The sequence below is a fragment of the Oryctolagus cuniculus genome, chromosome 10, assembly GCF_051225735.1.
Source record: "Oryctolagus cuniculus isolate XC-2025 breed Fujian yellow rabbit chromosome 10, ASM5122573v1, whole genome shotgun sequence".
Classification (NCBI taxonomy): domain Eukaryota; kingdom Metazoa; phylum Chordata; class Mammalia; order Lagomorpha; family Leporidae; genus Oryctolagus; species Oryctolagus cuniculus.
The window spans coordinates 4,649,342-4,792,655 of NC_142876.1; the positions used below are offsets into that span (position 1 = coordinate 4,649,342).

Sequence of the window (143,314 nt, forward strand, 5' to 3'; positions counted from 1 at the left end):
CTTAACCAATCAAGACTATTTATGATGGACCCACAGCCAGCATCTTATTGAATGGGGAAAAGTTGGAAACATTCTCACTAAGATCTGGAATCAGACAAAGATACCCACTTTCACCACTACTATTCAATATACTCCTGGAAGTATATTTTAGCCAGGGCCATTAGGCAAGAAAAAGAAATCAAGGGGATACAAATTGGGAAGGAGGAAGTCAAACTATCCCTATTTGCAAATGACATGATTCTATATATAGGGGATCCAAGACTCCACCAAGAGACTATTGGAACTCATAAAAGTGTTTCGTAAAGTGGCAGGATATAAAATTAACACACAAAAATCAACAGCCTTTGTATACACAGACGATGCCACTGCTGAGAAAGAACCAGGATCAATCCCATTCCCAAGAGCTACAAAAAAATAAATACCTTGGAATAAATTTAGCAAAGGATGTCAGATTTCCATGATGAAAACTACAAGACATTAAAGAAAGAAATAGAAGATGCAAAACAATGGAAATGACCATGTTCATGGATTGGAAGAATGTATATCATCAAAATGTCAACACTATCAAAAGCAGTTTAAAGATTCAATGTTATCCCAATCAAAATACCAAGGCCATTCTTCTCAGATCTAGAAAAATCGATGCTAAAATTCATATGAAAACACAAAGACCCCAAATAGCTAAAGAAATCTTATACAAAACAAAACAAAACAAAACAAAACAACCCAGAGGCATCACACCACCAGATTTCAAGGCAGGGCAGTTATCATCTAAACAGCCTGGTTCTATAAAAAACAAACAGAACAGACATGTAGAGCAATGCAACAGAATAGAAACTCCAAAAAGCAATCCATGCATCAACAACCAACTTCTCTTTGACAAAGGTGATCAAATCAACCCCTGGAGCAAGGATGATCTGTTCAACAATGGTGCTGGGAAAACTGGATCTCTGCGTGCAGAAGCACGAAACAAGACCCCTACCTTCCACCTTTCAAAAACATCCATTCAAAATGAATCGAAGGCCTAGAATTGTGACCCAATACCATCAAATTACTAGAAAACATTGGGGAAACCCTATAAGACATTGGCATAGGCAAAGAGTTCTTGGGGAAAACCCAGAAGCACAGGCAATCAAAACCACAAAATTCACAAATGGGTTTACATCAAGCTCAGAAGCTTCTGCACTGCAAAAGAAACACTCAGCAAAGTGATGAGGCAACTGACAGAATGGGAGAAAATATTTGTAAACTATACAACTGATAAGAATTAATATCCAGAATCTATAAGCTCAAGAATCTCAACAACAAAACAACCCAGTTAAGAAATGGCACTTTAATTTTTTTTTTTTTTTAAAACAAAGATTTAGTTATTTACTTGAAAGTCAGAATTACAAGGAGAGAAAAGGAGAGGCAAAGAGAGAGAGAGGTCTTCCATGCGCTGGTTCACTCCCCAGATGGCCACAATGGCCAGAGCTGTGCTGATCTGAAGCCAGGAGCCAGGAGCTTCTTCCAGGTCTCCCTTGTGGGTGTAGGTGCCCAAGAACTTGGGCCATATTCTACTGCTTTCCGAGGCCACAGCAGAGAACTGGATTGGAAGTGGAGTAGCCAGGACTTGAACCAGCACCCATATGGGATGCCAGCACTGCAGGTGATGGCTTTACCCATTACACCACAGCGTTGGCTCCAGAAATGGCACTTTTCAAGAGAGGAAATTCAAATGACCAGCACATATGAAAAAATACTCAGGAGCACTAGCCATCAGAGAAATGCAAATCAAAACCACAATGAGGTTCCACCTCACCCGTTAGAATGGCTCTCATATAAAAAATGGCCAGCGCGGCGGCTCAATAGGCTAATCCTCCACCTAGCGGCGCCAGCACACTGGGTTCTAGTCCCTGTTGCCCCTCTTCCAGGCCAGCTCTCTGCTGTGGCCCAGGAAGGCAGTGGAGGACGGCCCAAGTGCTTGGGCCCTGCACCCCATGGGAGACCAGGAGAAGCACCTGGCTCCTGCCTTCGGATCAGCGCGGTGTGCTGGCTGCAGAGCGCCAGCCGTGGCGGCCATTGGAGGGTGAACCAACAGCAAAAGGAAGACCTTTCTCTCTGTCTCTCTCTCACTATCCACTCTGCCTGTCAAAAAAAAAAAAAAAAAAAAAGAATGGCTCTCATATAAAAATCAACAAATAACAAATGCTGGCGAGGATGTTGGGGAAAAGGTACTGTAACCCACTGTTGGTAGGAATGTAAATTGGTGCAGCCACTGTGAAAGACTGTATGGAGATACCTTAGAAATATCAATATAGACCTACCATATGACCCAGCCATCCCACTCCTGGGAATTTACCCAAATGAAATCAGCATATGAAAATGATCTGTAACCCCATGCTTACTGTAGCTCATTTCAAAATAGCTAAGATATGGAATCAACCCAGATGTCCATGAACTGAAGACCAGATAAAGAAGTTATGGTATACATACACTATAGAATACAACACAGTAGTAAAAGAAAAAATGAAATCCCATCATTTGCAACAAAATGGATGCAACTGGAAACCATTATATTTAGTGATACAAGCGACTTCCAAAAAGACAAATACCATACATTCTCCATAATATGCAGTAATAGAATACCTAAAAGGTAATCTATAGGAATGAAATTGGCAGAGATGTGATGATTTTTAATAGCTCTTGTCTCAACTATGGAGGAAGTGTTTTTTTTTTTTCTTCATACTATTTATTGAACTCTTTACTTGGTGTAGGGTTAATGTCATTAGTATAAAGTTAACTGAGGGGCTGGCGCTGTGGCATAGCTGGTAAAGCCGCCATCTGCAGTGCCGGCATCCCATATGGGCACCAGTTGTAGTCCTGGATGTTCCACTTCCAATCCAGCTCTCTGCTATGGCCTGGGAAAGCAGCAGAGGATGGTTCAAGTCCTTGGGCCCCTGCACCCACGTGGGAGACCTGAAGGAAGCTCCTGGTTCCTGGCTTTGGATCGGAACAGATCTAGCCATTGCAGTCAATTGGGAAGTGAACCAGCGGATGGAAGACCTCTCTCTCTCTGCTTCTCCTTCTCTCTCTGTGTAACTCTTTCAAATAAATAATAAATCTTTAAAAAATAGTTAACTGAAAATAGATCTTTGTAAAAAATAAGAATGGGAATAGGAGAGGGAGGAGGAACAAAGGTGGGAGAGCGGGTGGGAGGGAGGCTATCATGGAAGAATCACTATGTTCCTAAATTTGTATGAAATGCATGGTTTGTGTACCTTAAACAAATTTTTAAAAAAACGACAATATCATTTTCATAAAAATGACAATATCAATTTCATAAAAATGAAAAAAGAGGATACTGAGCAGTGAGGTATGTACTCCTGATTTTAGAACTGATTTCAGAGAAAAGATGGGACTAAGCCCATGGACAGAGAAGCCAGAGTTGATGATGATGAAGGAAGCTTTTTAGGAAAATGAAATTTTGACATAATCAAGTTAAATCATAAGAAAACAGAGGCATCTAAATAATTATGCTCTGCATTTTCCTATGGTTACTCAGAAGAATCCTGAAGGGATATTTTCCCTTTTGAAAATTCAGTTTTATTCTAATGTAAAAGGAGCTTGATAAGCTCAGATCTTCAAGGGATATGGCTTATCATAAAATGGGAGGTCACAGCAGTCTTACACTATGGAACAGTCTCGGGGAGGGAGGCCACATGTAAGCCAGTCCTATGGAGAGCAGGGCTGCTTTTCTGAGTGCAGGATAAGCAAGCAGAACCTCTCAGGTTGTCAAGTGCTGAAGTTTCAGTGAAGGAAAAAGACTACTGACATTGGACATCTACTGCGAAGGCCAGGAAGAAATGGTCAGGAGACAGAGCCACACACAGTAAGAGCTCACCCACCTAGTGTGTTACATCAGGGAGCCAAGGATTCTGCTGTTAGCTCCTGTACTTCCTAGATGTGTGACATTTTTATAATTAAAATAGGAAAAATTTAAAAGTAGTTAAACCAAGAAAAAAAGACCCACCAACTTACATGCATGGAGACTAACTTAAAAGGGGAGATGACCGTCTGGGGGCCCTGAACACCCTACACTTTCAAGAACACACTCAGTTCTGAGTTCTGAGTGAGAAGGAAGGGATACGCGGCAGGGGACATTTCACCCCAAGGCCACCACAGAGAGGCACTCCTACACCCCCCCTAGTACACTAACACCTTACAGTCATGAGGTCAGGTTCTCATAGGTGAAAGACCCCTAACTACTTCAAATAAAACAGTGCTCACATTAAGGAAAAAAAGGCTCTGTGCACATTCTAATGGCTCTTGTTGGTCTCCAGGCCTCTTCCAGCAGTATGAGGGGAAGGGAACCCTATGTGGGTGCCTTCTATGGTCCAGGTACTTACACCTTTCACCTCAAGTCACCTGAGCAAATCCCAGAACAGTAGGGTTGACAGGGTTAAGGCATCTGCACAGGAACACACACACATGCTAGAAAGGTGAGGGGAGAACCCAGGTCCACCGACTTTGGAGCACGCAGCTTTTCCACTACTCAGCATGCTCTCAATCCACTGTGTGTGTGGGGGGGGGGGGGGCGGGAGGAGGACAGGAGATAGACTCCCCCAGTCATACAGTGTATACAACCTTCAGTGATAACTGAACAATGTTTTATCATCCAGTTCACACAGTTTATTTCTCCTCAAGTCAGTTTTCCCAGTATGTGGAGGGAAGCTGCTTCAGACATATTTTCGTTAGTTTTAATTTTTATTGTGCAGGCTTTATATAGTTATCCAGTATTTTAAAAAGCACAAAATATTGAAATCTGTTTTTATTAACATAGTGTGAAATTTTCAGTAAGAAATTCTCATCACAAAGGTGTTGAAGTACAGCAGAACTACTGTCCCTGACCGACAATCAGTGGGACAACTAGAACATGCCCTGTGGCATGCTGTTCTACCTGTCTGAACTCGCTTCTGTGAGCCAGCACCCTTCCCTGTCTGTTCTGAACGGACCCTGGAAGTCCTGTGAGACCACTTGCACCATTCACCATCCCTCCAGAAACTGCAGGCTTGCAGGGTTTCTTTTAATTCTCTTGAAATCGATTATCCTCAATGACAATAGTTCTTCCAGGATAAGATCCAACTTCTACAAATATATATCGAAAATCACACTCGCCAGTCTTTGGGTTCTGAAAAAAACAAAAACAAAAACAAAAAACACCAAGTATTTCCAGGTGCTGCTTTCTTTTCTGGGCTCAGAACCATCTCCCCCGTCCTCCAACCCCTGGTTTGCACCTCTTTCACTTCCACGTGCACTGTTCCTTGCTTCCCTGGCTCGGAGCCCTCGATGTAGAATTTCACACGCATGTATTTCAGCCCATCTTTTACATATTCAATAAAACTGTCAAGAAAAGTAAGTACAGAAGTCTAATTTCCTTTCATTTAAAAATTATTCCTAAGCTTCCTGAATTCAGCAGACTGGGGTACCTGACATGCTGCCTTCGGCCACGTCTCGTCATCTCACCATAGCCTTTGACAGGCTCACCAAAGACACCGATCACCTGCCAAACAAAGACGATACTTCATTTAGTGTCCTAGGAAAGTATGTTCTGACAAACTTAGTGATTTATTTGGGTAAAAAAAAAAAATCAGTGAAGTAGGATCCTTTAAAAAGTGACCACTCCAATGATGAGAATACTGAAAAAGTAAGTTACTGTGTAACAACCATCTAGTGACAACTGCTTCATGCAGAGTGCCACAGGCAGTGATACAGTGTTACTTTAGTTCTTTTTATTATTATTATTTTTTGACAGGCAGAGTGGACAGTGAGAGAGAGAAAGAGAGAGAGAAAGGTCTTCCTTTGCTGTTGGTTCACCCTCCAATGGCTGCCGCGGCTGGCGCGCTGCGGCCGGCGCACCGCACTGATCCGATGGCAGGAGCCAGGAGCCAGGTGCTTTTCCTGGTCTCCCATGGGGTGCAGGGCCCAAGCACCTGGGCCATCCTCCACTGCACTCCCTGGCCACAGCAGAGAGCTGGCCTGGAAGAGGGGCAACCGGGACAGAATCCAGTGCCCCAACCGGGACTAGAACCTGGTGTGCCGGCGCCGCTAGGCGGAGGATTAGCCTAGAACAATGTAGGTTGGAGTGAAGTTGTTCTTATTTCCTGGGACAAAAAATGAACACATGTATTTCTCTACCAAAATCTTATGGTTTAAATATAAAGTACAGGCCGGCCCCATGGCTCAAAAGGCTAATCCTCCGCCTGCAGCACCGGCATACCAGGTTCTAGTCCTGGTCGGGGTTCCGGATTCTGTCCCGGTTGCTCCTCTTCCAGTCCAGCTCTCTGCTGTGGCCAGGGAGTGCAGTGGAGGATGGCCCAAGTGCTTGGGCCCTGCACCCCATGGGAGACCAGGAGAAGCACCTGGCTCCTGGTTTCAGATCAACATTATGCGCTGGCCGCAGGGCGCTGGCCGCAGTGGCCATTGAGGGGTGAACCAACGGAAAAAGGAAGACCTTTCTCTCTGTCTCTCTCTCTCACTGTCCACTCTGCCTGTCAAAAAAAAAAAAAAATATACATATATATATATAAAAAGTACACTAACATTTTAAAGCAGAATTTATTAATGGGGTCTAATACTAAAAACTATGAGATCAAAAGGACTTTTTTCCCTATTGTATTTGTTTGAAAGAACTACACAGAGGGAGGGAGAGACGAGAGATAAATCTTCCATCTGCTAGCTCACTCTCCAGATAGTTCCAATGGCCAGGGCTGGTCCAGGCCGAAGCCAGGAGCCAGGAGCTTCCTCCGGGTCTCCCACATGGTTAGCAGGGGACCAAGCACCTGGCCCAACGTTTGCTGCTTTTCTTAGGCCATCAGCAGGGAGCTGGACTGGAAGTGCAGCAGCTAAGACTCAAGCTGGTGCAGAGCCTATGTGGATGCTGGTACTGCAGGTGGAGACTTTACCTGCTAGGCCAAGCACCACCCCTAAATGACTTGTGAAGTCACTACACACAGGGAGGAAAAGAAAAACCCTCAGTAGAAACAACATATTTAAAATAATTCAGATTTACAGGTGTGAGCCAATTTTTCACACTGGGAAAATTCACACACAGTGGAAACATAAATTTTTGTTAAGTTAAAATGCAAATACTTTGGTACTCTCTCTTTAAAAAAAAAAAAAACAAATTTGATGTCACACAAAAAGCTTGGCTGTTGACTTTGTAACATTTTTCTTATTTCATCTGTGTCTTCAGTGTCAGATTTTCCAGGTATACAAAGAAACAATATGGAAGATGACAGATAAATTTAATTCTATACAGCTGAGACAACTGTAACAACTGTCATAATAACTTACCTGGGCAGATTAAACACATCAGCATCTCAATGTTAGAACTTTCTGTTGTTTTAGGCAGGCAAGGTGCCCTTCAAAAATTTGACAAAATTGAATTTTTTTTTACTTTTTTTAAAAAATTTATTTGACAGGTAAAGTCATAGACAGTGAGAGAGAGAGACAGAGAGAAAGGTCTTCCTTCCGTTGGTTCACTCTCCAAATGGCCACCACGGCCAGCGCTGCGCCAATCCCAAGCCAGGAGCCAGGTGCCAGGTGCCTCCTCCTGGTCTCACACGTGGGTGCAGGGGCCCAAGTACTTTGGCCATCCTCCACTGCCTTCCCGGGCCACAGCAGAGAGCTGGACTGGAAGAGGAGCCACCGGGACTAAAACCAGCGCCCATATGGGATGCCGACGCCGCAGGTGGAGGATTTAACCTAGTGAGCCACGGCGCCAGCCCGGCAAAATTGAATTGTAAAGTTTATTATCCACAGAGTTCTTTGTGGAAGCACAATTAGTTATGATTTTATTTTTATTTTTTTTTTTAAATATTTATTTGAAAGTCAGAGTTACACAGAGAGAGGAGAGGCAGAGAAAGAGAGTGAGAGGTCTTTCACCCGATGGTTCACTCCCCAACTGGCCGCAACAACTGGAGCTGCGCTGATCCGAAGCCAGGAGCCAGGAGCTTCTTCCTGGTCTCCCACACAGGCGCAGGGGCCCAAGGAGTTGGGCCATCCTCCACTGCTTTCCCAGGCCATAGCAGAGAGCTGGATCTCAAACCAGCGCCCATATGGGATGCCAGCGCTTCAGACCAGGGCATTAACCCGCTGTGCCACAGCGCTGACCCTGCCCACAAGTTATGATTTCAATAATATCTCACTCTCTGTGTTTATTCTGTGGAGTTCTGTTTAAAATGCTGAAAAACCTATGAAAGGCTATTGGTGCATGACACAGCCACTCTCCATCTTTAATTGGGTCGCCGCCCACATCTGCTTTGTAGTCTGGAAAGAGTGTTTCTTGTTAGACAGAATTTGGATTCTAACTACGCGGACCTCTTCCTTACTTCCTGCAGATTTTCAACTCTCCTGGGGACACTTTTCCTACCCTGCCTCTGTCTCCACGGTTCCCAGGCTATGCAGAGTCTAGTTAAAGAAAAGAGAGATGCCAAGACCACCAGAGAAACCGACAGAGGGGGCATCCAGAGCCAGTGCCTGGGAAAACCAGGGCAGGCGTCTGTGCGGACAGCGGTCTGTGCACCTGCCTCTCGCCCTGGGCTGGGGACGGCAGTCTACTTCTCAGACAGCACTCCTTGGTCTGTGTGAGGAACAGCCCCGGCATTTATGATGCAAGACTTCCGATGCTGCAGCTCCCCACCTAGGGAGACTCCACCTGGCAGCACTCAGGCCACACTGGCTGGCCGCCGGTCACTGGAAAGCCATCCTATGAAGCCTTCCTTCTGGACAGGGTCCTTTAAATAACCAGCAGCTTTTCCACATACCCATTCCTCCCAGGAATGGCTGAGGCAGGCTGTGCTTAAGAATGGGACTTGTGGGGCCGGCGCTGTGGAGTAGCGGGTAAAGCCGTCGCCTGCAGTGCTGGCATCCCATATGGGTGCTGGTTCAAGTCCCGGCTGCCCCACTTCCGATCCAGCTCTCTGCTTGGCCTGGGAAAGCAGAAGATGATCCAAGTCCTTGGGCCCCTGCACCCGCGTGGGAGACATGGAAGAAGCTCCTGGCTTCGGATCAGTGCAGCTCTGGCCGTTGCGGCTGATTGGGGAGTGAACCAGTGGATGGAAGACCCCCCGCCTGCCTGTCCTTCTCTCTCTGTGTAACTCTGACTTTCAAATAAATACATAAATCTTTTTTTTAAAAAAAGAACCGGACTTGTATCCAGGTTCTGGCTCTCCCACGCACCAGATGGGTGATGGTGGTTAAGTCACTCAATTTCCCTTCTGCAAAGTGGAGACAACGTTGGTACCTACTGCAAGTGGATTTCACGAGACAGTCAAGATGCCGCACTGGGACACGAAGCATAATGCTGGCACTTACTGCACTTGTGCTGTCAATTACTAGTATGATCATGAAGCCACGAGTCCAGTTTTCTTTCTTTCTTTTTTTTAAATAAAAAAGACTAAAAACTCATCATGTGAGATACTGTGGTGTATCCTAAGCATTGAATATTGATGACCACCCACTGAAACTTTCCACACATTTAGAATGAAAACATCCATATCCTGAATGTTCAAAATCACACTGTTTTAAGTACAGAACAAAAGCACAATCCAACTACCACGTACTATACAGAAACCTCACAAGTTTCAGAACTGGTGCCGGAGTTCAGCCTGCTTCCACTCTGTCACACCTTTCCCCCCATCACTGGAATCTGTGTGATCCAGTTTTGAGAACTAACCTCAGGGTGTGATCTGCATTTTTCTAAGGCTTTCCCATATATCTTATGAGGACTGGATGCAGAAAAAAGTTCTTTGAAAATCGTGTAAAACAAGCCACCTGTAAATCACAGAAAAAGGTGAAGCAAAGCAGGACCAGATGAAACGGTGAGTCACACAGATACTCAAGGGAGTTATACTTGCTGTTTTTTCAACCTGTGATGCCGATTCCAATAAGCACCACTAGCAAGTAGGAAAAGTCTCTTCCAGCTTCTTTCACTGTAAAGAGAAAAGGTCGATGAGTTACACATGTGCCAGCCGTCACCCACCTGCTTGCCACCTGGGTGTGTCCAGAAGCCAAGACACAGGCTCAGGACCGAAGTGAGTGCGTTGGGTGTGCTCTGCAGCAGCTGCCCTTGAATCTTTCAGTGTACGTGAAACTTGGAGGGTGCTCGGAGCAGGCCCAGCATCTGATTTATTTTGTTTAACACAGTGTTACAATTCTAATAGCCTCTTACTTTCTAAAATCCCCCTCCGGTCCCTTGGAGTGAAAACAACCCTGGACACAGGTCTGCCACCCAGATACAGTGATAGCTTTGCCAACCACAGGGTCAAGGAGACCAAAATCAGTGTCACCTCTCAACAGACAGTAGCTTTCCCAAATGCCACCTCTTCCCCAACCCGAACTCCACCAGACTGGTGCATAAAATGAAAACACAGAATGTGAATTTGGTTGGCCAGAAATATGTGATTCAAGTAACTCAGAACATGAAGAACCTGCACAGATCGCACAGGTGCTCCTCAACTTACAATGGGGTTACGTCCTGATTAAAACACCATGAACTGCAGAGTGTACTGTACACTGGAGGGGTACAAAACACAGCTTAGCAACACAGCACACTGCAGGGCGTTGGCTGTTTCCCTCCGTCGTGAACCCAGAGCTGCCTGGCAGCTGTGCTCACTGCCTCGCCCAGGGCTGAGAGATCCTCTCACGGTCTGGGAGAAGATCCAAGTCCACAATTTAAAGTATGGTTTCTCCTGAATGTGTATGGCTTTTGCACCATCCTAACGTCGAAAAATGGTGAACTGAACCACTCTAAATCAGGGAATGTCTGTATTTTTTTTCCACACACTAATGTGTGCATATGGGTTAAGCAGAGAAGAACTGGTAACTAAAGAAATTCCATCAGTGCATTGTTAAGGGACACAGTGTTATATTGACAGCTGTCAGTATATATCTTCATATATTCACAAAGAGCTTCAACATTATTATTACAACTACAGCTTTTTATTGATGCTGAAGAAGTGAAGCACTTCCTAATATTGTACTTATAATTTATTCACCACGCTAGGAATCTAGACTTCTTAAATACAAATCTCTTACAATTTTTTTTCCAGAAAACCAGCAAAATTTTAACACTGTTATTTTTGCCCCCATTTTTCACTTTTGTACAACAAGCTCCTAATGCTTTCATAACATAAACAAGTAGTCCAGGTTTTCAGTACAGGTACTTAATTTAAGAGATGCAATTCAAAATAAAGATAGTATCTGTTAAAAAAAAAAAAAAAAACCTGTGTAATTGAGGGGACTGATCTAGAGAGTACCTACCACCACAGACCCAATCTCCTTAGCAAGGTTCAGGAGTTGGGAAGGGCTACATGTGACAGCGTCTCACTCCATTCTCTATTAATGTCACAAAATACTCTTCAACATATACTAACAAGCCCCAGTTGAGAGCACAATCATGTGACTAAGTAGCGTATTTGTGCCTATTACCCAACAGGCCACTGGCCCCAACACCCTGGACTGCTGATCCTCTCCCAACATTCAGCTTGCCTTGCTATTTAATCATTTCTCTCCAGGCAGCTCCTGCACACCTACTCTGTTAAAGCCCTGTGCTGAGTGTTACTCATGTTCTACACATAAAAATTCACATCTGAGGCCAACATTGTGGTGCAGTGGGATAAGCCACTGCCTGTGACACTGGCATCCCATACGGGCACCAGTTGAGTCCTGGCTGCTCCATTTCCTATCCAGCTCCTTGCTAATGTGCCTGCTAAAGCTGTGAAACATGGTCCAAGTACGTGGGTCCCTGGTGCCTACACAGTAGGACTGGATGGAGTCCCAGGCTCCTGGAAATAACAGAATGGCCCTGGACAGAACAACACTGGAGGGACTGGAGGGAAGGCTCAGCACGCTCAGAGGACGGGCATGCTGGAGTGGACGTGAGTACCAGAGGCCAGAGAACACTGTTTACCAAAGCCGTAAAGAGCCACACAGTCACATCACTCAAGAGTAGGGTCCCCCGACAGTGCTAGGGACAAAGGGAGCGTGTAACAGATCAGTGCACCTACCACACTGAACGGCCAGGCTACAGCGGCAGTGCCAGACCTACAGAGAGCGGCTGAGATGAACAGTCCATGGGAACGTGGTGCTGCCACGTGAAGGCTGACGGCAGCTGACAAGGACGATGCTCAGTTGTGTAATCATTAGAAATTATCTATGGGTGATTCGGTGGCTGCCCCAGTTTCTGGACCAGAGTCACTGAGACCTGGAGCCCACTCGCCACGGCCACCTCCCTCTGAGGCACTTGGACAAGTGCATACGATGACTCACCGGTCCTCCACTAAAGGACCTGCAGTCACAACGGCACCCAAGGACCCAGGCCGCAGGGCTCCCCTGTGAGGAGTGTAGGGGGCCACGGCACAGCATCTGGCTTGTAAAGTGTTCACAGCTGAGCTCGGGGACTTGCCCAGTAGTCAATTCCCTGATTTCCGAATGTGTGACTGGAATGGAGTATTCAGTAACTCGAGTTTCTCTGGAGGCGGGTGAAGAGCTATCACAGTGGGAAAGTCTAACAGAAGCTTCTGAAACTACCACCTCCAACCCAACCTAGACAGCAAATCAAAATGCATCGCTTCTACGGGGCATGCCAGAGACAGTGCGACTCCTGGAGGGCTGTAGTCCCCACCGTATTCTCACGTCAATCACCAGTCTTCCACTGACAGAAACCCCAGGAAGAGGCCAGAGTGACAGTACTTCAGCGCGCACTCAACCAGCAGTAGCTGCAACCCAGGTGCAAAACCAGATCCTGCGACTTCCCGGGAGCACAGTAACACGGCCTCACGCGCTGGGATCGAGCCGGAGGGCACTGAGAAGGAGCAGACACCAGCGTGTATCTGTGGTCTTGCTTAGGACTGCGAGTTCTCTCATCTCATCATATACAGTCCTAAGGGACTGGAGCCTTCTGAACCTGGGCCGCCACAATCGGCACTGGCCACCCATGGCTGTGAGTAGCTTTAGATGAATTTAAATAAATAAGATAAACTCAGCTTGCTGGAAAATTCAAGTGCCCAGCAGCTGCGTGTGCCTACCAGACTGGACAACGCAGACAGAGAACATTCCCGTCACTGTAGAGAGCATCTGGACAAGGCTGCTCTGGACAGCTGGCAGAGTATGGACGCCATCGTCTTAGAGTCCAGAAGCAGTAAGGGGCAGTGCACTGGAAGGCTGGGTAAGACGAGTGCCCCAAGAGGGAAAGGCGTGCCTGTGGAGACGCAGAGGCCCCCTCGCCCACCACATCAGCCGGCCTTGTAGAGGGCCCTGGTCTGAGACGTGCTAGGGTGTTCCACCCCAAGTAAAGGGGAAATCGCATCCTACCCTTCCCACCACAACACGTGTAGGGCCTCCTTGGATTCTGGAGCCAGCATCTTCCACATCCGGGAATACTGCTCCCACCGACTGAGTGACGGGAAGTCTGTCACCTCTGAACGGGGTCCATGTCAGGAAAGGACTCCGAAGAGCCCAGCCTGTCATAAAACAGGTGACCGACGCACGGGCCGTCTGCCACTTCCACTCCTGTCCGCGTGCAGCTGCGCCTTTCATGCCGGATCGCCATCACGAATGAAAATCAGATTGGTTCTGACCCATTAGTAGAGTACAAGACATCTGGCAGGACCTGAGACTTGGAAACAATTTACTAGGAAATGTATCTGTATCGAAAGGACATACACCTTATCTCTGCATGGTATAGGCAGGGGTCTACACTGCTTTCTTTGCTTCTCTCCCCTCAATTACTTTTGAAACGAAGAAACGAAAACTTAAAATACCTGTGAAACTATTCTGGTTTTCCCTTACAAAGTCACATTTCCTCCTGTTTTGTACGTCTCATGACTGCATGTAACAGCGCAGGCCAGGGGTGTTGCGGACACCTTTAATTCTGTGGTCTACGGGGGCTAACTCAGGGCCTCGGCACAGCAGCAGTTACTCAACACAAGTGCACGTGGGTCGACCTGCATAGAGTTCTCCCTACTATGAACGGATCAGCTTTCTCTTCTGCTTAGCCAACTACTCTGTTACATGGACCAGGGCTCACTCAAGCCGAGAGAAGCTTCCTAGACACCGTGCGGACGTGACATGTCACATGACGTGACATGCAACGTGACATTCATGACCAGCACCGCGTCCGTGCAGGCCGCCGTGGGCGTCCACCCCAGCTGTCACTGCTGGTTCAACCCGCCAGCCACGTCTGCATCGTCGGCAGCGGCCGCGCTCCCATCACCGCGGGTTCTGTTACCTTTCTGTGAGGCTGAGACGGCCGGGTCCCTTCCCTGAGCTCCGTGCACGGACACCTGCTTGCTGCTGTCCTCCTCGGCCTTCCGGGGGCTCGGGCACCCGGTCCAAAGGGCCTTCTGGCCGGCGCCGAGGCCAGGTTCGGGCCGCGGGGTTCTCCGCGGCTCTTGCCGCCCCCATGTCAAACGGGGCCCGGGCTTCAGGCACGATCTGTGAAGCACCACGTGTGGCGAAAACCAGCGCTTGCCCGAACACCTGTGCAGCTTCTCCGCACACCGCGCAGCCCGGAGCAAGTTACCGATCATGCTCGCCGCAAGCTGTCCCGTCGGGGGCCGATGCCAAGTGCAACCAGCAGAGCCTCACAGTGCGCCACGCAGCCAGCCGGACACGTGCCTAGGCCCGCGTCACGCACAGTGCTGGGAGGCGTCTCCTACGACGGAACATCGCCCCAGAAAAGTTTATGCTCGCTTTCCCTTCTCCTAAAACCTGACCCCCTTCTACGCTGCCATTCACACCGCACCGCGGCGCCTTCGCAAGGTAACCCGGGAAGCTCGAGAGCATCCTGGGAACTGCAGTGCCGAGCCCTGCTCCTAACGCAGCCGCAGGGCGCGGAAGGCGAGAAAAGGACTACAACTCCCACAATGCAAGGCGCTCGGGCGCGTCGGCCTTCTCAAGGCTCCCAGACGCTCTGCGCGGGACGCATGCGCCGCTCGTCCTTCAAGTACAGGAGGGCGGGGCCGCGCTAGTGAGGAATTCCTGCTTCGGTCTCTGCACGGTCCAACCCGAAGTTTAAAAAGAGGAACCTACAACTCGCGTTTTCCTGACTCTTCTAGACAGGACTGAACACTGGGACATCCGTCCGACTGTGGCGTTGCGGGCCCGTACAGGCCGAGGCTGTAGTTCCCGCATCTCCAGAATTCAGTTTTTTCTTAAGAGTTTGCCACACAGTACACAGCAAGTGGAGCTCACGGAGCATGCTCCTGAGGGGCGTCCTCGGCGTCGGAACGTCGGGGGCGTGGGAAAGAGCGGGACGCGGAAGCGCCCAGAACGCCGCACCGGAAGCGGTGGCGCCCCAAGGGGGCGTGTCCGGGGACTGCGCACGCGCCGCCTCTCTACGCTCTGCGCACGCGCCCGGGGCGGGACTCCGGGTCTCCATGGCGACCGGACGCGGTCGGCTCCTGCAGCAGCACTGGCTTGGCCTCCAGGCTCTGTACTGGCCCCTGCGCGGCCGGGGGTCGGCTTGCGAGAACCCTGGGGAGGCCGCGCGGTGCCCAGGGCCTTCGGGGCTTAGGTGACGGTCGGGGGGAACCGCGGGTGGGGGCTCCGCGGCTCGGGAAGCCTTCGAGTGTCCCTGGCCCCGCCCCTCGGCTCTCCCACGCGTGTTTTTATTCCACGGGCTGTTTCACGCGGGACAGCCGCTTTGTCCTGGACTTGCGGGCGCTCCAGGTTGTGGTACAAGCAGTGCAGTGTCCGGGGTCAGGTCCTGGTGTCGTGCGTCCCGGGACGCGGTTGGCCCCCGCCCACATCTTGGGACCCCCGCCCCGAAGTCTCGTCTTTTCAGGGCCCTAGGGTTCCGAGGGCGCATCCCGCCTCGTGCACGGGGCGACGGCAGGCTCGTCCTCTGGTCTGTGTTCCTGGGGTCTCTTGGGCCTGGACTCCCCGGGGTGGGGTAGGGGCCGGGGGCTGGATGCCGCGTCTGCCTCCGGCCTCTTCCCCGAGCTGTTCCCGTCCCCCGCCCCTGCCCAGGGCCGGCGGTGATGGTCTCCCCAGGCTCCCCTACTTGATAGATAACAGGAGCCCTGCGCATTCTGCCTTCTGATAGCCAAACGTGAAGTGTAGACAAGGATTGGTCCTGGCCGAGCTATTCAAGCCCCCACCCCAGTCTCCAGGGCTGGGTTCCGTGGCCTCCAGGCTCAGTGTCCCCAGGAACCGTGTTTGCAGGTCACAACCCTGTTCCTCATCGTTCTTGATGGAAGAGCTGTAACGCCAGGCGTGCCACCAGCCTGTGACAAGGCGGTAACAGTACTAGCAAAAGTTCTGTTATGTAGAATTAGGTAGGAGAGAAAGATTGGAATTTAAATAGGGCACTTGAACTTTAAATCAGTTTGCCAGTGTTACTAAAACTGGTCTTTACATGGGGCTCTGGAGTGATGAGTCTCTTTTTCCTCAGTAAGCCGGTGCACTTCCTGGTGGGATAGTGGATTTCGGGAGCCCTGACAGAGGCCTGTCATGGAAGCCTGCATTTCGACCTGTGACTCAGGGCTGTGTACATTTCCTTCTGGCAAAGAAAAATCAGCTGCCCCAATTAGGATGCTCGACTGTGGTTTAAAAGGCGGTTATTTTTAATATCTCTGCAACATTACATGTTAATAAGGAGTCAGTGGTTCCTTTTTTACATAACGTGATATAAATATCACAAGCTAAGTATAGCAAAAAGCATATCAGCTTAAATTGAACTTGGTCTAATTTATTTTCGTTGTGAGATTAAAATAAGGCACAGAAGTTAACATTTTTAAACTACTGGACTTATTTAAAACTATTAGGTGAAGATTTGACCCTTAAAAAGGGGTTTTCAAGCTCAGTGTTATTTTAGTCTATCAGTGTGTGTTCTGTAGACACAAGTGTGCCAGAGGCTGGGCATGGGACTTCCTGATGTGCTGAGTGTGTGGCCCTCGGAAGTGTGTAGCTGGTTTACTTTATAGAGGCATTAAAGATAGGATTTCAGTAATGCTGAAAGTTATGTTGATAAGATTCATGATCTTATCATGGTGGCATGAGTAGGAGTGGAGGTCTTGGGGGCTGGCTGCCTCTGTCTTGGGTCTCTTAAGCAGGTCCTTTTAATTTGTCGAATTGGAGCCTTAGTCTTCGAACCTGTGAAATGAGGGACTCTGTGACCTACTGTAACTAATTTTCATTTAAAAATTCATTTGAGAGGCAGAGAGAGGGAGAGAGAATGAGCATGAGTGCTCTCTACCATCTGCTGGTTCACTCCCCAAATGGTCACAAAGGCCAGAAGTGAAGCCCAGAGCTGGGAATTTAACCTAGCCCTTCCATGTGGGTGTCAGGGACCTACCCGCCCTGCCTCTCTGGGCTGTGTCCCTGGGAAGCTGGAGCTGGGGTTTTAACCTAGGCCTTCTACGTGGGTGACACCCCCCAAACCTCGCCCCACCCCCCGCCTCTCAGGGCTGTGTCCGTGGGAAGCTGGCGTCTGAAGCCTGGAGCTGGGGTTTTAACCTAGGCCTTCCACGTGGGTGACACCCCCTCAACCTCCCCCCACCCCCTGCCTCTCAGGGCTGTGTCCGTGGGAAGCTGGCGTCTGAAGCCTGGAGCTGGGGTTTTAACCTAGGCCTTCCACGTGGGTGACACCCCCTCAACCTCCCCCGGCCCCCCCGCCTCTCAGGGCTGTGTCCGTGGGAAGCTGGCGTCTGAAGCCTGGAGCTGGGGATTTAACCTAGGCCTTCCACGTGGGTGTCAGGGACCCCCCCTCCCCTGCCTCTCTGGGCTGTGTTGTTGGGTAGCTAACATCTGAAACTGGAGCCGGGGATTGAAGCCAGACATTGTGATGTGGCACATGAGTGCCCCGTGTGAGGCTGAGTGCCAGTTACTTAGGAGATCTGTGTTGATTGCGGGAAAATAAGGCAATGCGGTAAGTGCTTTAACACCGGCCTCATCCTCCTTCATGTGTTGGGACTGCAGGAGGCGATTAGTTTCTGTTCTAAGCCACTGGTTCATGGTACTTGCTAAGGCAGCCTCGGAAGCAATCCAGTTTGGGAATTCTGTTTTCCTTCTGATTGCTTTTTGTGAGGGCCAACGGAGGAGCTTTTCTGCTGTGGAAATCTTTGTTTAGAAAGCCGTGCGTGAATACGTGACAGGTAGACTGCTGTAGGGGCAGCACTGCACAGCTCCACGTTTGCGTCTCTTCCTGTCTTCTCTGTTCCGTCCTGTTCTGCAGAGCACATTGGTCTTGCCTAACTTGAAAACGTTGGCTAGAGAGTCAGATGAGACCAAAAAAAAATAAAAAAAAATCCAGTACTTTATGCAAGGCACGCATGTGTGGCCAGCATTTTTCCTCCCCTCAGGATCTGGAAAAGTTTACCTTACTGAGTCTTACTCAGATGATCACTAATGTTTATGGAGGGGTTATTGTGCGTCAGCCATTCTTGTTCCAAAGAGAGGAAAAATCTACCAAGGAAAGAGAAATCCATTTTCTACTTGCTTACAAGCACACGGGGGATTGTTGCTGAGAATGACAGATGGGCACTGCTGGGTGACTTGGTGCTTATTGGTGTATATGTATCTCAGTGCACCATGTGGGCAGTAGGTGTTAGGCCAGGCTGTTGTGTGGTCAGCTGAGGCCTTGCGCAAGGGCTCCCCTTTCAGTGTCTGTGCCTTGTACCAGCAGGTTGTGTTTTTCTTGGCACTAACAGCCAGCTTCCGTTAAGATCTATTCTGTGTGAATTTCGTGCATCAACTCCCAGAGAGTTACTTACCTCACCGTCAGAGTTCTGTGGCCCCTGGTTGTTGTCTACATCCTTTTTGAGTGTTAGATTAAATGCATCTGGGGATCAGCCTGGCAGGAAAGCCAAAGGTGGAGAGACTTTTGGTGAGCAAATTACATAATCCTAGCAGTGGTGCTGGGGAACCCAGTGTGTGGGTGATGGAAACTGTGGTTTGGAGTTTCTCAGACACCATGCAGCGTGGCAGGTGGATCAATAACTGATACCTGTGTTTTGGACAGTGCTTAAAGAAGCAACTAGCAAACTTTCCACAGGGCACAGCCGCGGGGTGCTGTCCCCGGGGGTTACTGCGCAGGAGTGAGAGGCTGTGGCCACGTGACTTTCTGTGTCTCCAGATCCCCTCCAGACCACCGTTGAGCATCCCTGCACTTGAGGGTCGGCCTCAACAGAAGTTTATTTTCTGAAACTGAAAAGGACTAACTGCAAACAGTATCATACCCTATTGCACTGAATCTGAAAGGCTGTTAGTCTGTAAGGCGCACTATTGCTTTACACATGGCCAAATAAGATGATGGTCAGTGTACGTAGACTCCATTGAGAGTGAGGTATTAGACGGTGAGAAAACTGTGGGTGAATATTTGGTGCTCCTGTGGCTCTGGCTGCCAAAGCCTGAGTAGGAGCTGGTCCTTGCCCCTCTAAGGCAGCAGAGCTGTGGCTGTCAGTTGTTGACAGTTCTAGTTCGCAAATCTGCAGGTTAGAGGAATTCCATCAGTGCAGTCTTCCAGGCCTCTGTTGTATTATCAAGCTGGCCAATCACTATGGTTTACCAGTTGTCCTTTTTGTTCCCGTAAATGTATTTTACAGCACCTGGTTGACCTACTGCCAGCCCACAGTGAGAGTAGGTATTTACCTTAGGTTGAGAACACATCGGAGTAAGCCCAGTCTTCAGGTTTGCTTCCTCCAAACACTAGTTTACAACCCACTCCTTCCTTCTTCTCCATGCCTGCTTGCTTTGCATAGGTGAAGTTCTGCGAAATCTTTGGCGTTTATGAATCCCTTAGGATTTTGTAGAGGGGAACAGATAATTCACCTCATTGACTGATTGTGTGATTTCAGTTTCTCACATTTACTTTCAGAAAGGGACCAGGGGTCAGATTCGCTGTGGGCCGCGCTGCTGGAAGACCCTGTGCCAGGCACACACAGCACTGTGAGAGGTCCTCTGGCTGCCCTGTGTCCCTGGCGAGGTAAGTAGCAGAGGCAGCCTCACTCTGGGTGGAGCCGGGCTGGGTGGAGGTGTGTGCGCTCCAGGCATGGGGTTATCAGAGAAAGTTAATAATGCTTTGTACATAATGCTGTTCTGAGCTCTCCAAGAATAGGCGTGCGTGGGCTGAATGCATAACACGGAAAGTTTGAAGTGAGTCATGAGCCTGTCACTGTTCTTATTAGAGTAGTTTTATGAAGCTAAACTTCTGTGACAAGTAAATTGAATTGTCCTTTTATTAAAATGTTCTTCAGAATTACTCACTTTTCAATTGCTGAAGACACTTGAGAAAGAAGAAAGAAGATTAAAATGTGTTTTCTTAAAAGCTCAAGAGCCCTCTTGGTTTCTAACTTTCTGTATTTTGAGGACCCGTTTTTCCATGGCAAGATTTCATACTGCGGCCCCCAGCACCTAGACCTGTGGAGCTGTTTCTTTTTCTTTCAAAAATTATTGTTTGAAATTGATGCTGAGACGCCCGGAGATGTGTGCTGTGGTAGCAGGGCACACCGACTGTATTCTAAGCGTCAAGTGGAGCTCTGGAAAGTCGCTGTTACTCTAGGGAGGCCCCCCCCATAGCTGATAGAAGAGAAATACAAACATAAGTTGCCTTCTTCCAAGCGTGGGGCATTGAGCAAGAGATCATCACTAGCTGCACTAACAGTGTATGCACGACTATGTACATATTTTAGCGTGCTTTAGAAAGAAGCTGAAAAATAAGAATATTCATTTAAGCTTAAAAAACTACACTTTGCAAATAGAAGGTTGTGCAATGTGCCATATGAGAAGTAGAGCAGATATGTGTCCATTTCATTCATCCCTCCTGTGCTTGGTGTTATGACCACCACTCACATGTGGTTTCATAAAGCTAGTGGTCTCGTGGAGGGGCAGATTAAAAAAATAGCTGATTCTTAATTGGAATACATAGTGTCAGGAAAACAGTGGATTCCATATTCCATGGTAGTGTGGTAGGCTGGTGAGGAAGGACTTCTCTCTGAGGAGGAGACATGTAAGATGAGCAGACAACTGAGATTGAGGAGCTTGGTGGGGAGGAGCGTACCAGAGAGGGGACAGCAGAGGGCGAGTCGGGAGCTCCAAGGCCGTAGGGCAGGGCCACTGGGCAGACAGGGCATGGTGGGAGAGGGACTGCCGGACCACGGGGTGGAGTTTGGGCTTTATTATATCACGGTGTGATGTAATTTGATTTCTAAAGTTAGCTTGTTTACCTGGCACTCATCTGTAGAAGGAAGGGAGAAGGAGAGACATGGGCAGATTTGAGATGTATGTGGGGAGTGTGGCTGACACCACTCATTCATGAGTAAGATGGAGGTGGGAGGAGAAAACAGACATGGGTAGAAATCCCCAACTGTTGGCGTGAGCAGATGTGCACGTTGGGGTGCAGCTGGGGATGGAGAGCAGTTGGGGTAGGGGCAGAGGAGAGGGTCACAATAATGGCTTTGGACTTGTGACTGCTGAGATGGCTGGGACGTGTGCAAAGAAGGATGCATCTAGTCTAGTCTGGGGCGGGTTCTGACGGGAGTGAGCACTCAGGGAGGTGGCTGGGGTGGACAGCAGGTAGCAACGAGACCAGCGGAGGCTCAGGAGCAAGCTGGGGGAATGAGGTCATTGAGAAGCGACCGAGGAGCCAGGGAACACCCATGAGCTGGAAGAAATCAAGAAGAGGGGCCGTTGTGTGAGCCATGAGAGACAGCTGCTGCATGGACCGGGGTGGTCAGTCCCCTGCTGCCTAGAGAGGGCGAGTGGCAGGAGGCAGTGGAGGGCTTGGTGGCCGGGAAGATGGGGCAACCTCAGAGCTGTTCAGACCATAGACTGGAATGGACTGGGTGCTTATGTTTGTAGCTCTGTGTGTGTGATATTTCACACTGAAATGTGAAAAGCAGACAGTAGGAGGCATGGATGTGGAGGCAGTGGGTGGAGTTAAGTTTTTTTTTTCTTTTCCCAGAGGTATGGCAGCGAAGGGAGCGTAGAAGCTGTGTGGTAGCTGGAGCGATTGGGGTGGCAAGACCAAGGGGAGAGGACAGTGTTAGCATGCGGTGTTCTGGGGCTGATGTGAATGATGCCGAGGGTGATGTGCGAATGGAGGCTGAAGAGCTTGGGGACACTGGGGACCAAGGCACAGCTGGTGTGACGGGAGGAAGTGGTTGTTCTGTCCTGGAAGTGGGGCGGGGTAGGACGGTAAGTGCACGCAGGTTGGCACGGACCCACGACATGAAACAGGGACAAGGTCGTGTTCATCTGTGATTTCACATACTACTGAGAACGAATGTGTACCAACCACTTTAACTTTAACAACAGGGAAGCCTGCTGGCCTGAAACAGTTTTCCTTGCTCTGACATTCTAAGTCTATGACTGTTCAGCCTCTCACTTTCCCTTGTTCCTTTCCTCACCGTCATTTCCTGTCCTTACCCCAATAATTATGTGAAATTGGGAATAATACAGTGCAACAGAAAGTAACCCAGCATGGCATAAGTGTTGATTATACCAACTTCAAGGAACCCTTAAGAACAGTAACTTTTTTATAAAAAGATTTATTTATTTTTTTATTTATTTTGTTTGAAAGGCAGAGTTACAGACAGGCAGAGGCAGAGAGAGAGAGAGAGGTCTTCCATCCGCTGTTTCCTTCCCCAGATGGCCACAATGGCTGAAGCCAGGAGCCAGGAGCTTCTTCTGGGCCTCCCATGTGAGTGCAGGGGCTCAAGAACTTGGGACATCTTCTACTGTTTTCCCCGGCCACAGAAGAGAGCTGGATAGGAAGTAGAGCAGCTGAGTCTCAAACCAGCGCCCATAAGGGATGCTGGCTCTGCAGGCAGAGGCTTTACCTGCTATGCCACAGTGCCAGCTCCAGGAATAATAACTTAAAACAATCTTGGAGGGGTAGGCATTTGGCCTAGGGGTTAAGATGTTGGCATTCTTAAGCCGGGTTTTAGCTCCTGGCCCTGACCCCTGACTCCAGCTTCCTGCCAGTGCAGACCATTGGAGGCAACAGTGGTGGCCCAGATGGGTGGGCTCCTGCCACTTTTGTGCGAGACCTGGATTGCGTTCCAGACTCACAGCTTTGGCCCTTCCATACTCAGCTGTTGTGAGCATTTAAAGAGAGAACTAACAGATGGGAGCTCTCTCTCTTTTGCTCTCTTTGCCTTTCAAACGAAAGGAGAGAATGTCTTTGAAAACATAGAAAACGGTTGTTTTGACTTTAGAAATTTTCTCTATAGCTAAAGTCGCAGAAAGTGAAGCCTTTTTGTTGTCTTAGTCTGGTGGCTAGGGAGGTAAAAAATCCTGTCTAATGCCTGTCTTCAGTAGGATTTTTCCAGTTACATATTTCTTCTAGTTGCTGCATACCTTTCTGAAATGTTGCCTTTAAGTCTTAACTCTTAAGTTTTCTTTAATTACACTGATTAAAAAAAAATTATGGGGGCTGGCGCCGTGGCTCACTTGTTAATCCTCCACCTGTGGCACCAGCATCCCATATGGGCGCCGGGTTCTAGTCCTGGTTGGTCCTCTTTCAGTTCAGCTCTCTGCTGTGGCCCAGGAAGGCAGTAGAGGATGGCCCAAGTGCTTGGGCCCCTGCACCCACGTGGCAGACCTTTCTTTCTGTCTCTCTCTCTCACTGTCTAACTCTATCTGTCAAGTATATATATATGTACACACATATATATATAATTTTAAAAAAACAATGCTTGTGAAATAGTTAAAAGAGAAAAACGGTATGCAGTGCATAGTACAAATAATCCCCAAAAACCTGTTTTTTTTTTTTTTTTTTAACTTTGCTGTCTTTAGTATCGGGGACTGTTTCTTATTCAAAGCATCTAATTGATTGACTCTGACCGTAAGAGAGTTCATCTGGGGAGAGACATTTAACTAATACCCAAGCAGAGCTGCTTGTTTAGACTGTCTGCAGGTCTTGGCCAAATATCTCAGTTTTGGTCAGTTGTGGCACTTGGTAGTGGCATATCACAAATAGGTGTGACGTTGATCATCCTTTTTGTGATGACTCAGGTTATTATTAATATTCTCAAAATTTGTAACTGGTTATTTCTGTATGACATGTTGATAATCTGATTCGCATCATAAACAAAAAAATCATTAAAATCACAAGTAGAGAATGGGCAAGCCATTTTAAATTGATAAAAGGATTTTCCCCTCAGGCCTTTCTCCCTGGACCCCTTCCCCTCAACTCTTGCTCCAGTCTTGGGGGGCTTCCTCTTCCTTCTCCCTTTTGCTGGAGCTCATCAAGGTGCATAAATGCCCCTTCTGACTAATAACATTAGTAGTGCTTTACGGGCACTTTCAGATTTTTAGTATATTTTACAGAATTTTTTTCTTTTTTCTTTATTTATTTGAAAGGCAGAGTTACAGGGAGGCAGAGGTAGAGAGCAAGGAAGGACTTTGATCCACTGGTTCACTCCCCAGTTGGACTCAGTGGCCAGAGCTGGGCCAATCTGAAGCCAGGAGCCAGGAGCCTCCTCCAGGTCTCCCACGCGGGTACATGGCTCCAAGCTCTTGGGCGATCCTACACTGCTTTCCCAGGCCATAGCAGAGAGCTGGACTGGAAGTGGAGCAGCCGGGACTTGAATTGGTGCCCATCTGGGATCCTGGTACTGCAGGGGCAGCTTTACCCACTGTGCCACAGCACCGGCCCCTATTTTACAGAATTTTAAGATCATTGCAATAGATGAAATATTGAGGACACATCTCAGCATCATATTTACTTAATCACATGAATGCAAAAGACACTTCAGGAAACTTTGTGGGTTTAGTGTCTCCATGAGCCCCTAGAAGAAGCAAATGACCAAAAGTGTGAGGGCATCCAAGAGGGGGCGTGGTGGGGCGATAATCCCACTTCCCACCCCACTTACTCTTTCGTTTGCTGCTGGTGGTGAGGGGTGGTCCTGTGTTTCTGTCACAGCTAAGAGTGGTTGTGTCTGTCTTTATCTCACCAGAGGAGAGCCCACACTTCTATGAGACGGCAGTGAGGTCCTGCTGCTGATCAGGCTGTGTGCGCGTGACTTAGACGCGAGGGGAGTTAGCTCTTTTACTCTCGGGTGTCTTTATTGGTTTCAGTCACAAGAATTGTGATACCAGAAGCTATCAATGAAGAAAATAATTGAAGACGAGGGCACAGCTTGCCTTCTGTGCAGGAGGGCCTGCAGCCAGTGGTTTTCTGGGTCATTTGTAGAGTATGCACTTGTTAATGTTGCTGCTTCTCTCCCCTCTCTCAGAATGCCTTCAGAAATCTTGTTGAAGATACTTTCCTACCTGGATGCTGTAAGTTTGCTGTGCATTGGATGTGTAAGCAGGCGCTTTTATCATCTGGCCAATGACAAGTAAGCCTCTCTGTTGTGTGGTCCTGCCCTCCCTCCCTTCCTCCCTCTCCCTCTTCTTCTCTCTCTCTTTCTTTCTCTTTCTTTTTTAAAGATTCATTTATTTATTTGAAAGGCAGAGTTGAGAGAGATCGATCGATCTTCCATCCACTTGTTCACTCCCATGTGGTTGCAGGGGCCCAAAGACTTGGGCCATCTTCCTATGCTTTCCCAGGCACATTGTAGGGAGGTGGATCAGAAGTGGAATTTGAACCAGTGCCCACAGGGGCTGCTGGCATTGCAGGCAGAGGCTTAATCTGCCGTGCCTCCTTGCTGGACCCTCTCTTTTGTGTTTTGACGACAGACTGATAGAAGTCGTGAAACCTGGAGAATTTCTTAGCCATTTTTAAAAATTTAAGATAATTAATTTTGAGAATATTTTGGACATAAAGAGATGTATCTAATGCTTCATGTAATCACATGATACTTCAAATATCTGCATTTATTTGCTTAAAGGAAGGAATGTTTTTTGCATATAATGAGAAGATCAAGCCTGTAAATTGGCATAGCCGTTGGAGGGGGCAACTTTGGTGTGTTAGCCAGGAAGCTTGGCTGCGTCGTGCAGAATTGGGCAGACTCACCCGCCTGGTCTCAGCAGCACTGCAGGGCCCCTCTTCTAGAACTCCAGCGCCTGGTTGCAGAGCGGTGCATGCCCTCTGCAGGCAGGCACACAGATCCTAGACAAGGAGCAGAATGGGGCTCGGGAACTTGTGTTTAGCATCTCCTTTCAGACTTCTGAAGAGAGGGGGTGTGGGGGAGAGAGTGACCCAGGAGGCAGAGGGGCGGAGGGTCACTCCCCGTCACCCAGGCTCACAGGGGTGGAGGGTCACTCCTGTCACCCAGGCTCACAGGGGCGGAGGGTCACTCCTGTCACCTAGGCTCACAGGGGTGGAGGGTCACTCCTGTCACCTAGGCTCACGGGGCGGAGGGTCACTCCTGTCACCCAGGCTCACAGGGGTGGAGGGTCACTCCCGTCACCTAGGCTCACGGGGCGGAGGGTCACTCCTGTCACCCAGGCTCACAGGGGTGGAGGGTCACTCCTGTCACCCAGGCTCACAGGGCGGAGGGTCACTCCCGTCACCTAGGCTCACAGGGGTGGAGGGTCACTCCTGTCACCTAGGCTCACAGGGGTGGAGGGTCACTCCCATCACCTAGGCTCACGGGGTGGAGGGTCACTCCTGTCACCCAGGCTCACGGGGCGGAGGGTCACTCCTGTCACCTAGGCTCACAGGGGTGGAGGGTCACTCCCGTCACCTAGGCTCACGGGGCGGAGGGTCACTCCTGTCACCCAGGCTCACAGGGGTGGAGGGTCACTCCCGTCACCTAGGCTCACAGGGGCGGAGGGTCACTCCCATCACCTAGGCTCACAGGGGCGGAGGGTCACTCCTGTCACCCAGGCTCACAGGGGCGGAGGGTCACTCCCGTCACCCAGGCTCACGGGGCGGAGGGTCACTCCTGTCACCCAGGCTCACGGGGCGGAGGGTCACTCCCGTCACCCAGGCTCACAGGGCAGAGGGTCACTCCCGTCACCCAGGCTCACAGGGGCGGAGGGTCACTCCTGTCACCTAGGCTCACAGGGGGGCGGAGGGTCACTCCCGTCACCTAGGCTCACGGGGGCGGAGGGTCACTCCCGTCACCTAGGCTCACATGAGGAAATGAGCCATGAGGAAAGCAGAGAAGACTCTGCTTCTGTTTGGTCACTGTGATCTTTGCCTACAACTCACAAGTTTATGTTGGGTTGAGAGAGGTTGTAATCTTCCTCACTCCCAGTGAACACTTTGTGGCCTGCAACTGAAAGTGCTGGCTTTTTTGGCCCCCTCCCATTCAACATCAGAAGATCAGATTAACCTTGATCGTGCGTAGAACTAACATATCAACCAGGGAATATCAAGGTAAGAGGAAAGACAGGGTGGTTTTGTCAAATAAACAAGGAGATGCAGCATGGCGGAAAGAGGGCTGGGCTATTATTTAATCGTGGGACTCGATGGGCAGGACATGTTATCTGGTGTGTGCCAGTTCATAGAAGATGGCATCAGATCCAGCTGGGAAGGTGTAAGAAATCTGGATTCCCTAGTCTGCATTTTTGAAGATTGTAATCCCTTGCTCTGGAATCTGAACTGACCATCTAGTGTAGCTTTGATGTTGGGTGTTTACCGCTTAAGTGAGAAGCCCAGAATATGCCTTCAGATCACACTGAAGATGTCCTCAGCTGCTGTCGTACTCAGAAGGGGACATGTGCCATTACCTGGTTGGGGAGGCCCTTTATTATTTGTCTATTTATTTATTTATTTTTTGTTAATTGAAGAGAGGGAATCTTTCATGTACTGGTTTGTACCCCAAATGCCCACAGCAGCTGGGGCTTGGCTAGGCCAAAGCCAGGAGCTCAGAACTCAGGTCTCCCACATGGGTGGCAGGGAGCCAAGCACTTGAGCTGTGCATCCCTGTGTCCCAGGCTGCACATTTGTAGGAAACTGGATCAGAAGTGGAGCTGGGGCTCTAACCCTGGGAAGTCCAAGATGGTGTCTTCACTGCTGGATCAGAAGTGGAGCTGTGGCTCTAACCCTGGGAAGTCCAAGATGGTGTCTTCACTGCTGGATCAGAAGTGGAGCTGGGGCTCTAACCCTGGGAAGTCCAAGATGGTGTCTTCACTGCTGGATCAGAAGTGGAGCTGGGGCTCTAACCCTGGGAAGTCCAAGATGGTGTCTTCACTGCTGGATCAGAAGTGGAGCTGGGGCTCTAACCCTGGGAAGTCCAAGATGGTGTCTTCACTGCTGGATCAGAAGTGGAGCTGTGGCTCTAACCCTGGGAAGTCCAAGATGGTGTCTTCACTGCTGTGCCAAATGCCTGCCCCTTGTGCTTTAATTTAAAAGAAGTTTCTCATATGGGAAAAAATCTGCTAGTGGGTCCATCTTCATTAATGTATCTGTGTCAGTGTGTGCCTGCACGGATCGATGAAATGCTGGGTCATGTTCTTGAACGTAGCTTTTGAGTGATTGTAGAGCGGTTTTTGTGTGTCTCTTTCCTAATTGCCCAATTAAGAAGGTGTTTTCAAAAGCAAAATGCAGCAAGGTAATTTTTGAGAAGGGAATCAACCATGTGTTGAAAACTGCAGCAGTCTGGAAGGTTTTCACTTCCAGGATCGAGTCGGAATCAGGAAGCTGATACAGGTAAACGTTTCTTCGTTTCTCCAGTATCACCTCTCTCCACTTCACCGTGAGGGGTGAAGGTGGTGCAGGAAGCAGGCCTCCAGGCAGATTTGGGGCCAGGACTCCAGTGCTGTTCTTTACATGCCTTTGCTGTTGTGTGCCCACCCCACTTTCTTGGAAGTTTTCCTTTAAGAATCCAAGGTTTGGATGAAAATTAACACCTATTTCTTTTCAAAGGATACATCTCGATCGTGTCAGTTTAATTGTGCTGTTTGTCACAGTCTGAGTTTATACTGAGACTTCATATGAAGATGTATAACCATTGAATGGATAACCAATAAACATCTGTGAAAAGTTAAAAATACCTTCCAAGCATTGCTTCTCAAGAGAGAACAGGAACATACCTTGCACTGTTGACTTAAAGAGAAACACCTTGAACAGTGGTGATCCCTGTGCCCCGCGGGGCCCCCCCCCCCCATTCTGGTCCATCAGTGGGGAGGCCTCCTGAGTCTCTGCGTGGGGACAGGGAGGTGAGCAGTAGGTGGCCTCTGGGTCACCACGTGCCGGTTTTATTTGCAATGTGCTCTGGGAAGCTGCATTTTACAAGCAACTTGTTTGACATTTTTCTGAGCCTGGTTGACTGTCATTTGATAAATATACTTTTGTCCTCAAATATGTCTTAGCTTTGTAACAGGATGGAGAATTTGGGGATCAAGAAGTAGAGTGTTGGGGCCAGCACTGTTGTGTAGTGGGTTAAGCTGATGCCTGCAGTGCCCACATCCCATATGGGCACCTGTTTGAGTCCTGGCTGCTCAACTTCTGGTCCTGCTCCTTGTTAATGTGCCTGGGAAAACACTGGAAGATGGCATACCTGGGCCGCTGTAGGAGGAGATCGGAATGTAGGAGATCGGAATGAAGTTCCTGGCTCCTGACTTTGGCCTGGTCCAACTCCAGCCATTGCGGCCATTTGGGGAATGAACCTGTGGATGGAGGATCTCTCTCTCTCTCTCCCTCTCCCCCCACCCCCTCTCCCTCTCCCTCCCTCTCTCTCTCTGTTTCTCTCTCTTTCTCTCTCTCTGTAACTATGCCTTTCAAATAATTAAAAAAAGAAAAGAAAGTGTTTGGATTTTGGAAACTGTTTAAAGCACCTTAACATATTTTACAATTAGTCAAGGGGAATTTACTACGATGTTTTAATTCTGTAATGCACAACTGAGATAAGGTAATGTGTGAATGTAGTTGGTCCTCCGAGTACGAGGTGTAGTTCTTGTCTCTGGGTGGCTGTGGTGTTTATGCTCTGATTCCTGTCTCCACAGTGGTGCATGTTTTGTGGTTTGTGAGTGCCAGAGCGAGTAAAAAGTGGTAGCAACAGTAGATTACATAGTACTGATGTGAGAAATTTGGCATCCATAAAGATCTTGATAAAGCAGAGGAAAGCCTATGTAGAGCGAGATGATATGTCAAATAAATTTGAATATAACAAGAGCAAGCTTTTATGCATAGTGAGTGTTTAAAAGTGTCAAATCCAGATATTTTGGTAGAATGCTTTGAGATTTACCTAGATGTACTCAACTAAATCATTTTGTGTCTATTAGCTTACATATGAAAATCCAGAAATTTCTGTTCTGACATAAAATAGTTTAATATAAGGGCTTGGCTTTAAATGGTTTTGTGGGGTAAGGAATGACCTGAGAATCTGTGTGGAAAGAGATGTCAGCAGGGATCTGTTAGGTGTGAGTGAGTGACTGAGTGTCGGGCTGTCTGCAGAGTGTCGGAAGCGAGATGTGCTGTGGCGTAAGATCCCGACTCTGCTGCGGGCAGTGCGGTAGCCACTCCTCTCTGCAGAGGGTCCCTGGGTGTCTCCAGTGGACCTCCTGCCACTCAGGGCCAGCCCCTTCTGTGGGGGGATTGCTTTCTCCCAGCGATTCCCTCTTGCCCACTGACCGTTTTGTCCTATACTGCTCTAGATGGGAAAGTGGAGGCATCAGTTAGCAAATACTTACATCATATTCATGTGAAATTTGCCTTTCAGATTAGGAAGCGGGTTTTCCCCTCTCGGTTTTCCCGAAGTGCTGCCTCTCTCCCTGGTGGAGTGCTGTGGCCCAGGGAGCACAGCTCTCGGGTCAGCTCTAGGCGCACTGGAGCTGCCCTGCGCAGTGACTTCTCAGGGCTCTGAGATGTTGTCTCACAGCTGAATTTGAATTCCAGCCTCGTGGTTCCTTCGCTTCTTTGGGCAGCTTATTCATTTTCTTTATGCTGTTGAAGAAGCAGTGACGCGCAGGGGGTAAGAGTGCGAGCTCTGGTTGAGGCTGCGTGGGTTCAGATCCTGTGCCACCACCTGGTTCTGTCTATGCACCTGGATCAAATCACTTTGCATCTGGGCCTCAGTTACATCCGCTACTCCATGAGGACAGTAGTTGGAGCCACCTCATTGGTTTATTGTGAGGATTGAGTGTGTTAACCTGTATGAAGTTCTTAAATGTGCTCACAAAAATTTATATTAACTTCCACTATTAGTTATTTTTAAATGATCTCTACTTTTTTGTGCTTGTGAAAGCAATGCAGGTTCATTCTTGAAATAATTAAAAAGTAGAAAGCAAAAATAATACACAATTCAGTTATTCACTATTGATTTGTTTGCATATATATGTGTATGTATCCTTTCTGGTCTTTTAAAAAACATATATATTTTTAAAAACAAAGTAAGAATCACACTGTATATACTTGCTTCTGTCTCCTAGGAATACACAGTTTTGGATGATTCCAAATAACATGAGATTGCTCACTTTAAACTTGACCCTGGGAAATAGGCTTTGACTCCTTTATGCATTTTTTAGGGCTGGTGAACCCTTATCTCAGAATACAATTCACTTCGACGTATCAACAACCATAAATGTTCAGCTTGACTTATTCACGGATTGGACTACTTAAAATTATTATGTGTCTCTAACTTAGTGTATTGCTACTGCAGGTACATGACAGTGTCTGTCAGCTAACACATTTCCTCATTTTTCCCTCTAGTTTTATTTGGATCAGAGTTTACTCGGCTGCCTTTCCACCTAGAAGATCCAATTGGAAAGTCGATGCAGTGGAAGGGGCAGCTGAGGAGACCAGCGTACTATCCTCTGGGGAAAAAGAAGCCGGATACTGGAAGAAGGAATATATTACAAAGCAGATGGCATCCGTGCAGGGGGCACTCGCTCAGGTCCTGAGACCTGTCAACCCCTACACAGGCCTGCCAGTGAAAACCAAAGAGGCCCTCAGGTACACAGCGTGTTCTGGCCTCACAGTGGCCACCGGGGTACTGGACAGCACGGTTAAGTGTTCCCATTCATAACCACTTTAGAAAGGAGTGACCGTAGTGGCTGCAAGCATTTGTATATGTAAGAAGTTGGTACAGTTTAGATTGTAGGCAACCATCTCTGATGTGTTTTTGTGTTTTGTACATCTATAAAGAACACAGCATTTCTTGTTCCATTCCTATGGCCCAAAGTTTTTGTGAAGAACAGAAATAGCCTAGCGATCTCTCTGGTAAAGCAGGAGTACTGGAGGAGTCCTTCCTGGTGGGCAGAGCCTTCATCATGCGTGTCATGTCCTGCCAGTCTCTGGGACATCACAGGTGTCCAGAGAGTGCATGTTAGGAGAGGAGAGAGATCTGAAAACTGCTGCTGAGGTGAACATTATATTGAGCATGTTGACTTCGGCTTCTAAGAAACAAGGTGTTTTAAATATGATATCATGTAAAACTGCCTTTAGCATTTTTTTTTTTTGCAATGAAGTATACATTTGTAGCTTTTTTTCTTTTTCCAGAATATCTGGTTTAAGCTGGGCAATTATATTGAAAGAGAAAAGTGGAAAAGAATATATCATGGACCATGTTGATCTTTCCTTAAATGATACATCAGTTACTGTGGTGTGGTATGACAAAAACTGGCCATGTTTAGCCTCGTTGTCAACCTTAGATTTGTGTGGTGTGACACCAGTTTTTATGGACCGGTATAAACTCTCCACCAAAAATGGGTAAGTACTAACTCAGCAGAATTGTTGGGTGAGAACATCTTGTATGTAAATATTAGGTGGCCTTACTTTTGTAATTCAAAAATACCACCAATAATTTATAATTTAATTACATCTTAAAAACTTTTCTGTCATTTTGTGTCACTATAGACTAAGCAAAGTGATGCATTCCTCTCATTTATTGTTATATCTAAATTTATGTTACAATAGTAGAGAATGATAACCTAGTTAACAAAATTTCCTGAGTGGATTGATGGTTAGCCTCTTGAAGTTTTTAGCTTTAACTATCTTAACAGAAATATATATAAAACTATTTTCCCTCTTTTTAAGATTTATTTATTTATTTGAAAGGCAGAGTTCACGGAGAGAGAGAGAGAGAGAGAGAAAGAATCTTTCATCTGCTGGTTCACTCCCCAGATGACTACAACAGCTGGAGCTGGTCCCATTCAAAGCCAGGATCCAGGAGCTTCATTCGAGTCTCCCACCTGGGTGCAGGGCCCAGGGACTCCGACCATCTTCCACTACTTTCCCAGGCACATTATCAGGGAGCTGGATCAGAGTGAAGCAGCCAGATCTCGAACCTGCACCCACGTGGAGGCTGGTGTTTCAGGCAGCGACATCACCTGCTGCGCCACAATGCCAGCCCCCGTTATTTCCCCTTCAATCAACAGCACATTAATCATAGTCTGAGTATGCGGTTGTAAAGTCATACTTGTTAGTTATTTGTGTGCCTGTCTCCTGACTTACTGGATACGTAACAATGGAAGTCGCTTCCTCGTTCTGCACCTGAGTGATGATGCGCCGATGTAGCAGTTAGCGTGTGTGGCTGCTGTGAAAAGGATCACAAATCCTATAAATACTCGTATCACGTTGCTGATGCGTTTTGAGCACTTCTCATTATTCTGTTAAGGGGCTTTGCACTGAGTCCATCCTCATTATGAGGCTTATATCTGCCTTTCCCAGCAAATCCATCACATTCAATTTCTTGGCATCGGTCGTTTTCTGAGTGAGACAGACTGTGGCCTGTGTAGCATCCTCCTCTCCTGAGCAAGCTGACATCCTTAATGTAAAACTGACGGCAAATGCAGAGGTAGTGCCTGCCTTCTCCAGTGCTGGCGTCTTGCCTCTCTCCACCTCCCTCGCAGTCTCAGCGCCCTTTGGTTTTCCCATGGCACTGACCACACCATTTTGCTTACCTTCTTTGCTTGCCGAATTTCTTCTTTCAGTTCCTCTTCTTATCTGCCGTAGCTGTGACCGGTGTCACAGTAGCTGGTATTGGTGCCTGCCGTCTCTCTGGAGGGACAGCGTTCTTTCAGTTTCTCCGGACGTGGAATTGCTTTCTGTGCCTCTGTAACGGAGAAGCTTGGTTTTGGCTGCTCTCCATGGTGCTGGCTCTTTGTGACTGTCTCAGCGATCACTGAGCTTCCTCTGGGCCCTGAGTGTCCCATTCTTTGGACCTGTTGGTGCTGGTAAATCTAAAAATTCCCTTAGTGCAGTGATGAAAAAATAAATGTAAATTATTATCCCTCATGGTGTTACTGAAAATATTTTGGAAACACAGTTTACTTTTTTAAATAGTATTTTTATTTGGGAAAATCTCTGTAATTTCTTATAGTATCATGATTTACACCAGATTTTTCTAGTGTAAAACTTTGATTTGGGGCTGGTGCTGTGGCGTAGCGGGTAAAGCCAAAACCTGCAGTGCTGGCATCCCATATGGGCGCTGGTTTGAGACCCAGCTGTTCCACTTCCAGTCAAGCTCTCTGCTATGGCCTGGGAAAGCAGTAGAAGATGGCCCAAGTCCTTGGGCCCCTGCACCCATGTGGGAGACCCTGAAGAAGCTCCTGGCTCCTGGCTTCGGATCGGTGCAGCTCAGGCCACTGCAGCCAACTGGGGAGTGAACCAGCAGATGGAAGACCTTTCGCTCTCTGCCTTTCCTTCTCTCTTTTTGTAACTCTGACTTTCAAATAAATAAATAAATCTTAAAAAAAACTTTGATTTTATGTACTGTGAAATTATGTTTGGATAATGAGTCTACACACCTCCACTGGTTTGACTGAACAGGTGTATTAGTGGGAATGTTGTGAAATGTTATTGGAAAGTATTAGGAAAAAATTGTTAACATTATTTAGAAGGATCTTAAAAAAGAACCCTAAATTGATTATATCGAATTGTAAAGCTTACTGAAATATGTGTTCCTGAAAATTGCCATTAGGGTCAGAAATACTAGAAATGACATAGTGACAAATGCTAAAATTCATTGGGAAAGTTCATTTAGTGCAATTTATCTTTAGTAAAACTCAGTGGACTTCATCCAGTCTTTGGTAAACTGAGGTAAACCAAACAAAAAGTGTTTTTCAAGAATCTGTTTCAAACAGCGCTCTCTCTCTCTCTCTCTCTCTCTCTCTCTCTTTTTGCCATTTTATAAGCCACTGCTTTCATCATGCAGGACGCTAGATCGTTGTGCACGCCTACAGCCAACAAGGGATTTGTGTTTGGGTTTTTCTTGCTTCCTCTATGAGAACTTCTTCAAGCAGAGCGAAAGCCACATTGATACAGTTTGCAATTTGAGTTTCCCTGTGATTTTTATGCCTTTCTAGTCGACTCTAAATTCACTTTCTTGCCAGCATTTCCCATCTTGCAGTTTGTGCCGCTCCTCCCCAGGCTGATGAGAACTGTTGGGTGAATGTTGGCCTTGGCTTCTGTGTTTGTAAGGCCAAGGCAGGTGAGGGCTGAGTGTGTGTTCACAGTCTGCTTAAAGGCTTCAAGAGGCTGACTTACGAGTGTTGTCCAGCGTTGGGCACCCTGAAGAGTGGGCAGAGAGGATTTGTCCCATCCCCACCCAGCCTCCTTCATCCACATTGTGTGGGATAACAGCAGTGACTACCACTGAGTGAGCACCTGTTGTGTGTCTGTGCTCTCTTTCTACTGTCTCATTCAATCTGCATCCTGCCCTCTGAGGCGGCTGGCGACGTCCTGCAACACAGGAACCCGTCTGTGCGGAGCTGCAGCTGGGGTTTACCTCTGGTGTCGCTAGTCCACACTCAGGTTCCTGCCCTGAGCTCAGGCTCTTCCAGGTGCCTTCTGCCGATGCTGAGCAGCTCTGTGGCTCATACAGAGCACACATGCTCAGTGCCCCCCTCTCCTTACCCGGTTGTCGGCACAGACGATTATCTGCAGAAGTTACATGCAGGACTGGAGTAGTAGGTAGCTGCATTGGTTTTGATGCCACACAGCCCCCACCCCTGCTTTGAATCAGTGCACTGTTGACCTCCTCTTTAATTACTGCACTTGATGAACTTCTGAATACCTGTTGCCTCTGGCTTGTGTGTTGGGTGCTGGACGTGAACTCTGGAAAACCGTGTGGCCCCCCACTCCTTCAGGACTTTGGTGCAATACTCTGCTGTTGATTGACTGTGAGGTCCCATCTGCTGTGTAATCTCCTGGTCCGCCCCCAGGTCCCCGGGAGGGACAGAGCTCTGTGTCTCCAGGGAGAGTAGAGATGCAGATGCTTCCCTCTGGATTGTCTCAAGTCTTAGGAAGAATAGCTGAGTCATTCCTTTTTTACACATCTCAATGTTTACTCTTAGATACTAAGACTAAGAGTTTATAGCATTTTCTTCATGAAAATTGTCATGATTTTTAGCTTAGAGTTATTTTTCAGTATTTCAGTTTTCACCATCTCTGAGTTATCTTGGGTAATGACTGTAAAAGGCACATCTACTTTCAGACCCCTGAGACCTCCTGCCTTTGTGTCGTGTAAAGCATTGCATCTCTGCTTGCGTGTTGTTTCACTCACTTGGTTAGGGGTACACACTGAGAGTCTGCTTTTGAGTGAAGCATTGTGCTGGGTTTGGGCATCGGAGTGTGGGGAGAAACAGAAGATGGTTTTCCCACTTTTTCAGCTTTCTTCTGGCTAAGCCATTGAGTTGACAGTAAGAGTGAGAGGGAGCAAAGGAAAACACAGTTGGATATAAGACATTGGAATGTCCATTTTGCCTTTTATTTATATAAGTGTTTTGTGTCCGTACCATACAGACATGCCATTTAGTCTGAACACAGTTGTTCATCTAGAAATGCTCTCCAAAAGCACTTTGAGATGCACTGGTGAGCTAGCTGACAATGCTGCAGATAGAAAAGCTCATTTCTGTCTCCCCTCTCTTTGGCATGGCTGCTCAAAGACCTCGTTGGTATTCTTTAATTGCAAAGTATGACCTCAGTCATTTAACTGAGTGCACGCTGATTGGCTGTGACAGACTCATTCGGATCTTCTGCCTAAACCCTGGCCTCCTGGTGGGGCTGTGGAAGGTAAGACCAAGCCCTGTGTGTGTCTGTCCTGTGTCGTTTCTCCCTCACACCCCCACGTCTGTCTCCATGCGGTGTGACACCGCACGTGCAATCCCCGGAGACCGCTGAGTCCCTTTCCATCTCCTGTGCTGCCACCTTTGTGTTTCCGTGTGACCCCCTGTTCCACTGAGCTTGCTCTGCTAGTCCGCTGTCAGAGGGGACGAGCACCTCTTCCTGCCTTTCTGTGTGGTCCATGTTATTCCCTGAGTGTTGCGAGACCTTCCTCCTTTCCCCTTCCAATCATTTCATGCTCCTGCTTCTGTCCCTTTCATGTCCTTTCTCTGCCAAAGCCTGTCTTCCTGTGCACTCAACACAGTATCTCCCAGGCACATTGCTAATGCTGAAGGTGCGGCATTGTGTGTAATCCGCCTTCCAGGAGAAAGGATCTAAGAAGTTGCCCTTTCCCTCCATGCAGAGTTTCTCGATTTACCAGGGCAGGCTTCTCTGGGGTTCATTTTCTGGCCAATCACTGCACAGAAGAGCAGAGCAGTTTGATGTCCCTCTGTATACCCAGATTATTTTACATCTGTGGCCTTGGCCTCTGGTTGTTTTAAGAGAATAGTTCACAGACTCGAGGCTGAGAACAGCGGTCTGCATCTCTGTGAGATGACTCTGCAGAATCGAAATCCACCGCTTCATATAGCCTGGTCCTCTTGTACCTTCTTCGTTTCTCAACTTAACCCTGGGAGTCCATTTCTCCCTCCCTCCTTCCATTCTGTGTGAGGGTGACTTGTGAGTAAGGCATCAGTTTGCTTGCCGTGTACTGCATGACTTAAATTCATCAGTCTACACTGGCCTGCAGTTACCAGGATGCTCTGGTCGATCTTGCCATCTGCCTGGCCACTGGAGAACGTGGGGCTGCCTGCGCCAGGAACTGTCAGTGGTGAATCTAGGGAGACATGGATATCAGCTCCGGAACAGTCCCATTTTCTGCTGTCCAGCCTGATGGATACGTGAAGAAGCTGAATCTGGCTAACTTCTGAATCAAGCAGGCAGTTGAGATAGGAACATGATGCCAGTAATGTTCAGTATTTGGGGAATTAATCTGGTGTCTGTCTTACCAGTGTTGTCTTTATCTTTGAAAAGAGTTCAAAACAGTCGGGAACTAACAATTTGTATTTTTTGTAATCATCTTATATACTATAATATGATATTTCACAAGTACTAGGATGCTAATTATGTGGCAGTACATGCTCTGCATTTTTGGGTGAATTGTGGTTATGTTGTCAGTATGATATCTAAGTCATTACATAGTGGTAATATACTAGCAGTAATAATGCATTAGCACTGTGGTGGTTCTCATAGTTGTAAGAAACTGCATCTATCTACAAGATGAATGTGCTGTGACCTTCACGATGACCTTGTGAAAAATTGAAATGCTTCAGCTGAAAAATGTATTCTTTCTAATTAACTTTTCAGAAGGAGGAAGAGCTGGCTTTTGTGATGGCAAATCTTCATTTCCATCACCTTGTGGAGAGGAGCACTTTAGGCTCGGCCACCGTGTATGTATCTGTACAAGGGTGAATTCAGTTTTTGTACAGTCAATGTAGAGGATTAGAAGTTGATGCCATCTTAATATCCTGAGAACAACTACAAGGAAACCCTGTTTTGAATCATTAGACAGAAATTAAAATAATTAGATTGTCCCTGAGTACACATTGGCTTTATTCTGAGTAGAATATTATTTATAGGAGCAGGATGGCTTCATTGCTGCAAGGTGCTGCTGCTGTCTCTCAAGTTCCTGCACTTACGTGGACTTGTGAATCTTGCAAGGTGCACAGACTCATGGCTCTACAGCTCCTGCCCATCCTTCCCCTGTGTGCTTAGACTCCTTCTTACTCAGTTTTTGTTTACCTAAAAAGCTCCTTTGTGTAGTAAGGTTTTACTTATTGATAAAAGCAGTGTCCATCTCGGCTTGGGTCTTCTGCCCAGTTTACTAACCACTGGACCTGTTTTGTACATTTGCCTACTGAAGTACTTCTGCCCTCTGGAGACAGAGGAGACACAGAGCAATGTGGAGCTGCAGCCCTAGGGAGGATATCAGAAAGCTGTGGTGGTCTTGTGGATGCCCAAGAGTTCATATCTTTCCCTGTTTTTATAGAAGTTGATAAAAGGGACATGGAGCTGTTGTTTTGAGCTCTTGGTATTGAAAATTATTGAGAAGTATGTAAATGAATGTTAATTTTTGAAAAATTGTTTTCAATCCAGGTATTTTTTCCTCTGGTGTTGATGAATTTTTGTTTTTGTTTTGTTTTGCTTTTCAGTCCTTATGAGTTGCCTCCTCATAGTCCCGTTTTGGATGACAACCCAGAGTATGGACTACATGGCTACCAGCTCCACGTGGACCTGCACAGTGGTGGAGTTTCCTACCTGTGTGGTACATTTCGTAATCTCTTCACCAAGCGAGGTGAAGTCAACTGAATTTTTATTTCATCATCAAATTAAAAGGTTGTAGAGAACAGGGAAACAGTTTTTATATTTGAGTTAAGAATTGTTGTCTTCATTGACTACTTGATAATCTGTCAGCACATCTATCTTCTCAACCCCCATATCATTCTAGGACTTGTGAAATATCTTGATTACACCGAATCTCTAGCTGCTGGCCCTGTCTGCTCTGTCTGCTCTATGTTACCATCTCGATATGGTCTCTACCCATCTTTTCTGCTGATAATTCCTTAGTGTTTTTCTATGTACCTCCCTCCCAACATTCTTCCTCAAAGGAATTTGGCCAGGTTGCCAGGCGGGCCAGTATAGCAGCTGTCCAAGATGAGAATAAAGAGAACCTGGCCTTTCTACTGTCTGCACTGTCTCAGTGTTCATTGAACTGACTGCAGCTGGGACAGAGGCTGGGATGAAAGGACAGGAGGTGTGTAAACCAAGCCAAGAAGAAGGAATGGAGGTGCCCATTCCAGTTTGTCTGACTGTTTCTTCTTGGTTGGTTATTCTGTATCTTGTTATATTGGAGTTTAGGGTAGATTCACTTTAGCCTTTTTAGTAAGGGTATTTTTGTGGGAGAAATTACATACTTCATTTTGTATCATATGAAGAGGTACATACATAATATTAGATTGCCCCATTGTTAGCAATGCCAAGCTTCATTATTTGATTCAGATGGTGACCATGGGATCTCGTAATTTTAAAGATACTCTTTTCTAGATAGACTACTCCTCAAGTCATTTACCTAATGGGCTGGATACCCACTAAAATGAACACATAATTATACAGGTTGAGAGTCTAACTCCTGTAAAGGCAGTGTGAATACTTAACTCTTCGCCTTTTAACCACCAAGTTTCAGATTATGAAATTGATACATTAGTTATCTTTGTGGTAGAAATGATTTTGAACTCTCTTTTTTTCCCACCCTTTCTCTCTTTTTAAAGATTTAGTTTTTACTTATTTAAAAATCAGAGTTACAGAGAGAGGTAGAGGCAGAGAGGGAGAGGGAGAGAGGGAGAGAGGAAGAGAAGGAGAGAGAGAGATAGAAAGAGAGAGAGAGAGAGGTCTTCCATCCACTGGTTCATTCCACAAATGGCCATAATGGCTAGAGCTGAGCTGATCCAAAGTCAGGAGCCAGGAGCCTCTTCTGGGTCTCCCATGCAGGTGCAGGGGCCCAAGGACTTGGGCCATCTTCTACTGCTTTCCCAGGCCATAGCAGAGAGCTGGATCAGAAGAAGGGCAGCCAGAACTAGAACCAGCGCCCATTTGGTATGCCGGTGCTTCAGGCTGGGGCTTTAACCAACTGTGCCACAGTGCTGGTGCTCCTTTCTTTCTTGCTTTTTAAATGTCACTTTAGACTCTTTTATCTTTTTATTTATTTAGTAATTTATAATCAGTTACAGAAATTATTTTTTAAAGATTTATTTATTTATTTGAAAGGCATATTTACACAGAGAGAGAAGGAGAGGCAGAGAGAGAGAGAGGTCTTCTAACTGCTAGTTCATTTCCCAAATGGCTGCAATGGCTGGAGTTGAGCCAATCTAAAGCCAGGAGCCTGGAGCTTCTTCCGGGTCTCCCATGTGGGTGCAGGGGCCCAAGGACTTGGGCCATCCTCTACTGCTTTCCCAGGCCACAGCAGAGAGCTGGCTCAGAAGTGGAGCAGCCAGGACTAGAACTGACGCCCATATGGGATGCCGGCACTGCAGGTGGAGGCTTTACACAATATGCCACAGTACTGGCCCCAGAAATTATTCTTTTTGAAGCTAAATGCTTTCCTAGTTTAGCCAGTGTGGTTTGTTTCAAGCTAGCCTCTCTGCCCTTTTGATATCCCTCTCTTAGTGCCTGAACATTCTTTACTCTTTGGCTCAGAAAGATTTGTTGTTTTCTGCACCAAATGTTTTTATAAATGTTTGTTGTTGACATGTGCCATCCAAGAATGTGTAATGCTTTTACTTTGTTCAAAAATACTTTTTTGAGTCGTCTTGCTAGTTTTGTGCATTTCTTGTTAAACTATTTAGCATTTAATGCTTGTCACATCTCTTACACTATATCTTCTAGCCATTCTGTAACATCACTGTGTGATTTCGTTCTCACAACACTGCTGATCTCAGAATGAATGGAGAAGTGTTCCTTCCTGGTGAATTTTTTGTGGGATTTTTGCGTAGAATTGGCAGTATTTCTTCCTTAATTATTTGGCAGAATTTTCTCTCTTTGTGAGATGATTTTTAGCAACAATTGCAATTTCTTTGATGGATATAGGAGTATTTAAGTAGGAAATAAAAGACTCTTTTTAGTGGAAATGGTACTCAGAGACCGTATTCTGGATCCCAGGGATGCACGTTGCTCCTGGGTTTTCATTGCTTGAGTGTTTCAAGTAGGCAGAGTTAAGTTGTGGAATTTATAAGGTAAGTAAATAAATCGTGTATTCATTTAAGTTAAAGATCTTATTTTAAAAATTATTTTATTGGCCGGCACCGTGGCTCACTAGGCTAATCCTCCGTCTGTGGTGCTGGCACTCCGGGTTATAGTCCGGGTTGGGGCGCTGGTTCTGTCCCGGCTGCTCCTCTTCCAGTCCAGCTCTCTGCTGTGGCCTGGGAAGGCAGTGGAGGATGGCCCAAGTGCTTGGGCCCTGCACCTGCATGGAGACCAGGAGGAAGCACCTGGCTCCTGGTTTCGGATCGGTGTTGCGCGCTGGCCATGGCAGCCATTTGGGGGGTGAACCAATGGAAGGAAGACCTTTCTCTCTGTCTCTCTCTTTCACTGTCTAACTCTGCCTGTCAAAAAAATTATTTTATTTGCAAGGCAGAGAGAGAGTGAGAGAGTGAGCAAGCTACAGAGGCAGACAGATAGATAGCCAGAGATCCCATCTGCTGTTTCTCTCCCCAGATGTCCATAGTGGCTGGGGCTGGGTCAGGCCAAAGCTAGGCATTGGGAGCTTGGAGCTCAATCCAGGTCTCCCTCCTGGGTGGTAGGAAGTCACCTACTTGAGCTGTCACCTGCTGCTTCCCATGCTGGGCATTAGCAGGAAACTGGAGTTGGGAGCCAGGACAGGAATTGAACCCAGACACTCAGAGGTGGGTATGGGCATTCTTTCCATCATCTTTGCTGCTTTGCCAAACAGGTGGCCTTTCATTGAGCCCAGCTGATTTCTCCACCCAATCTGTACACCTTTGTCCTGTCACCAGGGGCCCTGCAGATGGAAATCCACCTCTTGTGCTCATACTCTGACATGCAAGTGCTTGTGCCTCTGTGCTGTGTTAGCTGAAAACGTAGTCTTTTCCTCTGTGGCTGCAACCCTCATCCTCTGGTGTCCCCTCTCCACTGAGCCTTGAGTTGGGCACCCGCCTGTCCGGGTCTCACCAGGGTGAGAAGCTGGCCTCGGTAATGGGTGAAGGAGACGTGATTCTCTGTGACCAGGTGAGCTGGGTGGAGCAGCTCCTCTGACTGCCCTTCCCCATGAACACTGTGAGCCGTGCATGGGGCTGTGGAGCCCCCCCACCCCGCCCGCCGCCCCTCCGTGGCCTCACCCCTTCCATCTTCTGCCCTGTTCTGGCTCTGAGTCAGCTCTCTGGCCTCTTCCCTGTTGCTTGGTTGTGCCAGGCCTGTTGTGCCCTGGGACCCTTGGCCTGCTCCCCCCGCCTTGCCATGCTGCCTCCCAGATCTCAGCAGGGCCACCTCTCTGCTCCCAGCTCACTGACAGCCTCGGGGGAATCTTTCCCTGCCACGCCACACCTGGAGGCTCCTGCTTGCCCCCCACCCCCCACCCCTGCCTCCTGCCTGGCTTGAGTTTTGCACTACACAATTGTGCTTGTTTAATTCATTTACATTTAAGAAATTAAGCTCTACAAGGCAGCATGTTTGTCTGTGTTGTTCGAGACTGTCCCTCAGAATGTCAGCCCACATCTGGCACACAGCGGGCGTGCACATGGCTGTCACACTGCGAGTGGTGGAGGGCTGCGTGCCCTCAAAGGTTACATGGTTACACGGTCAGAAGCCCCTGCGATAGCTTGTCCTGGGCCTCTTATCCTATTGCTCTTCCCCGTTCTTCAGCTGAGGCTTTGTCGGCAGCAGTGGCCAGGACCGTGTTGGTAAAGCTGTGGTGGTCCTCTGTTGCCTGGGGAGGAGGCCGCCCAGCCTCAAATGCTGCAGAACAGGGCCACAGGCTGAGAGGCCTTCATGCTGGGCCAGCGCAAGGGCAGGGCCAGCAGCCAAGCCTCTCCATGGTGGAGAGTGAAATCCTGCCCCCACCTGGCCGCTCAGGGCTGCTTGGGGCCTGGTGCGCAGGCAGTTCATTGCTGCTGCTGGCACCCCCTGCTAGCTCGTTTCCTTCTTAGAACGCAGGATCATCTCAGAGATCCCCTTCCCCAGTACTTCCTCGTGTCTGTCTGGAGAGAGGCCTGGCCGATGCCGCTTGTAGTCCTTTGTGTCTGTGTCCCTGTGGCTGGTTACTTGTACACCCATCGGAGTTCTTCAGAATCTGAACACAGCCACTAAGTGTCCAGCTCATCCACTCACACAGCAAGCATCAGCAACTTTTGCTGTTTCTTGTCCAACATTATCTGTAAGATACGGATTTAGGAATTTGTGAAATTCGTTTCAAAGATACTCGCCAGATTGAATTGCTACTTTGAAATAGTTTCATGGTGTACCAAATGCAAAGGACTCTTGCATAGCCATTACACAGAATTCACCAATTTGTAACTCTTTTTGGCTGTATTTGTTGTGTTCGCCTTCTGCGTGTACGTGTTTGTGTCCATATACGTGCGTATGTGGACTCAGCCTTCTGCCTTTCTTTCTCGGGAGGTTAAGTCTGTTAGTGCGGGATCCGTGCTGTGCACAGCCCCTCGGGGTGCAGAGGAGGCAGCTCTGACTCCCTGGTTCGGAATGAATGCAGTGCACTCTGATTGCGTTTCGTAGTGCACCCCTACCCCTAGGGTGGCCCTTCCTGACGGCGAAGAGGATGGTGATGGGGACACCTGGGAGCACTCACGCTAGCTTCCTGCTGTTTCCCATTGGCGGTTAGTACTTCATGTGGTTCTCACTGCACACGGGCGAGGCCCCTCCTATCCCTGCATTGCTGACGAGGAGCCCGCAGCCGAGCGCCGGTGAGCTTGCACGCGGCCATTCTGACTGCTCTCAGGCCCACGTGACTGCAGAGCAGAGGGTCTGGAGCACTTCCTGGGCAGGTTTGCTTTTTCATGGTGTGCTTTCAGAGAATCTCTGTGTGTGGGTGACTGCACCTCTGTTTCCACAGCGTTGGCATCATGCGTGTGGTCAGGATAGGGTGCTTCTCTGCTGCCTCGCTGTGTAGCCTTTGAGTCAACTCCGTTCATGCTGTTCTCAGCATGTTCTCTGAAGGCTGTGACTGTCCCAGTATGTAAGAGGCTAAGATAAATGAAGGATATTGGGACACTGAGGGGAGAATCATGTGATTTTTATCTGTTTTTTTTTTTTTTTCATTATAAGATTTTCCATAACAGGAAGGCCTCCAATGTAAGTGCAGTCAAATGATTCCTCTGCAGTGGTTCTGCTACTGAGATCCAGCAGAGGGTGCTGTTGCCCTCAAGAGTCTCTCTTAATTTTTAAAAAGTACAAAGAGAATGTCCTTCACCGTTTTTGAGAAAGTCTCTCGTGGTACCATGTGGTCTATTCCGCAAACTCCAGTGCTGCCACTGCAGTGGAAAAGACAGCAGTTGGCCCCTAGTTTTTGAACACTTTGTCCCTGTCAAGGGTAGGTGTTTTATCATCATGTCCCTGAAATATAGGTGGCTCTGTACTCTCTGTTCATCTCAGTGAGATCCAAGAAACCTGGGCTGGTGCTAATAAGGCCATCTCTAGGGAGCTGCAGGAAGCAAAGGGACTGGCTGCTCTGTGTGTTTGGTTTAATCATTAGCAGTTATTGAATTCAGGGATTGTGCCAGGCACGGGGGCAGACCCAGTTCATGCCACCAAGAGTTTAGGTGCAGAGAAGCTTGGCGGGTAGGGCGCAGACCTGTGCTGAGAGGGGTAGCAAGTAGTTGCCGCATGCAGGCAGCTTGGTGGGGAGAGGCGGGAGAATCACACAGCAGCAGAAAGGAGAAAACTCTTTTACGTAATTTCTCTACAGAGCTGATTTTGGTTATTTGGCAGGGCCACGTCCAGCATTCCATCTTTGAGTCAGGATCATGTGGGTGTACCGATGTAGTCTACAGATCCATGGCAATTCTATTGAAAAATTCCCAGTGGGAATTTATTATGAAACTTGCATAGTTGAGTTTGCTATCCTTTTGGCAATATACAATAAAATAAAAGAATAAATAAACAGTTTAGCTGCCACACAGTGTAAGAAACAGTCACCGTGAACTTGAAGCCAGCTGAGTGTTCCTTTCTGCTAGAGGAGCCATTGTTGTGTATGCTTTCTTAATTGTCCCCCCTTCCTCCCTTCCCTTTGCTTAACTCTGTCTCACGCATTTTAATGTTCTTAAAGCTCTTTGAAACCAACCTCCCCCCCCCCCCACCCAGTACATGTTACTGAGAACAAACCAGAAGACCCTTGTGGACTCTTGGTGCCTGGGGTTAGTTTCCTGGGTCAAGAGGAGGAGAATCGGGTCCGAGGTGACTCAGGAAACGTGCAGGGATAAAGCAGTCCCTTGTCTGAGACCAGCAGATCCCTGAGCTCCGAGAGCTGTCCTCGCCTGGTAAGGGCTGTAGTGGGCGCCAGCATGTCTCCAGCAGGCTCAGCTCCCAGCCCGAGGGCACCAAGTCCTGCTTTACCTCTCTCCCGTCGCCCTTTGGGGTCAGAGCATCTTCTAGCTGGAGCCCCCCAGTGAGGTGTTCCTGCGGCTTCCAGACCTTCTCTCTCTCTGAGAAGCAGTGTCTAGGGGTGGGCGGGCTACCTACCTCGCTGCTCTTCTCAGCGCGACCAGCAAGGGCTGCGTCTGTCCTTCCCTTGTAGGTTTGTTTAACTGCTTCTCCTTGGAACTTTGTCACACTCCTCCTAGAACTGGGGACTTTTCTTTCTTGGTATGTTTATGTTTTCTGCCACTTTGACAAATCATGGCTATTCTGAGAGGTTTTTTTTTTTTTTTTTTTTTTTTTAAGGATATATTTAATCTCTTCAAAGAAAAATTATGATGCCCCAACCATCTATGCATATTTGCTACTTCTTGTTGCCACTAAAATTGAGCTAAAAGGAAGTTTAGGTGAAAAAATATTTTGTCACTCTGTGTTTGTGAAGGGTAGGAGGGAGAGAGGGATCAACAGTGAATGAAATGCATAACGGGTAAGAGTAATCTGTAGATGAACGCTTGAGGTGAACTTAGGAAAGAACCTTATGGGTTTTACTATTTATGTTTTCTTTTTCTGTTTTTTGAAATGTAAATGATTTGTTGGGCTTGGGTCCCCAGCACTAACCCCAAGTTTAGTCTTAGATTTTTTACAGTGCAAGGATTCGGAGCAAAATCAGCGAAGAGAAAAGGTGCCGGGGTGAAGTGCGGAGACCAGCATGTGAGCAAGCTTGTCTGTGAAGCCCCACAAGATGTTCCTCCAGGAGTAACCGTGCCCACACGTGTGAAACTCTGCCTAGACTCTGGAGACTCAGCACCTGAGGTTCTTCCTGGGGGCTGACCTCGTAGGACCTCTTGACCTACTACCACCAACATTTCAGATTCCCTGAAAGAACAGGAGCAGTCCCCATAGCCTGCATGGTTTATACGGATTAGGTACAGTGAGCCACCCTGTTGGTTAGAGTGGTGGGCAGGCACACTCCTGAAATCCAAGTTTGTAGACCATGTCCAGTGGTCAGCCTTTTAAGCAGATTCTTCTAAGAAGCCACAGTCTCAGGCCGGCCGTATTGACTGTTTTCTGCAGAACTGTCCATGAACCCTGGGATGAGATTACAGTGCAGCCTAGCGAAAGGGAAGGCAGGAAAGAGCCCAGTTGTGTCTTTGAAGTGTAAATAGAGCTTGCCCGAAGGGCCTGATCAGCAATGCAGAGTTTGAAGGAATGTATGTTTATTTGATCTTTGTATCAAGCTAATTATTACCAATTTTCAGAGGCTGAAGGGAAAAGGTTTTACACAGTACAACACTGTAGTCTTTTTTCTCAGGGTCAGAGGGGGAATAATAGTAAAGAAACAAAGGGAAATCGTCTTTCAATAACAAGTATGTTACCTTTGTCATTTGACTTAAAAAATACTTTCTCAGAGCAGTTTTAGTTTCCCAGCAAAACCGAGAGGAAAGTGCAGAGATTGCCCACATCCCCTCCCCACAAATGCGTTAGCCTCCTCTATTCTTAGTACTTCCTACCAGAGTGGAACATTGTTACAACTGAAGAACCCACACTGATGCACTGTATCACCCACAGTAGGGCTCCCTCTTGGAATTGTATGTTTCATGGATTTCAGCAAATTTAGTGGTGTCTATCCCCCATTGTAGTTTCCTATAGTAACATCACTACCCTACCAATGCTCCATGCTTCATGTATTCATCTACCCTTCTCCCCTAATCCCTGGAAGGCACTGATCTTTTACTGTCTTCATAGCTTTGCCTTTTCCTGAGTGTCAGACAGTTGGACTCACATAGCATGTGGGCTTTCAGGCTGCTGTGTCTGTCAGTTAGTCCTACACATTGACTGTCTCTCCCTGTCCTCTTGTGGTTCAATAGCTCATTTCTTTTCATTGAGTGTTATTCCATTGTTCAGATGTACCATCGTTTTTTCCATCCATTCACTTATTGAAGGGCATCTTCCTGCTTGTGTCGAAGTTTTGGCAATTATAAAAAAGCTGCTGTATACATCGTTGTGCAAGGTTTTGTATGGATGTAAGTTTTCAGTTCCTTTAGGTAGGTATCAAGGAGTATGATTATTGATGGTACGGTGAGAATATGTTTAGTTTTGTAAGAAATGGCCAGCTCATCTTCCGGAGTGTCTGCTTTGCAGTTTCTGTTGCTCCACGTCCCTACCAACGTTTGGTGTTGTCACTGTTCTGGCTTTTGGCCATGCTGTTGGAATGTTCTGGATTTTCTCCATAGATGATCATGTCATCTGTGAACAAGATGGTTTTATTTTTCCTCACCTCCCTGATGAGGATATCTTTTACTTCCTTTTCTTGTATTATTGCGTCAGCTAAGGCTTCCAGTGTGATGTTGAGAAGCAGCAGAGGCTTGTTCCTGATCTTAGCAGGAATTTCAGGTTTCTCACCGCAAAGTTAGATGTTAGCTGTAGATTTTTTTTGTAGATATTCTTTATCAAGTTGAGGTGGTTCCTCTATTGCTAGTTGACTGACTGTTTTTGTCACAAGTGGGTGGTGGGTTTTGTCTTTGTTTTTATCACAAATGGGTGGTAGGTTTTGTCTTTTCTCTGTCTATAGCTATGACCAGGTTGGCCTGTTGTTGCAATAGGTTAAATGAGTAGCTTTTCAAAGGTACCAGTTTTGCATACTTAGGATAAAGCCTACTTGGTCATAGTGTACAACTCTTTTAAAGCATTGTTGATTTGATTTATTAATATGTTGAAGATGTTTGCAGCTGTATTCGTAAGAGATACTGATATTTTATAATTTTCTTTTCTTGTAGTGTCTTGTTTCAAAATTAGGATAATGCCTGTCTCATAGAATGAGCTAGGAAGGATTCCCTCTGCTTCTAGTTTTTAGAAGAGATGATAGAGAATTTTTCCCTTAAATGTTTGGTAGAATTTTCCAGTGAACTCATGTGAGCCTAATGCTTTCCATTTTGGAAGATTGATGATTATTTGCTGAATTTCTTTAATATATGTAGACTGATTTAGATTGTTTCTTCTTGTGTCAATTTTGTCAGATTGTATCTTTGAAGGAATTGGTCATTTTCATCTAAGTTATTAAATTTGTGGGCCTAGCATTGTTCCTAGTATTCTTTTATTGTCCTTTTGATATCTGTGAGATCTATACTGATGGTCCCCTCTTTCATTTCTGATATTAGTAATTTGTGTCCTCTTGTTTTTCTTAATTTGCTTAGCTAGACACTTAACAATTTTATTGATCTTTTCAAAGAACCAGCCTTTGGTTTAATTGATTTTCTCTATTCATGTCCTACTTTTAAATTCACAGACTCTACTCTGAATTTTATTATCTCTTTTCTTCTGTTTAGTTTGGATTTAATTTGCTCTTTTTTTCTAGTTTCTTAAGGTATGGAAGCTTAGATTGTTTATTCAGTTCTTTCTTCTTCTCTAATATAGGTATTCAGTGCTATGCATTTCTGACTAAATATGGCTTTCATTTGTATCACATATTTTGATAAATTGTATTTTCATTGTCATTTAGATGAAAATATTTTTTAAATTTCTCTTGAGATTTCGCCTGTGACTCATGTGTGATTTAGAGTAGGCTGCTTACTCTCCATGTATTTTGGAATTTTCCTGATGACTTTGTTATTGATTTCTAGTTTAATTCAATTGTGGTTTAAAAGCAGACATTGTATGGTTTCTGTTCTTTTAAATTTGTTGAGGTGTATTTTGTGGTTTCATGGCTCAGAATTTTCTCCCTCTTTGTGGCTGTCCTATGTGAACTTAAGAAGAATGTGTATTCTGCTGTTGTTAAAGTTATAGTCTAAGATGCCCGTTATATCCAGTTGATTGATGGTGTTGTGGAGTTCCACTATGTCCTTACTGACTTTCTGCCTCCTGGATGTGTCCATTTCTGATAGAGGATGTTCATGTCTCCAACTTTGGTAGCGGATTCATTTATTTCGCCTTCTACTTCTATCAGTTTCTGCCTCATACATTTGGATGCTGTCTTATTAGATACATAAACATTAAAGATTGCTGTATCTTCTTGGAGAATTGACCCATTTATCATTATCTAATGCCCTTCTCTATCCCTGATAACTTTCTTTGCTCTAACATCTGTTGTCTATGAAATTAATGCAGTGACTCTCACTTTATTTGATAGTTGTTAACATGGTATATTTTTTACATATATTTGTTTTAATTTATATGTGTCTTTAAAGTTGAATTAGGTTTCTTATAGACAGCTCATAGTTGGGTTTCATTTTTGTGTGCACTGTGACAATCTTGGTCTCTAAATTGGTATACTTATAACAATAATGTTTAAAGTGATGAATGATGTAGTTGAGTTAATATCAATCATATTTGTTACTGTTTTCATTGTTACCCTTGTTCTCTGTTCCTATTCATGTCTCCCACTCTTTTTCTATCTTTTGTGATTTTAACTGAGTATTATATGATTTCATTTTCTTTCCTTTCTTAGCATATCAGGTATACTTCTTTCTTTAAAACTATTTTTTGGTTGTTAGCCTAGAATTTGTAACCCAAGTCCACTTTCAAATAACTGTAGTTTTTCACAGGTAATGTCAAATTCCTTATAATAACAAAATAATCCTGATTCCTCCCAGCTGTCACTTGTATTATTACTGTCATTCATTTCACTTATTTATAAGCATATCTGACTATATATATATATACACATGTACATATTTGGTATAATTTTGCTATTATTTTGAACAAATTTATTGGTTAGAATAATTGTGAATAAATAGTGAAAGGTTTTGTTTTACCTTCACTTGTTCCTTTTTGATGCTCTTCATTTCTATATGTAGATCCGTGTTTTTGACTTTTATTATTTTCCCCTAAATTTTTTCCTTTAATATTTTATGTGAGACCCATCTGTTGCAAAAAATTATGCTCAATTACTGTCTGAGATAGGCTTTCTTTATTCTACTGTTTTGAAGGATAATTTCACTGGATAAAGAATTTGCCTAACAATTGTTATTTTGATAAATGTGCACAGTGAAATATGACATAGCTATCAAAACTATGTTTAAAGGCCATCTATCCTCATCCAAAATGCTTGGGACCAGTGGTATTTTAGATTTCAGGTTTTTTGATTTTTCCAGATATTGGAACATTTGCATATACACAAAGAGAAATGTTAGGTTAGTGAACTTTTTTTTTTCTTTGAATATTTACCACTTTAAATATTTCACTCACTCACTTCTTGCTTGCATAGTGTCTGGGAAAAAGTCGGATGTGATTCTTACCCTAACTCTTTATGAGCGAGGTCTTCGTTTACCCTTGCTTCTTTCAGCATGTTTTCTTTGTCTTTTATTTTCTGTTGATTTCTCCCGAGTGTCTAGTTGGTGGGCAGAGGTTTGCCCTGTGACTTCACTTCTCCTGTAGTGCTCACGGAGTTGTGGAGTTTTCAGTGTGTTCAGCATTTCACCTGTTGTTAGGATGCAGTGGTGCCTTCCAGGCTTCTTTTGAGGCTGGACTGGAAACCACAAGTTCCATTTGACTTTTTATTTGTGTTGCTGTAAATTTACATTTAAAAACTATTGTCATTTGTATTATGAAAGCTGAAAATTCTAAATATGTAGAAGTTTATAGAGAACCAAATAAAAATTCCCCAAGGACAGCTGTTGTTCATGTTTTGATTGTTTTCAAGTGAATACCCTGTTTATATCTAGGGACAGCATTATGTGAACAGGGTGTTCACTGTGAGCATCTCTATGTCATAAGTAGTTTTGGCAAATTTGATTTTGAAGAGTTGCGTGACATTCCATTGCTCAGCTTTGCCATGATATGGTGACTCACTCCTAAGGTTGAACATTTAGGTCTCCATTTTTCATAATTACTGTTATCATGAACATTATTTTGAAAAGTACCCAATGAATCGAGAGGAGAAAATGATACCTGACTGTTTAAAATTTACATATGTCTCTGAATATTACGTTGGCTATTTAGAAAATTATTGACTGTCAGGTTTATGATTATTGTGGAGACCATGCTACAGGCTAGAGATAATCCTCTTGGGGTTGTATTCAGTACCATCTCTTACTATTTCTGTGATCTTGCTTACTTACCATAGTGTTCTTGCTTGCAAAATGAGCACATCACAGCCTACCTTCTAAGGCACTGCAAGGATTAAAGTGAGGTAATAGAGTGCTTCAAATTGCTTGATGCTATGTTGCTGATATTGTCTATTTTCTAATTGAATGTTTTTGCTTATGTTTGGTTGGTTCTATGCTCCCATCTACTGATTCATTCCTTAAATGCCTGCAAGAGCAGGGGGCTGGGCCAGGCCACAAGCCAGGAGCATGGAACTCAGTTTGGGTCTCCCATGTGGGTAGTAGGGACCCAAGTACTTGAGCCATCGCTTGCTGCCTTCCAGGGTGCACATTAGCAGGAAGCTGGAGTTGAGAGTGGTGTTGGGACTCAAACACAGGCACTACAGTTTTGGATGTCAACAACCTAAGTGGTGTCTTAACTGCTACACCTAATGGCCACCCCTACAAAATTTATATGTATTTGTTGCATTTTGCCCATCTGTCTTCTGCCTTGACATTTAATTTTGTATATGTTTTGTATATTTTGTTTTGAGCTTTCCAAGTTTTTTGTATATAAATGTTATTTTTAATGTCCCCCTCTCCCTTTAATATAGGAAGTGTCAGTCTCACGTGGATTTCTTTTAGATATTTATTTCTCTCGTTTCACCTGTTGATTAGCATAACCATTGCACACCATCTACAGATTGCCATGCCTTTTCCTGTAGGATTGTTTTTCTTCGTTGATACTTAGTGTACCATCTCCAGGCAGAAGATATTTCATATATTACTTGTTCATTTTGTTATGAAAATATGTGTCCTCTGCCTTCATATAAAATATCTTTCTAATGAGCTCTCATCAAATATTTCTTGATTATTTTCTTTTGGCCAGATTTTAAAATATATTATTTGCATTTTGATATTCATATTAAACATGTACTTTAATTTGGAAGGAATTGATGTATTTTAACTATGTTTCGGTCTGTATTCCTATTTAAGTTTTCCTTTACTACCCTTAGGAAAGAAATTCTTTATATAGCTCCTACATCCTTCTCAATTTACTAATACTTTCATATCATCATTGTGAATGAATTCTTTTGGATTGTGTTCCCACTTCCTGTTTGTTAGATTTGCTCTATATCCTGTAGAATTTTTGCAATATGCTTTTCATTAAAGTACTGATTAGGTAGTAAACAGTCCATGCATACTCTGAGACACAGTAGAAAATGCTTAGGGGATAAAAGAAGTTCTGGACCTTAGAGACGGCCTTGCTTTGTACAGTTCAGTTCTTCAGCAGCTGAACCTGAGCAGCCAGGGTCGCTATTTCTCATCCCTTCTTGCTACTCAGATATGTTATTCAGCTCCTGTTAATTCTCCTTCAGCTTTCACGTACAGGCCTTTTAAAGCCATCACAGTGTCTTCCTCCTGCAGTCCTTGTTCTTAGGCTCAATGCATACTGTGCTAAGAAAGACTCTCAGCCTCTGATGCTTCCTGGTCTTCCTTTGTTCAGTGACATATTCACTGTGTCACAGTCTCTTTTTTTAAAGATTTTATTATATTTATTTGAAAGGCAGAGTTGCAGAGAGAAAGAGGTCTTCTATCTGCTGGTTCACTTCCTAGATGGCCGCAATGGCCGGAGCTATGCCGATCCGAAGCCAGGAGCTTCCTCTAGGTCTTCCACATGGGTGCAGGGGCCCAAGGACTTGCTTCATCTTCTACTGCTTTCTCAGGCCGCAGCAGAGAGCTGGATCGGAAGTGGAGCAGCCGGGACTCCAACTGGTGCCCATATGAGATGCCGGCACTGCAGGCAGTGGCCTTACCTGCTGCGCTACAGCACCGGCCCTGTTATCACAGTCGGATTCTTGCTCTCTTTCAGTGCAAGTTTTATGCCTAAATCTATCTGCTCTTGCTTGCCCTGGTACCTTTATTTGACTGTTTGTCTCTTATTTCTCCATCATTTCAAACATGTTTTCCCATGAAGTCTTCTACTTAAAAATAACATTCATGGAGTAAGCATTTGGCTTAGTGCTTAAGACATTTGTTAGGATGCCTGCCCTGGGTTTGGCCCCTGACTCTAACTTCTGCTCCTAGCTGCCTGCTGATGTGGACTTTTCGGAGGCAATAAGTAGGTGGGTCTCTGCCATCCGTGTTGGAGACCTGAATTGCACTCTTGGCTCCCAGCTTTGTCCCCACCTCCAACATTTTGGGAGTGAACCAGTAGATGGAGAGTACTCTTTCTTCTCTCTCTGCCTCACTCTCTGCCTGCATGTCAAAAACATAATAAACATAGTCATATATAAATCTTTATGCAGGTATGTATGTTCATGTTTTTCATATCAGATTGCTTTGGGGGAAAAATTCTGTGTAATTGTTTTTTGTGATTGAAAGCTATAGAAAACCCAACCTAACTCAAACAGGCTTAGCAAAATGGATTCATGTTGTTGAAAAATGCAGAGGGAGGGCTTTTTTCAGGTAGTTTGCCTGTCGTGGGACTGGATGTTGTCTGTACAGACTGTCTCTTTTCTGTCCCATTCTGATTCTTGATTCTCTGGATCCTCTATTGGCCTTCCACTTACAAGGTGATGCTAACCAGCTGTAGATAGCACGTTTCACACCTGCGAGTCTCCTTTCCCGCTCTCTCTTCCCAAGAGTCTCCCTGCCTCTGCTTGGCTCTGGGCCGTTGTGAGGTCGTCCCTGAGTCAGCCATGTGCCAGGTGAGCAGGTCGTTTCTTTGTGAACCTGGCTTCTACTGTCTCAGGCTCGTGGCCTTCCCTGAGTTTGTTGCTCTGAGGAATTCCAGAATATACCCCACAAGAGAAATAGAACATGTATTAGAGCCCCAAACAAGTGTCCATATGCTTTTCCTTTAAAATGCTTTAGAAGAACTGGGCCGGCGCTGCGGCTCAATAGGCTAATCCTGTCTGCGGCGCCAGCACACCGGGTTCTAGTCCCAGTTGGGGCGCCGGATTCTGTCCCGGTTGCCCCTCTTCCAGTCCAGCTCTCTGCTGTGGCCCGGGAAGGCAGCAGTGGAGGATGGCCCAATGCTTGGGCCCTGCACCCCATGGGAGACCAGGAGAAGCACCTGGCTCCTGGCGTCGGATCAGTGCGGTGCACCAGCCGTGGCGGCCATTGGAGGGTGAACCAACGGTAAAGGAAGACCTTTCTCTCTGTCTTTCTCTCTTACTGTCCACTCTGCCTGTCAAAAATAAAATTAAAAAAATGCTTTAGAAGAACTACTATAGAAAAAACACATTACACTCAGATGAACTGGACAGGTATGAAACTGGTCTGAAGGCATGGGGGACGGAGCTGAGTCTTATACCAGTTTGAACTTGTGATAGCAATAGGAAAAGCTGCTTCTAACTCTAATGAATTAACCAGCAGTGGAGTTTTAAAGAGTCCAGCTATATACTTTATTCTCTTTAAACTCGAATTAATTGTCACCGATATCATGAGTGATACCACCAGTATGCATAGCCTATTAGGTCCCAGCTAATGTGAAAAATGTAGGCAGTCAGGGGTTCAAAAGATTAGAGGAGATTTTGTTGAAAATGTCATATCTAACATGCTATAAAAGCCTTAAATGGGGAGGGAAACTGCTCTAAATATTTGGAAGTTACATCTTTTAAAGATTTATTTATTTATTCTGAGTTACACAGAGAGAGGTAGGCCTTTAGCAAGGATCTGGATCAGAAGTGGAGGAGCCAGGACACGCATGGCACCAGGGATACCAGTGTCACAGGTGGCAGCTTTACCTGCTGTGCCACAATGCAGCCCTGAAAGTTATGTTTTTTTAATCTCCCACAACTACTGCTGCAGTTCTTTTTACTTTTGCAACCTATGTAACCAAAGGAGCTCTAAGAGTGTTCTGAGTCCTACCGTGTCCGCAGATTTTATCTCTTTTGATATTCAAGATCTATGCCTGAAATTAGGTACTTAAACTTCACCTGTATTTGGGATTTAGAAAATACCAGCAGTATTTAAAAATAATTAGCTGAGATAACTGGAAGAGCCATGTGTATGCTCTGGGATATTTACGTTAGATATCTAATAGGGAATGGGAGTCTACTAAAGATTTTCTCTCCCCAAGAATTAGTGCTGATTCCGTTTGATCATTACACTCCAATGATTGCATCACCCTGTTATTAATTACTCCTTTGTAACATCAGATATTTGTGGCCTAATTAATACTGATTAATACTGGCTAACACTATTTGGCAGTCAGTTTTCAGTTTATACAGCGTCTCTCTCTGTACTGAAACTCGACATAGACACTCAAGAGAGGCTTAGTGATGTCCACTCTGTCTAGTCATGTTACTAAGTTGGTCTTCTGGAGGGTGGTCTGGGATACTGTCTCATTCAGTTTCTCCTCACTGGGCTTGTCCTTTTAGTTGTGGTTGTTTATGCCTCAGGCAATTCTAATTCATTTAACCATTTTCCTCATCTTTCAGTTTGTTCTAGGAAGATCAGTCACTCAATCTCTTCTCCTTGTACTCTTTACTTCTTCCTTTTCTATGTGTATTTATGAGGCAAGAATGAACTCTAATCTAGCTGAGAAGTTAGAAATGTTCTTGGTACCATTAACATGCTGTAGAGGAAAGTTTGTTTGCTTGCAAAGATTGTAGGTTTTTTCTGAAGAGCAGAAACTCTTCTGTATAATGAAATAATGTTGACATGCCGAGGGAGGAAATTCTCAGGAGGAGTAGGTGAGGTGGAAGATCTGAGCACAGAGATATGGGCCACACCCAGATTTGGATAGGAAAGAAGTGGCAAGAGGACTCTTCAGAGGAGGGCTGAGACAGCTGTTCACAATGTTTATTGAGTGCTTCCTTTTTCTGTAACTTTTTATTTTGATATAATTTCCAACATGGAAAAAATGTACGAATAGTACAATGGCTCTTTGTGTGTGTGTGTGTGTGTGTGTGTGTGTGTATGCACAGATATATATATATATATATATGTACACATATATATATATATATATACAGATAGACAGATATATCTGTCTGTCTATGTGTATTTTTTTCACAATGGTTTAGTTCCATTGGGATCATAGAGTAAGTGTGTTATCTCTGGGGGTCTTTTACCCCCCTCTTTGGTGTCCAGATTCTTCTGTTTAGCATGATGCGGTACTATTGCCAAGTATTAATCATTCATTCCTATTCATTGGTATTCTGTTGGGTGGATATGACACAATGTGTTCATCCATTTTCTCTTACTGGACAGGAAGTTTGATTATTTCCTGTTGTGGACTTTTGTGAAGAGAGCCGCTGTAGAATTCTAGTGAAAATCTTTTTTTGCTGACCATGTTTCATTTTTCTTGACTAAACACCTAGGACTGGCATTGTTGAGTAAGAAATTGCAAAAAATCTTCATGTGGAAGTAATGTTTATGCATATGTAATTGCCAGACCTTTGAGTGGCTAACCCTTTCATTGTTCCAGTGGTAGAGTGTGAAAGTTCTGGTCGCTCCGTATGCTAGCCAACATTTGGTGTTGGTAGTCTTGCATTTTAGCCATTCTTGAGTATAGTCTTAGATTTTAGCCATGCTCTTCAAATTCCAGAATTGTAGGAGTTCTTTATATGTTCTAGATACCAGTGCTTTGTCAGGCACATGCTTTGCAAGTATTTAGTCCCAGTCTTGTTCGTTTTCTTAATGCTGTCTTTTGAGGATCACTGTATGTCCTGTGATAAAATCTAATTTATCATTTGTAATAGTTACTGCTTTCTTTCTGCTGTCATAAAATCTTTTTACCTTCATTTACAAAGATATTCTCCATTTTATTTTCTAAAAACTTCATGGTTTGGCTTTTGTGTTTAGATTGGTTATCCTTCTCCTCTTGTTAATTTTATGAAGAATCTGGGGTAAGCCTTCAACATTTTTTTCTCCTATGAGTATCCAGATTTTTTGTACATTTTTGAAAAGACTTTCTTTTCTCATTGAATTATTTTGATGTCTTTGTGAAAAATCAATTATTTATAAAAGTGTAGATCTATATCCGGACCCATCTATTCTGTTGACCATTTGTATGACTTTATGAGCTACACCACATTGTCTTGATTGCTGTAGCTCTACAGAAAGTCCTTTTTATATACATTCATTTATTTATTTATATAAGGAACACAGATTTCATGTATTCCACACGAACAGTTTTAAGAACGTAGTGGTACTCTCCCCACCCCCTCCCTTCCTTATCCTTCCTTTCTTGTTTTACTTTAAATTTTTGTGATAATAAACTTTGAAGTTACTTTATAATTACAAGCTTAACTGTCCACTAAATAAATAATTTAACAAGTAGAAAACAGAAAGACCACTGTTTCTCAGGAGTATAGACCAAGGCTATAAGCAATAATCAAATCTCAACATGTCAAGTTTATTCATATACATTACATTTTTTGTACTCCATATGTTAGCTTCCATGTATTAAAGAAAATGTATAATATTTGTCTTTTGGGAACTGATTGACTTCACTAATCATAATGGTCTCCAGTTGCATCCATTTTGGTGCAAAAGACAGGATTTCATTCTTTTTTATGACTGAATAATATTCCATCACACACACACACACTCACACACACACACATGCCATATTTTCTTTATTCTGTCATCAACTGATAGACATCTGGGTTGATTCCATATTTTAGCTATTGTGAATTGAGCTGCTATAAATATGGGGGTACTGAAAATTCTTTCATATGCTGATTTCATTTCCTTTGAGTAAATTCTCAGGAATGGGATGGCTGGGTCATATGGTAGGTCAGTTTTCAGATTTCTGAGGAATCTACATACTGTCTTCTGTAATGACTGTACATTCCATTAACAGTGTATTCAGGTAACCTTTTCTCCACATCCTCACATGCATTTGTTAATTTTTGATTTTTGCTTGATAGTCATTTTAACTGGGGTGAGGTACAACCTCATTGTGATTTTTATTTGTATTTCTCTGATACCTGGTGATACTTAGTGATCTCTGATACTTATCTTTTCACGTCACTGTTAGCCATTTGTATTTCGTCCTTTGAAAAATGCCAGTTCACATCCTTAGCCCATTTCTTTTTTGTTTTTAAATATTTATTTATTTATTTGAAAGGCAGAGTTACAGAGAGGCAGAGGCAGAGAGAGACAGTGAGATCTTCCATCTACTGGTTCACTCCCCAAATGGCTACAATGGCTGGAGCTGGGCCAATCTGAAGCCAGGAGCCTGGAGCTTCTTCCAGGTCTCCCATGAGGTTGCAGGGGACCAAGGACTTAGTCCATCTTCTGCTGGTTTCCTAGGCCATGGCAGAGAGCTGGACAGGAAGTGGAACAGCCAGGACTCAAACTGGCATCCATATGAGATGTCAGCACTGCAGGTGGTGGCTTTACCCATTACGCCACAGTGCTAGCCCCTAGCCTATTTCTTAACTAGATTTTTTTGTTGTTGTTGAGTGTCTTGAGCTCTTTATATGTTTTGAATATTAAGTTTTTTTCTTTTTTAAACTTTTATTTAGTAAATGTAAATTTCCAAAGTACAGTTTATGGATTACAATGGCTTCCCCTTCCCTCCCACCCACACCCCTCCCATCTCCCGCTCCCTCTCCCATTCCATTACATCAAGATTCATTTTCAATTCTCTTTATATACAGAAGATCGATTTAGTATAAATTACGTAAAGATTTCATCAGTTTGCACCCACACAGAACATAAAGTGTAAGATACTGTTTCAGTACTAGTTATAGCATTACTTCACATTGGACAACACATTAAGGACAGAGATCCTGCATGAGGAGTAAGTACACAGTGACTCCTGTTGTTGACTTAACAATTTGACACTCTTGTTTATGGTGTCAGTAATCTCCCTAGGCTCTAGTCATGAGTTGCCAAGGCTATGGAAGCCTTTTGAGTTCACCAACTCCGATCTTATTTAGACAAGGTCATAGTCAAAGTGGAAGTTCTCTCCTCCCTTCAGAGAAAGGTACCTCCTTCTTTGATGGATGCCCCTGTTCTTTCCACTGGGATCTCACTCGCAGAGATCTTTCATTTAGGTCCTCTTTTTTTTTTTTTTTTTTTTTTTTGCCAGAGTTTCTTGGCTTTCCATGCCTAAAATACTCTCATGGGCTCTTCAGCCAGATCTGAATGCCTTAAGGGCTGATTATGAGGCCAGAGTGCTGTTTAGGACATCTGCCATTCTATGAGTCTGCTGTGTATCTCACTTCCCATGTTGGATCGTTCTCTCCCTTTTTTATTCTATCAGCTAGTATTTGCAGACACTAGTCTTGTTTATGTGATCCCTTTGACTCTTAGTCCTTTCATTATGATCAGTTGTGAACTGAAATTGATCACTTGGACTAGTGAGATGGCATTGGTACATGCCACCTTGATGGGATTGTATTGGAATCCTCTGGCACATTTCTAACTCCACCATTGGGGGCAAGTCAGATTGAGCATGTCCCAAATTGTACAATTTGAATATGTACAATTTGAATATTAATAGTTTATAAAATCTATAGTTTGCAAATATTTTATCCCATTCTGTCAGTTACCTCTTCACTCTGTTGAATGTTTCTCTTAGCTAGATGTAATCCAACCTGTCTATTTTTGCTTTTATTGCCTGCGCTTCTGGGGTCTTATCTAAGTCTTTTCCTATGCCAGATTTTCTTCTAGTGATTGACGGTTTCAGATCTTAAGTTTAGATCCATGATTCATTTTGAGTTGACTTTTATATATGGTGTAAGGTAGGGGTTTTGTTTCATATGTCTGCACGTGGTGATCTAGTTTTCTAGCAATATGTTGAAGAGACTGTCCTTCTTCCAGGGGGTAATTTTAGCTTGTTTGTCAAAGATTAGTTGGTTGTAGATGCGTAGATCAATTTCTGGGTTTTTAACTTGTCTCATTGAGCCACATGTCTGTTTTGTGCCTATACCAGGCTGTTTTGATTGTAAGTGCACTGCAGTGTGTCTTGAAAACTGGTATTGTGATGCCTCCAGCTTTGTTTTTATTGTGTAAGATTGCTGTAGCTGATTGGATCTCTTTTGTTTCCTACAGAAGATCGTGAAGCCAATTTTTCCCCTCTTTTCAAGGTCATTTAGACTATTTTAGGTGCTTTGTACTTCCATATGAAGTTTAGAATATTTTGTTAATTTTTCTAAATATTAATTATTTACAGACTATTTGTTAAAATGCCTGCTGAGATTATGATTGTAACTGCATTTAATCTATAGATAGACTTGAGTAAATGGACCTCCTGTCGTTATTGGCTCTTCCAAGCCATGAACCTGACACCTTTCTACTTTCTGCTTGGCAGTGGACTTAGTTCTCTATCTTTGGATACACTATTAATATTGAGAAAATGCACATAAGGTGGTAGTGCTCCTAGCCTGGCATAAATGAGCTACCCTGTAGTGTTAATATAGGTACTAATGCTGTTAATCCTCACAGTCTCAGAAAGTGCTTTCTATTAGTGTCCTTGGAACTTGACCATGGTTACACAGCTAGTAAATAAAATGGTGGGCAGTGTTGGAATGGGGTCTTTCTGACTCTGACTCTGTAGACCGTTTTTTTTTTTTTTTTTTTAAGATTTAGTTATTTATTTGAAAGAGCTACACAGGGAGAGATTGATCTTCCATCAATGATTCACTCCCCCAATGGGCGTGATGGCCACGGCTGAGCCAGGCCGAAGCCAGGAGCCAAGAGTGTCTTCTGGGTCTCCCACATGGGTGCAGGGGCCCAAGCACTTGGACCACCTTCTGGTGCTTTCCCAGGCACATGGCAGGGAGCTGCATCAGAAGTGGAGCAGTCAGATCTCAAACCAGCACCCGTATGAGATGTCAGTGGCGCAGGTGGCAGCTTTATCCACTACACCACAATGCTGGCCCCTGTAGAACATTCTTATAAGTGCAGTGTCATTGGAAGCCAAAGAGGTGCACCTTGAATAGTGTTTGGCCTCACTGTGGGGATGGCAGTGTGTAATGGTAGTTGAGATTTGAGTCTCCACCAACAGAATTATTCTGAATGGTGGAAGGAACACAGGACTTGCATAGAGGCTGTGCTAGCTCACAGGCTGCAGGAGAGCAGGGCTGAGGATTCATATGTGCGTGTACAGGCACGTTTTGTGGCTCCTCCTGTGGAAACAGCACCATTCTAGTGCCCAAGAGGGGACTTGGGAGTTCTGCCCCATGAGCACAAGGGCCTGGGCCCTCTGCCGCTGCATGTGTCAGGAGATGGCTTTCCCTACTCTGTTCCCTCCCCACTGTTCACTTTGATTGCAGGGCTGTTTGTCGCACTGAGGGAACCTGGGTCACTCGTGAGCTGCTTAAGAGGAAGATCAGGGATGGGTGAGAGCGAGCTTGGGACTCCGAGATTAGGACGTCCCCCAGGTCTTGGGGAGCTGTAAGCGCTTCCCCAGTGTATCTTTTCTGCTGATGTAGATAGAGTTTTCTCTGCTGGCAGAAAAATGAAAATGCTTCCTGAGAATTTGAATCCACATTGTAAATTCTCAGCTAGGATACAGACTGGCAGATGAGCTTACTTCCTGCCCCCTTCTATGTGTTTTAACCCCCTACAGCACGGGCCATGCCTCAGAACACAGTTTCCTCACATTTCTGCCACTTTCCAGTGTGGGACCTAGGGCGAGTTACCACCGACCTCCCTGTGCATCAGGAAACTCTTAGACCTGATTAATCATCTTATTCTGGGGGAGCTGTTATTGTGGCACTGTGGGTTAAGCCACTGCCTTTAGTGCTGGCATCCCATGTAAGTGTTGGTTTGAGCCCCAGCTGCTCCACTTCCAATCCAGCTCCCTGCTAATGTGCCTGTGAAAGCAGCAGAGGATGGCCCCAGTGCTTGGGTCTCTGCCACTCACATGGGAGATGGAGATGGAGTTCTGGGCTCCTGGCTTCAGCCTGCACATCCCTGGCCGTTGTGGCCATTTGGGGAGAAACCACCAGGTGGAAGATCTCTCTCTCTCTCTCTCTCTCTCTCTCTCCCCCCCCCCCCCTTCTTGCCCCACTTCCCTCTCTCCCTGTAACTCCGACTTTCAAATAAATAAATAAATCCTAAAAAATATTAATTCTAAGCTATGGTTTTTTTCTTAAAGCTTTATTTATTTATTTGAAAGGCAGCATTAGAGAGAGGAAGAGGCAGAGGCAGAGAGAGTGAGAGAGAAAGAGAGAGGTCTTCCATCTGCTTGTTCACTCCCCAGATGGCTGCAATGGCCGTAGCTGTGCTGATCTGAAGCCAGGATCTAGAAGCAGGGTCCCAAGGACTTGGGCCATCTTCTACTGATTTCCGAGGCCAAAGCAGAGAGCTGGATCGGAAGTGGAGCAGCTGGGACTTGAACTGGCACCTATATGGGATGCTGGCACTGCAGGCAGCAGCTTTACCCACTACACCACACTGCTGTTCCCAGCTGTTTTAAAGTATTCACTTAAACTGCTTATTCACAAATATTGCCTGTTGTGTATACACACACTTGCCTCCACCCATAGAATCCATGTGCAGATCGTAAATGGAGGAAGAGGTAGCCTTTCTGTGTCCTACAGATAGCAGTGGTTCCGAACGTTGGTGGCAAGAGCTGTCTGGCCTTCTGAGTTGTAAGCGTCACACTTGTGAAGCGGGAGGCTGTCCTTGCTTCCTGTGGGAAGGTCGTGTTCATTAGCTCAGACACTTGCCGTTGAGATGTTGCTGGTTGTTGTACTTTGGAGTTCATTTTCAGCGCTGTCCTGAAGATAGGCCGTGTGGAAAATGGGCTCTGAATTTTCTGTGCGGCACTGTTGGCTGCCAGCAGGCACGCCTGCCGTTGCCGTGCCAGATGGAGTTCTCTCTTGATTTTGCACATGGCTGTGCAGTAGTGGAGAGCCGAGCGGAGCCACATCTGGTCTGTTTAGAATGTCATTACTCAGTCTCCACGGAGGCCTCGCTTTTCAGACTTCCTCCCTGCTTTGTCGGGCCCTGCCGAGGTGGTAGTAGGGCCCTCGTCTGGGAAGGGTCAGTGTCGTTTGGCATTCATCCCTACACCCAGGGAGCATGGAGAGACCCTGCACAGTTTTGGCTAATTGCTCCGCAGCAGAGAGGAGAGTGTGGTCTGCATCTGTCCTTGGAACAAAAGGAAGACTCGGAAAATGTAGCCACTGAGGCTGAGCGCGCCCTCCTGCAGGGCTCCGAATGCCTGCCTCTGAGAGCGTCTTTTACTTAAACCAAATTACTGTATTACACGCACGCTATTTTATCACCGAAGAGGCCCCTTATGAAGCATCATCTTTAACCTGTTGGCTACACTTAGGCTGAAGAATACCATATAAAATGTCTGGAACAGGGCTTTGTCTCCCACGGCAACTTAGCTTTGATTTTATTTTGTCCCAGAAAATATGACAACCTGGGGTGAGAGAACAGTTGCTGTTCTCCCTTTTCCCCATCTGCCTTGTCCTGTGACTTAGATCTTGCCTTTATTCAAGTGTCTGTCTCTGAAGAAATCTTACATGCATGTGATATGCCTTGGCGGTCACTGTCCCTGGCATGTTAGCGTGGACCTGTAAAGCTTACGGCATTACCGAACGTCTGGTCCTTGTCAGCGGTGCCACATCAAAATGACAAGGACAGGTTTAAGGATAAAGGAAAGAGGAAGTTTAATCCAGTGGTCCCTGAGGAAGGTACCAGACTGGAGTCTCCAAAGCTGCAGTCCTGGCCAGTGAGGGTGGCCAGAGCTTTTAAGGGATGCGAAAGGGAGGTTGAGGTGTGCTGGGGACATGACTAATGGCGTGTCAGTAGATAGGTGCCGAAACTGATAACGGCATTTTATCAATCTGAGATGTCAACAGAATTCACTGAGGAATTTGCTGGATGGTTTGACTTTATCATGGGAGAGCATAGCGGGAGGTTCTGCGTAACTAAGCAGCTACAAACATTCCTTGTCTGGAATCTGAAAGAGGTGGAGTCCTGCGGGAAGAGTCTCATTAACCAGAATGAGGCCCCGCGGCCTGGAGTCTGTGTTGTGCCCTTAGTCGTTCACACCCCTCTGCCTTCCCTTACAATAAATTCTGTCCTCTGGTCATGCTGACAGGGCAGGGCTAGCCTCCTTTGCAGCTTCAGCTGACTCCCAAGGCCAGTTTCTGGAATTCACAAGCAGACGTTATTTATCTGTTTGAACAGACACCTCACCTAGTCACAAGCCCAGTAGTTAGCTTCGTTTATCAGAGTGTAAGAGGAAGAGAACGATGTGTTTCATACGGCTACCGTGGCTGTGTGAGGCTGGACAGTGCCGCAGGCTCTCCCCAGCGCAGGAGGCCCTGGTGTGGGCTGCTTGGGTGGTGCAGGCTTCTCAGAGTGTGAGGCGCCAAGTAGCCAGCACTGAACCAGTGAAATGAGGGTTTGGCCTTGAGTTTGACAGGCATTGCAAGATCTTTACTCATTTCCTTTTTTTTAAAGATTTATTCTTAATTATTTGAAAGGCAGAGTTAGAGAGGGAGAGAGGGAGGGAGAGGGAGAGGGAGAGGGAGAGGGAGAGGGAGAGGGAGAGGGAGAGAGAGAGTATCTTCTATCTGCTGTTTCATTCCCCAAATGGCCACAATATCCAGGGCAGGGCCAGACTGAAGCCAGGAGCCAGGAACTTCCTCCAGGTCTCCCATGTGGGTGCAGGGGCCCAAGCACTTGGGCCATCTTCCGTGGCTTTCTCAGGCATATTAGCAAGGAGCTGGATCAGAAGTGGAGCAGCCGGGACTCCAACTGGCACACATATGGGATGCTGGCATTGCAGGCAGCAGCTTGACCCGCTATGCCACAGTGTGGGCCCCTCTTTTACCCATTTCTAAGCACAGGCAAGGTGTTCAGTTTGGGCTTTTTCCCTTACCTCCTCCTGTGCATCTGCTCTCCAGTCCCCGGTTTCTCAGCTCTCTCGTTGCTCTATGATGCCTGATTTCCTTTTGTTGACATTTCTGCGTGTGCTTTCTTAGGTCCTTAGTTCTGATATTCCATTTCTACTGCTGTTGGCTTACCCCAGTCAGAGGAACTTGTGTTTTCTCATGGTCTTTCCATTAGTGACAGAGTAGGTGTCCAGTTCACTTTGGCCAGCTTACTTACCTTTGACATCGCTTTGCGGGAATACCCCCTCTTTTTCTGTCACTGAGAGACCACTCTGGCCTTGAGCAGGAGGCCGAGATGAGCTGTTGCTGGTGTTATTCTCTGACCTCAGCAGGATTAGACCCCCTTTGTGGTACAGCCACGCTGGATTGTTGTGTTGTTCTGCATGGTGTGTGGTCATTAACAGAGCTTAATCTTAAATCTTTTCAGAACACATTGAAAATGGACACATCAAGCTCATTGTTATAAATGTTACAAATAACAGAGAACACCTACCTCTTGTTGGAAAAATTGGCCTTACTTGGAGAACTAATATATTTTATGGCTTTATAAAGGTGAGAAAAGTTATTTTCTTTCTTTCAAGTTTCTATATAACAAAAGAAGGCTGTGTGAGGGGTGTGTGTGTGTGTGTGTGTGTGTGTGTTTATATATATATATATATATATATATATATATATATATATATATATATATGGTGCCTCCTATAAAGTCTTGGATTTCTTATTCTGGTTTCTGAAGATTTGTGCACATTCAGCTGATTTATTCATCAGGTGCTTACCTTTTGTTTTTCACTGAGGGAGGTGAAATAGGAGGGGTGGGTGGTCTCTAAGGAAGTGTCTGGAATGTGTTCACTGCAGTCTGTGTTCCCTCAAAGCCCCCTCTGTTTTTGTGGACAGAGTGGAGCTGAATGATGGACTAGGCAAGTAACATTTCCTCAAAACATCCACTGTACACCACTTCTAACTGTATTAAGTTAGAAGTTCTGGTTTTGGGATGCAGCTATTTCCTTGAACAGTTAAGAGTTAGCCACGTGGATAGGAGAGCTGCAGTGGGCTAGGAATGGGCAGGACAGAAAGAGGAGGAGGAGAAGTGCTCTCTCCTCATTTGCTTTCTTCTAAGAGTCTTGTGCCCGGCTTACCCTGGCTGTCCTCACTCTCCATCTTTGTTCTGTAGGATGAGCAGGACGGTCAGGCACAGGAGCCAGGCGTTGATGCCCTGTGCCTCTGGAGGGCCTCCTGTACCATGGCTTCATTTTGCCCTGTGTGTGTGGGTCCCTTTAGTAGAACTGTTACTCCTGGTGACTGAGGTGGTGACCTTTGTTAGAACTCTTACTCATGGTGACTGAGACTGAGACCAGTATTTTCACAGAACATTATCTTTTGAACAGTGTGATATTTGATAAAATAAATATTGGCCAGTACCGATATTGTTATGTAAATGTTTAAACTTTGGTAAACATCAAGTTTATCACACACGAAAGAATATTGTTTCATGTCTTTAAGAATACAGATTTAACTTCTTTATTTCTGATATATTTAGAAACCTATAGTAAAAATAGATACAAAACATTAAAATAAAAGTTGACCTTGAGGTAGAGTACAAGCTTAAAAAGGGTCAACATAATTAAAAAATAATAATTTGTTGTGTTTCCTGATAGTTTAGAGCAAGATAAAAGCAGTCATTTAGTTCTCACTGGGGAAGAAAATGGAAGTAGAGTCATTTCACTGTGAGACAATGCTTCATCCCAGCTGATTATTAAATACAAAACAGAATTTTATTAAAATTTTATGGAAAAACAAAATGGAATTTTATGTAAGACCGACTAAGCTACTAAAGGGATAATCCTAGACCGTGTATGTTTTTTTAATATTTATTTATTTGAGAGGTAAAGTTACAGAGAGAGGTAAAGACAGACATAGAGGAAAGTCTTCCATCTGCCGGTTCACTCCCCAAATGGCTGCAACAGCTGGAGCTGGGCCATCTGAAGCCAGGAGCCAGGAGCTTCTTCTGGGTCTCCCACGCGGGTGCAGGAGCCCAAGCACTTGGGCCATCTTCCACTGCTTTCCCAGGCCATAGCAGAGAGCTGGCTCAGAAGAGCAGCTGGGACTTGAACCAGTGTCCGTTTGGGATGCTGGTGCTGCAGGTGGAGGCTTAGCACACTTGTGCCACAGCGCTGGCCCCTTACTCCATGTTTTAGCCGGAGGTGAGCTAACAGGTTTCCTAGAGCAGTTCTCACAGAAGCTGAGGGTATGGTTTTCAGACTGGGCCTTCACACACGTTCCACGCTGCGATTCTGGAGATTGCCAAGCCAGACGACTCAGATACACAGGCTTCTGGCAAACTAGCATACTGCAAGGACAAGGTTTTCTGTCCTTAGATTCGGGAGTAGCTTGTGTAGTCCTGGACAGTTTTGCATGTAAATTCCTTCCCTCAGCTTGGGGAGAAGACAGAGAGCTGATCCAAAGCCTCGCCCTCTCTCTGGGGCCTAGAGGGGTGAGTGGTCAGTTTGCATTTTCCCTTTACACTCTTGGTTCAGTGGGAAGACTGACCTGTCGTTACAGTTCCCAGGGACAGCAGTCAGGGAGTGAGGCCGTGTTCCCGCAGATCACAAACTTCCCTCCAGCCATCTGATCACTCCAACCACGGTGATGTGATAAAAGGGATTGTAAAAGGTTGTCTTAAAGGAGTGAACTTTTTTGAGGCAGGGGCAGATGGTAGGAAAAAGTTTCTCAAGTCCATGTATTTGTTTAAGCAAAATAAAATAAAAACCCTGCCTCTCCTAGGAACTGTGGAGAGAAGCCTGGTGAGGAGCATGCTGATGGCCTGTCTCAAAGTGCCCCTGCAGCGAGGGCTAGATGGAGCCACCAAGCCTGACCCTTCTGCTCACACGGACAGAGCTTGAAACAGTAATATTAGTGGTGGTGCCAGAGAATGCCGCCTTGTCACACTGCTTTGTTGGAAGCCACCTGTGGTCAGGATGGGGGTCTCTGATGTCCTTTGGACCTTAGTGCTCCCTTAACAACCTCTCCTCCCCCATACCTGGAAGGAAAAGTGACCCCCACACTGACTGGGATGCAGGCGGTTCCGGTGCAAGGTATCAGTAGCTCAGGTTCCTGGAGAAGGACCTCACCGGCTTCCGAGCTTGTGTGGCAGCTTATTCAGCCGTGATAGAAATAGTCACGTTCTAAGCACGTCGGCTTTTTCTTTATCTTTTTTAAGGTTTTGCCATTTACTGTGTTTTAAAGACACTTGCAGTGGCTGAACGCTGGTAAGGGAGCCACGCAGGACGGTCGCTCCACAGTGGTTGCCAGCCCCTGTTAAACTGCAGAGCCCATTGTCAATAGCCAGGCTCCCCGGGAAGGCAGCCCTGCAGCCGTCTTCAGTGTAATTCTAAATAAAATGCTCTCACGACCTGTCTTCTCCCAGTTCCTATCAGAATTTCTGATGATGGATTTTCTGTTGGTAAGGCTTTCCTTCTGTCTTCCTTTTACTTTATTCTTTCAGACCTCACCATTTGTGATGCTATTTTAATGTTATTTCTAAATCTCTGTACAGTTTGGCATCAGTTTTAATTTAGACTGGATGTTTTGGTAGAGCTCTGGGTGTGTTTTATGCAATATGAGTAGAGTTCAGTAGACTCTGCTGCGGGCGTATCATGAGATCAACGTATTGTGGGTGGCTGTGCCCCCAAGAAAGGTGCTGCAGCCACTCGGGAGGAGTGATTAAGGCCGACAGTTCCACAAACACAAATGTCTTGGAGAGAGTAGGACGTCCCCACGTATGCAGGTTCTCCTCTCTCCCTGGCGTTGCATCCTGTGCCTGGAGCAAGTCTTAATGAGCAGCCCTGACCTGAGCCTGCTTCGGCCTCCCTGGCCCTGGCTGGGTTGGGTACTGTGGACTGCAGGGCTCCTGGCATTGGCCACATGCTGTTCCCTTCCCTCCTCATGTCTTCATTAACTCTTGTTCATCCTTTACGATACGGCTTCACTTATCATTGTTTGCTTATTCATCAGCGCTGGACTGAGCTCTGGGACTGGAGCATGTGAGGTGCTTCCAGCCAAGTCACCACACGCGCAGGTGCATCACCCCTGGGATGTGTGGTGGGTTGAGATGGGAGCGCCAGGAAAACGCCCCTGAGGAGCTGCATGCCAGTGTAGACAGGAGAGGGTGGGCAGAGGAGAGCTCTTGGACACAGGGTATCTGGACAGCCCTTTGTCACGTGGCTGTGTGGTAAGTTCAGGGAGTTGGAGGAAGGCCCATGTGGCTGGAGCACTGCTGGCACCAGGAGCAGCATGAGTTGGAGTGGACAGGTGGGCAGGGCCTGGCCAAGCCTTAAAGGCAAGGAGGGAATTGGGTCCTTTTGTTGAAGCCCTCACTGGGTTTTCACCTGGGATGACTTGCATTTTGTCATGACTCATCTTTGGAATGTGGAGAATGAATGAGAATGAATGAGGGGAGACTTGGAGGCTGCTGTTGTGATTCCTTAAAGAAAAGAATGGTAACTTTGTGTCTTCGTATACAAATGCTGTAGGCTGGGCCACTCTTAGAAAACAGGTTTATTTCTCAGGGTTCTGCAGGCTGGGAAGTCCCGAAGCAAGGCACCAGCGGATGCAGGGTCTGGTGAGGGCCCTCTGCCTGCTTTGTAGGTGGCACTTCTTCTCACATGCAGAAGGGGCGAGGCAGCTCCCTGGGGCCTCTCTTGTAAGGGCAGTGATCCTGGTCCTGTGGGCCTGGTCTTCCCAACCTGATCTCCCAGAGCCCAGCCTCCTACTATATCACGCTGGGCATGAGGATAAACCCATGAACTTAGGCGTGGACAGACATTCGGACCGTGGAGCTGCGAGGGAGTGACTTGGAGGTGGGGAGGGTGAGACTATTTGAAGGCAGTTGGGAGGTTAGACGCCAGCAGGATTTGGTGACAGATTGGGTGTAGAGGGTCAGGTAGGCGATGTCTAGGGTGGTGTCCAGGCTTCAGGCTTGCCCAGCTGGCCTGTCAGTGATGGTTCCCTCCCTGAGATGAGCACTGGGAGAATTCTTGGATGATCACAGGTTTGCATACAGTTGTGCTGAATTTGAGAGATCTGGGGCTTAGAAAAAGGTTCTGCTTGGAGATGCGGAGATGTACTTTTGAAAATCACAGCCATGTTGGTTATTTATTTATTTTGAGATCTTCCATCTGCTGGTTCACTCCCCAAATGGCCGTAATGGCTGGAGCTGGGCCAATCTAAAACCAGGAACAAGGAGCCTCCTCTGGGTCCCCCATGTGGGTGCAGGGGTCCAAGCACTTGGGCCATCCTCCACTCCTGTTAATTCCCAGGTGCATTAACAGGTAGCTGGATCAGAAGTGGAGCAGCCGGGACTTGACGCGGTGCTGTGTAGGATGCTGGCACTGCAGGTGGTGGCTTAACCTGCTGTGCCACAGTGCTGGCCCTGTGTTGGTTATCTCTTTAACTGTGGTTGTAGATGAATTCCATTTTAGAGAGAGATTATGCATAGGGGAAATAGGGCTTGGGCCCGAGCTGTGAGAAGCCCTGCACTGGGGATTGGTGGGAAGCTGCGGAGAGGTGGATCTGGAGTCATGTGCAGAGAGAGCGTTCCAAGACCAGAATCGTACATAGTTCAGAATGCTGCTGGGGTGGAGACTCAGATGTCCCCTCGACATCGTGGCTCTGTGCTGAGATGGTGTGGGTGAATGAATGATAGATTGGAATGGACCGGGGAGTGAGTGGGAGTTCCGGAAGTGGACAGGTCAGGTGGAGGCAGCCGGCTGGAGAGCTCTGTGTGGGGAGGCGGGGGAGAGCAAAGCCGCCGCGGGGTCCGCGGAGGTTATTTCCCTCTGTCTCTACAGGATGCGAGTTCCTTGGACGTGTTTGTGGGTTACTAGCTGATGGGAGCGGGCGGTATCCACTTGAGGGAGAGAAAGAAGGGCACATCTAGATGAGCCACAGCGCAGGCTGCTGGGCTGGACCCGAGGACTGGTTAAAGTGGCTGAGAGCAGTGTACCCGTCCGAGTACCTGGAGCAGACTGCGTGGCATCTGGCACTGGGGAGATGAGGAAGTGCCTTTTCACCTTTCTCTGTGACAGGTGGCACCATTGCCCAGGGCAGCCCATGGGAAGGATGCAGAGGGTCAAGGGAGGGGTCAGGGTTTGGGAGACTGGTTCACTGGGGAGGAGGGTGGGCCCCCCCGGGTGGGCCCCCCACAAGTAAAACAGGACCAACAGGTGACACTGGGGATGACTGGGGACTCTCGGCAGAGCTGGCAGCTGTGTGGGATTCTCCAGCAGTGCACGAGAGCTCTGTGCAGGAGGAGGTGGGAAATGATGGCTGCGTCAGGGCTGGGGTTCTGAGGGAGGGGCCAGGGGGTCTGTGCCCTGGCGAGGGTATCAGTGCAGTGAAGGATGAGGGAGTCCAGAGCGGGTGGGAAGCGGCCTCAGCCAGGATGCTTGCAGGGCAGGCTGGTGGGCGTGGGTGCGTGGTCAGTGCTGGTCAGACCTGTCCATGCTTCCCACTGCAGATCCATGCGTGTGAACGGACAGACCCACGTGTAGTTCACACCAAAGTTCCCAGGACTCTGTTTATGCACACAGTGTGCGGTGCATGGGGATTGTGTTCTGTTTTGTCTGGTTCTGTCACATTTTGTTGTAAGGTTATGCCCCATGGAATTTAGGTCAGGATGCACTCAGAGGTTGTGGCTTTGCTCCGGCAGCACTGGGATTTGGTGGCAGTGCAGTTGCAGAGGGAGTAGAGAATGAAGCTGGAAGATGAGATGTGTTTAGAAAGCGATGCTTCTGGTGTTGATTTTGCAAGCAGAGCGTTGATGGGAGGTGACGTCTGGAGGACTAGCTGTGGGAGCGGGTGACTGAGCTGAAGCTGGAGAGGGGATCTCAGGGCTGCACAGCCTAGGATTGAGGATCCAAGGGCATTGATCGCTCCCCTGGGTACCCAAAGTATCTGCTCACTCACGATGACGGAGAGACATGGGAGTGAGGGAGCAAACGGGAGAGACAGAGAGAGACAGACAGTGGGCTTGGTTGATCTTGGAACGAGGGGGACTGAGCAAGCTGCTGGTGTGTGAGGAACCCGGGGAGGAGCAGGGGTGGGAGAGGTGGAAAGTCAGCGCCACAGAGGGTGGGAGGTGTCTGTGGCAGCAGCGCGGCTTTCCAGGGCAGTGTGACGTGTCCCGCTTGCAGGCAGCACGTGCTGTCCTTTGTGTGACAGACGTAGCGTCAGCTGCCTGTGGACTGAAATTTCCATTTCTCCGAGGCTCCAGCACCAAGTGCTGTGCCATGCTGAGCGTGCCACAGGCCTCACGTGTGTTCGAGTGTGACTGTTGACCACGGGACGGTAAATGCTGGTGTCGACCACACACGACCGTGACAGTGTTCCAGATTCGGTGACGCGCACAGCACGTGCAGCCAGTTTCTGTGGCGATCGGGTCTGTGCGGCATCGCGCTGACAAATCTTTGCTTGTCTCGCAGAGCTGCTCTATAATGGACGTGACTCTTCTAGACGAATACGGGAAGCCTTTCTGGTGCTTGAGTTCCCCCGTCTGCGTGCGATCTGCCGCCAGCCTCTCGGATGGCCCCAACTTCTTGGGCCAGACATTCTACGTGGACTACGCGGACGTGGAGGGAGCAGTGCACGCGGAGCTGGTGTGGATGCAGGAGACCGAGGAGTACTTCCTCGTCAGCCTGGTCCTTCAGCTCACCGTGGCGAAAGTGAACCACTGGTTTGGGACGAAGTACTGAACGTGAATAGTCGTTGGCAAAGAAGTGTTGCTAGTTAGCTGTTTCTTTTTGACTTACTCGCTTTGTTCTTGGGGTTGGAAGTTCAAATAAAGCCTTTCCGTAGTAGTCTTTTTGGTGCCTTCCTATTTCACATTAGAAATTATGATTTATGGGTCACTTTAAAATTAGTGTTTAGGGGATTAAGTTTAAAAAGAGGAAAACATGGCCGGCTCCACAGCTCACTAGGCTAATCCTCCGCCTTGCGGAGCCAGCACACCAGGTTCTAGTCCCGGTCGGGATGCCGGATTCTGTCCCGGTTGCCCCTCTTCCAGGCCAGCTCTCTGCTGTGGCCAGGGTTGCCCCTCTTCCAGGCCAGCTCTCTGCTGTGGCCAGGGAGTGCAGTGGAGGATGGCCCAAGTGCTTGGGCCCTGCACCCCATGGGAGACCAGGAGAAGCACCTGGCTCCTGCCATCGGATCAGCGCGATGCGCCGGCCGCAGCGCGCCAGCCACGCAGCCATTGGAGGGTGAACCAACGGCAAAAGGAAGACCTTTCTCTCTGTCTCTCTCTCTCTCACTGTCTACTCTGCCCATCAAAAAAACAAAAAAAAAAAAAAAAAGAAAAAAGAAAAAAAAAGAAAACAGCACATTCTAATAAAAATTTATATGAGACGAAAAGGAAAAAAATGATTTCTTTTCTGCCCTCAGTCAGTCTCCTGAGCACGCCGTCAGCGCGATCTCTGTGTGGTGCTGTGCAGGCCAGGCTCTCTCTTCCCTGATTGGTGAGGAGCCCAGAGAGAAGACATTCTTGCATATGAACTTCACATGTGAACTTGGGATTACACAGCGTGTGTTCTCAGCATTCAGCAGCTTCGTTACTGTCTAACGAAGCAGCGTGGAGTAGAGAAGTGGCCTGGCTCTCGAGGAAATCATCTGAAGAAATTATTGTAACTTAAAAGAGCGAGGCACAGCGCAATACAAGTAAGACCCCGCATACATTAGCAGGTGGGGGTAGACAGATTACTGAATACTGCCTCTGTGGAAATGTTTGTAAAAATTGGCACATGTCTGGCATTCATATCAGGATGGCATGTATCTAAACATATTGGTATGTTCACCTTAAGTATTTTTTCTTCCACTTAAAAAGTTATTCTCAGGAGACTGTCAGCGTCATTCCTGTGTCTCCTGCCCAGGCGCGTGTGAGCAGACCTCCCTCCTCTCTGGATCTTTCTCCTCCTGTGGAGCTGCCGGCCGGGTTTCTCTTTTGAGATGTGTGTACGACAGTGAGTGAGTGTGTGGGAGTGTAGGAGAAAGACCTTGAGGGCAGCAGTAGCAATCTGGATCCAGTACTAGCTTCTCGCCCTCAGAATTCGGCAAGTAAACAGAATTCTTGCTGCTGACATCGTCATGCAGCCCTCGCGACCTCTCCACCCTGGGCCAGAGCCCTTGGGAAGACAGACGTTTGAAATCCGGATGAGACACTGCAAGCACAGGGCCGTGTTGTTTCCCAGTATCTCCCGAGAGGGGATATCGCGTGCCCACCCTGCCCGTGCAGAGGCGGCGCTGGGTGAAGCCATGCACCTGTGAGAGGCAGAAGGCCCTGTGGAGCCGGGTGTTGCTTACAAGACAGTGTGTCGAGAGCTTCTGGGCTCTCCAGGTTACGTTGTCCAGGGACTCATATCCCGAGAACGCTGGAGGCAGACACTAGTCCTGATGGAATTGGGCAGAAGGCGCTTCCGCGATGGCAGTGCAGTGGGAAAGCTTTTGTGATGACACGTGTCAGTCCTGGAGTCCAGTCTGTGCCTCACAGCTGCCGCTCCTGGAGCCTGCTATTCGGAAGAGCAGGGACTGATTCTTGCTCGCTGCATACTCCCCAGCACCCAACAGGACGCCAGGCCCAGTATCAACACTCATCAGCCGCTTGTTGAACCGGTGGCAGCTGGTACAAGGACTATCCCTGCTGCTCTGGGAGAGCAGCAGAGGCAGGGGAGTGTGGGAGCCAGGCACATGGCACGTAGTGTCTGAGCTCACCTTTGGAGAGAACTTGTCCAGGTGGTAGAGGGAAACGGGTCATAGGGCCAGGGTGATTCTCAGCATCTCATCAATGCCAGTGTGCGCCTCACACAGCCGAGTGGCGCCGGCACACCCCTGCCTGCCCCCACGCACCCTTTTCTGTGTCTGGATAATAGCTTCCCAAAGTGGTTTTCTCATGTTTACCCCCATATTCCTGAAGATGTCGAAACACATCAATGGGTCTGTGAATTCTACCTTCTCCCCTTCCAGGATATTTGGTTCTTGAAACTCTCCCCCTGCTTTTAAACTCTGGCTCCCACCTCATCCCGGAGTGGCCCTGGTCCATCCTCTGTGCTTTTTTGTTTGTTTTTGGAATCCTGGCTTCTTTTTCCTTGATTGATATCCTTTTTTCATTGGTACACATTCTCCATGACTTTCTAAGGAAGGTGGCACAGGAAATGCATTTGAACCCACGAATTTCTGAAAATGTCTGATGATAGTTTAATTGGGGTGCCAAATGATAGGAAGAAAGGTATTTTCTCTTGGAACACGGAAGACTTTTTAGAAGTTAGCATCTGCTCTGCTAGCGTTGTTGTCAGTGCACATAATGCCAGTGTGCTCTTGCGGCTTCTGTGTCAGGGTGGGGAGCGTTCTGCCGTGGGCTGTTCAAGGCCCATGAAGCCATGTGGTCTGGCTCTGCCAAGGCAACCAGAGGCAGAGCTTGAAAATCAGAAAACCTATAGCAGGCTAATTTTTAAGCTGATAATTCTGTAAGCCCCACAAATGATGTTTTAAATCCAGATGGCCCTTAGCAGGAAAAAGTTTCCCCACCCAGGCTCCGTGTGGACTGCCTTGGAAGCTTTTAGAATTTTCAGGTATCTTGAAATTTAAAGACGATGTATCTTGAAGTTGGTCTTTGAACTCATTACTGGTCATTTTATTTTTTTTTTTAATTTATTTTAATGGTTTGAGAGGCAGGGAGAAAGAGCTCCCATTCATCAGCTCACTCCCCTTGATGCCTTCATCAGGTGCAGCCAGGCCAAAACTGGGAGCCGGGAACTCAATCCAGCCTCCTGTGTGGGTGGCAGGGACCCAACCACTTGAGCCATCACCTCCCATCCCACAGGATATGCATTAGCAGGGAGCTGGAATCGGAGGCAGCGCTGGCACTCAAATTCCCATATGAGACGTGAGTGTCCCAAGTGGAGTGTTTTTTTTTTTTTGACAGGCAGAGTGGACAGTGAGAGAGAGAGAGAGAAAGGTCTTCCTTTTGCCGTTGGTTCACCCTCCAATGGCTGCCGCGGCTGGCGCTCTGCAGCCGGCACACCGAGCTGATCTGAAGCCAGGAGCCAGGTAATTATCCTGGTCTCCCATGGGGTGCAGGGCCCAAGCACTTGGGCCATCCTTCACTGCACTCCCTGGCCACAGCAGAGAGCTGGCCTGGAAGAGGGGCAACCGGGACAGAATCTGGCACCCCGACCGGGACTAGAACCCGGTGTGCCGGCTCCACAAGGCGGAGGATTAGCCTAGTGAGCCGCGGCGCTGGCCCAAGTGGAGTCTTTTTTTTTTTTGTATTAATGTATTCTTCTTTTTTTTAACTTTTATTTAATGAATATAAATTTCCAAAGTACGACTTATGGATTACAATGGCTTCCCCCCCATACCGTCCCTCCCACCCGCAACCCTCCCCTTTCCCACTCCCTCTCCCCTTCCATTCACATCAAGATTCATTTTCGATTCTCTTAATATACAGAAGATCAGTTTAGCATACATTAAGGATTTCAACAGTTTGCTCCCACACAGAAACATAAAGTGAAAAATAATAGATGATTTTTTAAATGATGATGAAATCAGATCAGACCTATTGTCATGTTTAATCCCAGTGAGAGTCAAGTTGGGAATTGATAATTTCTTTTTTTTTTTTTTTAACAGAAGATCAGTTTAGTATACATTAAGTAAAGATTTCAACAGTTTGCACCCCCATAGAAACACAAAGTGAAATATACTGTTTGAGTACTCATTATAGCATTAAATCTCAATGTACAGCACATTAAGGACAGAGATCCTACATGAGGAGTAAGTGCACAGTGACTCCTGTTGTTGACTTTACCAATTGACACTCCTGTCTATGGCATCAGTAATCTCCCTATGCTCCAGTCATGAGTTTCCAAGGCTATGGAAGCCCTCTGAGTTCTCCGACTCTTATCTTGTTTAGACAAGGTCATAGTCAAAGTGACAAGTGGAGTCTTAACCATTGCTCCAAGTGCCCATCTCATTATGGGTCATTTTAGTCTAAAAATTGTGTGCCTCAATTCTGTTGTAGTCTAGAAGTACTTTTTCTGTTGTCGTTTTCTATCGTGTTTCTTAATGAGCTGTGATTCTTCCTGGATTGATCCTCTCAAGTCTCTTATTTTTCCGTCTCAGTTTTTCTATGCGTCATTTGTTCCTCCTTCTGGAACACTGCCTCAGCTTTGTCTTCCAGTCCTTCTGTTGAATGTGCTATTTTGATGAGCTGGTTTTACTTCATAAGAACTCTTTTTTTGTTTTCTAGTATTTGGTTTTCTAAAACATTTGTACCCATTTTATGAATGTACTATTTCCTCTGCAGCAGAGGTTGGAAAATTTCTATGAAGGTCCATATAATAGTTCAGGCTTTGTGAGCCATATTATGTGTGTTGGAACTATCCAGCCATGCCATTGTAATGTGAAATCAACTGTAGATGACACACAAATGAATAGGTGTGTTTCTGCTTACAAAAAAAAAAAAAAACTTACTTATTAAAAACAGGTTGAATTTGGCTTTCAGGTTGTAGCTTGCCAATTCCTGCATGAAGGTGTCTTAAGCCATTGATTTTACTTTTTGATTGTTTTCATCTTAGTGATCTGGAAGAACCAGAGTAATAATCATTTTGGGCAAGAATCATCAATGGATTCTGAAATTTGTGAGTGAAGGAATGATTAGCAATGAGATACTGATGGAGTCTGAAAGCTTCACGTCATGTGATGATACTTCATCACAAAGGGAATGAAGGAACTTAAAAAGGCAGCACCTTTAGCAACGATAAAGCTGAGGGCATCAGAAACGGGCCAGTGTACTGCCCCTGATGACCCCGTGAGAGAGGCACAACGTTGCTTTTGTGCATTTCACCAACGATGCATGACTTGGATTGCACAGGGAGACCCACACCTCTGCAGGCTGTCCTGCGCTTGTTTTCTCCATCCGCTGCAAGAGTGTGTAGAGGTGAAGGGTGGCTACTGGGCTGGAGGAGGCTAGGCAGTGGGACAGAACAGAGTCAGAGGTGTTGATCTCAGCTTGGACCCTTGGCCAGAAATTGTGCTAATGGGACCATCAGTGATGTTTGAAGAGGGCGATGGATTAGACAGCAATCTTGTATCAGTGCTGATTTCCTTATTTTGATATTGAAATGTGGCGTGTTAGCATTTAGGGACCCTGAATGAAGGGCATACGGGAAATCTTTGTCTCATTTTTGCAAGTCTTTTTGTAAATACTAAATTCTTTTTAAATGGGAAGTTAACTGTTTGCCTTGGTTGCTTGATTTCCTATTGAGCCTTTGCCAGCCCTCATAGTTAAGACTCAGGCCCCCATATGAGTTTGGAGGCTGAGTGTCCCAAAAGTCTTGAGTTAATGGTTCTAAGAGGGAGGCAGCATGATCAGATTGTGTGCTGTTCTGAAGGTGGGCCCTCAGGAAATGACTGGGTCAGGCTGGACCCTTTGGGTAGGGCTCCTGGTGCTAAAGCTCGGTGGCTTTTATGACAGACCCCATAGGCATAGGCAGGCACACACCTCCTCTTGCCACGGGACGCTGTGCTGCCTTGGGACCGGGCAGGAATGCTATTCTCAGGGGCCACACCAGTGAGGCTGCTGCAGCTAGGACTGCAAAACTCCAGACCCACGAACCAGCAGCATCCTGTGTTCCCCTCACAAATGGCTTGTCCCAAGCATTTCTCTGCAGTGACGGAAGCTGACCAGTGCAGCCCTGAGAAGGCCTGGGACTTGCCTGTGGACCGACAGGCTAGGCTCAGCGTGCAGCCTTCGGTGTCAGGAGTTCATGCGAGCGTCGGGAAGGCTCTTCTCTGGACCTGCCGCTTTCTCCACAGGAGAATTCTCCAGGACTGTGCAAGAGCGTGTGGTGGGAAAGGAGTGGAGAGGGCTTTGTCCTGTGGTTACAGCCCCAGGGCGGGTGAGCCTAAGCCAGGCCAGCCTTTGTTTCCATTTCTGAAGGTAACTCAGCAGCAGTCTGCCCGGCACTCTTTAAACCTCCCCTCCCCTGGTTTCGCCAGAGCGCCTGTGAGCAGATGGCTGGCAATGTGTCCCCAGGGGCTGGTGGCCATGTCCAGGGTGGAGTGCTCCAATAGAGCACCTTCTTACCTCCTGGGAGAAGATACTCCAGGATCCTCTTGACTTCCCTGCCCCAGCCATTTCTTCCAGAAGCCCTCGTTCCCACTGGTGAATAGTTAGGAACAAAGACCGGGAGCTGGGCATGCTTGTTCCTGTGGGGCGTCACACTCCCAGGTCCTCCTGAGTGCAGTGTTTTCTATCTGTTTATGTATTGAAAAGCCTGCCTTCACTCAGTAACTTCGAAGACAGCGTGGCGATGTCATTCTTCTTTGCTCCTTTTGCTTCTTGGTGGCTCCATGCCCACGCAGCTGGGTCATTTCCCGGTGTGATGGATCCCTGTGGGCATTTCCAGTCTCTCATGCCACCTCGCTCCACCTGGGTGCTGCCTTGCTCTTTCCCACTTCATGGATTTAGTGGCAAGAAGGGATATTTTTCCCCCTCAAGGACAATAAATGCTAGCATGGTATTAGTTCAGTGTGTCATCAGTGTTTACAGGTTATGCCCAATATGATAATAAGTCTGGCCATCCTAATTATGTATTGAAATTAAGTCATCAGACACATGGGATGAAAGCATTTACTAATCATTCTCCTTTGTCAGGGAAAAAGCAAGAGGAGTGATTACGCTGGAGCATCTTAAGTCCAAAGAGAATTATGAAGCATAGCTCATTGAGTTGAATCAACTTGGGAAGAGTAACAGGTGCAAACTCTTAATTATGCAGTTGGCAGAGCAAACAAGTTTGAGCTACACACATAAAAAACATATCTGCCACTAGGGTGGAATAGAGGGGCATATTTTCATTGCAAGTATACTTCAGATGGAGCATTGTGTCTGATTTAAAATCAAGTCAAAGATTGAAGCAGCTTCTGTTTGCAAAGATGATCTTTATATGTAACTTCATAGCAGTCTCTTTTTTTTCCATTAACATAAGTCTCATGATTATAGCTGCTTCAGAAAGATAATAGTCGTATAGAAAAGTCTCTGTAAAATGTCTTCCCAATTATAAGTTGTACATTTAACAAAAATTGTGCCTCTAACAAAATGTTGGTCTTAAGGCATGGGGGCACATTTTATATATGGAATAATACAGAATTCACCGTCAGCCTGGGAGAGTAGTTTGTGGTCTCCTGTGGCTTCAAGATGTAGCTCCTAGACTTCCTGTGAGCCACCGTCAGCGTGGACCAGGTCACTGTAGGGCAAGTCGCAAGCTGCAGAATCTCTGGGCTTCAGAGGCTCGCTCGGTGCCACAGCTCTGAAGGATTAAACACAGACAACAGGAAGGAGCTGCTGGGGGAGTCCGAGAGGCTGCATGGGCACTGCTGACGTCCACCCGGCTGCAGGGGGCGCTCTGAGGAGAAAAGGCTGCTGGGGGGCGGGGGCAAACTGGGTTAGAAGCAGGGCCATAAACAGCACCGCCCTGCCGTCGGCCCCATGGAAGAGCCACAGAGTACTCCAGCAGGAACCCAGCACGTCAGCTGCACACAGCAGTGTGGCCACTGGAAGGAGGTACAGAGACGGGCAGACGCTCGCAGAAATGTGTAGAAGGTGGGGATTTGCCTGCGTATGGTGAGATTTTAGAGCCTTACTAAGCGGCGGGCGACAGGCCCTCAGCTCTCTCCACTGACTCCGCTGGACAGCTGGCCTTTGCCAACCCCCTCATGTCACCTTCTGGCTTCCTGCTAATTATGAAAATGAACTCTGCGAATGGCCTCAAGGCAAATGTGTGTTTACTGGCTGGTACGGAGCCAAGTGCTTGGGTCGGGGTGAGGTGCTTGTGAAATACTCACTGGTCTTTGTCTTTCTAGTTTATAAAGGTGCCCATGGTCTGAAGGAGAAGCAAGTGTGGTTTATCAGTGGCGCAGTTTTGGTTAGGGAAAACAAACGCTCACCATGAAATGATAACAGTAGCACTGATTTTTAAACATGGGGGCTGTGTGTCAGGCACTATGCAAAAAAGCTCTCCCTACATCTTATAAGACCCTTTGAAAACTCTGTGGGTAGATGGCATGATAATGACATTCTGCAATGAGGAGCTGAGCTCAGAGAAGTGAAATAACCCGGGGCGGGGGGCACATCTGGTAAAAGGCAACGCTGGGAGGGGCCTGATTCCAAAGCTGTGCTGAGCTGTGGGCTCCTTGCCTCCATGTCTGCTGTGGTGCTGGGAGGCAGAGGACACATCGCAGACATGCAACGCCCAAGAAAACGTGATCATGCAGGTGTTTGGAAGAGCATGAACAGACACATGCAATGAGGCAAGTTCTGCCCAACAGAGGTAAAACCGTTTCAAAGAATTGTGTCTGAAAGCAGGGACACAGGCACCTACTCACCCGGACGGAGAATCGCCAAGTCATTTTGAAGAAGCGCAGGTGCCATGCTTTGCCCTCCTACAGGGCCACAGGAATGAAACAGCGCCCTTTGGTGCAGGACAAGAGCCAGTAGAAAATGGAGCAGAATACAGAACAGAGCTCAGAGTCAGGCATGGGTAGATAATCGTGTTGTCACAGGATGGCCTTGCAGAGCAGGGGGTAGGGGATGGGCTTGCATGCTGGGAGCACAGCCACTTGTGGGCACTTGTGGGCACTCTATGCCCAGAAACGCATTCCAGGCAGGTTACAGGGCTCCATGTGAAAAGCAAAGTCTGGAAGCATCTGGAAAACAACAGGGCTTCCCCCAAGTCAGTAACAAAGAGACAAACAACCTGATTACAAAAGGGACAGAGGACTTGAATAGAGAGGTTCCCAGAGAGACATAAGTATGGCCAACAGGGCTATGGAAAGATGTTCAATGTTACTGATCATCGGGGAAATGCAAATCAAAACCTCAGTGGGATGTCACCCCACACCTGTTAGGATGAGAGTTATCCAAAGAACCAGACAGCCATGTGGAGCAGGTGCAACTGTAGCACACTGTTGGTGGGAATGTAAAGTGGTAGAGCTTCTATGGAGGCTCCTAAAATCTTAAAAATAGAATTAGCATATAACCCAGCAATCCCACGACTGGGTCTGCATCCAAAGAATTAAAATCAGGATCTTGAAGGGATAACCTGTCCTGCCATGTTCACTGCAGCCACGCTGGAGAACCAGCCCAAGTGTCCACCGGTGGACAAAGAAAATGTGGTATAAATACACAAATAGTGTTGGGCCTGGGGAAAAAGGGCATCTTGTGGTTTTCGGCAGCATGAATGAACCTGAACAACATCGTGCTGAGTGACATAGCCAGACACAAAAAGGCAAATGCCACATGGTCATAGACTTGGAATATAAAATAGTTAAAGGCATGGAAACAGCGTGGTGGGGTGGAGGGGTTCACAAAGTTGCTCCTGAGAAGGTGTGAAGTTTTAGTCACACCACACGGGTGAATTCCAGAGCTCAGGTGTACAGCATTGGACTGTAGTTAGCAATACTGGGTGTGCAGTGACAAGATGGGGCTGGCGCTGTGGCACAGTGGGTAAAGCTGCTGCCTAGGGCTCCGGCGTCCCATGTGGGTTTTTACGAATGGGACCTGCAGCTGTCTCAGGAAATGCGTTCTCTCTTGATCATGTTTGCTGGAATATTATTCTCAATGTCATACCAACAGACGCAACACCTGCCAGCCTCTAAGTAGCTGTCAAAAAAACATGACTCTTCCGTCTCACCGGAGACGGGAACAGTTGAGTCGAATCCCATCTGGCTCCCCAAGCTGATTTAAAAGGGGAAGTGGAGGCAGGTCTCAAGGCACGGACTGAAGAAGCTGGGTTTTGGTGAACGCTGATCATCTGCGACTAGTCCCGTGGAAATGAAGTCTTACTATGTGACGTATCTATAGCCAAAGCAGGATGTTTTGACTGCACGATTTCAGCCACCACGTTTGTGGTTCACATCAGTGGTAAAATGCAGATTTGCTGGAAACAAGAAACCTGAAACAGAACTGATAATAGCAGAAACTTCACAAGGAGTATAGAAAATAAGGGTCCCTTAAAGGAGCAGACAAAACGTTAATTGGTGAGATTTGAAAGTTCAGTGAATCAAATTTGTGTTGTGAGATTTACATGGGCAAGAATCGGTCCCAGGGAGAATGAAAGTGTGCGAGAGGCTACTCGTGCAAGGCGTGTGGTCAAGGAGCGTGTTGTTTAATGGCACTGAACGCGACTGTAATCCCGAGGACCATGTTTTTATTGATAAATAGGATGTGAGCATCCTCAGGGTCAAAGTGGCGGGGCTAAAACATTCTGAACGTTCTGCACCCATTTAAATGTCGAGTGCTTCATGACCGCAGTGTGCTTTAACTTAAGGAAAACTTAGATGCTTTTATAACAGAGATCGGAGGGATTAATGACCAAATAAATGCAATCTGATTGGCTGACGTCATGGGATTATGAGTACATTTTGTTGGTAATCCTGTTAATGCTGCCATAATGTAATAACATATTTAAACATCAGCAATGTAGTTCACGGTTACATTAACTCTGCTGTCAAATTTGGATGTAACTGGAGCCTGCACAGCAGTTATCTGGCCTCTTGTTTACACGCAACCTACACCCCAGTCCTTGGTTGCCCCCCGGTCTGCTGCTTTTCCAGTGCACACTGATTTTGGCTGAAGTGAGAACTGCCAAGTGGTGTCGGCCTGGCTGCAGGTGTATACACCCCGTCCACCCACCCTCCCAGAGCACGACACCCTCCGTGTGAGAAGATTCCGGTGGTCGCTGTTCTGGAGTAAAGTGCGAGTCTGCCCCATGACCGGTTCTGGTTCTGCTTCTGCAGGTGAGTGGTCAGGTGGGAGAAATGTGCTGCAGCTGAGGCTGAGGGCGGCTCTGCCTGGGCGCCTTCACAACCGTTCCAAAGACAGCGCAGAGTCCTGGCCCACGGGGCTTGCTGCGTGAAGGCGGCATCTTGTCTGTGACTGCCATTGTCCCTTGTGTGCTGATGGGATGGACAAGTGATGGCACTGACTCGGCAGGTGGGGCGTGGATGGAGCAAGCAGGATGTGGCTGTGCTTTTGACGTGGGCCGGACACAGTGAGGTGAGCACTTGTTGAGGGGCCTGAGGCCACTGCCAGCTGCCCAGGAACTTCTGGGACCACTTGCCTGGGGCGGGGCCCAGTGGACTGGAGACTGGTGGCCAGGGGCTGCCCCATTTCTTACCTGCTGCCTCTCTCTCTTCTGTCTCTGCATTTTTTTTCTCTCTCTCTCTTTTCTTTGTCTCAGCTGGCACTGTGATCTGGGAACAGCAGCCCCAGACCTGTGAGACCTGTGAAAGGTGCGCATGTGTGGGTTAAGCCCCAAGTCTGTGGCACTGTGGGTCAGCAGCCCAAGCTGACAGAGCCCAGGTGGAACACTGGGCTTACCTGGTGCTGACTTCTAGCCCTGTGTTCTCCATGGTGAGATGCTCCATTTCCGTGAGGGCCTTTGCCAGACTCCTGTGGCCAATAGCTAAGGACTTGGGTCTCCTGGAAACTGCAGCCCCCGGCACAGTGCTTCACGTGGACGTCTGTGTGCTTGGCCAGACCCTGAGGGGTGGGATCAGACACTACCCTGGGTGCAGGAGCTCACACCTGCAGGCAGGTGGCACCAAGCACAGGCGCGGCCTTGCATCACTTGAGGGACTTAGGAACAAAGACGGAGGCTTCCAGGAGGACCCATCCTACCCCAGAGGGCAGTGTCAGCCGCACCCCTGCAGGCTGAAGACACGCCAGCCCAGTGCCGGCACTGTCCCCTTCCATCTGCTTCCCTGGGACACCGCGGGTCCCATGCCCTCCACCTGCACGGCCCCACACCCACCCTTTCTTACTCCCTGTGCTGCTCGGTGCTTACCCACTGTCCCGGTGGCTCTGGCGCCCTCCCCTCAGTGGCCTGCCCCACCCCGAGTGGCCCTTTGTAGCCAGCATTGCACCCCCTGCCCAGGGCCTTGGGAGTTACCGGGACAGAAGCAGTGGTCAGTTAGGGCAGAGGCCCCAGATGTCCCGCTCACGCCACGTGGGAGTTTACCAGCACAGGTGCCCGGCCCTGCCTCCAGGCCTCCGAGTCACAACTTCTGGGGCCTGAGGGGGCCAGGCTGCCGCTCCTGGGGCCCCCGCTCTGAGGACCCCTGGATAGACTGCAGTCAGCTACTGCCAGCTCCTCCTGCTTCTCAGAAGTGACCAGAGCTTCGGGGATGAAAGCAGAGGGGAGGTAGGGACAGGCACAGGTGTCGGGTGCTAGGGCAAGTGGGTCACGGCCAGATCGGGGGTGAGGGGCGCAGTGGGGAGCCCAGCATGACCCTGTCCTCAGGGGCTGGGGGGACGGGGGCAGCTGCTGTGCAGGGCAGGGGTCTCAGCTCCCTGGCGTCCTCACTCTTGGCCCCCTTCTCAGAGGCCTGACAGAGAAAGATCTGGAATAAACTCATACCTGTGTCCCTTTCGAAAGTCAGGACTTGAGGCCAGACTCCAGGGTTGTGACGGATGCTCAGTGGGGCAGGGAGAGTGTGCCTTCTGGTATCTGCCCACGTCTCCCGCACAGAGGGAGCTGCAGAGCAGAACCGTCCTGGAGGTCTGCGTGCATTCATTCATTCACCCACTCTCGAGAAGCATCTATGACATAGGAGGCATTGCTTATATACCTGGGGGTGTCCTAAGACCACTCCTGCCCCTTGCCTTCAAGACATGCACAGCCTGGCCCGGTGCCTCCGAGAGCTGTGATCTCAGCGTGTGGAGGGGAGCACCGCTCAGCCCAGGAGTCCATGACCCCATAGCTGTTGTGTGCAGCAGCCTGTGCCGCCAGTCGGGGCCCAGCCTGCCCTGGACCTGGGCCATGCTGCTCACTTGTGGGGACGGGGCTGGACACGGACACCCTGAGTGCTCATGCCAAGAGCTGGGTGTGGTACATCCTGTCCTTCCGTGCTAACAACGGGCACTGCTGTGTGGGCAGGCCAGCGCTGTGAGAATCCTCACGCCGTGTGTAACCCTGAATGGGGCTCCCTGAAGAATCAGTGAGTGATGGAGGTGAAGGAGCCTGCCCAGGGCTGTGCGGCTGCACCACAGTAGAGGTCATCCCTGTACACGCTTTGCAGGCAGAGAGGCAGTCGGCAGTGGATTTAGTAGCTTGCGATGACAAACGCATAATCACACTCGTCATGCTCAGAGATCGATGGCGCCTGCACCCTCCCTCTCGCCTCTCATTCCTCCGGCAACATTGGCAGGGTTAATTTTCTGGGAAAGTATTCCCTAAGACTTCCAAATCATGAATCAAGGCAGCAGGAATTCACCCTGAGGTAGACGCGTGAACAAAACCACGTGGCAGTGAGAGCAGAAATCTGCTGGGTAGCTCAGGTGTGTGCCTAGGACATCTGGCTGGGGACAGAGACACAGAAAATATGGAAGAAGCCACAGCTATGGGCGAGTGGGAAGAGCCGCTTTCATTCAGTTATTAAATCCAGTTCGGCAAATATTTGCCGAGTACAGAGCGGGTATAAATCATGACCTGCCTCTTTACATCTATGCCATCACACTCTGCAGTAAAATTGGTCTGTGACTCAGCAGTAATTTTCCTTGTCATCAACCATCAACGTCTATTTAACTTGAAGTTGTGCCTAAATGTCCAGAGCCACCATTCAAGTTCCTGGGCAGCCTTGGGTGAGGAAATTGTCCCTCTCCACGCCTTAGAAACGGGTTCCTACCTCCGTCTTTCACTCGCTGTGCTCGAGTCTTAGGGAAGATGCCCCCTAGGAGAGGAAGTCGGTTATGCCCATCCTGGGATCCGAAATCTGATTTATCTATAACCAGCAGCTGCAGACGGCACTGAACGCTGCAGGGTAAGTCTCTCCCTCCTCCGTGGCAGCTACGCCGGAGCGTGGCTGGAGGATGTTGGACGTGTGATGAGGAGGGCAGGCAGCTGAAAACGCTCCGTTTGGGCAAGTTGAGAGCGTTGTGACGGCAGAGAGGTTGCTGTGTCCCTTGAGAGGCAGCAGAGAACCTCATGTCCTGGTTCTGACGTTGCGGGCGGCTTTCACCGTGACCTTCACGCAGTCATTTAGAAGACAACCCTGCTGACCAAGTCAGCCTTCTCTACAAAGCCCTCTACAAGGTCGTGTTGAATGGACGCAGCTCCATCCCTCATTAAAGCTTGCCCTCGGAGAGGGATTGCACTAATGAGCTGACATCCCTCTTCCCAAGGTGGACCATCAGGAAGTGCTGAATCTGAGCGAACTTGCTCAAGTGAATGCAATTACAACTCCTTCCCTTACTCGACCCAAATAATTAAGCAACTAATATCTATTAGAAAAGCAGTTCTTTGTTTTTTGGCTGGGCAAGTTGTTTTCAAAGGCAAACAAACACCAGAAATTGTGCCTCAGGCTCTGCCCACAAAACATTGTATGGCTCTGTGTGTCCAGGGAAGTTAACAGCTTAGTTCTGGGTACGTAGCCACAACCAGCCCTGAAAGATCTATAGAACCAGGATAAGAGGCACCTGAGACACATTGGTATGAATCCTCCTTCACCAACCTGCGAGCCCTACAAACAATAAGCCACCACACCTGTCATCTGCAGAATTACCTTCCATTCTAACAGCTCTAGGGACAGTGTAGAATACGGAAGAAGATCTTGGTTGGAGAGCTTCTCCATACTGGGAAAAGTAAAAGGAAACTGCTGGCTGTCTAGTGGCCTGTGAGGATGACTTTTTCACTTGTGTTTGCTGTGTGGTTTAAAATACGAGACAAAGAAGGGCTGAGATCATCGGGTATCACCACTTACAAACATGCAACTAAGAAGTGCAGCAGACATAAAGTCAAACATTGAGAAACGACACCTGCTCAAAAAACTGATGAAATCATTTTGCTGATACATTGCAGTCTTACAGTCTCTCATGAAATATTAGGGTTTGGTGAAAATGGCTTAACCTACTTTCTTTCCATTGGGGGGAGTGACTTTGTAGAATGTTACCCTGAGTTCCATTCCAATACTGAAGTGATCCCTGTAGCAGTAGTGGAATTGGTGTGGCGCTTTGCACTCAGGAGAGCAGAGAGCAGGTGCAGGCAGCTCAGAGCTTCTGTAGGGAGAGGTGCATCGCTGAAAGTGAAGCTGCTTCCTCTATGTGCATTGCTCTTTAACTGTATTTTCACGTACACCAGTAGTTGCCAAACTTGACCTGGGAAATGTTAGGCTAATCAATAAATACATTAGGGGACTTTATTTATTTATTTTTTTCCCAATCAGGTTCTTCTTCATATTATTGAAAGAATTCTCTGGGGCCATTTTCTCCAACCTCCAAAACTTGAGGTAGATCTCTTAGCATTTTATCAACTATAAAAGCAATACAGGTTCTTTGCATGAAGTTCAAAAATTTCAAAACAAAGTACAAAGAGAAAACCACCTTGCAGTGAGGGGTACACCAGCATCAGTCATGGAACAATGGACACAAGTACTGACATGGAGACTTGAAATCCTACAATACTATGAACAGATCTGTTCCAAAGGGAAGCATAAAGAAAACATTATTTATTCAGAAAAATATAACTTAGCAAAACTCATTCAGTATGAAATGGAATCAGTGAATGAAATATAGCCACTAAGGAGATTCAATCAATAAAAACCACACCAACTTTGAAGAGTTTTAAGCTGACTTCTTTTACCTTCTTTCAAGCACCAGACAATATCAGTATTTTGCAGACTTCTCTAGTGCATATGAAAATACAGAATACTCCCTAATTGGCCAGCGCCGTGGCTCACTAGGCTAATCCTCCACCTGCGACGCCAGCACCCCGGGTTGTAGTCCCGGTCAGGGTGCAGGATTCTGTCCCAGTTGCTCCTCTTCCAGTCCAGCTCTCTGCTGTGGCCTGGGAGTGCATGGAGGATGGCCCAAGTCCTTGGGCCCTGCACCTGCATGGGAGACCAGGAGAAACACCTGGCTCCTGGCTTCGGATCAGCACAGTGCGCCGGCTGTAGCGGCCACTTTGGGGGTGAACCAACGGAAGGAAGACCTTTCTCTCTGTCTCTCTCTCACTGTCTAACTCTGCCTGTCAAAAAAAAAATAAAAAAATTAAAAAAGAATACTCCCCAATTCATGTTAACCAGTTTTAAAAACTTACATTATAGATTATAACCCATACAGAAAAAGTGCATGCGGCCCAACTGTAGGGATGGCCGAGTCACTGGAATTCAGAGACTGTGTGGCTCCTACTCGGTGCCACAGCCCCCCGGCCCCGTCCTTTCCCGGTCGTGGCCTGCACCCCCGCTGTCCTCTCCCAGTCATGGCCCACACCCTCGCTGTCCTCTCCCGGTCATGGCCTGCACCCCCGCTTTCCTCTCCAGGTCATGGCCCACACTCCTTCCCCTGAGGTCGACCTCCATCCGGACTGCGGGGACACTCATGCTCACTTTTCTTCACCCTCCCACAATCCTCGTTTGCTTGCTTTTTTTTTAAAAGATTTATTTATTTATTTATTTATTTATTTATTTGAAAGAGTTACACAGAGAGAGGAGAGGCAGAGAGAGAGAGAGAGGTCTTCCATCCGATGGTTCACTCCCCATATGGCTGCAATGGCCGGAGCTGAGCCGATCCAAAGCCAGGAGCCAGGAGCTTCTTCCAGGTCTCCCACAGGGGTGCAGGGGTCCAAGCACTTGGGCCATCTTCTACTGCTATCCCAGGCCATAGCAGAGAGCTGGATTGGAAGAGGAGCGGCCGGTACTAGAACCGGCACCCATCTGGGATGCAGGTGCTTCAGGCCAGGGTGTTAACCTGCTGTGCCGCAGCGCCGGCCCATCATTTGCTTTCCTAAATGTGTTAGTTTTGTCTGTGAAATTCAGTTTAAACAAATGAACTGAATGGAGGTCTTGGGTGATGCACTAAAATTGACATAAAAATGAATAAGAGTTAGAAGAAAGTGACCAGATTGCTATATGCGGGTGATATGATTTTCTATACTAACCTATTGGCAAATTTTAAAATAAGAAAGTTTGCCAAAACTTCTAGATAAAATGTCTATGCATAAGATCAATTTAACTCCTTTTAAAAACCAACAATCAGAAAGGTTAATGAAATATTGTATTATTTATAATTGTCAAAAAGCTTACCCCCCCCCCAAAAAGCCATGTAACTATGGTACTTGGGAATAAATTTAAACAAAGTTATGTCAAACCTTTATAGATAAAACTTAAAACTTTCTCAAAAGACACGAACAAAAATGTAAATAAATGAAGAGCATTACCATTTTCATAGATGGAAAGTCTTTATATGACGATATCAGCCCTGACTAAATTAGTCCTCAAGTTCAATAACATTGCAATCAAACTGCAAACAGAGTTTCACCTACTAAGCTTTTAACACCAGGGAAAACTACAGGACTAAGAATAGAGAAGATAATTCTGAAGAAGTTGTGGGAAATACTTTCAAGACTTCTTTTGTAGTTGCAGTAATTTAGACAGTGTGAAGTTAGCTCAAGAGTAAAGCCCTGATTGCTGAGCAAACAGAACTGAGAACCCAGAAAGAAAATCATGCGTAATAGAAGTAAGTTGTGGCAGGATGCCATCATCAACCACACAGAACTGATGGGCTACTCAGTAAACAGTGCTGGGGCAGTTGGATACCCGTATACAAAATGTTAAGATAAGACCCTTGTCCTACTCACACCACTCCATACCCGGAAACACATTCCAGGTGGACTAAAGACATAATCAACACTTTGAATTTGAGATGAAGATATTGGAGAATATCTAATCTCAGGATAGGGGCAGATTTTAAATAAAAACACGAAGAACACAGGTCACGATGTGGATCAAGTCAGCTATCTTTAAAACTAAAGCTCCATGCATAAAACAAACCGCAGGTGGAGAGATGCTTGTAGAACACGTAGCTGATAAGCAGTGGATATTAAAACTCAAAACTCCTTCAAAGGAAAAAGCTAAAGACCAGGAACTCAATAGGAAGAGGATCAAAGGTGTGGACAGAGTTGCAGAGGAACTGTGGCTGGGCACCAGTTGCATGCAGATGATCAGAGAAATTCCAGCAAAAACCCAAGTAAGACATGGCTATATGCTCTTCAAGTGGCAAAATATGCAGAAATCTGCCAATTCCAAGTGTTGATCAGGATGTGGGACAGAGATGTGTATGCTCTGCTGATGGGCGTATGATTTGGTGCAATCACTCCATAAAACAGTTTTGATTTGCTAATAAAGTGGAATTGTGCGTTATCTATAATTAAGCAACTCTACGTTTGAGTGCAGACCAGTGGGAGCCTTGTGCCTGGGAGCAAAGGAGAGATGTATAATGTTTATAAAGACACTGTTTGCAGCAGCAAGAAATTGGAAATATCCTGTCTGTCCACAGGAAAGTGCATAAATAAATTGTGAGAAGCGTTCCTCAAGAGTTAATACAGAAAAGTGAATGAACCAGAGATACGTGTGTAAATATGGATAAATCTAACACCATGGTTTAATGTATTTAAGATTTTAAGACCCCCAGAAGCAATTCTCAATGTTTTTGTGGAAATGTGTGTTGATAGCTAAATCATTAAAATATGAATGGGGATGACAGACACCAATTCAGGTGAGTAGGGAGGAGACAAGGAAGCAGAGAAATTGGGTTGAGAATAGTCTTTATGGAGTGATTCGGTCAATTTGACAACTGTGAAGGAACTGAGAAGGCTGGAAAACTTGAAATATCTCAGATAGGGCTGAAAACCATTGCTGATGTGGGTAGTCATCTTCATTAGATCTCAACATCTAGGTAGTCTGCTTAATGAGGGCTTTTTTTATGCACAGATGAAATAGTGATCTTATGGTTGTAGTTGAGCATGCATGAAAAGTTTAGGTTTATTTACATTTTAGAAACCAACATATTTAAGTAAACCCAAATATGTGATGTGTAAATATACCTACGCTACAATCTCACTTACTACATTAATTGACAATTCTCAAGAACATTGTTTAAAAAGGAGTAAATGCAGGTAGAGGTGGCTACCTCTGGGCTTCATCCAACGCCACCTTGCGGGCTCTTTCCCTGTGCAGATCTTAGCCATGTCCTTATGCCCAATGCAGCGGCACTGGGGGTCAGCACTTCATCAGTGCAGATTTTGGGGGAACACAGACTTTCAGTGCAGACACCAACTAAAGCAGTTCCTGCTCTCAAGTCACTCTGGATCAGTTGTTGTGCATCAGTTTTCACAGGTGTTTAGGGAAGGGAAGTCAGGTGGGTGTGTTCTCAGAGCCACCCCACACTCGACTTCCCACTGCTCTGTTGTGATCACGGCACACCAAGGACAGCAGCATCCACGTTGGGCTCGCAAAATAAAGAGAGCCTGAAAGAAAAGATGGAAATTTTAGGAAATATGTACTCTAACTCTACTGTCCCAACTGCTGGATGAGAGGAGGTGCTGAATGGTGGAGGTAGACAAGACACTCAGGGTTCTTGTTCTCCTGGGACCCTGGCGCCCACAGCATATGGCTCCCAATAAGCACTCCCCAAAAATCTAATCTACTTAATGAACAAACGAATGAAATCTGTTATTGGTTTGCCCAGTAACCCAATTTGTTTAATGGCTTTTTTATTTCTGAACACACCCCTGTCTGTTTCACTAGGCTTGGCAAATTCCTCTGCACTCTTCGACTATATGTGGTTAGAGCAGACAATTGCTATTTAATATCTGAAAAGTGAATAGATGTCTTGGGTAGCAGGGGAGGTCCGGAGGGCCCTCAGTTATAGCCTTATCTTCCTGTGTCCCTGTCTTATCCTTTGACTTGTCCTTTTGTTTCTACCCATTAAGTTCTCAGTGTGAATCAGAACCTGGAACGAATAAATAAAATGACATCTCTAGTGAGCAGGTGCTTTGAGGACAATAAAAACATGTTTTTGATGTAGGATTTGCCTTGTAAGTTGGGTCACATATTTTAGTAAGAGTCTTGGGGCAGGAGGAGAAGGATCAACATCCTTCATTGTGGCCGCCAGGACCCACAAGATGGGGGTGCCATGTAGAAGAGGGGTGATTCTGCTGGGAACAGGCTTGGAGAGAAGCCAAGTGGGAGCTGGGTCTGAGGAGGACCTGGCCAGCTGGGATTCTGATGAAAAGGTACTGGTTAAAGAGCTTTAGACCCCCAGGAAATGGTCTTTGCCCCCACCTTCACACTTCGGCTGTGTCTGTTGGATATATTGCAACAAAGTCACCTTAAAAATGTCAGTCTCTTAGAGAAACTGGACTTTGTGCACAGGCTCGAGTGGGAGGGTGGAGCGGAAAGTCAGCACTTTGAAGTTGGACCAATCCAGACGCGTTCCAGGCCACGACGCTTACTGGAATGTGCTTTGGGGCACGGTCGTCATTTCTCTGATCTCCGGTTTGTGACTCCTCCCCGCAGTAGTGCACAGTTACAGCGGAGGCAACGTGGGGAAGGCACCTGCCCCGAGCCCGCCCCTGGGAGGTTTCCGTTCTCCACTCATTCCTTACATTTTCCTGGTGGAATCTCGGAAGTCCGAAGGGAAGTGAGGCCAGAAAAGCAGCGTAAAGCGGGGAATGAAGGTGTCTGGAGAGAGGCTGACCGCCGGGGTCCGGCCGGCAGCTTCATACTCCCATGAGGTCGGTGTCTCTGCGTCTGTGCTACAACTGTGCAAGTGTACCTTTTAGCCTTTGTCTTTAAGTTGTCCTAGTTCTATCACAACGGCAGTGAAGCCGCTGTGTTTTGATCATGTGCTCTGGACTTCCAGTTCTGTCTCTGTGTGCACCATGGAGGTGACCAGTCTGCTTGTGCCTTTGGGGTGCAGGAAGGAAGGGGGATGCTTGCCCACCCCAGGCTCCAGGGAGGAGGAGCTGACCCTGCTGTGATGCCACCAGCCACAGAACTGCCTCGGCAAGCTGAGCTCTGCAGGCGGTACTGACCGTTTCAGAGGCGTATTTCCATGAGACTGCATGTCTTAAAATAAATTTTATTACTGCTATTTATATGGTGGTGTTTAGAGTGGTCTGCCTGTCCTAAATTGGTGTAGGACTCTTGTTTCTTTTTAGGAGACAAGATAAAAAAAAATGAAGATATGGAGAAGTTGTAAGGATAGCTCTGCGTGTGTGTGTGTGTGTGTGTGTGTGTGTAAGAGATGGGAGGGTACTTAACAGAAAATGCATTGAACCTTTGGAGAAGAGAATATATAAATTTTTTCAGAGGAAAGATGGCACAATACAATGGGAAAGGTTGTTTGGTCTCCATAAATATTTTCTTCCTAAGTTTTTGGAAATGTTTTATTAATTATTATTTTTAAGATAGCTGCTATTTTGAGGTTTTGATATAGTAATTTAAACAGACCAGAAGGAATAAAAAACTGTGATAGGGATCAGAGAATTTGAAAAACTTAGAAAGTGTTTATTTTGAGAGAAATCAGCAATAGTCTTTCAAATCTGGTTTTCATTTATTTATAATTGGCCTTCAGAGTGGATCACGCTATTTTAATGGTTAACAGCATTGATTTTGACATCTGGTATCTTAGTTTCTGTTCTGGGTCCTGTTGGTCATTAATTGAGTCACTTTGTATAGGTGATTTAATTCTCTGAGTCTCACTTTCGTAATTAAAATGGAGTAAAAATTTAAGGAATTAAATTAAATTTAAGGAATTAAACTCACAAAGGAATATTTGACTTTAGAATCCTTCAAAAACAATACACATTTTTATTAGTTGCAGAGAGTTTGACTAACCTTGTTCTTGGTTGTATCAAGTTTGTCCTGAGTCCATGGGAGGGGCCTTCCTGGTGACACTTATCACGGGGCTATATTCTGTAATGCAAGTTGCATTCTCTCATGGTATGTTGATTTGGTCATGTTGTATCTGTCATGTTGTACTGTGTCATGGCATGTTGGATCATGCCATGTTGTTTTGATTTGTGTTATGTTGTAAAGTGTCTCAGTGTGCTCATAGCATGTTGTGGTTTGTCATGATGTATTGTCAGGCTGTGTTTTTTTTAGATTTATTTTTATTTATTTGAAAGAGTTATAGAAAGAGATAGAGACAGAGAGAGAGAGAGAGAAGTCTTCCATTTGCTGGTTTACTCCCCAAATGGCTGCAATGGCCAGAGCTGAGCTATCCGAAGCCAGGAGCCAGGAGCTTCTTCCGGGTCTTCCATGTAGGTGCAGAGGCCCAAGGACCCGGGCCATCCTCAGCCACTTTTCCAGGCACATTAGCAGGGTGCTGGATCAGAAGTGGAGCAGCCGGGACTCAAATTAGCACCCATATGGGATGTAAGTGCCGCAGGCGGAGACTTAGCCTACTATGCCACAGCACTGGCCCCTAGGCTGTGTTTTATTCTGTCATGGCATGTTGTGTTTTGTCATCATGTGGTATGTTATGTCATGCTGTGCTGTGTTCTGGATGGGATGTTGTATTGCATCATGCGTGATGTTATGTCATGACATGACCTGTGGAATTCTGTTGTGGTGCTCTGTCATGCTGTGCTGTGTTCTGCATGGGATGTTGTATTGCATCATGTGTGATGTTATGTCATGACATGACCTGTGGAATTCTGTTGTGGTGCTCTGTCATGCTGTGCTGTGTTCTGGATGGGATGTATTGCATCATGCGTGATGTTATGTCATGACATGACCTGTGGAATTCTGTTGTGGTGCTCTGTCATGCTGTGCTGTGTTCTGCATGGGATGTTATATGGTAGCTGGCATTGTGTCGTGATGCGTTGTTTTTTCTGATGGTGGGCTGTATTCTGTCATAGTGTGTTGTATTTTGAGATTTTTTTCGCTCTTCATCATCTGCCTGATCCCTATTGCCTTTTCCTGTAGCTTCCCATTCTTGTTGATACTCAGGAACGGTCGTATATATTTGTGAAATATGGTGCTTCTTATGTCCTAAATTTACCTAACTATAAATCTCATTCTAATTCCTGCTCCTTTTTTCTCCTCCCTGTTACTAGTGACCTGTCCCTACTGCTCATGTATAGCGTGCTAGTCTCTTTTAACTACAGTACCACAGTCCACAGTATGCATTTCCCACACTGTTTCTTACTCATTTCCCTAGTGATAGCACACCAATTGTTCCTTGTCGCATGAAAAACATCTCAAAAGTCTGTGCCTTCAGACAGCTCACTTGCTCATGACTTGTTGGGACAAGAGTTTGAGCTGAGCAGTTTTGGTCTGGCCAAGGGCACCACCTGTGGCTGCAGACATCTGGTAGTCTTATTACTATGCCTTGTGGCAGGTTCCGTTCAACCTGGCTACACATTACCAGCATCTACCACAGTGGCCTGGGCTCCTTTCTAAATCTGTGTGCAAGAACCTGTCAAGTCTCTGCTTGGATCACATTTGATCACCAGAGCAATTCAAGTGACCAATCTGAGGGCGCATGAGGATGTGAACAACAGAACAGTTGGAAGCTGGGAGCCATGAGTCACTGGGGTCCACTGCTGTAATGACCTAGCAAAGACACTGGGGTGATCTGTAAGGTCTGGCTGCCCACATAGTCAGGCATCCTTCTACATGGGCCTTACAGATCCGTTTGAGTTCTTTTTTTTTTTTTTTTGTAATATAATTAGGAGAGTGGGATTGCGTGTACATGTAGGTTCTTTCTCTCACTAAATTGCACCATTTCTCATTCTGGAGCTGCAGTACTGGTTTGCTTTCTGTCTATTGTATGAAAGGTTTCTACCTTCCTTCTTTCTCACTAGTATCTGAATTGTCTGTCTTACTAGACATTTACCATTTGGCTGGCTCTAACAGACACACCGATTATCAAATGAAGTTGAGTTACTCTTCGTACACTCATAAGCCGGTTCGGCTCCTCTCTGAATTGCGTGTCCATAGGGTCGCCCATCTGTGACGTTCACTCTTGATTAGTGATTTGCAGGAGTTCTCTGTGGATTTTAGGCTTGTTTTACAGTCTCTCATCTGTTAGCTTTTTCCACCCTGGTTTTGTTTTGTACTTTTGAGGGAGTTTTGCCTCTTTTTAGCTAGGCTATAAAAATTATTCCAGTACATTTGCCTCTATTAGCCTTTTAGTTTTCAACTTTGCAAATGAGTCTTTAATTTGTGTGTGGTAAAAAACAGGATCCCAGAAATTTTTACCTCAAAGAGTGTTTCATGTTTTCCTGTCAATAATTGCTTTAAAAAGTCCCTTATCAATTTCCTATATAAAATCAAAGGCAGATTTGCAGGCTCCCTTCCATTTCCTGGGAAAATTTGTTCAATCTTGTACCAACGCAGTACTGACTTTGTTACATGAATTTCTGGTGTGTTTTACTATCTGGTGGAAAGAGACTTCTCTGTTTTCTCTTCTTTGTATAACTTTTTTAAAAACCATTTAGGGACCTTTATTATTTTCTGTGTATTATAATATGAATTTTAGAAATTCTTCAAAAACCTTTTAGCATTGAAAGGGGATTATATTGAATTTATAGGGTATTTTGTAGCAAGCAAACATTCCACAAGCCCATAATAAGAAAAGAAAAATGGTAATTGTAAGAAAACATAAGAGAAATGGAAACACTAATTAAATCCATTACCCCTAAATTCCTTGCTTTGTGGATCAATTTTAATGGACTTCCAAATCACATTAACCTATTCAGCTGCACCATGAATCAGTTTTGTTATTGGATATGTTAGTAAACATGTATCCATTTTTTCTCAGTTATCAAATTGTAATATAAGATTGTTCATGATGCTCTTGTAATGTATTATACAGACAGTGTTTATTCTCCCTGAGGCTATATTTCATTTATTTTTATCTTCTCTTTTCAGAACACATTAATTTAGTAGGGGCTTTTCTACATTTTTAAGTAAATATGTCTTGATTTGGATAATCCTTTTTATTGTTTTCTGTTCTTTCTGTCGTTGATTTTGCCCTTACATTTTTGATTGTTCCTCCCACTTACATTTATTTTAGTTAAATGATCATTTCAAAGCTTTCTCTTTTCTCCTATTGCTAAAGCGGTACATATTCAATGGATCAGGCTTTTGGCTCCATTGCCAAGAATTTTTTGCCCAACCCAAGGTCAGAGGATTTTCTGCATTTTAGTCTAGAATGTTTATTGTTTGGGCTCTTACATTTGGTCCCCTGAGCCATTTTGAGAGTAGTGTATGGTAAGGGTCTGAGCGCTTTTTTTTGGCATACTGCTATCTAATTATCCCAGCACCAATTGTTTTAAAAGACTGTCTCCTTTGTCAAAATTAAACCAACCATTACATAAGGGTTTATTTCTGGACTCAGCCCTATTCCATTGATTTATATGCCTATCCTGTGCCAATGCCACAGTCTTGATTAATGTAGTTTTATGGTGAGTTCTGAAATCAGAAAGTGTAAGTTCTCCAACATTATTCTTTGTCAAGATTGTTTGGGCTATTTTAGGTCCTTTGCTTTTCCATGTAAATTTTAGGATCAGCTTGTATATTTCTACAAAATACCTATTGGGATTGCAACAGTGATTGATGTAAATTTATAGATCAATTTGGAGAAAATTGCCATTTTGAATATATTCAATCTTTCAACACTGGAACATGGAATTCTACTTTTTTTTTTCAAAAAGATTTATTTATTTATTTGTAAGTCAGAGTTACAGAGAGAAGGAGAGGTAGAGAGAGAGAGAGAGAGAGGGAGAGAGAGAGGTCTTCCATCTGCTGGTTCACTCCCCAATTGGCCGCTGCGGCTGGAGCTTTGCTGATCCAAAACCAGGAGCCAGGAGCTTCTTCTGGGTCTTCCACTCAAATGCAGGGGCCCAGGACTTGGGCCATCTTCTGTTGCTTTCCCAGGCCATAGGAAAGAGCTGGATTGGAAGTGGAGCAGTTGGGACTTGAACTGGCATCCATATGGGATGCTGGCACTGTAGGTGGCGGCTTTTACCCACTATGCCACAGCACTGGTATACCTTCATTCTACTTTAATTTAATTTTCATTCTACTTTAATTTCTGTCAGCACTGATTTGTAGTTTTTAGTATTCAAAACAATTCTTGCAAGTACTTTGTTAAACTTATTCCTACTTGATTTTTTAATGCTATTTTGACTAGAATATTTTTCTAGAATTCATTTTCACATAATTGTTTTTTGTGTATGATTTTGTGTTTTGTTACTGTAATAAACTCACTTATTTGTTCTAGTAATTTTTGAAAGTATGTGTGTATTTGCATGTATGTGTGAGAGATGTCTTTGGGATTTTCTACATGCAAGATCATAGAGATTTTATTTCTTCATCTCCAAAAAAGATGACTTTAATTTTTCTTTCCACTTGTTTTTGCCCATCAGCTTTCCTCCTTATCTTCTCCACCTCCTCCTCACCCTTCTTCTTCCATTCTCCCTCCTCTTTTTCCTCCTTCTTTTCATGCTTCCCTGGTCTTATTGCATCGCAGAACCATTCAGTTCCTGTAAGTTCCTGATGCTCTTCCCGAATTTGTGAGACATTTAGCCTGCACCAGTTAGTTTGTTGTTAGCTGTTGGTTTTTCACAGATGCTGCTTACCTGCCTGAGGACATTCCCTTCTATTCCTACTTTGTTGAGTTTTTGTCACGAGGAAACTTTGGATCTCCTTAAGTGCTTTCCTGGATTTATTATGTTGAGTACGTATCTTCTGTCTTTTGTTTTAATAAAATGATTTATCATAGTAATTAATTTTCAGATATTAAGCCAACCTTGCATTTTTAGGAAATATCACTCAATCAAAATGTATAACCCTTTTTATATGTCTCTGATTTTAGTTTGTTAATATGTTATTTAGGATTTTTATGTCTATGTCTATATTTTGTGTCTGTGTTTATATTTAGGTTTTAAATATCTATGTTATGAGGCTGATCTGCAGTTTTCTTGTCTTGGGATGCCTGTATCCAAATATAAAGTTAATGGTAATGGTAGTATACTAATTACATTGAATGATTCGAGAAGTCCCTATCTTATGAGATTGTGAAGGACTGCCATTGTCCTGTAATTATTTAATACAATTCACCAGTGAAGTCATCTGGGGCTTGACTTTTCTTTGTGCTAAGATTTTTGTTGTTGGGGCCGGCACCATGGCTCACTTGGTTAATCCTCCGCCTGTGGCGCCGGCATCCCATATGGGTGCTGTTTCTAGTCCTGGTTGCTCCTCTTCCAGTCCAGCTCTCTGCTGTGGCCCCGGGAAGGCAGTGGAGGATGGCCCAAGTGCTTGGGCCCCTGCACCCTCATGGGAGACCAGGAGGAGGTGCCTGGCTCCTGGTTTCCGATCGGCACAGCTCCAGCCGTGGCGGCCATTAGGGGAGTGAACCAGCGGAAGGAAGACCTTTCTCTGTCTCTCTCTCTCTCACTGTCTATAACTCTACCTATCAAAATAAAAAATAGATTTTTGTTGTTAATTTAAATTCTTTTCTTGCTATAGCTCTATTAAATTTTCTTTCTTCTTGGATAAGATTTGGTAGTTTTTGTTTCTGGAATTTGTCCAATTTGTCTAATTTACTTCATTTGTTAGCATATCGTGATTTGTAACATTCCCTTATAATCCTTTCAATTTCTCTATGCTTGTTAGTGATGTTCCTCTTTCACTTTTAAAATTGTTTATTTATTTTGAGATAGGGAGGGGAAGAGGAAGGAAGAAAGAGAGAGAGAGAGAGAGTGAGAGAGAGAGAGAAACTCTCCCATATGCTTGTAACAGCCATGTCTGGGCCAGGCCAAGGCAATTCAGGTCTCCCACATGGGTGGCAGGGACTCAAGTCCTTAAACCATTATTTGCTGTTTCCCAGGGTGTGCATTAGCAGGAAGCTGATCAGAAGTGAAGCGGGATATGAACCCAGGGGCGTCAACGTGGGATGTAGGAATCCCAGGCAGCACCTTAACTGCCGCACCAAATGCTCACCACCTGCTTTCATCTCTAATTTTGCTAATTTCTGTTGTTTCTGTTTTTCCCCGAGCTGGCGAAAAGTTGGTTGCTTATTTATCATTAGTTTCATTGATAGTTCTCGTATGGTATTTCTGTTTTCTGTCTCATTTACATCTTCTCTAATTCACTGCCTTGTTTATATAGTTTTCTTTTCTTCTCCTAGTTCCTTAGGAAACTCCCAAGGAAATAACTGTTTATTTGTGAACTTTTTATTTCTCTGCTGTAGGTGTAAGTAAATTTCCCACTACTTGTTTACCTCCATCCTATAAAGTTGATATTTCTAAAACTTTTATTCATTTCATAATGTGTTATAATCTCCCTGATGATTTATTCTTGGACCCATGGATTATTTAGAAAAGTGTTGTTTAATTTCAATCATATGTGTATTTTGTGGATATTCTCTCTGTTGTTGGAGGTTATTTGTATCCAATGTTGATATCATTGTAGATAAAGTCTTTGAACTTTATTATCCCATATCTAACTGTGAATTTTCTTTCTTCCTTACCAATGTTGTCACCCCACAGATGCTTTCGACCTGATATCCTGCACTTTAAAAAAAAAAGGACATTATCAGAAATTACTTTTTCTACCATTCCTTTCCATTAATTTTTCTTTTCCTTTTATATTTCTATTGTTAGTACGTACACATGTACTCTGTTCCACATTTTTGCATTTTCTTTTATATTTTATATTTATTTTCTATAGCTTTTAGTGAGTTTCTCTATCTGACTGTTCAGCACTCAAGTTTTCTCTTTCCATTTTATTAATTTAATCTACAAAGTGTTTTTTTTTTTATACTCAATGCTTACTCTTATTAGTCAATCACCTATTCTTGATTTATGTCACTGATATCTTCTCTTATCTTTTTGTCAATCTGTGTGCTCATTTCTGGTTTCCAGGCTGCTTGTCATCTATGCGGATGTTTCCCCTTGGCCATTGAAGCCTGGTGTTCAGCGTGGGAGCAGGAGGGGTGGGGCGGAGCCCTGTGCCTGTGCTTGTCACCAGTCATCCTCACCCCAGCTGCAGCCTCTATGGCCCCAGGGCTGTAATCCTCTCCCAAGGCTGTTGCAGAAAGGGGACTGGTTTTCCTACAACAGAAGTAGTTTTCCTCTCGGGCTGGAGGCTGGATTCCCAAAATCAAGGAGTAAGTAGGGCCATGCCGACTCTGAAGGCTCCGGGGAGGACTCGCCTGTCCTAGCCCCTGGTGGCTCCTGGAAACCCTTGCTCTCCCATGGCTCACAGAAGCGTCGTGTGCCTCCAGTCTGTGGTGTCTGCCCTGTGGATCAGGGCCCAGATTTCACCCTGTGGTCAGGACACCAGTTAGTAGGCCAGAGCCTGCATGGGTCATCAAGTGTAGTCTCTCTGCTTGGTGAAGTCCCACAAACTGGGTGAACTGAAACCACAGGCATGGGTCTTCTCCAGCCCTGGAGGTGACACCAGGTACTGTCCCTGTCACAGCTCTGGGGGTGACACCACAGGTACTCTTCTGTCACATCTCTGGGGGTGACACCAGGTACTGTTCCTGTCACAGCTCTGGGGGTGACACACAGGTACTGTCCCTGTCACAGCTTGGGGGTGACACCAGGTACTGTTCCTGTCACAGATCTGGAGGTGACACTCAGGTACTGTCCTTGTCACAGCCCTGGGGGTGACACCACAGGTATTCTACCTGTCACAGCTCTGGGGGTGACACCACAGGTACTGTCCCTGTCACAGCTCTGGGGGTGACACCAGGTGCTGTTCCTGTCACAGCTCTGGGGGTGACACTCAGGTACTGTCCTTGTCACAGCCCTGGGGGTGACACCACAGGTATTCTACCTGTCACAGCTCTGGGGGTGACACCACAGGTACTGTCCCTGTCACAGCTCTGGGGGTGACACCAGGTGCTGTTCCTGTCACAGCTCTGGGGGTGACACACAGGTACTGTCCCTGTCACAGCTTGGGGGTGACACCAGGTGCTGTTCCTGTCACAGATCTGGAGGTGACACTCAGGTACTGTCCTTGTCACAGCCCTGGGGGTGACACCACAGGTATTCTACCTGTCACAGCTCTGGGGGTGACACCACAGGTACTGTCCCTGTCACAGCTCTGGGGGTGACACCAGGTGCTGTTCCTGTCACAGCTCTGGGGGTGACACACAGGTACTGTCCCTGTCACAGCTTGGGGGTGACACCAGGTACTGTTCCTGTCACAGCCCTGGGGGTGACACCACAGGTACTGTCCCTGTCACAGCTCTGGGGGTGACACCAGGTGCTGTCCCTGTCACAGCTCTGGGGGTGACACACAGGTACTGTCCCTGTCACAGCTCTGGGGGTGACACACAGGTACTGTCCCTGTCACAGCTCTGCAGGTGACACTACAGGTACTGTCCCTGTCACAGCTCTGGGGGTGACACACAGGTACTGTCCCTGTCACAGCTCTGAGGTGACACCCAGGTACTCTTCTGTCACAGCTCTGGGGGTGACACACAGGTATTGGTCCTGTCACATCTCTGGGGGTGACACCACAGGAACTGTTCTTCTCACAGCTCTGGGGGTGACACTACAGGTACTGTTCCTGTCACAGCTCTGGGGGTGACACCAGGTACTGTCCCTGTCACAGCTCTGAGGTGACACCACAGGTACTGTCCCTGTCACAGCTCTGGGGGTGACACCCAGGCACTGTCCCTGTCACAGCTCTGAGGTGACACCACAGGTACTGTCCCTGTCACAGCTCTGGGGGTGACACCACAGGTACTCTTCTGTCACATCTCTGGGGGTGACACCAGGTACTGTTCCTGTCACAGCTCTGGGGGTGATACCACAGGTATTCTACCTGTCACAGCTCTGGGGGTGACACACAGGTATTGGTCCTGTCACAGCTCTGGGGGTGACATCACAGGAACTGTTCTTCTCACAGCTCTGGAGGTGACACACAGGCTCTGGTCCTCTTAGAGTTCTGAGGCCAGAAGTCCAAAGTCTAGGTGCTGACCCAGTTGTTCCTGGTAGAGGCTCTCAGGGAGACTGCATCGTGGGTCTCTCCCCTGATCCCAGTGGCTGCTGGCCATCTTGAGTGCCCTTGGGTATAGAGATATCACCCTTATCCTTGGCTTCATCTTTCCATGGTGTTCTCCCTGTGTGCAGGGCTGTGTTTCTCCTTTTTCTGAGTACACAATAATAGTGGGTTAGGGCTGACCTTGTTCCTGTTATAACCTTGCCTTACCTTGGTTACTTCTGCACAGACCCCTTGTTTCCAAAGACAGTCGTCTTGTGAGATTCTTGGGATGAAGACTTGAGCACATCTTTTGGTGAGACAGATTTCAACTCACAAGAGCTAGCCAGAACTGGTGTTTTTCATTGGTGGGGAGTGACAAGGGCCAATCAGTGCCTGTCCAGAGGGCGTGACACTGAGACCTCCCACCAGTGCCTTCCCACCCACTCATGCCCTGGCCCCCACCTGCTCCCCACACCTCTCTGGCTTCCTTCTCCTCAGGAGTTTAAATAAAAATGATTAAAGTGAAAGAAAACAATTTTTGACTTATTTCATACAAACTATCTACATCAGCAAAATAACTAATACTTTCTGGTTTACAAAGAAAGCTTACAAGAATTTATGCCTTTAAGTTAAAAAAAGAGAAAGAAACGAAAACTGAATGCTATTTCCAAGACTGCAGACTTTAAGTGTGATACCCGTAGAGTTACAGGCTCTTGAGAGACTCGAAGTAACAGGCAAGGCACACAGCACCGGAGCCGGAATCTGTGAGTCCTGCAGGGTTTCTGTGCCGGAAGTGATTTTCCAAGGGCAGCCTCGTAACGTGTGGTGATGTCTGTGGTTCTTCAGCTGAAGGGACAGAGGCAGCATTTTCAACTTCTTATTTTTCTGGGATTCCTTTCACTTGCAGTTGTAGATTTTTTTGGCTGTACACGGGAGTTCTAATAGTTGAGACGCTGATGGGCTGTGTAGGAGACAAAATAAAGTAAAATAAAATAATAAAATAAATAAAAGAAACCTTGCAATATTTAAGAAAACAAAGCACAATGCAATGTGCAGTCAGAATATGTGGCATGGAGACTTTTGCACCTGTGTGATCTTCTCTGTATTTTCTAGGTCCTAGACTTTGCTGCTCTGTGGGCTCTGTAGCGCTGGACCAGAGCGAGAGACCAGCCCTTCACGCTAACTTACCATCCTGGCAGCAACTCAGAATCATCCCTGTAGAATTTTAGACACATTTTCCTCATCATTTTATTATGGAAATATTCAAGCTTACAGAAATGTTGAAAGGATTTTATAGTAAACCCCAAGACATGCTGCAGCAAAATTCTTTAATTATTTGCTAGATCTTTTTAGATTATTATTATTATTTCCCTTTATCTTTCGTAGCCATATCATAATGCCCAATTTGACAATATTTTTAGCAACTCAAATTTAGTGAGTTTTTCTAAGCACTCAGGTTTTCAGAAACAACTGCTGTCCTTTTGCACTCATCTGAGTTAGCAAATGAGAACTTCTGTACCAACGAACCTCTGGTGAGTGCAGGCTTTCAACTCTGGAAGTCAGTGTGTCCTAGCAGTAGTAGAGGGCTTTCTGTGGGCTGCAGGCCACTCTGGAGTTGAAAGAAGCAAACCCACAAATTAACCCCGTGCCACTTTTTCACCAAGCCAGATATCTCCAGTTTTATTCCTTTATCAAACTTTGGAGACAACTGGGCCTCCAGACCTGCACCTGCCCGACTCCTGCATATCCCTGCCTTGAGCTGACACCTGCTCGGTTCCTTACACAGCATCCGTCCATGAACAGTGACACTGGAGCCTTCTAGCATCCTTGGTTTCAATACCAGACTCTACCTTCAGCAACAGGAGAAACCTGCTGGCAGCTTTGGGCAAGCAACTTATTCCTTATCACAGAGACCGCTGTTGTCACCCAAGTCCTCCTCCTCCACTTCCACTTTGGGCCATTGTCCCTTCTGACAGCTTTACCTGCTTTCCAGGCCACCTGCTCAAATCCCCCCAGAGGTTGCTTCTAGAGGGGGCGTGACAAAGGCCACCACATTCTTCTTGGTTTCTCACAGCCTGGAGAGCAGAGTCCTCATTTCTTAGCACAGCATATATAATTTTGAAACATCTGCCTAGAATTTTCACGTCCAACCTGCCCTCCTTCAGCTCCCTGCTACTTCTACTTCCTATGCAGGTGAGAGCAGGCTCTTGCAAGCTGACTCTCCCCATTTGCTGTCCTGCGAGCTTTCTCTCCAGCCACCAACATCCTGCTAAGTCTCCCAGGACCACAGCAAATGCACTGTCCCCTGGCTGAAGGAGACACCTCTTTCACCTGTGCTCCCAGAGTGCCTCATTCCTCTTGGGCCTCGCCTGTCCAGTCTACCTGAGTTAGTGGTAGTGTGTGGCTAGCTCTCCTGAGCTATGAGACGCCCCCTGTTGGTAGAGACCGGGACTCAATCATCTGTAGTTTTCCCTGGGTATCTGCCTTGACACCTTGTACTTAGCTGGTGCTCAGAATATGTTGGTTAAGTTGTAACACACCCATTCATTTAAAAAGTTATCACACAGTATCCTTAACTTCTTGGTCATTTTGTACCAGTAGCATAACAACTTGTACCTTCAGCTGTAGACAAGTCTATATTTATAACATATTTGCAGAAACACTGCTGATCAGTAATTATGTCAGCTGGGGCCATGGCCAACTCCATTGTCAGTACAGTGATGCTAAGCCAAGCAGGCTGGGCCATAAAGACGAGGGTCTGGGACCTATAGATGGGTAATTCTCCATCTGAATGATACCCTTGTGAGGGGAAAAAGGCGACGAGACTCTTGACATAACTTAGAAGCTTCTGGACTTCCATACCACTTGAGACATTTCACATCTGATTTTAAGTGACATGTAGCCTGCACCCGTGTTGTGTTACAGAGAATGCCATATTTATTATGTGGTGAGATACAACATCGATGTGAGTGATTTCTTGGCTTGTGTCCCTGAGATGAGCAGAAGGACAAGAGGAATGGTCAGAGGTGTGCTTCTCAGGGTCGCCAGTGCTGGCATCTCCACCGCATCCCAAGGCTTCTCCAAGATGCCAGAGCCTTGGAAAGACCTGGGCCCCTCCTGCTACACCTAGAGCCTTGGGGGTCCCGGTGCCAGGAAGTATTTTAGTAAATTATGTAGTGGGACCACCAGAGTCAAAAATTCAGATGCTTCTGTGAAAGAGAATTTCAAAGTTACTTATTATTGTGGTTGTCAGGCACAGCTCATAGTTATCCCCAGCACATACTTTTCTGAGTTGTCACCAAAATGATCGCTCTCAGTAAGAAGAAATCACCCTTGCTCTCTGCTCTGCTGTGACTGTTTATTACCAAACCCCAGGAGGAGTGATGGATGCATGTACCTAAGACTTACCAGAAATACGGCATTAGTAGCTGAAGTAGAAGGTGAACAAGTCTGAGCTGCTTCAGCTTTCCTGGCTGGGTCATTTGTTTATTCAGCAAACAGCTACTGAACACGCTTTTGTACTGGACTATAGGAAAAACAGTGGAGCAAAACAATTTGTCCTCCCAAGGAAAAGCAATCATCCAGATGGAAAATGTGACTTGTTCCCAAGAAACGACACCACGAGGCAGAGCCGGATCCGTGCTGTGCGGGGGTCCTGGACCCAGAGCTCTGAGAACCGCAGGAGCCAGTGCTTCCCTGCAGCAGGAAGGAGGGGACACAGACCCGACAGCTGTGCTGTCCGAGGCTGGGAGACGGAACCTGTGCTGATGGGAGGGGGGCCACAAGGTTAGGGGAAGGAAGGAAGAGAACCAGCCGGGGCCAGGTGAAGCAGAGCGGGCAGCCATGTCCAAGGGTAACTGTGGCAGCTCCAGGCCCAGCTGGGAAGGGCCTTGGATACCAATAAATTATGTGGACTTTCAGAAAGAGAACAATGTGCTCAAATTTATGTATTAGGAAAATTAAGCTGGGTGAGTTCTGAGTTTCCTCAAAGCTCCTTCCTAGGTTAAGGGAAATTAAAATGAGCTGAGATGACACCAGGGGAAAAAAAGGCAAAACAAACACAAAGCCGTGCTCTCCTACGTGGGGAGACCGTGGGACCTGGAGTCGCCCCTGCTCGCAGGCGGCCAGACAGTGCAGCTGTGCTGGCTGGGGCTCTCCGGAAGTGTTAGGAGTGTGGTGTGTGCATATGTGGGTGTGCTTGTGTATGCGTGTATGCGTGTACACATATGTGCCTGTGCATGTAGATGTGTGTTTGTGTATGAGTATGTATGTGTATGAATATGTGCGTGTGTATGTGCATATATATTGCGTGTATGCATGTGTGTGTATACACGTGTATGTATATGTGACACACACACACACATACAACTGGGCTGCAGAGGTCACAGCCTGAAGGCAATCAGGAGGAGTCACCCTGATGAGGTTCAAGTACACAATATTCCTAACTACAGTCTGTACCATGGCCCTCTTGTACATATTCCTAACTCAAAATTGTTAATAAATTATTTATTTTTGAATGACAAAAAATTATATATTATCATGGTATACAACATGCTTTTTTGAAGTACGCATCCACTGTGAGATGGCTAAATCAATCTAACTAACACATGTATTACTTGGAGCTAAAAAGGAAAAGCTGGGGCAGCATTGTGGTGTACTGGGTTAAGTTGCCGCCTGTGACTCAGGCATCTCATGTAGTGGCCAGCTTGAGTTCCAGCTGCTCCTCTTCTGATCCGGCTCTCCACTAATGGCCTGGGAGAGCAGTGGAAGATGGCCCAAGTGTTTGGGCCTCTGCACCGACGTGGGAGATAATAATGTTTTTAGAAGAGGAAATCCTGTAAGTTTCCTTGGGTCAAGGGTCCACTCTGGTAAACTTCTGGTCATCCCCCCCGCCATAAACAAAGAATGCTGGAATTTATTCTAAAGGAGGACACAGGGGCCAGTACTGTGGCATAGTGGGTAAGGCCACCACCCACGATGGCACCATCCTATATGTGTGCAGCTTGGAGACCTGGATGAACCACTTCTGATCCAGCTTCCTGCTAGTGTGCCTGGGAAAGCATCAGAAGATGACCCAAGTGCTTGGGCCTCTGCACCCATATAGGACAGCCAGAAGAAGCTCCTAGCCTGGATTTGGGGTGGCCCAGCTCTGGCCATTATGGCCATTTGGGGAGTGATGGAAGAACAAACTCTCTCTCTCTCTCTTTCTCTCTCAACTCTTCCTTTCAAATAAATACAAATAAATATTTTAAAAAATAAAGGAGGACACATGTTTAGGCTCCCAAGTGTGTTTCCTACAAAAGTGCCCCCTCTGACTCCTCTCTGGGTCTCCCCCTTGCTTATCTCATTGCTGACTAATTTCATCAAGCCATTCATTACGTGACCCCCAGGGACACAGAAATTGTGACTTTTATCCCCACCACTCTCAGGGTCCTAAGAAGCCACAGCCATCTTTGGATAGTAAGTGCATGCGGCCTAAACATTGCTGAGTTATAGAAGGAGCAGGCACCTAATCTCCACTTCCCAAATCTGCAGTCAGATCACTTTCAAGGCTGTCCTTGGTGTGGATTTCCAATGACCAGCTGAAAGGAGCCTGAGTCATCTTAATAATGGGAATTAATCATCAGCTCAGCCTGCTGGACAATATTGCAATCAAAACAACAGAGCTGAAGTAAGTGTTCCAGCCAGAATGAGAGCACACGGACACAGCTCGACTCGGAAATGCTGCAGCTGCCATCGGACTTCCAACAGGAGACACCTACCAGCCCCATCTAAAATTTGTGTGGCTGTTGAAAGTGCTTTTGTCACTAAAGGCTGTCAGCAGCGTAATTTCGGGCTCAAACAAGGCACAGAATTGCAGTAATTATGGACATTTTGTGACCAGAACACTTCCAGCCAAATGATGCAGTTGTAGTTGTATCTTTTTGAGCCGGTTGAATTCTGTCTTATGTGTCAATTTCTGAAGAATGTAATTGTTATTAATAAGACATTATCAGGGTATCATTTCCTTTGGCGATAGCTTGATTGTCCCAGAAAAGTGAGTTATTAGAACAATTAGAGGCTGCATTGCAGCCTACAATCTCGACAAGTCAATGTTTTCTCCCGTTTCTGACACACTCGATGCTTTTGAAAATGTGCCTAGTCCCTTTCTTCCAATCTGTTTCAAATTGTGTGGGAGTCAAAAATTGCCCCTTTGTTCTTTTTGAAGACTTTGCAACAACTTGCTTTCCAGAATGACTGTGCAACTTTAGAAGGCTGGGTTCTTATTGCCGGTTGTAGGGCTTGGTGGAATAGCAGAGAGATCACCAGGTGTGCAGGTGTGTGGCTGCCTCGCAGCTGCCTCAGTTTCTCCTCACCGCAGCACCGAGAATAGCTGAGCCCTTCTCATTGTCACAGATGAGCCAGGGAAGTTCGCACAAGGACAGAGGCACACTCAGGCTCTCCAATTCCAAAATCCAGCTTCTGCCTTCTAGAACATTCCTCCACCTCTTCTCCTAAGTTATGATGAATCCCTAAGCAATTGACATCTGCTTAAGTTGATACTTACTCTCCAGCCTGCACCACAAAGTGCTGCAGATGAGGTGGGAGCGTGGGTTACTATGTGACTCCCAACACCAAATGGCACAGCCCGTGGGCAAGGCACAGCAGGTGCGTGAGGAGAGATCCTGGCCGAGAGCCCTGTCCCTTTGATGGCAGTGCCTGTGAGCCATCCAAGTGGCGAAGTCTATCATGGGTTTGATACCTGGGTCTGCAGCACACAGAGATTCGAGACTGAATATGAAGATTTGGGAGGTCTCTGGCATTGTGCATGAATTAGCTGGTGAGCGTTTGGAGGCAGTCGGAGAGGGACTGGTTGGTGACTGGGGCAAGGCATTAACTGCTTTTGGTCTCAGTTCCTGGTTTGCCAGCTGGGGGTGATCATATCCATCTCAGGCCCTTGTGGCTATTCTGTGTCTGTAGTGACTGATGTCCACAAGGAGCTTCACCCCACGCCTCCCGCAGAGGACGGAATGGTAGCAGCCAGAGGAGAGGAAGGCAGCAGGAGCTGGGAAAATGCTTGATGAGTAGTCTGGGGAGAACACAAAAAACAAGTGAAAGTGGGAGGAAATCCAGCAAAGAGGAACTGGTTTTCCTCTTAACAATAATGGAGAAAGTGCAACTGAATCACAAAGTCTTATTTGTGACATTCTCTTAAATAATAACTGAGTGGAATTCAAGTATTTTAAACTTCCAAGTCATTTTGTTATTCCCTGTTATTATATTTCAAGTGAGCAAAACTAAAGAAATATTTTTCATAAAGTTGTGATTTTAAGACGTCTGTATATTTGTGTCTTCTAAAAAATATTTAAGTTTATTCATGAGCTAGGAATTTAATCCAGATCTCCCATGCAGGCGGCAGTAACCCAATCACTTGAACCACTACTCTGCCTTTCAGGGTCTCTGCTAGCAGGAAGCTGGAGACAGGAGCCGGAGGTGAGCCCCTGAACCCAGGCAGTCTGATATGGGATGTGGGAATCCCAGCAGACAGCCTAACCCCAGGGTCGAATGCCTGAGCTCTATATATTTATAATATATCCCGACATAAATGATGTTTGCTCATACCTACCTTTATCTGATGATATTTGCTTACCTTTAATGCCAAGAGTAACTTTTCACCTATAATACATGATGAACACCAGGCATAATTTATTTAATTAAAAATTAACTTGTATGGAAGAGGAATCTGAAAATTAGTTCCTATCACTACATTTTATTGCCTAAAATAATCTCTTTAGGAGTTTAATGAGGTTGAAATTTATTTTCACAATTAATGGTTTGCTCAAAAGATGATTTACAGTTCCTATAAGCACAGGTAACAGATACGAGTGGCAGGTACAAATGGTCTAGAAATGTCATCATCCATCTGTGTGATTTTAAATCAATGGATTGTGAAATTCTTCTGTCAGGAAGAAATTGATTATGACTCCTTAGGCCCTATTGTAAAATTATTCCTGTCATCCACGTATTAAAAATGCTCTTTCTACCATGTAGTTTTTATAGTAGCCTTGTCGCTTGAACCCTGACTGTCGTACAACGTCATGTATGAGATTAGCCTGCCCCCTTGGCTGCAGGGGTATGGTGGCAGCATGAGCATCTCACACCCATGAAGAAAGCACTCACCCTTGTTAGTGGAAGGAAAATTAAAGCAACGGAGATGCAAGACCGTTTTTCATCTGCCAACTTGGAAGAAAACAATAAAAAAAGGACCTGGTGTTGTTTGGTCACGTGTGAAGGGTCCTCGCTCACAGCTGCTGGGAGTGTAATTGGGACAGTTTTTGTCGAAGGTGACTTGGCCTGAACCATGCAGATGTTTGACATTTTGAGGTGCTCATCATATGGCCAGCGTCCATCCGAATGATGCAGTGAGATACTTGTGCACAGCTTTGGGTCCAAGAATGCTCACTACAGGTGTCACGTGAGACTGTGAAAACGTGGAAGTCCCTTAGCTGCCCCACAGTATGAAGATCTCTACATGAACTCTGGAGTCTCCCTGGGGGAAATATCTTATGGCCCTCGGAAGGCCACATTTCAGAAGAGCGTGCACATTTAATGGAAGCCAAGGAATCGGAGCACAGAGCAATGTTTGAATACGCATGTGAGCATATGCAGGCAGAGCTCTATGAAGGGGAAGTCTCACTAGCTATTGCTGTGTAACAGGCCAGTTGGTTATGTCTATGGTTCTGTAACCTGACTGGGTGGGAGTGAGGTCCCTCCGCTCCAGGTTGGGCTGGGGTCTCCCACTGCACTGTGCCCACCCTGGGGTGGGACTGGACTGGAAGGTGCAAGGAGGCATCACTCAGAGGTGTGTGGCTTCTGTCTTTCCCGCAGTTCCCTCTGTGTGGCCAGCTTGGGTGTCTGGGGTCATGCGAGATGGCAGCTACCTTTCCCCAAAGAGAGCTGCTTTAAAAATGTTCCAGTTTGCACCACTAAGCACTATTTGCTCAGGTCCAGAGAACCAATGTTTCCACTTACAGGTGTTAGCTGCTGGGCTCTGGGTGTGTGAGAATCTTCTAGGTGGTCCCCGTGAACCAACCCAGGGCTGGGGCTTGGGAGACTCAGCTTCCTGCTGTGAGTCTGAGGCCAAATCGCTGTGTAGTTTTCAGAATGCCATTTTCCGTGCCTTGTCCCTGAAATATCTGTGAGGAGAAGTATCAGACAGGTGATTTCTAAAGTGCCTGGGGCGATTCCACAAGCGTGTGTGCAGGTCAGGAAGGCTAGAGGAAGCGTCTAACAGCTCCGCTGCTTTGGCAGGAGCCTCAAAAGGCTGATGCTTACCAGGGAAACTGGTGTCATCTTGTGGATAGGCAGTGGCGGGCTTTGGACACTTGGCTTCTAGTTTTAATATCAACATTGACCGACCGGTTGACCTGTGGGAAATCAAATTCTATCTATGCTTCAGCTCCCTTGAGGAGCTCAGAGCAATTTTATTCTTACCCAAAGAGGTTGTGATGGGGTTACTGTATCCAAAGAGTGATTTCTCCAGAAAAGATGAGACTTATAGTGACCGTATGACATTGTCTCACTATTAATGAAGAATGTCTAGGAAAACTACAGACACAAACCTGAGTCAACAGTCGCTGTTGGGCTGGAAGTATGTGACCTAGTGTTTGTTCTCAGGAAACCTCGGCCTCTGATGCGCACTTTGTGTTGGTGACCGCCGCTCTGAGTGTACGGTTGTGCACAGACACAGTCTGTGGGTTATTGGGAGTAGACGGTGCTGGGAAGGCTGCTGACAAGTCCTCTGATCAGCGTCTCTGCCCTTTCCGTAAGCTGACGACTTCTGAGAGAGAAGATTTTTTTAAAATTATTTATTTAGTAAATATAAAATTTCAAAGTACAATTAATGGATTGCAATGCCCCCCCCCATAATTTCCCTCCCACTCACACCCCTCCCATCTCCCGCTCCCTCTCCCATTCCATTCACATCAAGATTCATTTTCAATGATCTTTATATACAGAAGATCAATTCAGTATATATTAGGTAAAGATTTCATCAGTTTGCACCCACACAGAAACACAAAGTGTAAAATACTGTTTGAGTACTAGTTATAGCATTAATTCACATTGGACAACACACTAAGGACAGATCCCACGTGAGGAGTGAGTACACAGTGACTCCTGTTGTTGACTTAACAATTTGACACTCTTGTTTATGGCGTCAGTAATCTCCCTAGGCTCTAGTCATGAGTTGCCAAGGCTATGGAAGCCTTTTGAGTTCGGACATCAAGTCATGTTGCCTGCATTTAAAATGTTTTTAAATTAGAAGTTGAAAAATCAATCAATAAAAAGACATACATAATGATGTTAATATCAAATAGAAGTCAATCAATGAATCTATCTCTGCCTATCTAATGAGATATACATTTTTTAAAGATTTATTTATTAATTTGAAAGTCAGACTTACACAGAGAGAGGAGAGGCAGAGAAAGAGGTCTTCCGTCCGATGGTTCACTCTCCAGATGGCCACAACGGCCAGAGCTGTGCTGTTCCGAAGCCAGGAGCCAGGAGCTTCTTCAGGGTCTCCCACGTGAGTGCAGGGGCCCAAGGACTTGGGCCATCTTCTACTGCTTTCCCAGGCCATAGCAGAGAGCTGAATCAGAATTGGAGCAGCTGGGACTTGAACCGGTGCCCACATGGAATGACGGCACTGCAGGCAGCGGCTTTACTCACTATGCCACAGTGCTGGCCAAGATAAACTTTTATATCAAGCAGAGTGGTAAAAAAAAAAAGAAAAGAAAAGAAAAAAGAAAAATTCTGCTGACACCAAGCTTTGGCAAGTGTGAGGGACATGAGAACTGTTTACATGGTGGGCATATAAATTGGTAGATCCACTTTTTAAACAATTTGCATGGAAGAAACATGCATCTTTTTTTCCAGCAGCTCAAGTGCTGGGCACTGGAGGGGACTCGGCACGGATGTATCAGGAGGCAGGTGTATCTGCAACCCAGCGGCAGCTGCAGGCCGTGCTGCAGAGCTAGGGAACAACCCGCCAGCAGCAGAATGGACAAGTGAGTTTTGGTGAATTCGGTAACAGTGGCGATGAGCTGTTGGGTTATAGATCAACCCCAGGACCCTCACACAACTGTTGTGTTTGTTCGCTGAGGCTCCCCTGACAAGCGGCCACAAACCAGGCAGTGTCAACAGGAGTGTGTTGCCTCGAAGCTCTGCAGGCTGGGAGTCTGAACCATGCTGTTGAATTTTCTCAGGCTGGAGGTAGAATCCAGTCCAGGTCTCTCTCCCAGCTTCCAGTGGGTGCTTGGAGTTTCTGACAACCCTCGGCTTTTAAACGTATCACCCCGGTCTCCACTTTGTCTTCTGGCTTCTCCTTCCCTGCATGTCTGTCTCCATATGTCCCCTTCCCGTAACAACAGCAGTCAGGTTAGGTCAGAGGCCCCGTCGCCTCCTCTGTGACCTCAGCTTTACTTAGCTAATGACATCTGCATTGACCCCATTTCCAAATAAGGTCACACTGTGAGGGACAGGACTTCAACATAGGAATTATGGGGGACACAATTCAACCCACCACCGCCATTCATTCTCAATATTTCATAACGAGGCTACTGTGAACATTGATTTGTACTTCTTTAATCAAAATGTATGTGTGTGTGCACCAGTCCGCCTTGCCTAGGAGGGTGTCCATGGCCATTCCCAGCAACACCTGTGACCTCTGGAAGGGCTCAGGTTCCCTGGTGGGTGGAAAGAAGAGTGGTTAAATGTGCAGCAGCTTTTAAGGGGGCGTGTACCCTCTTGTTTATAGGGTGTTGACAACACAGGGCATTCCTGCCTGGAGTGGTGTATGTATGCTACTGTGGGCAGTTATTTATTTATTTTTTTTTGACAGGCAGAGTGGACAGTGAGAGAGAGAGAGACAGAGAGAAAGGTCTTCCTTTGCCGTTGGTTCACCCTCCAATAGCCGCCGCGGCCGGCGCGCTGCGGCCAGCGCACCGCCTGATCCAATGGCAGGAGCCAGGAGCCAGGTGCTTTTCCTGGTCTCCCATGGGGTGCAGGGCCCAAGCACCTGGGCCATCCTCCACTGCACTCCCTGGCCACAGCAGAGAGCTGGTCTGGAAGAGGGGCAACCGGGACAGAATCCGGTGCCCCCACCGGGACTAGAACCTGGTGTGCCGGCGCCGCTAGGTGGAGGATTAGCCTAGTGAGCCGCGGTGCCGGCCTGGGCAGTTATTTTTATGACCTCATTGAGTTCACCTTCCTGTCTTGAAGAATGATTGTGTTTAAACCACTTTAGACACATAATTGCCCAACTTCCCACAAGATGCCCCTTCTGGTAGACCAGTTGTCACCTAGCATGCTTGCTTTACTGCGTGCTTCTGGACACCAGAAATGTTTCAGGCAAAGTGAGGGAAATTATAAGGTCCACAAACTTCTTCCCAAATTCTCCTTACAAGGCTGTGTCTTCAGGGCCACAGTTTGCAGCCACCATGAGAGGCAACCCCGAGGGAAAACCCTGCTGAGTGAGTCTGCACCGCCATGGCCCCGGAGGTGCCTGTGGCTCAGGCATCTGCAAGCCAGCAGCGCGGAGACTGGGATTTTACAGTAGGACTTTAGAGGAAAGAGGACAGGAAAGGTTATCGGGAATGACTAAACTCATTCTGGAATAAGAAATATCTATAACGTATGCTCTATTAATTTAAACATATTAAAAATGCTATCACGATTTCATGGGATTCTTATATAAACTTCATTTCCAGCTCATTAATGATGTAATGAGACTGCTTAACCAGAGGGTGAAGGCAGTGCTGCTCCCGTCTGGCTGCATCCGCTGTCCCCATCACTCAGACACTGCCCATGCCTGGGCAAGATGCTGAACACAGGCTCTACCTAGTGACAGTAAATGTCCCCCACAGCCGGCAGCCTTTGGGGATGCAATCCTTGGGCCACAGAATCAGTTTTAGATATATATATATATATATATATATATATTTTAAAAAAATATAATCCTCAAAAAATAGTTGGGATACTGTTTTAGAGGCAGAGCAGGTGTGCTGTGGTGAGCAAGGCGTGGAGACAGGTGTCTATCACTGGGCTGTGTATGTCATGGGGATTCTCATCCTTCACAAAAGAGGAGGCTGGGATGGGTACTGTGTCACAGTGGCTAATTCCAGTCCCACCAGCTTGGTTTCCATAGCAACGCCTCTCCCCGAGAGCCCGTGTTGTGTGCTGGGGGGTAGCACCTATCGCAAGACCTGAACTGCCGCTGTGCGTCCGCCTCTGCTGGACATCAGAAGCTCGCGCCAACTCGTCTCCCGCGCCCCTGCCCCCCAGCTCTGCATGCACCAGGTCGAGTGCATCACAGAAATCGATTTCAGGTGCCTGCTGAGGCGTGCGGAAGCCAGCTTCTCTGCTTGCTCCGTCTGCCGTTAAGGTTAAGTGCAGAAAAAGAGGCCAGGGATTGCTCACAACAGGACAGTCTGTAGGGTCAGAAAGGAGCAAGATAACAACGGACCAAGAGTCCCCATGGGCTCGCAAAGGAGAACTGTGTGTGTCCTTGGGAGCAAAGAATAATTTAGGGAGGGGATGAGGTGGGGGGCAGAGAAATGAGTCCTCCTGTTCCTGCTTTTTTGAGCCTAGCGCCACCAATACAGGAAATAAAGGCAAAAAGACAAAAACAAGACAGAGACCTGGAAACTAGAAGCAGAGTGGCTTTTGACTATTCCCACTGGACATAGGGCCCCCTGAGATGCACCGTACCACGTGGGGTGGCTGCAGAGGTACAGACGGCTGGGAAAGTGAGGAGGGGGCTGGAGATTGCGCTGACCTCTCCCTTGGTCTACATGTCCTGTGAATGCACCCAGAACGCCTGCATCCTCCCTGGGGGAACAGTTAGGGGGCAGAGAGTAGAGATCCCCCCACCAGCCATGGCTGGTGCTTGGTTCTTCAGGAATCAGCACATTGGTGGTGCCGCTGGAGGACAACGGGGCCGCATCAGGGTCTTCCCAATGACTGTGAACCTGCAGCCCTTGAGTTTTCCAGCTTAGAAGTCAGTGCAGTGCCCAGGGTCAGGTGGGGTGAGCTAGTTCCCCAGAAAGGCCGGTGGAGGTCTGGTGGAGGTGGGCTTCTGTCTCGCTGACAACAGACACCCTTTACCATGGGAAAACTACCAGGAGAAGGAGGAGGACGGAGAAAACCTGAAAGCTGAGAGTTTTCACCTAAGACTAGGATGAGCCGGAAGCAGGTGCACTATACATACCAGCGAGGTTTGAGGTGCCGAGATGGTTCGTGTGGTACTAGAAACTGTAGCAAATCAATGCTTCCATGTCAGACAGTGAACACCACAGGCCTTTATTTCCTGATCTCCCTGTAAGCCCGTGTGCGTGCTGCTGGGCATCGTTTGTCCAGGTAGGTCCAGGTTCCTCCCCTCTTCCCCGAGAGCTCTGCTTCCAGCCTGCACAGGAGGAGGGAGTGGACTTCTGCCAGCGCAGGTCTAGGAGTGACAGGTTTCTCCCCCTCGCATTTCAGCGGCAAGCACTTGGATAAACTGCTGCACTGGAGGCTGTGACGACAGAGGGCAGTGGGCCCATCCGGCAGCCTCGTCCGCGACACAGCTCCGGGGCAGGCAGGGGAGACGGGGAGTTTGGGTGGGATCGTCTCTGTCCCAGGCTGTCTACACTGATATCAGGACATTGCTCCAAACTTTATTCCTTGCCGTCCAAGGAATTTCAGAGATCAGCTGTTTAGGTCAGAAAGGGAGAACTAAAGAGAAAGTGGTACATTTTCACTTCCAATTAATGGATTATAAGTCTTATCCCACTATTTAAAAAAATCTTTGGGGCCAGTGCTGTGGCATAGAAGGTAAAGCCACCGCCTGCCATGCCAGCATCTCATGTGTGCGCTGGTTCGAGTCCCGGCTGCTCCACTTCGATCCAGCTCTCTGCTATGGCCTAGGAAAGCAGTAGAAGATGGCCCAAGTCCTGTACCCGTGTGGGAGACCTGGAAGAAGCTCCTGGCTCCTGATTTCAGATCGGCCCAGCTCTGGCTGTTGGGGCCAACTAGGGGAGTGAACCAGTGGATGGAAGACCTCTCTCTCTCTCTGCCTCTCCTTCTCTCGCTGTGTAACTCTGAATTTCAAATAAATAAATACATTTTTTAAAAAATCCCTAAATTCTGGAAATATGAATCCTGGACATTTGAGCTTCTACCTGACGGGCTGTTTTAGGCTTCTTTTCAAAACCGTCAGGTTGGATGCTTGCAAAAGCGGTGGCTATGCTTTAACTCAGGCCTGCATGAGGGCAGCCAGTGCACACTGCTCCTCTGTGGACATGCACTGTGTGATGCGAGCTTGTTTGCCTTGTGCACTTACCTCTGTGCGCCTGAGTTCTCCTCTTGGCTGCTCACTCTTACCTGGGGAATAGCAGGTTCTTAAATTGTGACTCATTGATGGGTCATGAGGACAATGCTTCTATCACGACCAGCACATAGAATTAATGACATAGAATTAAAACTATCAGAGAGCATCTCTTAGAGAATGAAGAATGGTTTCAGTAAAAACTTAACATGTGTGCATTTGTGTGTTTGTGTGCTTGGCACCCAGTAAGACGTATACATGCCACCAGGGTAAAATGTATTTCTTATCATGGATTATGATTCCTGAAAATGGAAGCCATTGATTTGGGGATGTGGAGGCAAGGGTTACAAAGCCTCTTCCGTTTTCCCCAGATTTATTAACTGGTCTCTCCATTTTCCATTTGCAGGAGACTCTAAGAAACAGTGCCCTTGTTCAATGAGTGGAAGGTTCCTGTTTTGCAAAATCATGTGTGTTCTCATCAACAGGAACTGACTCATGCTAGGGATCTGGTTGTGAAAACTCCCTCTTGGCTGTGAAGAAGAAAAAAAAAAATCTAAGAATTATTGCAGGAAAAACATGAAGGAATCATAGCCTTTGTATCAAGCTGCAGAGAAGGCTAATGTTTTAAACATATGCAGCACCGAACATCATTGTAGTTTAAAGTGAATCACTGTCTGATTTAATCATCGCTAGCCCAGAACAGAATACATTTGGAAAGGCTGCCTGCTGCTGACTCTGTTTAGTTCAGGATTTACTACTTTTTATTATCCTTGGAGAGTAGGAAGTCTGAATAAATTACCTCTGGATTCACGGCCTCCGCTTTCTAACTTGTGTTGCTTCCTCTTAATTGCTCATAGGAGAACGCGAAATAAGTTATTTGGGTGCCTTTCGTTGTCTGGAGCACCTTTCACTCGCAGAACCTGGGTGCTTTGTGGAGTCTCGCTGTACTTCGGAATAATGAAGTCTGGTGGATGCCATACTTGCTCCACATGTCAAAAACTGCCTCCTGGAGTCTACATCAGAGTGAGCAGTCGATAAATATTGTGAACTGAGCTTCAAACAACTTCTCTCTAAGAAGCCATCCGCGTGGAGTCGTCTGTGAGCAGGGACAAATCTCCAACCAGTGAGCCTGAGCTTCCGGCAGAAGACGTGCCCTCGCGGGGAGTGGTGAGGAGCACCCGGACGCTGCACGCCCAGTGCAGTCCTGATGAGGTGCTGTGTGAGAATCCCTCCTCAGCCTTGGGGCAAAAGCCACCCCTCCCTCTGCTAGGTGGCGTATCTGGGGTGGTTAGCATGGCGGCGAGACCTTGTGTGAGTGGGCTGTGAAATCCCTTCTCAGGCAACATCCTGGAGGCAGACGGAGATGAGAGGAAGGGGCAGAGCGACCGTTACCACGCCAATCTGCCTGTCGTGAGGCTGGTGGTGTTGGCGGGAGCCGTGTAAACATGGCCCTGAGACAACAAGCCTGAGCCAGGCCCCTCTGCTCCTGAGGCCAAGGGCAGGGTGGGTGTGGTTTGAGGCGGCACTCATTCACCCCTGCTTCTCCAGGCTGTATTTCGGGGAGTGGAGGTGAGAGACGCGTGAGCATCTGGCTGACTTCTGCATCCTGGCACTAACAGCTGGGCTGTGGGGCTGGGGCCTGGGCCCTCAGAAGAGACAATTCCACGCCCTCCACCCACCTGAGACACGGCGACGGTCCTTCCACTTGGTTCCTCTGCTCAGTAGCTGATGGCATCTGGCTCCTCGATTTGCTCGTGCCTCCATCATCTAGATCTTTCCACCAGGGTGAAGCAGGGAGTTTGTTTCCGAGGTTTGAGTCCCAGCACAGGCTGAGTCCTGGCTGCTGAATCTATATCATGGAACGGAGCAACCAACCACTCAGCTCTCACTGCCTGAAGCCAACACTGTGGACATGTCCGTGGGTACCGATAACCGTGGGACACTCGTCCCCCGGGATAGGCGGAAACCACAAGTGTGAGTCAGCGCTGGTGTTCCCTGGACCTTGTCAGTGTGGGACCTGAGCCCTTGCGCCCTTCCCGTGAACTTCGTGTGTCAGCTTAGGTGTAATTTCTAAAGCAAGGTGGGATCCTTTTTTTAAATTTTTTAAAAATTTTTTGACAGGCAGAGTGGACAGTGAGAGAGAGAGACAGAGAGAAAGGTCTTCCTTTTTGCTGTTGGTTCACCCTCCAATGGCCACCACTGCCAGCATGCTGCGGCCAGCGCACCGCACTGATCTGATGGCAGGAGCCAGGTGCTTCTCCTGGTCTCCCATGGGGTGCAGGGCCCAAGCACCTGGGCCATCCTCCACTGCACTCCCGGGCCACAGCAGAGCTCTGGCCTGGAAGAGGGGCAACCGGGACAGAATCCGGCGCCCCGACCGGGACTAGAACCTGGTGTGCTGGCGCTGCAAGGTGGAGGATTAGCCTAGTGAGCCGCGGCGCCGGCAAGGTGGGATCCTTTAGGCCAGGACTTGTTGTTAGATTGCTGAGCACATTGGCGGCTCTGCCTTTGCTGCGCAGACTCTGACATCCCTGCTCACTGCCATCGCGAGCACTTCACAGGCTGGTGGGAGGCAGGGGCGTGGGAGTCCGTGAAAGCCTCCTGATTGGCTCTCTCACAGCCCAGCCACGTTCCGAGCCAGATAACTATCTGGGGGAACCTCTTATTTTTGGAAATGTTATTTTTTTCCCTAAAGGGTGAAAGACTTTAGCAACTTTTTTTTTTTTTTTTTTTTTTTTTTGTTCCTAGAGAACTTTGTCAGCTTGATAATGAGTTGACAAGGGAAAAGTTTTGATGAAGACTTTGCGAGTAGAATGTCATTGAATTTCAGGGCTGGAAGGAGTCTTAGAACCATCCATCCATGTGTCAACGACCAGTTTCTCTCAAAAGTCAAAGTGGCCGGTGCCTGGTCACACTGGAGGTGATGCCACTTGGGTTCTTGCTACTTCACTTCCCAGGCTGTGGACGGTCCTGTCCCAGGACACCCCATCCACTCCACTTCCTGCTCCTGGTTCTCAAGGACAAATGTACAGTGTGTTGGGAGTGCAGCATTGGAGGCTGTGACAGACCGTCCAGCACAACCTGGGCCCTGTGTCGGTGCCCCCAGGGCAGGAAGTCCTTCAGTGTGTTAGCCCAGGGACTCAGGATAGGCAGCACCAGGGCAGTACCAGTGGGGCACATGCGGATGAGGCTCCACGCACCCTTGCCGCTTTCCCGAGTCTGGGACCAGCTGGAGATGAGCTCAGGAGTCTTGTCCCTTGCTGCTTGTCCACAGGTACAAACCCCCATGACCTGCTGTGTGTGTGGCTGTTTGGATTCCCTGGACGCAAACTGGTTGGTCATCAGTGCCTAGCACACCTGCTTCACACCCACCCCTCCTCCACTGCTTCCTCCTGCGCTTTCTTCCAAAAAGTGGGCTGAAGGGTCTTAGGAATTGGCTTCAGACGTACCAGACAGCACCTGGGTGAGTGACAGAGTCGTGGATGTTCCCAGCCATGCACGTCTCAGAGGAAGGGCATTCACTTGTGCCCTCAGAGGATCTCATGACTTTAGCCACTTTCTTTATTTTAATTAAAAATATTTTAATGATAATTACACATAGTTATGTACAGTGTGACATTTATTTTTTTCATTGTGCTTGTAGAAGCATTTTAGAAACTCATTTTAAGGTTTAACAACTTTTTAAAAAAATTATTTATTTTAAAGGCAGAGAGAGAGAGAAAGAGAGAGAGGTAGAGATACAGAGATCTCCCATCTACTGGTTCATTCCTCAAATTGCTGCAATGGCCAGGGCTGGGCCAGGCTGAAGCCAGAAACCAGGAGTTTCTTCCAGAGCTCCTACCTGGGTGGCAAGGGGCCACACACTTGGACCATCTTGCATTGCTCTCCCAGGAGCATTAGCAGGGAGCTGGATTAGAAGTGGATCAGCTGGGACTTGAACCAGTGCCCATATGGGATGCTGGCATTGCAGGTGGCGGCTTACCCCATTATGCCACAATACCAGCCCCAGATTTAACAATTTTTAACATCTTGCCATATTCACTTCATATGTAGATATTATATACATGCAAATATATACTATTTTTCTTGAAAACAGGGATATTAATATCACATAACATAGGATTCATGACAAGAAGGGTATAATTTAGTGAAGAGAGTATTTATCACTATAGATAGAAGCCAAATAACTGGACATTCTCAGGAGTTTTCTTTCTTTTTTTTTTTGACAGGCAGAGTGGAGAGTGAGAGAGAGAGAGACAGAGAGAAAGGTCTTCCTCTGCCGTTGGTTCACCCTCCAATGGCCACCGCGGCCAGCGCGCTGCCAGCAGAGAGCTGGCCTGGAAGAGGGGCAACCGGGACAGAATCTGGCGCCCCGACCGGGACTAGAACCCGGTGTGCCGGCGCTGCAAGGTGGAGGATTAGCCTAGTGAGCCGCGGCGCCAGCAGTTTTCTAAACTTCAGGCCACCCCCACGCAGGGAGAGGCAGGCAAGCTCCAGTCTTTCCCTCTTGTGTTCAAGGGCACTTTCTGTCAAGCACTGACCCTGTGTTGGGTGGACTGGATTTTCTGGTAGATGAGTAGGGTATTATGTCAGATCCGGGAACCATGGCTCCCCTGACCAGTTAGTGCATCACAGACAAGGGTGCAGGTCCAAATCGGCCGTCCTCTGGGGGAGCCCAGCATAACAACCACTGGAGACCTGCAGGGAGGAGCCCAGCTGTCCTTGGGCTTGGGCCCGTCCACCAACAGACTCCTGGGGGCCTCACGCTCACTCCCACGCCCGCCCTTGTCCCTGGGAAGGAAGGGGACGCCACTCGCTGTGTGACAGCAACAGGGAGCGAGAGTCCACGGGAGGCTCGCTATAATGGGATTCGCTCTTTGATGCAGCTGTGAGCGCTGCAGGCAGCGCCTTGACCTGGAAGCCTTGCAGAGCGTGTCACAGGAACGTGACTGCTGAGAGGTGGGTGCTGGCAAAACATTAGATAACTCCCAGCCACCAGATTCGGAGTTCACTTCAGGTACTTCTGGCCGGAATTCAAATGCATGAATCAGAGATATATAGCTTTAGGTCTTGGCATGAGTTTCTTTACCATCTCAAAAGTTTTTTTTTTCTTCAGAATTTAAATATAAATTGGTGCCTTTAAAAAATTTGACATAACCATTTTATGTGCTGGGAGAGGGTACTGAAAATGAAAGGTATTTCTCTTTGTAGTGGCCGTTCACTCATTTTACCCCATCAGTGTGCCAGTATAGATTAAGAACCTACATTTTCCGCATTACATGGTGAGATGGATTTTCTGTCCCCAAGAAGCTGACCTATTAGAAAAGATAGTAAATAAATGCACGCGTACGATGGTCTCTGATAGCGGTGTGTGGGAGCCCGCTGGAGGCCTGACTAGCAAACAGCGCACCCTGGAGCTCCAGCCCGGTTAGACAGTGCGGAGTTTTGGAAGCTGGTGAGACTTAGTCAGGGGCAGGGAGAGGCATGCTGCGGGAGCATCCGTGGTGCCCGCTGTAGCACCACCGCAGGGGCTGGGAGCCTGGTGCCACTCTCTCCATCTGGCCCCATGGCCTCCTGACCTGGAATTTGGGGGCTGCCCCTTGGGAGCTGGGATCCTGGAAGGCAGCACTGGCTATGCCTCAGGCACCTGCTGATGCTCCAGCTCCCGGTGGGCAGGAGACAGAATGCTTCCTTCCCCGGGCCCTCAGCCTCCAGAGGCTCTGTGTTTGGAGCCTGGGCTGCTAGGGATGGCAGTCACTGGCAGGGGCTTGGTGGGCCATGGGGGGCCTCTCTGAGTGAGTGGGTAAACTTTGAGCTGAGATCCAAGTGACAGAGAGGAGATGGAAAGGTGAGCTCGCTGCAACCAGTTTCTGGGATGAGGGGTGCCCAAGGTGAGGGAGACACAGAAGCTAAACCTGGAGATCATTTTGAGATCATCACATTTCCAACCGAAATGTCCAGAAAGAGCCGCCTGGGAGAGGAGGAGACCCAGGAGGGAAAGCTGGTGGAGTGTAAGGAAGGAGGAGGGGCTGGGGTCTCTATGTGAACCGGACCAAGAGGCTTAGACTTTGCCTGGTTATGGTGAAAACCGTCACAGGTTTAGATGCTGCGTTATCTGGGAGAAGAGCACTTAGCAGGGCGTGCTCTGAGCCTGGTGTTCAGCAGGATCCTGGGGCTGTCATCCGGGGAAGAGCTGACAGCAGCCCAAGCAGGCTGTGGAAGGTGGGGTGGGAGGAAGGGGCAAGTGTGATGGGGTAGTGGGCGGCAGCAAGGTGGGAACCGGTAGTTCCGTTTCAGCCACAGTGAGTTTAAATAATTACTATCTGCTCAAGTGGAGATGTCAAGGATGCAGACGGAAGTAAGAATCTGGATGTCAGAGAGGGAGCTTGGTGACTCAGATTTGAGTTTCCCGATCGTGCAAATGGTATTTAAAGCCATGGGACAGGATGATGTCACGAGGAAGCGCATTTAGATAGAGAAGAGCAAGGGAAGCTTCCGGAGGTGGGAGACAGGGGAGCCTGTGAGGGAAGGGGCAGGGGGTGTGCACTTGGGAGCTGGGAGCAGCGCCCCTGTGCCGGCAGCTGGAGTGCTGCTTTCAGAGGACGGGCTCGGTTTGGGTTCACACGGGCACTGCAGAAACCCTTTGTATATTTTATAAAGATCACAAAGTTACTTTCCTGCTTCGTATTCATATGGCATTTTCTTCCACTAAAGAATCGGAGGCAATTGGTACAAAGTGATGTTTCAGGTAACTCCTCAAAATAGATTAAGGTGAAATGGAAAATAGAGGGAGCGTGACAGTACCCGTGTAATGTGCTGTGTCTGCTTACCCGGACTGAGAGCTGAGCTAACTCACCCTCCCAGCAGCCAACAGGAAGTGGAGCAGGTTAGATGATGCAACCCGCTTAGGGATGAGGGGTGCCCAAGGTAAGGGAGACACGGAAGCTAAACCTGGAGACTGTTTTGAAATCATCACATAAATAATGATAAACAGCATGCCTTGCTCCAGAAGAAAACAGCGCCCACTATTATTTTATTCGTGCAGAAACTATTTGAGGTCGTTTCTGTAATAATCCTCATTTTATAGATGAGGACTCTAAGACAAGAGAGGTAAATCTGAACTCAGTTCAGTCTGACCCCAGTGTGTGGACGCTTAGCCAACGCACTCTACTGTCACCAGCCTCTCCGGCAGCTACACCGTGCTGCTACCGTGCTGGTAGCCACACACTGACTCTCATGGTGTAGTGTCAGCACGCTGGCTGTCACTATGCTGTCGCCACACTGTTCTGTCACCATGCTATGGTGTTGCTGCAGCGCAGTGTCACCACGGTGCACTGTCGCCCTCCTGTTTTGCCATCCTGCTGTATGGTCACCCTGTTACTGTGCCTCCTTTCTCCCAGACTGCTTACTTGAGCCTTTATGTTCAGTTCCTGCTTGGTTGTCCCCAATAGAATGATAGAAAAATCTCCAGTTCAATTCCTCCATCTTAGTCGCCACCCCCAGCCTGCTCTTTTCGTCACCCGTGGTCGTGGCCTCGGGGACCTGGCACTCTCACTCAGTGAAAGCAGAAGCATTGGGTGACACGCTCTCCCCCTCCCCTGGCTCTGAGGGTGCAGGCCACGTCCATTCATGAGACACTCAGTGTTGTTGAACCCACAGTGGCATTACACACCTTGCTGTGTGGCTTGTGGAGCAGTTGTGGACATGGCAGGAAAAAGGACAGAGTCCAGAGGTACCATCTGCCCCCTTGCCCTCTGCCTGCCTCCTTGCCGTGCCCTAGACCTGAGCAGTCCTTTTTGTCTTGCAGAGAGAGAGGCCTGTGTGGCCCTGTCCAGGGCCACCTCTCTTCTGGGAAGTCACGCTGTGACTTTTCTTTGCTCTACTGGTTGAGATGGTGACAAAAGTCTTTCCTGTTTGGGGGATGCAAGGACTGCACTTGGTATTTTGAGGCCATGCTGTGAGAGGAAACATGGACGGCAAATGTCCCACAGATAGCGTTCAGACACAGGAGCTGCCCCCAAGCGGAGAAGCCCGGCAGGATCAGAAGCCGTGGATGTGGCCAGAGCATGTCAGAACGATGGTAGTGGTACAGACTGCAGGGTGGAGTGGGAGGAAGGGACCACTTGTCCCTGGAGAAGTGAGTGTAGAGAAGACGCATGAGGGCCGTGTGCTGGTCCCCAAATCCTCCCATGGATGGTGCTTCCTGGTGCATCCATTGATGTTTTGCTAGTCTGTGGTTTATTTGTCTGATACCACAAACAAATAAAAATTGAGGGATATTTGAGAATTCACATTATTAAATGCTTCACCGAGACTCATATAAACTGATGAACTTTGTAATGTTAACTATTGTAGGTTCCCTGCCCGGTGTGCAGGATGCCCACATGCCCACAACAGGAAGGAACGAGACAGAGCAAGTCCGATGGCTGACGTAGCCCTGGGCTCCCTGTAGAATGACAAGGCACCTGGTGGGAGCAAAGCAGGACAGACGGTGGTAGAGCCTGTCACGCAGCCTTGGCATCAAGGCGCCAGGATTCCTAGAGGCCCCGGGTGAACGTTTCCTTCTGTGGTGCATTTAAGGCAGCGTGCAGAGGCTGTGGCCCCGTCAGGGGACCTCGCGTCTGGCTTTGGGGCTTCCAGGCGGCCGCGTTCCTTCCCCAGCCTCAGCTCTTCAGTGCGGCAGGCGGGCGCTTCCTGCCTCTTTGGAGCTCAGAGCTTCAGCCGCTTTCAACTGCACTCTTCCTCCAAGGCCCCCCAAAGCGGGCTTCCCGGGGTCATCCTCATGAGGCCCCCTGAGCAGAGAGCTGTCAAGAGCTCTGCTGAGCGTCCCCAGAAACACCAGGCAGATCCAGGGGGCACCACTGTGTTGATAGAGCCAATGGTCCAACATCCATTAGGATACTGCTGACGGTTACCCTCGGAGGAGGAGGCTTGGGGCAATTCAGGGGTCTTAGAATCGAAGCCTTGAAGCATAATCAGGAAAAACACTGAGAAATTTTTTTTATTTATTTTAAATAAATAAATTGTTATTTATTTGTTTTTGTTTACTTGAAAGGCAGAGAGATATAGAGATAGAGACAGAGAGATCTTCCACCCACCGGCTCACTCCCCAAATGCCCACCATAGCCAGGGCTGGGCCAGGCTGGAGCCGGGAGTCTGGAACCAATGCAAGCTTCCCTCTGGGGAGCAGGGACCCAGCTGCTTCAGTCATCGTCTGCTGCCTCTCAGAGTGTGCGTGAGCAGGAGGCTGGAATCAGACGCAGAGCCAGAACTCAAATCCCGGCACTCCGACACGGAACGTGGGCCCTCGAGCAGTGTCTTACCCACTGCACCAAACCACCGCTCCTAGCACCTCACTAAAGGAAACAGACGTTAGAAACTGTGCAAGTGAGACAGCCAGACAGCGGCTAAAGCAGTGAAGACAGATTTTACGCAGTAAAGATTCGCTGTAGGGGAAAGAGCTTGCGCGGTGGGGACTTGGAGCCATTACTGGAGAAGGGAGCAGGGGCTCAGAGAACAGAGACCTGAGAAGCTGCAAAGCGCTGGTGACAATGCCACGGAGATGCCACCTCAGCTCGCACTCTCTGCTCACACAGCCTGGGGACAGGCACCACGCTTCACGACAGTGACAGTGCAAGGGCTCTCGGGTCCTTGAAAGAGGCACTTCTCGGCTACAGGAGACACATGTTCACAATCGTAAGCTCTCCTCAGCAAATGCTCTAAGTGAGGGAGGTCGGGCCTATGCTCAGGTGTTGGCTGGAGCAAGCCATCCACCTCACTACAACAACTACGCGTTGTCTCAGGCTGTGTTCCTAAGGGTGCCTGGGTCATGCCAGGGACATGGCTCTGTGCTGCCAGAGGTCTTGCTAGAGTCTGGTCATCTTTCATCTTGTAGAGTGAAGGTTGGGGCTGAGTCATTCCAGATGCGGAGAGTTCTGTGTTTCCCAAACAAGTACGCGATTCTAAGACGAGCGATGAGCAAATACAACCCACCTTGAAATAATACACTATCCCGAGTACCCAGTGTGAATGCAACACATTAATACGAATAGGTGTAGAAAAAATACAATTGTCTTCCACTTACTGGCATTTAGCAAGTGCAAAGGAATCTACTGATGTGTGTGGGTGAGGTTTGAAGCCTTCCCATGTGTGTGAGTGACATGTTCATCTTTGTGTGCACATCCGAGAGACACAGTTGTTGGTAAAAAATAGGTTCTGTAGATGCAAATTATATTCTGAGAAACTAAAAGCGTAAGAGTAAGAACGTAACTACATAGGCACGAATGTACATCATCACTGAATTTATTATTGATTAAATCATTCCTCCCTGGCTGAAGGAAGAGTCAGTGCATTGTCACCTGTGTTGTGTGCTGTGTGGACTGTGATCTTATTGCTATGCATGCAGTGTGATTGTCCACTCACAACTTTACATAAATTAAAGGAAATAATTCAAGTTATGATCTAGGCAGCATGTCCTGTGGACAGTGGGTTAATAGCATCATCAATTTATTAGAAGAAATTTTATATCACCACACTGTATATAGTACATGCTCTATAAATAATTGATGCACCATATTAATATAGACTCAGGCTCCATATAATTTGACATTAATAAATTTTCCTACTTCTGTGAATAGCAGCCAGAGCAAAAAAATAATGCCATTAGCAGGATGAGAAAGGAATCTATAAATATCAATAAGGTCATTATTTGTGGGCTTGTGAATATTTTCTGTGTGATTTTTAATTTCTAAGTTAAGGGCAAGTTAAAGATCATTAACCAACCATTCAAAATCTAAGAAAGACACGGCATTTTTTATTTCTACTAAAAGTATCCTTTGTATGTAATAGATTGAGCAGATGCTAAGCGTAGGTTTGAGGAGCTGCGACAGCACCTAATAAACATACAAGCTGTGTCCCTCCTGTATTAATCAGCTTTTTGTCACTATAATGAGCGCCTGTGCAGAGCCACTCGGGAGGGAAGAAGGCTCATCTCCACTCACGGTTTGGAGGTTCACAGTTCCAGAGGGGGCAGCCCCATCAGCCTGGCATCTGCCCAGGGGTGCGTGGTGGAATGTGTGTGCAGGGAGAATCACATGGGGAGCTGAGAGGCGGAGTGACAGGGGTGAACCTGTCCTACAGGTCCTTGTGTCTGTATTTATGAAGCCGCCGTGACTTGGTCACTAGGGCTGCACCCCAGGCTGTTGATCCCAAAGGCTCTCCCTTGAGACACCACAGTTGGGTGAGCTCCATCCTTAATCTATTAACTATTCACATAAAACTTGGAGCTTTTGGGGGGAGCACCCAGGCCAACCATAACACCTCTGACGCCCAGCCAATTTATGTCCCACCCCAAGGCATGCTTAGATTTTTATGATCATGGCTTCATCATCTAATTTTAGAGCTTCATATAAGTGGAATCATGTAGTTTGTACTCTTTTGTGTATGACTTGGTCAACATGTCTGCGATTTTCCTCCGCGCTGTCTTCTGTGTTAGTAACCTATTCTTCCCGTTGATCACGGTCAAATGCCATTATGTGAAAATACCATGTGTTTATCTGTTCTCTGGTTGGGGGGTATTTGGGCTTGCTCTGAACAATCATACACCTGTCTTGTGTGGACACATGCTTTTCCTTTCTTCCGAGTAAATACTTGGAAGTGGGATTGCTGGGTCCATGTGGGGAATGTGCGTTGAAGAAACCAGCAAGTGGTTTTCCAAAGTGGTTGCACTGTTGTCTACGCCACCAACAGGGCAAGGGAGGAGGTCTGCTCTGCTCAGGGCCAGCACTTGCCAATGCCAGTCTTTAACATTTTGTTTATTACCGTATATAGCAGGGACATCTTGTCATGCTTTTACTTCGCACCTCCTGGATAATGACTGGATGTTTTTTCGTATCTTGGCTGTTCAGATCACTTCATTTTTTTGGTAGAATGTCTGTTAAGTCTTCACCATTTAAAAAATTGATTTGCATTTCCCTGATTGCTAGTGATCCTGAACATTTTTTCATGTGTCTGTTGGCCATTTGGATTTCCTCTTTTGAAAAATGTCTATTGAGGTCCTTGGCCAATCTGTAAAATGGGTTGTTTGTTTTGTTGTTGTGGAGTTTCTTGATCTCTTGGTAGATTCTGGTTATTAACCCTTTATCTGTTGTATAGTTTGCAAATATTTTTTTGCCATTCTGTTGGTTGCCTCTTCACTTTCCTGTTTCTTTTGCAGTACAGAAACTTCTCAATTTGATGCAGTCCCAAATGTTAATTTTGGCTTCTATTGCCTATGCTTCTGGGGTCTTTTCCAAGAAGTCTTTGCCAGTACCTATATCTTGCAGGGTTTCTCCAATGTTCTCTAATAATTTGATGGAGTCGGGTTGTAGATTTAGGTCTTTAATCCATGTTGAGTGGATTTTTGTGTAAGGTGTAAGGTAGGGGTCTTGCTTCATGCTTCTGCACGTGGAAATCCAATTTTCCCAGCACCATTTATTGAATAGACTGTCCTTACTCCAGGAATTGGTTTTGGATCCTTCATCAAATATAAGTTGTCTGTAGATGTTTGGATTGATTTCTGGTGTTTCAATTCTGTTCCATTGGTCTGTCCATCTGTTTCTGTACCAGTACCATGCTGTTTTGATTACAACTGCCCTGTAGTATGTCCTGAAAACTGGTATTGTGATGCCTTTGGCTTTGTTTTTGTTGTACAAGATTGCTTTAGCTATTTGAGGTCTCCTGTGTCTCCATATGAATTTCAGCATCATTTTTTCCCAGATCTGAGAAGAATATCTTCGGTATTTTGATTGGTATAGCATTGAATCTATAAATTGCTTTTGGGAGAATGAACATTTTGATGATATTGATTCTTCCAATCCATGAGCATGGAAGATTTTCCATTTTTTGGTATCCTCCAGACACATGAAAAGATTTTCAGGATCACTAGCCATCAGGGAAATGCAAATCAAAACCACAATGAGGTTTCACATCACCCCGATAAGAATGGCTAACATTCAGAAATCTACCAACAACAGATACTGGGGAGGATGTGGGGAAAAAGGTACACTAACCCACTGTTGGTGGAAATGCAAACTGGTTAAGCCACTATCGAAGTCAGTCATTGTAATCCATAAACTGTACTTTGGAAATTTATATTTACTAAATAAATAAAAAATATTTAAAAAAGAATATTATACAGCAGTAAAAAACAATGAAATCCGGTCATTTGCAACAAAATGGAGGAATCTGGAAAGCATCATGCTGAGTGAATTAAGCCAGTCCCAAAGGGACAAATATCCTATGTTCTCCCCGATCAGTGACAACTAACTGAGCACCCAAAAGGAAACCTGGTGAAGTGAAATGGACACTATGAGCAACAGTGACTTGATCAGCCCTTGCCTGACTGTTGATGTACAACTTAATACTTTATCTCTTTCAGTATTTTTTTTTGTTCTACTTAATACTATTGGTTGAATTCTGTAATTAGCACACAATTATTCTTAGGTGTTTAACTGAAAAGTGATGTCTGTTAAATATAAGAGTGGGAATAAGAGAGGGAGGAGATGTACAATTTGGGACATGCTCAATCGGACTTCCCCAAATGGTAGAGTTAGAAATGTGCCAGGGGAATCCAATTCAATCCCATCAAGGTGGCATGTACCAATGCCACCTCACTAGTCCAAGTGATCAATTTCAGGTCACAATTGATCACACTGATAGGTCTAAGAGTTAAAGGGATCACACAAACAACACTAGTGTCTGCTAATACTAACTGGTAGAATAAAAAAGGGAGAGAACGATCCAACATGGGAAGTGGGATACACAGCAGACGCATAGAATGGCAGATGTCCTAAACAGCACTCTGGCCTCAGAATCAGCCATTAAGGCATTCAGATCTGGCTGAAGTGCCCATGAGAGTATTTTAGGAATGGAAAGCCAAGACACTCTGGCAAAAACAAAAACAAAAACAAAAACACAAAAACAAAAAACCAACTTAAATGAAAGATCTCTGTGAGTGAGATCCCAGTGGAAAGAACGGGGCCATCAAAGAAGGAGGTACCTTTCTCTGAAGGGAGGAGCAAACTTCCACTTTGACTGTGACCCTGTCGGAATAAGATTGAAGTCGGCGAACCCAAAAGGCTTCCATAGCCTTGGCAACTCATGACTAGAGCCTGGGGAGATTACTGACACCATAAACAAGAGTGTCAAATTGTTAAGTCAAGAGAGCAGCAAGATGGAGGAATAGGAAGGGAGCATACTGATTGTCCGGGAAGGGACAGTTTAATAAAAGTGGAGATACTGCAGGTTCAAGGAAGAGTAGGGGAAGAAACAGCAAAGAAAACTCTTCAAGAACTAGTGATTCACAGTGGACATTCGTGGAGGGCATGGGAGACCACGGTTCGGGACACCAGCAGCAGAATCAACACACCAGCGCTGGAACATGAGGTGAGCCGAACCTCAATAGCTCGAGACACTGGCAGCCAAGCGGAAAGAGGAGACTAGAGGGAACGAGGCTTGAAACCCTGTGGGGAAAAGTTCACCAGGCTAACTAGAAGAGAGAGGAGAAAAAAAAAGTTACCGATACAGACACGAGTTTTTCTCTCTCCGCTCACCTCTCAAAGGCGATCAAGACAAAGAGCAGATGCCATTTTGGACATACGTCATAAGCCGGGCGAATTCAGGTCTGCACCCGCCCTCAGCCAGGCAGAAAAACCTGACTCTGGGTGAGTGAAATAACAGGAGATTAGGACCTAGTGAATGTGTGGTGCTAATGAACTAAGGCTGTGAAAAAAGAGACGGTAGGGGAGAGAACTCACGGAATTCACGTGAGTACTCTCCAGAGATGCTACAATTTGGTAACCTTGGCAACCCAGTGGGAGACTGCAGGAGAATTTGCCCCACACTGAGGGCAGAACAGATTCCCTGTGTGGTCCTTGGGAAAGAGCTTCCGATCTCTGGCTCCTGTGGGTATATCATTTGCCTGCTAACTACCTTCAATTCTGCTCAGCTGTGTGGAATTACTTCCCTTTTGAATCAAAAAGAGAGAGAGAGAGAGAGAGAGAGAGAGAGAGAGAGAGAGTTTTACCACACCTAACCTGGGAGTGTCACCTTTGGCACACCCTTAACCCTGAGGAACCAAACAGAGCTCTCAGGCCACAGCCATCTCAAGCCTCTAAGGCTCCATCAAAAGCAGACAGTCCACTTAATCTAGAGTCATAGTATAACAAGAAAAAACACCCCAGTGAGGAAAGATGAATCCAAAGCATATCTCCACAATGCCAAGCAACAAACACAGAAACTGAGGAAACAAGAACAAGGAAGACATTATGACACCCCAAATGAACAAGACACCCAAAGCCAAGATTATGAAGATGATGAGATGGAAGAAATGCAAGATACCGATTTAAAAAAAATTTATGATAAGAACAATCAGAAGTTTTCAAAAACAAATGCTTGAGCTGCAGCATTGCTTACTGGACAGGATAGAAAATCTCCTTTGAGAAAATGAAATCTTAAGGAGGAATCAAAATGAAATGCAGAAACTAGTAGAACATGAAAGTGTGATAGTGAAGAGAAATCAAAATGAAATGAAGAACTCAATAGATCAAATGACAAACACATTAGAGAGCCTTAAAAACAGAGTCAGTGAAACAGAAGAGAGAATATCTGACTTAGAAGACAGAGCACAGGAAAGTATACAGTCAAACCAAAGAAAAGAAGAGGAAATTAGAAATCTAAAAAATATTGTTGGGAATCTACAGGACACTATTAAAAAACCCAACATTCGGGTTCTAAGAGTTCCTGAAGGCGTGGAGAGAGAGAAAGGATTAGAAGGCCTTTTTAGTGAGATACTTGCAGAGAACTTCCCGGGTTTGGAGAAGGACAGAGACATCCTAGTACAGGAAGCTCATAGAACCCCTAGTAAACATGACCAAAAGAGATCCTCGCCACGACACATTGTAATCAAACTCACCACAGTGAAACAGAGAGAAAATAGTCTAAAATGTGCAAGAGAGAAATGTCAGATGACTCTCAGAGGATCTCCAATTAGACTCACAGCAGAATTCTCAACAGAAACCCTACAAGCTAGAAGGGAATGGCGAGACATAGCCCAGGTGCTAAGAGAGAAAAATTGCCAGCCCAGAATATTATATCTTGCAAAGCTATCATTTGTGAATGAAGGTGAAATAAAGACCTTTCATAGCAAACAGAAATTGAAAGAATTTGTCGACACTCGTCCAGCCCTGCAAAATATGCTTAAAGATGTGTTACAGAAACACAGAAACATGGACATCAATATGAAAGAAGGTAAAGGAAGGAAACCTCACAGCAAAAGATCACAGGAAGTTCAGAGCATATATTAGAAGATATCTTTGGCAAATGGCAGGGCAAAGTTACTACTTATCAATAGTCACATTGAACGTTAATGTCCTTAACTGTCCAGTTAAAAGACACAGATTGGCTGGTTGGGTTAAGGAACAAAACCCATCTATTTGCTGCTAACAAGAAACACATCTTTCCAACAAAGATGCATACAGACTAAAAGTGAAAGGCTGGAAAAAGATATACCATGCCAACAGAAATGAAAAAAGAGCAGGTGTTGCCATCTTAATATCGGACAACATAAACTTCAACACAAAAACTGTTAAGAGAGACAAAGAGGGGCACTATATAATGATTAAGGGTTCAATTCAACAGGAAGATGTAACTATTATAAATGTATATGCACTTAATTATAGGGCACCGGTTTATTTAAATGATTTGTAAGGGACTTAAAGGGAAACTGAGACTCCAATACAGTAGTACTGGGGGACTTCAATACTCCACTCTCAGAAATAGACAAATCAACAGGACAGAAGATCAACAAGGAGACAGTAGATTTAAATGACACTATAGCCCAAATAGATCTAACAGATATCTACAGAACTTTTCATCCTACACATAAAGAATTTACATTTTTCTCAGCAGTACATGGAATCTTCTCTAGGATTGACCACATACTAGGCCATAAAGCAAGTCTCAGCAAATTCAAAAGAATTAGAATCATACGATGCAGCTTCTCAGACCTCAGTGGAATCAAGTTGGAAATTAGCAACTCATGAATCCCTAGAGCATATGCAAACACATGGAGACTGAACAACATGCTCCTGAATGAACACTGGGTCATAGAAGAAATTAAAAGAGAAATCAAAAATTTTCTGGAAGTAAATGAGGATAACAGCACAACATACCAAAACTTACAGGATACAGCAAAAGCAGTGTTAAGAGGAAATTTATATCAATAGGTGCCTACATCAAGAAATTGGAAAGGCACCAAATAGATGAGCTTTCAATTCATCTCAAAGATCTAGAAAATCTGCAGCAAACCAGACCCAAATCTAGTAGAAGAAGAGAAATAATTAAAATCAGAGAAGAAATCAACAGGATTGAATCCAAAAAAATATTACAAAAAATCAGTCAAATGAGGAGCTGGTTTTTTGAAAAAATAAACAAATTTGGCACCCCATTGGCCCAACTAACTAAAAAAAGAAGAGAAAAGACCCAAATCAATAAAAATCAGAGATGAAAAAGGAAACGCAACAACAGACACCACAGAAATAAGAAGAATCATCAGAAATTACTACAAGGACTTGTATGCCAGCAAACAGGGAAATCTATCAGAAATGGATAGATTCCGGACACATGCAGCCTACATAAATTGAACCAGGAAGAAATAGAAAACCTAAACAGACCCATAACTGAGACAGAAATTGAAACAGTAATAAAGGCCCACCCGACTAAGAAAAGCCCAGGACCAGATGGATTCACTACTGAATTCTACCAGACATTTAAAGAAGAACTAACTCCAATTCTTCTCAAACTATTCAGAACAATCGAAAAAGAGGGATTCCTCCCAAATTCTTTTTGTGAAGCCAGCATCACCTTAATTCCTAAGCCTGAAAAAGATGCAGCATTGAAAGAGAATTACAGACCAATATCCTTGATGAACATAGATGCAAAAATCCTCAATAAAATTCTGGCCAATAGAATGCAACAACACATCAGAAAGATCATCCACCCAGACCAAGTGGGATTTATCCCTGGTATTCAGGGATGGTTCAATGTGTGCAAAACAATCAATGTGATACACCACATTAACAGACTGCAGAAGAAAACACATATGATTATCTCAATAGACGCTGAGAAAGCATTTGATAAAATTCAACACCCTTTCATGATGAAAACTCTAAGCAAACTGGGTATGGAAGGAACATTCCTCAATATAATCAAAGCAATTTATGAAAAAACCATGGCCAGCATCCTATTGAATGGGGAAAAGTTGGAAGCCTTTCCACTGAGATCTGGTACCAGACAGGGATGTCCACTCTCACCACTGCTATTCAATATAGTTCTGGAAGTTTTAGCCAGAGCCATTAGGTAAGAAAAAGAAATTAAAGGGATACAAATTGGGAAGGAAGAACTCAAACTATCCCTCTTTGCAGATGATATGATTCTTTATTTAGGGGATCCAAAGAACTCTACTAAGAGACTATTGGAACTCATAGAAGAGTTTGGCAAAGTAGAAGGATATAAAATCAATGCACAAAAATCAACAGCCTTTGTATACACAGGCAATGCCACGGCTGAGGAAGAACTTCTAAGATCAATGCCATTCACAATAGCTACAAAAACAATCAAATACCTTGGAATAAACTTAACCAAGGACGTTAAAGATCTCTACGATGAAAATTACAAAACCTTAAAGAAAGAAATAGAAGAGGATACCAAAAAATGGAAAAATCTTCCATGCTCATGGATTGGAAGAATCAATATCATCAAAATGTTCATTCTCCCAAAAGCAATTTATAGATTCAATGCTATACCAATCAAAATACCGAAGATATTCTTCTCAGATCTGGGAAAAAAATGATGCTGAAATTTAAATGGAGACACAGGAGACCTCAAATAGCTAAAGCAATCTTGTACAACAAAAACAAAGCCAAAGGCATCACAATACCAGTTTTCAGGACATACTACAGGGCAGTTGTAATCAAAACAGCATGGTACTGGTACAGAAACAGATGGACAGACCAATGGAACAGAATTGAAACACCAGAAATCAATCCAAACATCTACAGACAACTTATATTTGATGAAGGATCCAAAACCAATTCCTGGAGTAAGGACAGTCTATTCAATAAATGGTGCTGGGAAAATTGGATTTCCACGTGCAGAAGCATGAAGCAAGACCCCTACCTTACACCTTACACAAAAATTCACTCAACATGGATTAAAGACTTAAATCTACGACCCAACACCATCATAATGTTCATATTAGAGAACATTGGAGAAACCCTGCAAGATATAGGTACTGGCAAAGACTTCTTGGAAAAGACCCCAGAAGCACAGGCAATAGAAGCCAAAATTAACATTTGGGACTGCATCAAATTGAGAAGTTTCTGTACTTCAAAAGAAACAGTCAGGAAAGTGAAGAGGCAACCGACAGAATGGGAAAAAATATTTGCAAACTATGCAACAGATAAATGGTTGATAACCAGAATCTACAAAGAAATCAAGAAACTCCACAATATCAAAACAAACAACCCATTTAAGAGATGGGCCAAGGACCTCAATAGACATTTTTCAAAAGAGGAAATCCAAATGGCCAACAGAAACATGAAAAAATGTTCAAGATCACTAGCAGTCAGGGAAATGCAAATCAAAACCACAATGAGGTTTCACCTCACCCCAGTTAGAATGGCTCACATTCAGAAATTTACCAACAACAGATGCTGGCGAGGATGTGGGGAAAAAGGGATACTAACCCACTGTTGGTGGGAATGCAAACTGGTAAAGCCACTATGGAAGTCAGTCTAGAGATTCCTCAGAAACCTGAATATAACCCTACCATTCAACCCAGCCATCCCACTCCTTGGAATTTACCCAAAGGAAATTAAATTGGCAAACAAAAAAGCTGTCTGCACATTAATGTTTATTGCAGCTCAATTCACAATAGCTAAGACCTGGAACCAACCCAAATGCCCATCAACAGTAGACTTGATAAAGAAATTATGGGACATGTACTCTATAGAATACTATACAGCATTAAAAAACAATGAAATCCGGTCATTTGCAACAAGATGGAGGAATCTGGAAAACATATGCTGAGTGAATTAAGCCAGTCCCAAAGGGACAAATATCATATGTTCTCCCTGATCAGCGACAAGTAACTGAGCACCAAAGGGGAAACCTGTTGAAGTGAAATGGACAGTATGAGAAACAGTGACTTGATCAACCCTTGTTCTGACTGTTGGTATAAAATGTAATACTTTATCCCTTTTAGCATTTTTTTTTGTTCTAGTACTATTGGTTGAACTCTGTGATTAACACACAATTATTCTTAGGTGTTTAAATTTTAATGGAAAAGTGATCCCTGTTAAATATAAGAGTGGAATAAAAGAGGGAGGAGATGTACAATTTGGGACATGCTCAATCGGACTTTCCCCAAATAGAATAAATAAAGGGGAGAGTGATCCAACATGGGAAGTGAGATACTCAGCAGACTCATAGAATGGCGGATGTCCTAAATAGCACTCTGGCCTCAGAATCAGCCCTAAAGGCACTCGGATCTGGCTGAAAAGCCCATGAGAGTATTTCAGGCATGGAAAGCCAAGACACTCTGGCAAAAAGATCTCTGTGAGTGAGATCCCAGTGGAAAGAACAGGTCTTCAAAGAGGGAGGTGCCTTTCTCTGAAGGGAGGAGAGAACCTCCACTTTGACTATGACCGTGTCTAAACAAGATAAGAGTCGGAGAACTCAAGGGGCTTCCATAGCCTTGGAAACTCATGACTGGTGCATAGGGAGATTACTGATGCCATAAACAGGAGTGTCAATTTGTAAAGTCAACAACAGGAGTCACTGTGCACTTACTCCTCATGTAGGATCTCTGTCCTTAATGTGCTGTACATTGAGGCTTAATGCTATAACGAGTACTCAAACAGTATATTTCACTTTTGTTTCTATGGGGGTGCAAACGATTGAAATCTTTACTTAATGTACACTAAACTGATCTTCTGTTAAAAAAAAAAAAGAAATTATCAATTCCCAACTTGACTCTCACTGGGATTAAACATGACAATAGGTCTGATCTGATTTCATCATCATTTAAAAAAAATCATCTATTATTTTTCACTTTATGTTTCTGTGTGGGAGCAAACTGTTGAAATCCCTACTTAAGGTATACTAAGCTGATCTTCTGTATATTAAGATAATCGAAAATGAATCTTGATGTGAATGGAAGGGGAGAGGGAGTGGGAAAGGGGAGGGTTGTGGGTGGGAGGGACGGTATGGGGGGGGGGAAGCCATTGTAACCCATGAGTCGTACTTTGGAAATTTATATTCATTAAATAAAAGATAAAAAAAAGAAATCTGCCAGGGGATTCCAATACAATCCCATCAAGGTGGCATGTACCAATGCCATCTCACTAGTCCAAGTGATCAATTTCAGGTCACAATTGATCACACTGATAGGTCTAAGAGTTAAAGGGATCACACAAACAACACTAGTGTCTGCTAATACTAACTGGTAGAATAAAAAAGGGAGAGAACGATCCAACATGGGAAGTGGGATACACAGCAGACTCATAGAGTGGCAGATGCCCTAAACAGCACTCTGGCCTCAGAATCAGCCCTTAAGGCATTCAGATCTGGCTGAAGCACCCATGAGAGTATTTTAGGCATGGAAAGCCAAGACACTCTGGGAGAAAAAAAAAAGAAGACCTAAATAAATGCTCTCTGCGAGTGAGATCCCAGTGGAAAGAATGGGGCCATCAAAGAAGGAGGTACCTTTCTCTGAAGGGAGGAGAGAACTTCCACTTTGACTATGACACTGTCGGAATAAGATTGAAGTTGGTGAACCCAAAAGGCTTCCATAGCCTTGGCAACTCATGACTAGAGCCTAGGAAGATTACTGACACCATAAACAAGAGTGTCAAATTGTTAAGTCAACAACAGGAGTCACTGTGTACTTATCTCTCATGTGGGATCTGTCCTTAATGTGTTGTCCAATGTGAATTAATGCTATAACTAATACTGAAACAGTATTTTACACTTTATGTTCTGTGTGGGTGCAAACTGATGAAATCCTTACTTAATGTTTACTAAATTGATCTTCTGTATATAAAGATAATTGAAAATGAATCTTGATGTGAATGGAATAGGAGAGGGAGCGGGAGATGGGAGGGTTGTGGGTGGGAGGGAAGTTATGGGGGGGAAAAGCCATTGTAATCCATGAACTGTACTTTGGAAATTTATATTTACTAAATAAAAGTTAAAAAAATTGGGATTGTTTTTCTTTTCTAATTGAACTATTGCAGTGTTTTTTAAAAATTTTATTTATATTTACTTATTTGAGAGGTATATTTAGTTACAAACAGATAGAGTTAAAGATAGAGAAAGGTTTTCTATCCATTGGTTCACTCCCCAAATGGCTGCAGTGAACAGAACTGGGCCAATCTGAAGCCAGGAGCCAAGAGTTATCTTCTGGGTCTCCCAGATGGGTTCAGGGGCCCAAGGACTCGGGACGTCATCCGCTGCTTTCCCAGGCCATAGCAGAGAGCTGGATCAGAAGTGGAGCAGCCGGGACACGAACCGGCAACCATATGGGATGCTGGTGCTACAGGCTGTTGCAGTTTTTTTGCAATAGAAACCCTTTCCCACCTCTGTGTGTGGCAAATATTTATCCCATTCTGGGTCTTGTCCATTTAGTTTTCTTAGGGATGTCTTTTGAACAGTGGAATTTAAAAGCTTTAATTAAGTCACTTAATCACTTTTTTTTTCTTCTGCCGTCAGTGCTTTTTGGGTCTGAAGAACTCTTTGCCGGTCCTGAGATTACAAAGATACTCTCCTCTGCTCTGAAGGCTTTACATTTTTAGTTTTTATGTTGGATACAACATTTAAAAAAAACACAGCTAAGTGTCACCATCTGAGAAATAGCAGAAAGGCAGTCACATAAATGCTACAATGTAGGTGCTACCCATGCTTTGGGTAGGGATGGGTTTGCGGGAAGATAAGGCTGCTCACGACTCCTGCCTCGTTTTATGGAACACCAAGGACCCATGAGAAAGAGAAGCTACACACGGGGAAGTTCGTTGAGAAACATGAAATGTCTTCTCCATCACGAGGTGTCTGTGACATTGCTGGGTGGTGGAGCCGAAACAGCCTTCTCCTGGAGGGCTGGTGCAAGGGCTCA

General features: G+C 46.4%; 2 protein-coding genes and 1 long non-coding RNA gene across 7 annotated transcripts; 1 reads left to right on the forward strand and 2 right to left on the reverse strand.

Annotated features, from left to right (window-relative positions):
- Positions 1 to 4,724: 4,724 nt before the first annotated feature.
- Positions 4,725 to 14,804, reverse strand: TIMM21 (translocase of inner mitochondrial membrane 21). Its single transcript, XM_002713650.6, has 6 exons — positions 14,270 to 14,804; positions 9,909 to 9,971; positions 9,716 to 9,813; positions 5,466 to 5,539; positions 5,274 to 5,379; positions 4,725 to 5,167 (listed from the first exon to the last, which is right to left on the reverse strand). Exons 1-6 carry the CDS (start codon positions 14,568 to 14,570, stop codon positions 5,063 to 5,065), a joined length of 747 nt encoding a protein of 248 aa, XP_002713696.2. The 5' UTR covers positions 14,571 to 14,804; the 3' UTR covers positions 4,725 to 5,062.
- Positions 14,805 to 14,959: 155 nt separating this feature from the next.
- Positions 14,960 to 73,786, forward strand: FBXO15 (F-box protein 15). Its single transcript, XM_051851101.3, has 10 exons — positions 14,960 to 15,556; positions 19,859 to 19,966; positions 25,221 to 25,325; positions 31,529 to 31,771; positions 32,318 to 32,527; positions 36,706 to 36,832; positions 38,291 to 38,373; positions 39,136 to 39,278; positions 66,361 to 66,485; positions 73,412 to 73,786. The coding sequence occupies exons 1-10, from the start codon at positions 15,240 to 15,242 to the stop codon at positions 73,679 to 73,681; spliced, it is 1,731 nt and encodes a 576-aa protein (XP_051707061.3). The 5' UTR covers positions 14,960 to 15,239; the 3' UTR covers positions 73,682 to 73,786.
- Positions 73,787 to 82,633: 8,847 nt separating this feature from the next.
- On the reverse strand, positions 82,634 to 88,201 carry LOC149123673 (uncharacterized). Of its 5 annotated transcripts, none has more exons than XR_016213861.1 (4): positions 86,393 to 88,201; positions 85,354 to 85,515; positions 85,151 to 85,256; positions 82,634 to 84,881 (listed from the first exon to the last, which is right to left on the reverse strand). It is a non-coding gene; the product is annotated as an uncharacterized LOC149123673 (long non-coding RNA). The 5 variants fall into 5 exon arrangements; XR_016213860.1 differs by having other exon boundaries at positions 82,639 to 85,256; positions 86,393 to 86,574; positions 87,660 to 88,198; XR_016213862.1 differs by lacking the exon at positions 86,393 to 88,201 and adding an exon at positions 85,925 to 86,203 and having other exon boundaries at positions 82,636 to 85,256.
- Between the last annotated feature and the right edge of the window lie 55,113 nt (positions 88,202 to 143,314).

Excerpts from the sequence above, each read along its gene's own strand:
- FBXO15 (XM_051851101.3), top strand. The coding sequence starts at position 15,240 with ATGCTCCTGAGGGGCGTCCTCGGCGTCGGAACGTCGGGGGCGTGGGAA. Across the intron at positions 31,772-32,317 it reads AAAACCAAAGAGGCCCTCAG|AATATCTGGTTTAAGCTGGG; the intron begins GTACACAGCGTG and ends TTCTTTTTCCAG. Across the intron at positions 39,279-66,360 it reads TAATCTCTTCACCAAGCGAG|AACACATTGAAAATGGACAC; the intron begins GTGAAGTCAACT and ends AAATCTTTTCAG.
- TIMM21 (XM_002713650.6), bottom strand. The coding sequence starts at position 14,570 with ATGATCGGTAACTTGCTCCGGGCTGCGCGGTGTGCGGAGAAGCTGCAC. Across the intron at positions 5,540-9,715 it reads AATGCAGATCACACCCTGAG|GTGATCGGTGTCTTTGGTGA; the intron begins GTTAGTTCTCAA and ends TTTGTTTGGCAG. Across the intron at positions 5,168-5,273 it reads TGCACGTGGAAGTGAAAGAG|AACCCAAAGACTGGCGAGTG; the intron begins GTGCAAACCAGG and ends TGTTTTTTTCAG.